Source organism: Panthera onca, chromosome E1 (genome assembly GCF_046562875.1).
Source record: "Panthera onca isolate mPanOnc1 chromosome E1, mPanOnc1 haplotype 2, whole genome shotgun sequence".
NCBI classification, from domain to species: domain Eukaryota; kingdom Metazoa; phylum Chordata; class Mammalia; order Carnivora; family Felidae; genus Panthera; species Panthera onca.
Window position 1 is genome coordinate 47,969,370 of NC_138352.1, and position 144,179 is coordinate 48,113,548.

Below are 144,179 nucleotides of genomic sequence, written 5' to 3' on the forward strand. Positions count from 1 at the left end.
AGGGCTTGAACCCACGAATTGTGAGATCAGGACCTGAGCCAATGTTGGACGCTGAACTGACTGAGCCACCCTGACGCCCTCACTGTAATACCTTTAAGCGTCCAGTGAATGGCTCCACGTGTTTCTTAGCACCAGGAAGATGAGCTGGGTCCTTGTACCAACACATTGCTGAGGCAATCAAAAGCTGGGTCACTGCAGGTGGCTCATTGTCATTATTTAGAGCAGCAGATGGCCACTCCCAGTCTGACTTGTCTGATGGGCAGGCCAGACCTGTATAGACAAGTGCAGCCTTTCTTTCGGTCATTTAAACCATATTCTCCATCACCCTCTTCTGTCCTCATTTTCTTTGGGAGCCGCAGCACCTCCTTTGATTTGCCTGCTGCTTTCCCTCACACAAAACCCTTGGTCTGAGAGAGAGAGAGAGAGATCCTCACATTACCTTTAATCTGAATATCAATTTCAGCATCTTAACCAGAGAGCCTTGTCTAGTCCAGCTGCTTTGATGGAGATGTGGTCTGTCAAGAAGTAAAATAGAGCTTGTGGGGCTTGGCTGACATCTCTCCGAGCCCTCCTGTACTTTTCTTTCCAGAGAATTCTCACCTCTCCCAGGTCCCGGTGTGCTAATGAAATAGATATTCTGTTTTGTTTCTGCTGGGCACCGACTGAGGTCCAAATGCATTCCCTAATGTTTTGTTTTCCAGCGGGGCTGAACAGAATCAAAGCCACAAACCACCGAGGGCCCAAGACATCTAAATGGACAGGGGAAACCATTTAAAATGCTAGAAAAATAAAATAAAATTGGAAGCTGGTGGGATTCTCTGTCGTTATTTTACTGAAAAGATTATTTTATACACATATAGATGTATGTCATTATATTATAGCAAGCTATTTACCAATCAGCAATGCTAGTCCTGTTTTTTATTAATTTAATTTAATTTAATTTAATTTAATTTAATTTTATTTTATTTTTGAGAGAGACAGAGTGCGAGGGGGGAGGTGTAGAAAGAGAGAGGGAGACACAGAATCCAAAGCAGGCTCCAAGCTCTGAGCTGTCGGCACAGAGCCTGACACGGGGCTCGAACTCACGGACTGGGAGATCATGGCCTGAGCCGAAGTCGGACGCTTAACCAAGTGAGCCACCCAGGTGCCCCCTGTTTTTTTTTTTTTTTTAATAAAAATGTATCTATACATCCCCTCATCTAACCAACTCTGTATTTCTTCCCTCCCTCCTAACCTCTGCTAGTCTGCCACCAAGAACTTCCACTAAGTGATCAGCAAACTCATCTATATCTTCAAACATGTCAACTATTTTCAACACCCACTTGCCTTAGTTGAAACCCAAGGTGACTGTGTGCCCTCTTACTCTCTCAAAGCTCAGGACCCAGTGGAAGGATGATGGTCCTCCTTGTTTGCCATAGCTACATCCAGACAATTATTTCCTTCCCTCTTATGAAAAAAAACAAACCTAGAGACACCTGGGTGCCTCAGTCAATTGCCCCTCCCTCACACACACACTCTCTCTCTCTCTCAAAAATAAATAAACATTAAAAAAATTAAAAAAAAAAAAACCCAAAAGACACAATCACATAACCAACGTAGCTCCTTTGAAGCTCATGCTACCCTACATTACTTCCCTCCCCTCTTCCTTAGTTGTCACTTGCTCTCCTTCACCGAAGACTGTAGGACCCAAATCACAGTCACTGTCTCTTGTGGTCAATGTCATTGAGCTTATAAACTTGTATATGCAGGTTGGCTGCTCACCCAGCACCTTGCACATCTACTCATTGACCTTCTCAACTGTCCCTCAACCCACATGCCCAAGATCCTGCCCCAGACATTGTCAAATATCTGCACCCCTTCCAAAAATCATGAGTTTGCAAATCCAATTTCTAGGCCTCCTGCCTATTAGGCTAACCACTTTTTTTTTCTTTTGTTCATTTGCTCTCTCTTGACATCACTTACATCTTTATGACTTCAATTTCATGATTTATCAGCATTATCACTCCCCTGCTGCTATCTTTCTTGGTTTCACCCTTTTTTCTTTTCATCAAACTCACCTTTCAAGCCAAAGTTTCTATACCAGTGCTTCCAGGAACGGCTAGAGGAAACCACAATATAGAGCATACTGTTGTTGCTCTAAATGAATAACTCACTTCAAGTGGGTACACTGGGGTGCCTCGGATTCCTTCCCTCTCTCTCTCTCTGTGTGTCTCTGGTAAGCTTGATCTCCTATCCTGTTCCCAAATTTCCTATTCTTATCTTTCACTTCATGGTTAAAGTAAAAGCCATCATATGGTAGTGCTGCTGCCTTTCCTTGACCGACTCTGTCCACGTTCTACGTCTGCATCAATCTTTTCTTCCACTCCTAGTTCAATGGAGCAAGTGTCCTGTCCTCTGAAAGGCCAGTCTCTTCATGTGCATCTGGTCATCTCTCTTCCCAAGGCAATACCGCTTCTGCACACCAGTAACCGCCCCTTCTTAATCAGGTCCATTCCATCCACACACAAACATGGTGCAAAAATTTTCATCTTAAAAACTTGACAAACTAGCATAACTTCTCCGATGATCCCACATCCCTGTGGAGCTCCACACTGTTCTCTTGATTCCTCATGACGCTTACTTCTGACAAACTATCTTCACTGCTCTACACGTTTGCACTTCACTCTTGCGCCCGTTCTGATCTGGTGTCTCCCCCTTACCACTCCAAAATGGCTCCTCTCAAAGTTCCTGGGGACTTCTGTCCTCATCCTGCTCTGATGGCTCCTGAGGGATACAGTGCAGCCCAGCCTTCCCAACTCCTAGAGTTGACTGTGATCCAAGGAGAGTTCTTGGCTTCTCCTTTCCTTGGTTTTCCCTATGAAACTGCTGGCCATTCTGCCATTTTGTTTGTATCATGTAGATGATGCCAGCCTCCTTCTGCTTTCCACAAAGATGTCATTACTGTCAACGATGCACTTAGTCATGGAGTTTTCCATTCTTTATTCCAAAAAAAAAGGTCAGTCCCCTAAGTCAGAGCTGTGGAGCTTTTCCTCCTTAGGACCTGCTTTTCCTGCTAGGCAGAACCTGTCTACTACTGCACCGGAGCTGGGTCAGAGACCCTCTTTTCTCAGGATGACATCCTGCTCTGTGATTCGGTATTAGGAGAAAGGGATGTGGAAACCCTTGGTCTTCTCGACTTGCCCTTCCCAGCATGGCATTTCTTCTCTGCAAGGGAGCTGGGGTGTAGGCAAGCAGGGCCCCAGTACCCGTGACTGACCATGACTGGAGAACTTCCACCCTACCAATGGATGCCAGATAAGGAAAAGGAGACCCAGTCCTCCTGGTGTGCCTATCTGGAATAGAACTTCCACAAAATGGAGCTGGGAGCTGAGAAACACCAGCATCCTGCCCCTTCAGAAGTCAAACTATAGCCTGAGACTAGGGTCCAAGGGATGATGGAGACCCTGGCTGCACATGCCCCAAGTAGAGCTTCCATAACATGGGGCTAGTAGGAGGATAATAGAGCAGAACACAGCTCAAATGCCTCAGACTCATGCTGTTCTTAACTGAGATTTTGTAGGTTTTCTTGAAAGAATGTTTCTCCTTTGCTGTATGTCATTAGGACACTTTCCAGAGACTTTAAGTAATGGCTATTTTAAATAACTTTCTCAGTTAAGTTGTTATTTTTCTGGGTAGAAATTCTTCCAAGTTGGAGCACCTGGGTGGCTCACTCGGTTAAGCCTCTGAGTTTGGCTCAGGTCATGATCTCACGATTCATGGGTTCAAGCCCTGCATTGGGCTCTGTGCTGACAACTCAGAGCCTGGAGCCTGCTTTGGATTCTGTGTCTCCCTCTCTCTCTGCCCCTCCCCCACTAGTGCTCTGTCTCTCTGTCTTTCAAAAAATGAATAAATGTTTAAAAAAAAATTCTTCCAAGTTTATTAGTCCATGATTCCAGAAAGTCCCACCTCTTAATTCATCTTTGTATACCTACCACGGTATCTCTGGACATGTTAGCATCAGGGCTAACAGCATTACCTCCTTTAAAAAAAAATTACTTACCGGATTAAAAAAAAATCTCACTTTTGCTAACCCAGTTAGAAATAACCCAGTTGAAAATACTGGTGCTGTTAAGTCCAAGTTCCTCATACGGGAATTTAATGTGGGCTATAATCAATCTTTTTGTGGGAAACCTCAATCGCATGATGGCCTATATGCTGAATATCTAAAGTAATGTTGGGGGGCTTACCAGCTAACCATCTAACCAGCCCAGATTCAAGTCTCCGTTCTGCTACTTGTTAGCTATGTTACTTAGAACAAGTTGTAAAAGTCCTAGTAGCTACCTAAGAGCATTGTGGTGAGGATAAATGGATTAAAGCCTGGGAGGTAGTTGGCTCAAAGTTAGGCGCCCACTAAAGGACCACTCTCCTGTTCATCTTATTAACCCCTGCATGGTGACAGATTGCCACAAGGGGGCATCAAGGACCAGGTGTAATGAAGCCTGCCAGGAATCCTTAGGTCGTCCCCATGGTTATATTTCTAGGCCAATCAGAAGTGGATCCCCACTACAGAAGATAGGAGTGGTGGCACTTCCTAAACATCACTGTATTATTTTCCACAGAAGACAGAAACTCAAGACCCTTCCTAAACATCACTGGGTCATCCCCCGCCGCCCCCCCCCCCCCCCCCCAACTGGAATCTTAGCTCTATAGGCGCAGGAAGTATGCTGTCAGGAGGAAAGTCTCATTTGAATTACAAGGTGCTATTCCTGTGTGCAAGGTAGGGCCTGGGAGATGGGAGGATGCAGAGCTTCCCTTCAGGAACAGTTGTATACACGAAGCTGGTGTTGACTTACTGTGTCCCACACATCACGGATCCTATCAGCATAAGACGTCATAACATTCCTTTGTTCTGATGGAAGAGGGCCCCAGGGGCTCAGCTGAGGATCTGACCTTTGCTCTGAGGATGATAAAAAGACAATCGGTATTCTGGAGCAAGGAGGAGGTAACTTAACGAAGAAGGTACGTAGCATGATTCATTCAGAGTGGAGTACAGGGAAGAAGAGTGGGGAGAAAAAAGGCAGAGATGTCCCTGGCAAGGTTGCAGTAGACCAGTGTGAAGTCAAACTTGATTAAAGCAAAAGCTCTCAATAAAACTAAATTGTAGGAGAAATCCCAACAGCTAAGGAAATAAAAATGAAGCTGAAACATGAGACAGTGAATTAAGCTGGCTGAGACTGGAGCCTGGCGCTTGAGTCTTCACCTACTGGACCTCTTTCTCACCTTCTTACAGCTCCCCAAATGGTGAATTGGATACAGTTTTTCAAAACTGAGTTAAATGTTGAAAGAGCCTTGGGTGTACCTCTGTGTAACACACCTCAAGAACTATTGCAACTGTCCAAACATTAGAGTGGATGGATGAAGGCGCAGGATACGATGACATCCAGGATGGAGGAAGGAGGTGGGGCAGAAAGATAGCCCCGGACCCAACACCAGGCTTTCCCCGGGCGTCTTTGCTAGGTCACAGCTACATCCTCTGTCCTTTACCTGCTTTCTCCTTGCTCCATTTCGCCTGCTTTTCTTTGCATTCTGTCCATTGGCTTACATTAACGTATAATGGAATACAATATAATACAATAGTGTATAATGGAATTCCCAACTCCTAGCGTATGTCCAGGATATGAGCCTGACTTTTGGCGCTAATCTCGGTTCTCGTCTTTGGTTACAATTCACCTTTGCGTCTCCCTTCCCAGAGACAACCCAGCCTGACACAGGCTTATAAATCAGAGCCTTGACATGGACCTAGGAGGCCACTATTCTTGCCAGGATTTTCTAGCTGCTGTGAAAATTGGGAAAGAAGAATGAACGGGATCTAGCAACAGATCGTATATGGAGGCAGAAATAATAAAGGAAGTGAAGAAAAGGAAAAACGGTCATTGATAAGCAAATATTTATGAAGTAGTATCTAAGTACCAAGCACATTGCTAAGATGTTATATATACATGTGATATACATCTTACTAATGTATACATATTTATATATAATATACATAGTTGTATCTTTATATATCAAAAAGATTTATTATATCATTTATATTTATATGGGCAGTGGGTGGGAATAGACAAGTTTAGATGCCCCAAAGCACACTGTTTTTGTTTTTGTTTTTGTTTTTTATTTAAATTCAAGTTACTTAAAGTATTGTGTAGTATTGGTTTCAGGAGTAGAATATAGTGATTCACCACTTACGTATAACACCCAGTGCTCAACCCAACAAGTGCCCTCCTTAATGCCCATCACCTATTTAGCCCATCCCCCCACCTCCCCTTCAGCAACTCTCACTTTGTTCTCTGTATTTAAGAGTCTCTTATGGTTTGCCTCCATCTCTGTTTTTATCTTATTTTATTTTTCCTTCCCTTCCCCTATGTTCATATGATTTATATCTTAAATTCCACATATGAGTGAAATCTTATGATATTTGTCTTTCCCTGGCTAACTTATTTTGCTTAGCATGATACACTCCGGCTCTATCCATGTTGTTGCAAATGGTAAGATTTCATTCTTTTTGATCACCAAGTCATATTCCACTGTGTGTGTGCACTACATCCTCCTTATCCATTTATCAGTTGATGGACATTTGGCTCTTTCCATAATTTGTCTATTGTTGATAGTGCCGCTGTAAACATTGGGGTGCATGTTCCCCCTTTGAATCAGCATTTTTGTCTCCTTTGGATAAATACCTAGCAGTATAATTGCTGAGTCATAGGATAGCTCTATTTTTAACTTTTTGAGGAACCTCCAGACTGATTTCCAGAGTGGCTGCACCAGTCTGCATTCTCACCAACAGCAAAGCATGCTGTGTCTCAGGAGATGCAGCCATTTCTCCCCAATAAATACTCCTTGGATTATTGCAAGGCTTGGGTTAATTTCCAGAGTTCTGAAAACGTTGATTCTGATCAGTTTTGTCAGTGTTCTCATTGCTTTTATGGAAGAGTAGGTTTTCAGAAGTCTTTACCCTGCTGTCATGGACATCAGAGCTCCCAGGAACAGTGCTTCTTAAACCCCTGCTCCGTAGGGCTCACTCATGCTTGACTTGTAGTCCTCAGGCCCCTGAGTCTTTGTCATGAACTGCCCACTACTCCTTCCTGTATTTGATTGTTTTCAAGTAGGTTTAAGACTTTCTATTTTCACTAATTAAATTTAGTTTTCTTAATTTTTGTTGTTGTTCCAAGATGTCAGATAATTTTGAATCCTGGCATCGGTAAGTGTGGGGGTTTTTTTTCATTTGTTTCATTTGAGTCATAGACAACATTACTGGCCCAAGTCAAAGCAGGGACCCACCTTTGGGGCTCCGTAAGGTATCCCCTCCAGCGGGATGTTTACTCCATTAACTAGTTTGGGCACCCTTTATTCCCAAATGGTGTCTTCTAGCATTCCAAAATCTACCAGTAAGACACCTTTTCCTAAAAAGGAAAGTTGGTTCATTTTACATGATTTATTCATAGCGAATGTTCCCAACTCCTATTATTCACTATTTCTTTACTGTTCACACAGCATTTGCTTCTAAAGAATGTTATACTTTTTGAAGTACCAAGGACCCATCATTGCCCCTCTTTGAAAAGCAAAGCAACATTTGGTTTATCCTCAAATTTCTAGCTCCTTTCCATCTTTCCAGAGGACAATAGCAATTGTGTGGGAATTAATCTGCAGACTTTTCTGTCTTGTCCCTGGTGACGGAGGGGCCAGGCAGAGTAAGGGGGGAACCAGCTTAGCGCAGGGGCTGTTCCTGCTAATCCAGCAGCCTGGATAGCTAATAGCTAACTCCTGGAGTGGTGTGGAAATCATCAATACCAGAGTTCCAAGCTGCACTCAGTGGGTTGTGCTGTCTCAGGACTGGCTTTTTTGGTTATACATGACAGCACCTCGTCAATAATTAGTGGACAGAGGGAGGAGAATCCAGTGTTCCCCACTTCCTAGGAGAGGGAGCTGGTGGGAGTCATACAGGGTAATAAGGCCCGCTGAGCTGACTGCAATTCAGGACTGGAGCCTCAGACATCGTCTCCAGGGCAGAAATGCCATACTATGTGGACACAGGGGACAACAGTGCTGTTAGTACCCACTGCTGACATGTTTTCTGCCTGACTCCCTGAATGCCTCAATATGGAGTGTGGCGCATTCACCATGCCAGCTGGCTGTGAGGGGTTGCAGAAGTCAAGATCTACCAAGGAATGCTACTTTTGAGAGTTTGCACGGTACAATGGAAATAAAGGCTGAGATCGGCTAAATAAACTGTGGTCCAGCAACTCAGAAAATTACTTATTGTGAGTTTCAAGTTTCTCATTTATGCAATTAAGCAGTCAACACACAAGAGCCCCAATAAATTGTACTTGGGAATTTCATTTTGCCGGCAGTTTTCTTTCTCGGAGCAATTCCACACGTCTACTGCCAGGTGGCGCTGGTGAGCAGCGCCGCCCTTTCCCAAAGGCTTTTCTTTCCGCTCTTTGGGCGCTAGGTAGGTAGTTATCTTCCTCTCTGTCAGTGCTCAGGCTGGCATTTAAAATCCCGTAATGCACACAGACTTTGTGTTTTTGATCCATCTGGTCCATGAAGAACTGTGAAACTCAGAAATACCTACTGCTACCCAGACACCCATTGCTCCAGTAGGATTTGTCAGTTGATAAGCCTTTGTGACATAACCAGGCAATAGGGACGCTCAAAAGACTCAAACACGTAATTAGAATCTGATTTTTTTTTTTCTTTGCATGCTTATCTCTATTATGAGTTAGAGAATCTGGAAAGAGTGCAGAGACTCAAAGTTCAGGCCTCATAGATCTGAATCTCAGTATGCTGAACCACTTCTGACAAATGATTTCATCTTTCTGAACCCCACTTTACCTGTAAAATAGTTGTACCACTAGTAGCTGCTTTATAGGGTTGTTGTTAGAATAAATGAGATAGTACACATAGGACATGGCATAAAACCAGGCACATAGTGCTAAGTATAAGCAACTCTGTCAAGAACATGAGCTTTGAAGTCAGACCAATATAGATTTAACTCCTAGCTCTTTGACTTAAAAGTTGCATGATCTTAGGAGGTGCCTGGATGGCTCAGTTGGTTGAGCGTCTGACTCTTGATTTTGGTTCAGGTCATGATCCCAGGGTCATGGGGTCAAGCCCGGAGTTGGGCTCCCCGCTGAGTGTGGAGCCTGCTTAGGATTCTCTCCCTCTCTCCCTTCCTCTCTCTTGCTCTCTTTCTCTCAAAATAAATAAATAAAAATATTTAAAAGTCGTATGATCTTGAATAAGTTATGCAAACTCTCGAGCTCCTTGATACTTGCCTTGAAAGTTGCAAGATTAGGGATGTCTGAGCGGCTCAGTCCATTAAGCGTCTGACTCTTGATCTCGGCTCAGCCCATGATCTCACAGTTTGTGAGATCCAGCCCTGTGTCGGGCTCTGCACTGACACCCAGGGCCTGCTTGGGATTCTCTGCCTCCCTCTCTTTCTGCCCCTTCCCTGCTGACACTTGCTCTTTCTCTCAAAATAAATAAGTAAACTTAAAAAAAAATCTTAAGAAAGTTGCAAGATTATTATGAAAATTACAGAGATACATACATATACAGCACCTCTTATTTTTATTTGCATCATGACCCACTTCAGATAGGAATTGAGTTTACCCACACAAAACAAAAAGTAGCCCAGTGACTTTTTCTTTAAGCAGGTAATAAAATCAGGGTGAAGAAAAAGCAAGGATAGGAAACATGAGGGAAAACAAGAAATAGGTTAGGATCTCAGGTCGCATCCTCAGAGTCTCAGTGTGTCCTTTGCTAGTGATGGGGTCACAAATTTGGCTTTGGGCATCTTAGCATCCAAGGCAGTAAAAGAAAGGAAATATGGTTACTTAAGTGATTCAGAGAGCCAAGATAAATGCAGAGGAGTTCTGAAGAAGAGTCTCAGCTATTCCTAGTTCTGAGACTGAAGACGCTGTAAGTAGCACATGACGAATACACAATAGATACATAAATGTTAGCTGGGCTCATCTTCAGGCACAGAGGAAAAAGTGAGTCTAGGAATAAAAGCAGCATGGAAGGGGTAACGTCAGAGCTGAATAGAACAGAATACAAATGCCAGGTGCCTGGAGGGCTGGAGAAGGGAAGGAGTCCGTCTGTGAGGGGAGAGCCGGTCGCTGTCAGGATCACCCCCGCCCATCAACAGCTCTGCAACTTGAAAGCCAGGGACTCACATGGTGGAGAGGAAGCTCCCATCAGACTGACAGGCACAGGGACTTGTGGTTTGCGGAGCCTGGAAGGAGAGAGGTGGCTGGGGAACTCAGGCACAGCTGTTTTGGTTTAACATCTCTCCCTGCTGGACATCTGGTGTTTAATGACGGGCCTCAGAGGGAAGTGAGTTCTCTCTCTCTCTTTTTTTTTTTTCTTTGAGTGTGTTTTGTTTTCTTCTGTTTTCCTGTGGACCCAGCCTTGTGGTTCTTGAAGGAAGAAAACAGTCAGAATGGTCACAGGGAATGTTACTTTTTTTTTTTTTTTTTTTTTTTTTTTTTTTACCAGGTCCTCTCAGCCATTACAAGCAGGGCTGGAGGATTCTGGGATGTCACTGAGTCAGAAAGTGTTTCTAGGCTGTAGAGACCCACAGACTTGTAAGGGAATTGTGTTCCCATTCCTTCTCTTCTCACACCACACTCTGTGCTCCTTTTTTTCTTCTTCCTGTCTTTCAACACATTCTCTCTCTGTCTCTGTGTCTCTGTGTCTCTCTGTCTCTCTGTCTCCCTGTCTCTGTCTCTCTTGTGCTAAGTGGGAGGGGGTCAGATAAGCCTACAGAAATCTGTGTTTTCTTCTGTGTTAGCCATCCGGAGGGGGCAGCCCCTGAGGAACATCCCCTCAAGACTTTGTCCTTAATAAACCTATCTGCAAGGACAGAGCTTTGCTGCTTCGAGGTGTTCATACCTCGTACCAGGGAGGTTGACAATGAACTAATTAGTGCTTATAAGTAGGTTTGGATCCTTGAACACACACATGATATTGCTGCCTTTCTCTTGGTGACTACTGAGTAGTCACTAACTTTCAGGACTGAAGTACCTCCTAGACTCTTCCTGGCCTGCCCATGGTGGGCAAAGCGTGATCACTGCAGTCCAGGGTAGGAGCTTATCACCTCTGCAATTGTCTGTTTTCTAAGAATTCTCCCCAGGGCCAGTTCTTGGTATGGTTCTGATTGTTATCTTTGCACCCTCTGTGGGACTATTGTGACAGAGTCCCCGTGTTAGCCACGTCTGCCCAGGCACGGTGGAATGGACACAGAATAGGAGTCAAGACACCTGGGTTCTAGCTATGATGTCATAGACAAGTTTGGTAGCTTCGGATAAGTCACTTCTGTTGTGTGGTCCTCAATTTTCCCATCTGTAAACAAAACAAAACAAAACAAAACGAAACGAAACGAAAAACAACAACAAAAAAAAGTCCTTAAAATTTTTATTTTATGTATGGATTTTTCTGGGGAAAGGGTCCATGGCTGCCATTATTTTCTCAAAAGGGTCTGTGACTAACAAAGGTTAGGAATCCCTGGGCTTGTTGATTTACAAATTCTTAGAATCCACCTTAGAGCAATTCTTCGGTTCCGTGCTTCTAGGAATGTCATGCATTGCACAGTTCAGCAAGTTTTTGCTGACGGCCTACTGCATGCCAGCTCCTTTGACATGGTGTGAGATGAAGAAGTAAGCAAGACAACTTCCAAGGAGACTACTGTCCTGCGGGGAGACCGACCTGCAAACAAAGAATTATGATAAGATGTCTAAAAGATAATGATGGAGATACACACGGGCACTTGAGGAACACAGAGCGTCTGGAAGTGACAGCACCTTTTCCTCCTGGGGGTGGGGAGAAGAGGGGGGTGAGGGAGGTGAGGAGGGGTAGAGGGGAGTGGGGAGTGAGAAGGGGTGGAGAGGGGTGGGGGGGTAAAGGGGTGAAGGGGGTGAGGAGATGGAGGAGGGGAGCAGTGGGGTGGGAGGCCAGGAGGGTGGAGGGGGTGGGGAGGAGAGAGGGGTGAGGGGTAAGGAGGGATGGAGGAGGATGGGGGGTGAGAAGGGGTAGAAGGGGGAGGGGCAGAGGGGAATGGGGGGTGAAGAGGGGGGTGGGGGTGGGGCGGCAAGGAGGAGGGGGGTGAGGAGAGGTGGAGGGGGGTGGGGGTAAGGAGGGAGTGGTGAGGTAAGGAGATAGGGGGGTGGGAAGTAAGGAGGGGTGAAGGGGGTGGGGCGGATGAGGAGGTGGGGTGAGGACAAATCTTCTAAGGGCTTCCCTTCAGGTTTCCAAAGTGGAGGGCCAGCTCCCACCCAGTAATTCTGAAGGCCTCAGGCTCCCACTGACCCTATCCCTCCCGAAAACCCCACACAGGTTCTCTGTCCTCGTGCTGCAAGATCACTGAGCTTCAGAAACTGGCCTCCCCCTTCCCGAGTGTAAGCCCTACTGTGCTTTCCTCAGATGCCCCATTCCCTGCAGGAACCCAGGACTTTGCCGGCCCCTCTTTTCCTGCCCCTACTGGGCTCTCCTGGCCCCTTTCATGTCCAGTGCTCCGTCCAGGATACTGAACTGTGGAGATGCTGACCGGGGTGCTGTCCCACCCCCGTGTTATTCTTGTTCTGGTGTAGACCTTAGCAACTCCCGGTGACCTTACGGCTCTGCAAGAAGCACTGTTAGGCGGTAAGTCCATTTAAAAGAGAAAAGCAGGAATATTTATGTTGGCCAGAGGGATGGACGCTGCTGTAAGCCCGGTTCTACTCCCAGCTCCCTTACTCACCAGCTGGATCCAGGCCTTTCCATAGAGTCACTACCCCTAGTCCAGACTACCATCACCTCTGCCCTCGACTGTTCCACTTAACTCACATTATAGGTCTCATAATTCCCTCCTCATATGGCAGCCAGAGGGTTCTTTTTAAAATGTAAATCAGAACATGTCACTCCCCTGCTGCAACTCTCCAAATATTTTCATAGCATTTGGAATAAAATCCAAACCCCTCACCAGGTCCTGTAACACCTTCCATGATCTAACACCTGCCTACCTCTCTATCCCTGTCCTGGACCACTTTCCTCCTCACTCACTAAGCTCACTAATCTTCTGTCTGTGTCACATCACAGTCAGTTCTGCCTCAGTACCTTTGCATTTGCCATTTTTGTTAACTGAACTTCTCTTCCCCCAGGAAAAGTCTAGGCATGGCTTTTTCTCCCCTTATGATCCTCAGCTGAAGAGGCACTTTTTGTGAGAGGTCTTCCCTGAGGACCTCCTCTAGAGTTTCCCCACTCTGCCCCCAGCACAGCCTTTTTATTTTGCTCTCTTTTACTCTCTTCATGCCTAAAATCGCAGTTGTGTCCTAAAAGTATATCCCCTTTGGGATGCCAGTAAAAATTTGGGGGAGAAAAATTCTCCCCATTCTTCCAAATTTTAAGTTCCACCAAAAAGTTATCCATCCATTGTAGAATGGAACAATAAATATGTTTGGTCCACCCAAAAGCAAGGTCTGTGGCCAAGATAACCCGGTGGGGTGACAGACCCTATCCTCACAGATAATTCTTCTGTATCTTACTCATTCTGAGCACATCTACATTAGGTCATTTATACATTGATTCATCTCACATGCACATTAAGAGCCAGCCCTGCATAGGTATATGGTCGCTCTAGGGAGGAACCCCTGATTCATGCTAAGTGTACATCCCTGATCTCCCCCAAGAAATAGATGGTCCCCAATAGGACTTGTTGGCTGAATTGTAATTCTTTTGACTAAATAATATAATGCTAATAAAACCGGAGTTCTGGTATAGAGTGGGCACTCAAGGAATGCTAGTGATGATGACGACGATGTTGTTATTAGAACCTGGATCTCAGGGGCGCCTGGGTGGCGCAGTGGGTTAAGCGTCCGACTTCAGCCAGGTCACGATCTCGCGGTCCGTGAGTTCGAGCCCCGCGTCAGGCTCTGGGCTGATGGCTCGGAGCCTGGAGCCTGTTTCCGATTCTGTGTCTCCCTGTCTCTCTGCCCCTCCCCCGTTCATGCTCTGTCTCTCTCTGTCCCAAAAATAAAAAAAAAAAACGTTGAAAAAAAAAAAGAACCTGGATCTCCTTTCTCAGCCAGGCTGCCTAGAAGGAGAGAAAGATATTAAATATTCCCTTGGCAGTTTTCCCCTTCCAGAGTGTCATCCCATTCAAAAACCCCAGCGCACATGACTTCCATTTCTTTTTCCTAAATCCGCAGCCTGTACAAGCAACTGAAAGTAATAAGCATAGTTTAAATGCTGTGTCTCTCCTAATTAAACTCCATCCAGAAGGGGATGCCAGAGTTATTTTAGTCCATGTGGCGGAGGAAGTTCCATTCTATTAACCCAGGCTTCTAAACAGAGTCCAAGGGGAGATGTGTCCTTGTGTGTGTACATGTAGCATACGTTTGGGTGCTACCAAGAATGCACAGTTGGCTCTGAAATGTAGGATACAAATTTCCAGAGGAAGCTGTTGATGGAGCCATTGGGAATTGCTCCCAAGGCTCTCTTCAGCTGGGGAATAAGCCTGGAGTCTGTCTTGGCCCTTGTCGGTGGTTCTGAAGAAACACACTGGAATGGCTTTTCCATGAGGAGATGCTGTCCCAGCTCTCCCCGCGGAGGCTCCACATGCTTGGCGGCTCTCCTTGGAAACACCGGTTGCCAGAACAGCTGTGTCAGCCCGGCTTCCCCAGAAAAGATGGGAAAGCGAGCAGGGAGCCCTCGGCTAACCCAAGGGCCTCTTTCCAGGGGACCACTCCCAAGAGCAAAGCACACCGGAAACCAAATCCAGAGAGAAAGGAGATGACAATGGAAAAACAAGGAGGAAAAGAAGAGAAAGCAGGGAAACTTAGAAGGGCAAGGAGGTTTAAGAGACATTCTCTCTGAGGATAGGTTTTGCTTTTCGAGGGCAGGAGTCCGTCTCCGTGTGGGAGGACAGTTGGCCGACATAGGAAGGCAGTTTGGGGCATGCTTTCCATTTTCAGAGGATTCTTCTTTCCCATCACCTGGCCCGGAGCCTTCACTGGAGCTGCTAATGGTTTTGAAATACATCTTAATGTATGTTCTCTTATTGATAAACCTGTTTCCTTCCTAGCAGCCCTGTGGCCATATTACCACTGGGAAGGAGGAGAGTCATTTACAGGTCTGGGCAGGGGCCGCGGAAGGGAGAAGATGGTAAGAGGTGTGAGATGGGGGTGTTTCTGCTCCCCAAATCAAGTTCAAACCCTGGGTTGTTGAAGGTAGGAGAGGTGAAAGATGTTTAGTATGAATTTAGAAGCACTTCGATGGGGAAATAGGATAACTTGCCCCTGGAACATGTACATGTCTTAGCCTAGGGTCGGTGGCCCAGAATGCACCCAGCATGGCACTGGGGCTGAGGAAGGTGTCCAGGTAAGGGGCTTGAGGTCTGACTTGCAGAGACTTTCAGACTCCGGCCTGGTGCGGGGAACACACCTGGGAGTTCCTGTCCCTCCAGGGGATGCAGAGGCTGAAAGAAATAAAGAACCCAGTAGATCTGGGTGGTAGATAAGGTGGCTTCAGGGAGTGGGGACCAAACACAACGCTTCAAAGGATAAGGTGGGACTCCCTTTCCCAGGCAGATACCCGGGAACAGTCCAGAACTTAACAGATCAGCGGTGACAGGTGGCCAGCATGTGGAAATGAGACTAGCCCCCATTACTGTAGGACTTGTAAGTCCCCCCGCCAACACCCACCTCCCCCAACACAATCTGGAGAAAGAGAAGAAGGTGGAGACATATCTTGAGGGAAACTGCCCTGGCCATTTGTATTTTGAATTGATTGAATTCGTAACCTAAAGAAATTAAGTTGAATGGAAAAGGCTGTTTTAAATGGGAAAAAAAGAAATTACATTTAATTGGCCAATTAAGTTTTCTGGGGACTCAAATAAAGATTAAATCAATTATAGATCCTTTTAAGAGCTACAACATTTTTCCCCCCACAACTGAATTGCAGCGTAAAAATTTTGACCTCTCCATAATAATGCCCTTCCACAACCACAAATAGATTTAGAGCATTCAAGTCATTTTCACATACGTTATCTTTTTTGAACCTCACATCAAAACAAAATAGATGTTCTTCTTCCAACTTTACAGATGCAGAAAACAGAGGCTCCGCGATGCTGGGAGGGTTGTCCAAGTTCAACAACGGAGAAGAGGGCCCCTTTTCCATGCCCATTTCAACTACAGCCCGCAGAACCTCAATCTAAATGGTGGTTTGCAACCAGGGCCATTTCTGGAGACCATTTTGGTGGTCACGCCTGGGGGGAGGGAGTGTTACTGGCATCTGGAGGAGAGAGGCCAGGGATGCTGTGACACATCTCATATGATGCACAGGATGGACCTCACAGCAAAGAATTTCCTGGCCTAAAATGTCAGTAGTGCGGAGGCGGAGAGCCTCTCTAACACAGGCGATTCCAAGGGAGGAAATTGTATTTCTCCTTTTACATTGTAAAGATGGACAAGGACCCAGAGCCAAGGCGATTGCAGTTTACTAAGGAAGACACAACTAATAAACCTTAACTGGCCAGAAACACAGCCTCATAAGAGCTTCCTTTCCAAAACGCTGAGGGATGGGGACTCCAGTCTTGCTGGAGGATTAAAAGGAAATGGAGTTCACCATGGCTGGAGGTGGGGGCGGGGGAGGGGAGCACCCAGGGATGGACCCAGAATGGATCGTTTTTAGCCTTCTTTCCTCTGGACAACACAATTATTTTACATTGTTTTCTTTTGTTTTGTTTTAATGTTTATTTTTGACAGAGAGAGACAGAGCATGAGCGGGGGAGGGGCAGAGAGAGAAATGGAGACACAGAATCCGAAGCAGACTCCAGGCTCTGAGCTGTCAGCACAGAGCCGGACAGAGGGCTTGAACTCACAGACCTGGAGATCATGACCTGAGCCGAAGTCGGTGGCTCAACCGACTGAGCCACCCAGGCACCCCACAATTATTTGAAAACAATAACGGCAGATGACTGCAAAATGGCCTCTCATTGAACACCATATACATAATCATGTCAGTAACAAAAATGTGTATAGTGAAAAAGGAAAAGCATATAGTAGGTTAATACTTTTAAAAATTATATTGGTGTATTTTCTTTTAAAGGAAGACAACGTATACCTGCAGGTTGGTCTATAGCAATTAATAAGGAATAATATTATAAATTCTGCATTTGCCCCTTAATGTCCATATATTCGTCAGTGATTTTGTCAAAATTAGTCTTTGTAAATTCACGTTCAGTAGCCAGATTTGTCAGGCTGTTTTCTTCATTCCTGGTTCATCAAACAATTCTTTTTACCAATTAAATTAAATTAAATTAAATTAATTTATTTAATGTTTATTTTTCAGAGAGAGAGACAGAGCGTGAGTGGGGGAGGGGCAGAGAGAGAGAGACAGACACAGAATCCCAAGCAGGCTCCAGGCTCTGAGCTGTCAGCACAGATCCCCATGCGGGGCTGGAACTCACAAACCGTGAGATCATGATCTGAGCCAAAGTCGAACACTTATCTGACTGAACCACCCAGGCGCCCCTACCAATTTTAATCTTGAAATTTTCTTTCACACAAAGTAACAGATTTACAAATAGGGATTTTTACTATCTTCATCAGGGCAAGTTTGGCAGGGATACATAAACTATCTCATTTCTCAATAAATTCCAGAAATTTCAGTACTGTCCATGTTTTTGTTTCCCTTCAGGATTTATTCTAGCAGTGTTCCAAAGTCTCCACAGTTGAAAATTTCCACTAAAATACCTTCAGCGGAAAATCCATCACAATTCCTATTGTTTTTGGTAAAAACTGAGAAGTTTTCTACCGTGAAAACAGAGAAAATGGCTGAAAAACAGAGAACATTGACATTATCATTTAAAAAAATCACTTCAGACAATGTACCCCTTATTGTCTACACCCAGGGCTAATCTGTCCTGCCCCCAGTCATCTGCCCAGCCCTTGGTATGCGCCTGTCCACAGATGCATCTTTACGCAAAGGATCAATGTGGTCAGTCAGGCTTCATGGAATCAGAATGCTCTAAAATCAGATCCTTCTTTTCTTTTAAACTTTGTGTTTTTTTTAACTCTGTAAAAAGAATATAATAATACAGAAATGCATTAACGAATAAGGATCGTGCATTGCATTCATTAGAGTTAGGTTTGGCTGTAATCCATTACCTACAGTATCTGCACCCAAAGATGCTGACATCTTGGGGCGCCTGGGTGGCTCAGTCGGTTAAGCATCTGACTTAGCTCAGTTCACCATCTCACGGTTGGTGAGTTCCAGCCCCACATCGGGCTCTGGGCTGACAGCTGGGAGCCTGGAGCCCGCTTCGGATTCTGTGTCTCCCTCTCTCTCTGCCCCTCCCTCATTCATGCTCTGTCTCTTTCTCTCTCTTAAACTTAAGTAAATATTTAAAAATTTTTAAAAATAAAGATGCTGACATCTTGGTAGAGGGGCTAAGTTGTGGACAAAGGTATCACTGTAGGGAGTTAACCGTCACAAGACAGGGGTGGATAGACAGCCTGGGTTGCAACTGGGTGAGGTTCACAGGAGGCAGTGGCTGCTTCCAACCAAGGGACTAGAGATTTCATGGAAACAGTGACGTTTCAAGTTGTCTTGAAGAATGCGTAGCAAGCATCTGGACCCTTAGGGACCATGCTTGGACCTCGAAGACAGTGCACTGAGGGAATCAGGCTCTTCTTCATGCCTCCACTTCTGCATTAGCAAAGCAAGGATCAGATCATCTTTGCCCCTTGGGTCCACATGGAAGACAGCAAAAGAGAGGGTGCTTGCTCTGTTGAACAGAGCGCAGTCTGGGAAGGAGGGGTCGCTGTACTTGTATTTCGTGCTGTGTGACATTCAGCAAGGCAGCTTTCCTTCCCTGGACAATATTCTTGTCTGAAAAATAAAAGGATTTACCAGACGAAATATCTCAAAGGTATGCTCTGACTCAGACATTACTGTGTGATCCTAAAAGTGCCTTGGGATGGATTTCTGCCAGAGGAAACTGGGCTTCCTGTTCACACAGACACTTTGGTAAATGCAGATTTTGCTTAAGAGAGTCAACTGTGGTGTTAGCAAGTCACAGTCAGGGGGCCAGGAAGTCTGGGCTTCTCCAGTCCCATCCATCTGCCTGAGGCCTTGAATCTCCACCCAGGATATTCTTATAGCCCTTCCCACCTCTCGTCCACATCCACCCACTCACATCCCCCCCTCCCCCCTCACCACACACAGGAGGGAGGGGGTAAGAAGGGAGAGAGTGGGGAGAAGCCAGGAAGGAAGAGAGTGGCCACCTTGGTGCACAAATAGCTTCAACCCGAGCTTCCCACTGAGAACCATTCACCCGCCCCCTCTCCTCTTTTAAAATGCTTTTCCTCTATTTCTGAGATTTCATCTTCTTTCAGAGGAAAGAAAGGCACTTTGGTCTTTTAAGGGTACCTTTTCATGAAGCTTTGGTGTGTGTCTGCTTCCCTCTGTAGTTCTGGGGAGGCAGCAGGGGGTCAGGGGACCTGAGAGAAGGGCGAAGGGGTTTCTTCAATGCCTCCTGCCTGGATAGGAAGGAGGGGGGGCCGTGAGGACAGGGAGGGGCATCTTCAGGCTGTCGCAAGAGCCTGTCAAAGGACACTCATTTGCTGGCCTTCAAAGCCATGAACAGAAAGGATAGGAAGAGGAGGATAAGGTTATAGGTGGGAAAGATTTACTTTAGGAAAGACAGTCCTATCTCAGATGAAACCAATGGAGTCCTGGCTTCTCCCTCACCAATCATAACCTTTGATCTCAGAGGTAGTGGCTGAGGAAGCACTAGGGGGCAGGCTGGGGAGTCAGTACCCTGTCCACGGCATTAATTTTTTTTAATTTATTCAAAATTCATTAATTATAGCTGAAGAAGTTGGGTGTATTTGTAGGGCATTGAAGAGACACATGTGATGGGCTGGGGTCAGCGCACACCCCCCAAGGGAATGCATAGACGTCAAAATACACTCTCCCCTCCTCTCTGAACTTGGACAAGGCTTGCTATCCCTAATGCTCAGTTTCCTTATTTATTTTACCCTGAGCACCTCTCAGGGGTGCTGAAAGGGCCGAGATGGGGAGCAGGTGAGGGAATGTTCAGCTGTGCAGGGGTCTTCAGACATGTTGGGATCCTCACCACATGGGAGGGAATCATTTCTCATCCCCAAGTGCATCCTCCTCCTGTGAGACACTCGTGGAGAGACCACCCTTCGCCTTCCTTCCTCATGAGCACCTCTCAAGCCCCCGGAGGCAGCCAAAGGAAAGGACAGAAAGGGAACATGAATCGTAGCTACACCTTGGGGACTCCTGCTTGGAAGCCCATCTAATCCCCCGGGGGGAAAACCTTCTACAGAAGGCCATAGATTCCCATTCTTCACATCCTGGGACTCTTTTTCAGTCATGGCTTCAGAATTTCTAGCTAGGAGTGGTTTGGGGGCTGTGATCTATTTGGGTGGCGGGGGCATCTCTAGAAGAACTTGAAGCCATGTTAGCTAAAGCAAGTGTCCCGGAGTGACGCGAGCCCATGTTGATTTGGAGAGACTTTCAAAAATGAGTGGTGATCATGGGGTTCAAAGGTTCATGATGCTCCACTATATCAGTTTATCTCTGAGTGAAGATTAAAGATGTGATATGGTTCTTAGAGGCAAGGCTGATGTTACTGCATGAGCAGTAGACAGAGGTTTGCAAACCTGGGTGGAATCCGGTCTCCACTAGAAAATGTTCAATTCCTTATTTTAGAATAAGGGTAGATGCGAGCTTTCCCAAGACCCTTTCTCGATCCACTCCCTCTCCTGTGGTATGTTAGGGTGGAAAGCTTACAAGTAAATCTAGCCTAAGGAATAAAAAAGCCAAGTGTCTCAGCATGTTTTGTCATGTCTCTTGTGTTATTCGCTAGACTTTCAAAGGCCAGAGAGAGGACACAAATCCTGGGCCACTCCTGAGAACTTTTTATTTCCTGCAAGGCCAAGGAAGAAGCAGGGACTAGCAGTGTGCAGGAAGGAACTAAGAATACTTAAAGAGGAAAATAGTGACTGAACTGCTGCATATGCTGCACATCTCTGGTAAGCTTTGTGTAAAAAGATATCACCGGGGGGCTCAGTCAGTTGAGCATCCAACTTCGGCTCAGGTCATGATCTCACGGTTCGTGGGTTCAAGCCCCGCGTTGGGCTCTGTGCTGACAGCTCAGAGCCTGGAGCCTGCTTCGGATTCTGTGTCTCCCTCCTTCTCTGCCCCTTCCCCTCTTGTGCTCTGTCTCTGTCTCAAAAATAAATAAACATTAAAAAAAATTAGAAAGACGTCATTTGGGAGAAATTTTTGAGATGGTGCACCCACCAAAAAAATAAGCAGTGACCCAGTGCTACCATGCTAACGAAGCACTCTGCAAGGCGCTTTTTGGTTGATTCCCACCAAAGGAAATTTTTTAAATGTTTTTTTATTGTTTTTAAGTTTATTTATTTACTTTGAGAGAGACAGAGCACGAGCAGGGGAGGGACAGAGAGAGAGGGAGAATCCCAAACAGGCTCTGCTCTGTCAACGCAGAGCCCAACGCGGGGCTCGAACTCCTAAAACTGTGAGATCATGACCTGAGCTGAAATCAAGAGCTGGACACTTAACTGAGTCACCCAGGCACCCCCCAACCAAAGGAAATTTTAAAAAGCGAGTGTCTTGTGGCATCCATGGTAGCAAGAAACAGAAATGTACTCAAATTAGCCCAATGAAAGGTGTGGTGGTGGTGGGAGTAATTATAATGCTAGAGATCAGATTGAATCCAAGGGATTGAATCCAGATTAATCCGTGATTAAACATGAAGAAAGGCAAGAATTGGAGAGGTCCGAGGACTTTGCAGGATTACACAGACACTAATTTGCATTCCCTCCTCCAATGATCTATTCAGTCCCTCTAAGGTTGTTTAGAGGAACGCTTTGCAAACTTCAGCCCACACAGGCATCACCTGGAGATCTCGTTAAAATGCAGATTCTGATTCAGTAAGTCTGGGGAGGGGGACCCAAGAGTCTACAGCTCTAACAAGCTCCCAGGTGATGCTGACGCTGCTGAGTTGTGGATTTCACAGCAGCCAGAACGCAGACCACTAATTCACAAGCTGCAGTTGGAATCACCTGAGAAAATTCTTAAACTTGAATTTTTAATCTTTAAATTTTGAAATATGACCTGAGAATTAGGATTTCTTTTTTTAAAAGCTCCCCAGGTAATTCAAATGAGCAGCAGAGTTTGAAAGTCACGCTTGGATCAAGTTCTCAGGGGATTTGGAGTGGCTTCTCTGAGGTTAGGTATCCCTCTTGGTCCAGGCAGCTATGGTTGGATGTGGGGCTTACCAAGTACAAACATATCAGCCACACTCTGGACTACGTAGCATACTTGGAACAACAAATGGCTTGGCGTGCAAAAAGCATGAACACAAACTCCAACATTCCCATTTTCCAGCTGGATGGTCTGCTCCAGAAAGTCTGGTTTCAGAACTCTTTCCATCTTAGTTTTTTTTTAAGTAAAAGATAGAAGCTAAGATTTCTGATCCACATCCCGCTGAGGGTCTTGTGAAGCTCAGTGCCGTGTTGTTCAAGCAGGGGGCTCAGGGGAGAATAAAGTGGGAGAGCTTTCGAAGGAAGACAGGCTGGCTTTCCACACAGAGGCTGTGAGTCTCAGGGCGGTGCAGACATGAGTATTTTTACAAGCCTCCCGCAGATGACCCTTCTGTGCATCCCTGGCTGTGAACCATTTATCAACTGAGATCATATAATGAAACCTTAGAGCTGTCCTTGACTCTTCTACCAAACCCCATGGATTCAAGCTCCCTAAATAGCTCTTGAATCTCTCCATCTATCTCATCCCTAGAGCCCTATTCAGAGACTGATGTAGAAAGTTCCCTCAGCCTCCAACTCTTCTTAATTCCCTGCAATCCATCTTCCAAGTAGCTGCCAGTGTCGTCTTTTTAATACAGGAACTGCTTACGTCATTCTTCTGATCAGGATAAAGTCCGAAGGCCTTAGAGTGGTGTGCAGGGACATTCATGGTGTGGCCACACCTCACTTCCCGTGACTCTCCCCCTCATATCCTGTGCTCCAACAGTGCTGTCACCCCCAGGAGGGTTCTTTTCTCTCTCACCTCTGTGCTGCTACTTGGAATGACCCCCCCCCCCCCACTTTCCTTGACAAACTCCTGCTTTTCATCTCCTTGCTCGACCATCCTCTTCCCTGCAGAGCCCTCCCAGACTCATCCTACTCCCCATTGGAGATTGAGGGAGGCTTGGGGCAGATTCTGTTTTATGGATCTTAGGGTATATTTCAAAAAGATGAAGAAGTGCCCAAAGAGAGTTACTCAAAAAGTTATCATTGTATCTCTGTGAATATATATTCATTTGTGACAAATCAGTCATCTTACTTGGAAGCCCTTCAAAAATGTAAGACATGGCCAAAAGACCTTTCTGCTCTGTCCTCCATCCACTCCACAATGAGCCAGCATAATCTTCAGACTGGGGGAGCCATGCATTAGTGCTATACAAAGTACCTGCGAGAGATATGTGTGCACAGGCAAATTATAAGGGAATTTCTAGGTCCTTAACTTGTATATGTACTTTGCTTAAACCTATCTGTGCAAGTGCTTGTGGCTGAGGCCTTGTGCTGGTTCTCCCATTGTTTCCTCACACAATCAGACTCCGCCCACTTTACCAAAGATAGACATACTCCCACCCATCCTAAATCTTACTATGGTTCAGGGCTCCAGTTCCAAATGTCAAAATGTCTGGGGCACCAAAGAAACAACGAGGAGATGGGCTGTTGGTGAATTCTTTTGTTATTGATGCACCAAAATCACCCACATTTATCTCCCCAGATTGGCATTCCAATAACGTTTTGCTTTTTATTTTTATTTTTAATTTTTTTTAACGTTTATTTATTTTTCAGACAGAGAGAGACAGAGCATGAACAGAGGAGGGGCAGAGAGAGAGGGAGACACAGAATCTGAAACAGGCTCCAGGCTCTGAGCTGTCAGCACAGAGCCCGACGGGGGCTCGAACTCACAGTCTGAGATCACGACCTGAGCTGAAGTCGGACGCTTAACCGACTGAGCCACCCAGGCACCCCTTAATTTTTTTAAGTAGGCTTCACACTCAGGTGGAGCCCAACTCAGGGCTTGAACTCACGACCCTGAGACCAAGACCTGAGCTGAGATTAAGAGTCGGATGCTTCACTGACTGAGCCACCCAGGCATCCCTAATGTTTTGCTTTTTAATATTAATAATTATTTATCAAAAAAATGTTAATATATGATATGGTCTTATCAATTGTATAATAGTAATGAAGGTAACCATCCATCATACCTAAAGAAAAAATATTAAAACATTTTGAGCTTTCTGTTCAGGGAAAATAGAAATAATAATTTCAGTCTGTAGGTACGTTTTTCTGGCTGAAAAACATGATGGAGGCCCAATAGGAGACTTTCAAGCACAAAAACATATTTCTCTTAGAAACAAATTTAATGGGGGGAAATATAATGGAACCAATAATTTCAAGGGGAAAAGGGGTGCACGAATTCCAGCCACATTCTTCAAGTGGATGTTGGTAGATGCCACATCAGTGGGGGTCATTGGCTCCACTACAAAGAGCCATGTAGTGACTTACCTTAAAATGCCAACACTTAGAGCAGCTATTGTGCCCTTTGCAACTAATGAAATCTGCACTGAAATATTTTAGATGCTAGCTTTATAATACGCAATGCAGGTTCATGGTTTAAAAAGAATTTTAGGAAGTATGTGAGGGGGAAAACATGGGAAGATTGAGCTCAAAGAGATGTTAGGCCTCATTTTGAGGTGAGTGTCTGTAATCTTGGGTGAGGGATGGAAGAAGGCCCAAGTGGCCAGGGGGAGAGTCTGGGTGCGGGGAGGAGAAGAAGATGAGGAAAGTAGGGGTGGATGTAGAGACTGGCCCTCCTGAGGGAAGCTGGATAGTTCTGGACAGTGTTCAATGAAGGACACAGTGAGGCAACATGTAGGCAGTGATATTTTGAAGGTCCAACCCAGCAGGCTGGGCCACACCAGGGAGGGGGATCTGTCCAGAAGGTAGGTCAACTTCAAAGTCACGTATGTGAGAGGTGATGAGCCTGGATTCCAACCAGGAACCGTCCTCCACTCCCTTGGAGGAGACTGGCAAAGATGTCAAGGCATCATATCAGGCCACTGGACTTCAGAAGAAGGTTCTCAAATCAGGGAAGTTGGGCCACTGCAACAGCTAACTCCAGTCTCTCAAAGGTTTAATTCAGAGAAGCTTTTTTTCCTTCATATCATAGTTCAGTGACTTAGGGACCTAGGTCCTTTCCTTGTCTCTATCTTCTCAGGACATCTGCTGGAGCCAGAAGAAAGAGAAGAGAGGGGGACCATGTAGCTATGTTTATGGGCCAGTTGTAAAATGACAGCCATGCTCACGTCTACTCATATTCCAGTAGCTGGAATTTAGTGTATGGCCACACTCAATGCAAGGAAGGCTGGAAAAGGTGGTCTAGGTGAATGTCCAGAAGGAAAAGGAATGGATTTGGTAAGCCATTAACATATTACTTACCCTTGTCAGGGACGGCATATGCCTGGGCCTGTGTCTACAGGTGATTAGCAGGAGTTAACATGCATAGAATGTGTGTGTGTATATACACTATATTATGTATATGTATATAAATACTGTTTTATATATATGTGTATATATATAGTATATTACATATATATGTATATATAGTATATTATATATTATATGCATATATGTACACACACACATAGAGTATATATCTATATATATACAAATGACCCTTGAACAACATAGGGGTTAGGGGAAATGACCCTCTGCACAGTTGAAAATCTGCATATGGCTTTTGACTCTCTCAAATCTTAACTGTTAATAGCCTCCTGTTGACTAGAAGCCTTAGTGATAATATAGTCATTTAACATTAGATGCATTATCTACTGTGTTCTTACAATAAAGTAAGCTAGAGAAAAGTATTAAGAAAACCATAGGGAAGAGAAAATATATTTACAGTATTGTCCTGTATTTATTGAAAACAAAATCTGCATGGACCCACACAGCTCAAACTGTGTTGTTCAAGGGTCAACTATAGGTATATGTCTATGTATGTACATAGATACATATGGGTATATGTATAGGTATAGTATAGATATAGATATAGGATAGATATAGATATAGTATAGGTATATGTATAGTATAGGTATAGGTATAAGCATAGGCATAGATATAGGTATAGGATAGATACAGGTATAGGTTTAGGTTTAGGTGTAGGTATAGTATAGGTATACTTACTGGGGAGACTGAGGTGGGCCTGAAGGCAGAATCTAACAGGAGGGCCTCTGGGAATCACCACGACTTCTCATCTCCATGTGAACAGGGGGTGACCTCAAGCTACAAGTGTCAGCATTTTAGTACCATTCGGTACACTGGTTAAAATAAAGGTCTCCTAACTCCCAAGGCAGCAAAGCTGGCTTAACATTAGTGATGCTTCATGAATTTTATGTTTATAAAATCCATCTCAGAACCACAGTTTGGCTCATGAAGTGGCCACACTCCCTCCCCTGTTTACTCATCCATGTGGGACTGGGATGTCTCAAAAACATAGCAGTGACTCTGGAATCAAGTATTTGCAGAATGAAAATGCATCCACTAAAATACACAATGTATGGTCTGACTCTGTTGTAGCACATCACGAGTGAAATCAAATCAAGCAATTTTATTAATAATTACTATCATTATTACAAAAAGCAAGTGTTTGTTAAATTCCTGTTACACTCTGGGCAGTGATCTAAGTGTTTTGTTTATTTATTTTTTAAGTTTATTTATTTTGAGAGAGAGAGAGAGAGAGAGAGAGAGAATCCCAAGAAGGCTCTGCACTCAGCACGGAGCCTGACACAGGGCTCGAACCCATGAACCATGAGATCATGACCTGAGCCAAAACCAAGAGTCAGATGCTTAGCCAATTCAGCCACCCAAGTGACCCAAAGCTAAATGATTTATTTTTTTATTAAAAATTTTTTTTTATGTTTATTTATTTTTGAGAGAGAGAGAGAGCGAGGGAGGGACAGAGAGAGAGACACAGAATCTGAAGCAGGCTCCAGGCTCTGAGCTCTGAGCTGTCAGCACAGAGTCTGATGTGGGGCTCGAACTCATGAAGTGTGAGATCATGACTTGAGCTGAAGTCGGATGATACTTAACCAATTGAGCCACCCAGGCTATATATATATAGCCACCCAGGTGCCCCCCAAATCTAAGTGTTTTAGATGCATGTTCTCACTTAATCCTGGTAACAACCCTACAAAGAGAGTAATGTGGTGCCCATTTAACAGATAAAAGGGTGATTTGGTGAACTGTCTATGTCACATGAATATTGAGTAATGGATCTGGGATTCACATCCAGGCTTCCTGCTCCCTGCTCACCCTCCCGACTACAGCAATTACCGTTGGCCTTTGCTGAGCACCTAGTTTAAATCACAGAGAGGAGTGGTGTAGAGCACACTCTCAAATCAGCCTTTCTGCCTGGGTGTAAATTCTGCTTACTTCCTTTTTTGAGTCTGTTTCTTCATCTGCAAAACAGGGACAATGCTAGCACCCTCTTCACAGTGTAAGAATTAAATGAGATGTGGCAGGTAGAGGTCTAGGACTCTTACTGTTAGCTTTTCCTATTGTTTCCTGGCACCGGGCCAGGCTTTGCAGGATGAAAAGAAGTCAGAGAGAGGGGCCTTTAGACCCAAGTCCACACTGACTCAAAGCCCAGAGAGGCAGAGGATTCTCACCATCATCTTCACTCGGGCCTTTCTTCTCTAAAAGGTCCTTTTGATTTATTAGCAAGAAGCCATCTGCCGACTACAAAGGCAAGATTTCAATAATTCTCACCCAGTTCCTGGCTAAAGATGCCCGAAGAGACTTCTAAGCCAGTGATTTTCAAAGAGGGAATTTAATTCATATGCTTTGAAGAGGGGGGCCTGAGGGTTGGGCAGTTTGTTATATTTTAAGTGGAAATGGAAGAGCCATCCCACATGGGCAGCATGTGATGGACCCTGGGGACTGAGGACCTGTGAATGACCGGGCTTCTACACAGCTTGGCTTCCTATCTGTTCCTGCCATCTTAGAGGTCAAAGTCTCCCCAGACATGGAGACACGGTCACCTCCTATAAGAGATTTGAAGATGCCAAATATAAAATCAGCCACCCAAAGAGAACCTTACGGTCACTGTGCCTATTCCCCTGAGAGAGGAGAAAGTTGTTTGATGATGACAGTACAGCTGAACCTCCACTTGTAACTGTTCGATCTAAACGGGAAGGTGCCGCCAAGCAGATGGATGCCCACCAACCTGCGTACAAAGCTAGGATCTATTAGGGATGTCAGAATATGAATCCACATCTATGTAGCACCCCTCATTCCCACACCTCCAGCCACCTGCTCCTTCTTCTGAGCAGGATAATTTTTTTCTGTCCTCTTGGAAGGAACAAATGGTCTGAGACACTGAATTGCAGAAATTGGTCCCCATCCCACTCCCCGAGGCTCCCCACGGCAGTTATTAGTTGAGGGCCTATCGTGTGCCAGAGACTATGCATTTGTTATGGCATTCATTCTCCCCACAACACTCAGAGGTGGAGATTATACTTTTAGTTCACACATGAGGAGATTTAGGTTAAAAAACGCTTCGCACCGCGCAAGGTCATACACCCGCTAAGTGACAGATTTGAATCATCGAGCTCCTCACCAGAGTCCCCTTCTCTTACGCCCGAGATGCTGAGTTCCTTGGCCTGGGCTGCAGCCCACGCAGTGCCCGCGTTTGGAGCCCTCCAGGTGAGTCTCATGGGCTGCCAGGGCTGGGAACCACTGCACTGCATCAGCCTTCCTACAAATCCGCAAATGGGGACTTGATTCCATCTTGCATCACAGATTCCTTTGGGGAGTCGGGGTAGCTGTGCATCTCCCCTACAGAAAAATAAATGTTTATACGCAAAAAGTTGCATACAATTTCAGGTAATTATGGAAATTTTAAGCTTCTTCATGGATCCCCCAAGAGTCATGAACTCAAATTAAGGTCAAGTCTGTAAATCCTTGCTTCCAATTACTTGGCCACACACGGGGAGTGAGTTGGGAGACTTTAAGCAATTCATTTTCTCTCTACTGATTCAGAGTTGCTGGATCTGTAGTCCTGGAATATGTTCCCAGTTGATTCTTATACGTCCAACCAGAAGCAGTCTTTGGACTCATTTTTGGGAACCAGTTCTCTAAATGATGCCCATTCAGTGGATCAGAATTCATTTCTGTCACCTCTAATGTTGGGGAAGCTGCTTAATCACATGAACCCTCTATTTTCTCTTCTGTAAAACAGGAAAAACAATAGTCCCCACCTTGTAGAGTTGACATGGGATTACAATATTCCAGGTAAGTGTTTAGCACAATGTCTGGCACATAAGTGCTCAATAAATATTAATTTACCATTAATAAATTACTTATTATTATTTGTCATTGATGTAATTGATCTCTGTAAGTGGGCTCTTGGTGATAGGATTGGGAACAGAATCTAACTTCTAGCAGACTATCAACAAAAATACATGAAAGAAAGGAACAAATTCAAAGTTTATTAAGCATTGAGAATAACAGACAGATAAGGGTTCGGACTTAACAGCATAAACACCACCCATATCACGATGTACAATTAAACTGACCTCATGTGAACTTGTACCTGTTTAACAGATGCAACCTTTGTGGTGTTGCCAAAAGGATAATGGTTATGGTGGTTATGTTCGGGAAGGTTCTCCAAAATTAAAGATGTTATGATTTGACTTAAATATCCACACACATGTGCGCGCGCGCACACACACACACACACACACACACACTCACACTCCTCTACATACACTTGGCCCTCTGCACAATGTACTGACTTAATTGTCAAGTCTAATCCAATTGAGATCTAGGATAAGGCTTTGCTCATTTTTAAAATGCCATTATTAATTGTAGAGAAAATGAGGAGGAGACCTTGGCCTCCCCAGTGGGGCCCAGGAGCCCTCAGCAGGGAGCTGCACCCTGAGAGCAGAAGCTGTCTAGCACACTGTCCCCCATCGCCTGCAGCTTGCCGACCCCGGGGTTAAATCCCAGCGTCCGCGCTCCACACAGGCAAACAGGCCAAGCCAGCCTGGCTTGGGACAGCTCTGATGAACTCTGACAAAGTCTGAATTTTCTTAAAAGGAACACCAGGGGGAAATTAGATAAACTACCGGAAAAAAAGCAAGTATACCTCTGCATGTTGTTTTCCTCAGGGGTGGCTGGAGAAGAGGGGCTGCACTTAAAATTCTTTTAGGCTCAAGACCTTCTAAATGCACATTTAGAATTATTGTGTGTTCCCTCACAAAACCGGCGAGTTGGAAGGAACCCCTGGGTTCTCTAGCACAGCATCCTACCCACCCGAAGCCACATCCCATCTGCACGCTCCTGGAACAAACGGTCCTTCTGCTTCGAGGGATGACTTCCCCCAGGCCTGTCGTACTGGAAGATGAAAGGCCTGGCACAGTCTTGCCCACTGAGTGTTTTGAATGGTCAGAAAGTGGCCCCTTTCTCAAAAGGAGGACGTGATCTCTTCCAGCCCTCCTATTCCCTACCTACAGCCTCAAATTGCATGAGGCAGGACACGCTCATCAGGTTTTGCCCTTCTCTGCAAGTCTAAGTCCACAGAAATGACACCGCGACCCTGTCAGGAAAGCAGGCCGCTCATTCCAAATTGTGTCTAAATGATGTTGGCACGATAGGATTTGCATTCATTTTTAATGGCCAAGTAATTAATCTCCGAAAGATGCTTCTGATGAAAAGGTGGAAAAATGACAACAGGACTCTTTTAATAGCTGCGGTCCGCAGAACTCATCTGACCCTGCTTGATCTGAGTCCTTCCAAATCAGGCCACGGCTTCCTACGCCATCGAGCAGAACTGCCTTGTTTACTAGTTAACCGCCCTCGACAGAAAGCAAGTCCAGGAATGAGTGTTCATGTGTGTGTGGGGACAATGACCTACATATAAGGCACGGGTACAGACTCTAAAAGTTTTTCAATTTTAAGACGAGGTAGGTTTCTGAAACCTCTCCTGGCACACCCAAGAGTAAATTTTATTATGATCTTTTTATTTCTTCCACAGAGAAAATGTGTGACCCTCATTTGATACAGACAACCTCAGTCCAAGACCAGAGCTCAAATAAATACGGTTTTTTCAGCTACCATGTCATCCTGTGGTGAACCTGGATGGCCAATGGTGCAACACTTCTCCACTTACAGACATTGCTTGTTTCCGTTTCAGTCACTCCTGCCACTGAATACTTCTGCTGCCACTGGTCTCTCTACCTATAAAAAAGCTAACACTGCGTCCACCTGCATCTCTTCCTGAATATTGCTTATTCAGTTCTGCTTACTTTGGCCAAAGGTCTTCTTTTCTTAGTTGCATACCTGAACAATGCATTTCGATTCTAATGCTCTCGCATTTCCCACCATAATCTGTAGCTCGGGACAAAAGGAATATCTAGTAGAAATAGCCTTCTAGTCAGATTTACGGAAACTATGACACTCGACAGAAGCACTGCTGGTGGATGGACAAGGGGACCACCAGGTCATTCAAGGATTAGATACTCTGGAGGCAGGAGACTAGAAAATCCCATTGATGAAAGGGTGTTTTAATCTAGCACAAAACGTATCTTTGCAATAACAGCAGAATCTCTTGACATTACACAACTTGGTGAAACAAAAGAACAATCACCTTTAAGGTCAAAACATCTACCAAATTATAAACAGTACATATAACACCGGTATCAACCTTATACTGCATAAGACACACGTGCCCACAGAGGGGAACAGAATTGTTTGGGGTGCTTGCAGTGATACTTCATTCCAGAAACTCGTAACTTTGAAGTGAACGTTTTCATGGCAGATGCTTTTCCTAAAAAACACCGTATCAGCCAATAAATATTTGACTAACATCCACTTTGTGCTTCTGGGTGACGTTAACTGACTTCTTTCTGAGACCTAATAGGGAACAGGAAAGCTCTTTATATATTTTAGAGCGGGATTCGTCACACCAAGCTTCGATACTGTCATAAAATTTTAATTTAAAGCAAAAAACATGCTGATGTATCAGTGATAGGCTTAAAATATTAAAGACTTCAAAAACCCCCAAGCGCTTCTTCTCTGTACAACACTGATGAATATATATCTTTGCTATATAATTTTAAAACATGGAATAGTTTTCCTCTTCTTTGCTATATATAATATATGTCTTCCAAAATACATTGTCAGTATTTATATCTGAAAAATACTGTACAAAAAAGAACTTCCTATAATTACTCTGTATAAACATTAAACAATTTAATAATCTCTCCTTTTGGTCTATAGTAAACATTTAAATTGATTGGATTAACCACAGTTTACGACAACACCATCCTCTTCTGAGATACACCAGTGTCTTTTACATTCATTTTTCAAAAGTCCTCTTTATAAGAGCACATACTTTCAAAAAAGCAAACGAAATAAGAAACGTAAGCTCCAGAATCATTAATTTATGAAGCATTCGAAAATGACACCACTAGGAAAAAGGGTCTTACAAAACATCAACTTATTAACTTAATTAACTGATTTTTAAAAACAGCAAGGTATAATTCACAAAAATATATATATTACCCAAAAACGGGGAAAACTGAATCTTAAGTAATTGTTTTGAATATCAAGAGGGATATGGAAAAAGGGAACTAGAAAAGTGGGGGTGGGGAGCAGAGAAAACAAAAGCAAACATATCAATGTCAAAAGCTGTTCCAAGATGCAATTTTTTTTTTTTTTTTTTTTTTTTTTTTTTTTTGGCTCCTATGCTGATAAATTAATCCCTCGTTCTTAGACCTGGCATTTCCCTCTGCTTCCCTGTCCTGGGGATATTCTGGGCATGCTCAAATGCATTACTGTAATTTTTGTTTTTTAAAAGACAGTGAAATTCTTAGGTAGGGAACATATCCTATGTCCACTAGTAATACTCAGGCAGCATGCTCTAGCGTACAATAGGATTATTGCTTTAGGTACAGACGGTGCAAAAACACACTCTGTGTTCTAGAATAGTACTCTTACTTACCTGGGGTTGGTAGAATTAAAAGGAAACTTAGTAGATAGCAGTAAGTAAATATGGGATCTAATAAATCTAAACAGCACTTGAAATTTGAAGACAATTATCACCAAAACTGAAAATATGAGGAAAGCAACCTATAACTGAAGAGAGAGAGAGAGAGAGCTGCAGTGTAGTGCTAAGTGATTTTTGCGCACCTTATTAGCATGGTAACTTACAGATTAAAGAGAAACAAGAGCTCGTAGTCTTGACAACTGAGATCTACTATTTCACCAGGGCCCTGCTTGGTGGAGCCCAGCAGAGGGTCCCGGAAGAGCAGGCAGGAGCCACCAGAGAGCGACGCGGGAAGGGGCAGGAGGGAGGTTGGAGGGAGGGGCAGGAGACCCCAGGAGGCGTCTCCGCAGTCCAGTAAAAACACGGCACCTTTCTTTTTCGGAACTGAAAGATGAGGAGAGGGCTACCTTAACATGGCAAGTGCAAAGGCACGCGCGCGCACCGCGGACCACACAGGAGCAGAAGCGCGCGCGCGCACACGCACACCAGAATGTGAGTCAGTTGTGTTTACGCCTCTGGTAAAGTGCTGATGTCAGAAAGGTTGGTTCGGGTGTGGTGCTATCAGGCGGGAAACACACTGTCCATCTATTGGAAAGCCAGCCCGCAAGACTGCCATCCTACAGGGGCCCGTGCCTGGCCTCGTACTTGGCAAGTATGTTCTTGCATTTGCCCAGCTCCTTCCGCAAGTCAGCCACTTCCTGGCGCAGGGCCGAGTTCTCCTTCTCCAGGAAGGACGCCCGGATTGCGATCTGGTTCTCCTTCAGCCGCCTGGCGTCGCGGGAACGCTTGGCTGCCATGTTGTTCTTCCTGCGCCGGGCCCAGTACTTGTCATCCTGCTCATTAGTCACAGGGGGAAAGAAACAAGATATTAGATTTCAGCCGCGCGGAGGGGCCCGGGGTGGCGCCCAGGAACCAGGAACCAGGAACCCACGCGTCTCACCTCACATCTCCTTCCCTGACAGTCCGTTTGAGTCTGAGACCACTGCTCGGGCGCCATGGCTTCCCTCCCGCAGCGTGGACGCTCCTGTCACAGAGTGTCCCTCCTTACTCTCTGCCCTGCAGAGGCCACGCCAGGGGCCACACGAAAGCAAGTGGCTCACCTCACACCCTAAACTACATTCAGATCGCTCTGCTTTCTTTGCCGAATGTTTTAAGAACCCTTTTCTTCCATGGGCGCTCATAGGCTTGTTGGTAGAAGTCCATACGATATGGTTGCAAGGCGACTTGGCAGTATCTATCAACTATTTAAATGCACTACCAATGATGAAGCAACTCGTCTTCTAGGATCTGCCTCCACCCATCTGCATGCATGTGCACACAGACAGACACCCCAGGCACAGAATTCTCACTGCCGCATTGTCTCTAATAGAAAGAGATGGGGGAAAACTAATCAGTAGGAGATTTAATAACTACATGACGGTGGAGTCCTACAAAAGGATACTCTGCAGCTGTTACAAATAATGACCCAGCTGAACCAAAAAAGATGTTTATGATCTACCACTATGTGGGTGGAAATGGCAATTTGCTGATAAATATGTATGGCCTCATCCCACTTTGGTTAAAAAATCACAATATTGTATATTCATAGAAAGAGGCCTGGAAGGATTTATACCAAGCTATGAAAAGTGGTGCCTCTAGAAGGGGAATCGGAGGAGGGATGCCAAGGAGAGAAGTAGGATCTTTCACCTTTTCTTTCTGATGTATCCCTTGGTCATCAAAAACAGGAAGAAGAAAAAAAAAAAAAAACCCTCCACCTGCCACCGATCAGTATGCTCATATTTGGTGGCTACCATTTAAATGATTTACTCTAATTTCCTTTTTAACTGTTCTCTAGGCCTTAATTCACCTGGGTACTATTTAAATGTGGTCAGTGTGAAAGCAAGGTGTCCTCTCCCCCTCATCCTTGCCCCTCCCCCAAAGAAAGGAAAACCTTCCTAGGAAGACTAAGAAATGTGAATCTTCTTTTAGGTCTTACCAATTCATTTATGGAGCCACCTGGTGTGTTTTGCAAACCCCTCTTTCCAGCCACTTGCAACAGCAAATTCCTCCATCCTAGCAAGGCTAATACCTGCAGGTACCTGTCACCCAGAATAAGTGAGTTGAGGCCAGTTCTTTCCCTCCCCCAGGATTACAAGGGGCAGCTGGCATTGGAGGAAGTCACATGGCTTGGGACCATGGTTGCAAGGAAGGCCCAAGGTCAGCGGTGTATGCCCATACCTGTCCATTACCTTTGGCAAACATCTGCCCTGCACAAAGACAGAACGTGTGAGACAGAATGCCCGTGCAGGCTCCTTGTGTCAGCCACTCACAACCTGGTAATGTTATTTGTAAAGCACGCCTAGCTTTCTACATGTTTCATAATAGTATCTACCAAAGTGAAAACAGATCTTCATAAGAGCTGGTACCAGCATCCTTCTTTCAGAGAAGAAGGCTGTCCTTTGAAGAATTCCTGGATAAGTCAGCTTGGGCAGGTGTGCTGTGGCCGTTGGTGGGATTTGTCGTTTGTGCTTGGGAAAGGGGACAAGGGGCTGAAGGAATGGGGGAGAGGCCTGACCAGCTGGTTGGGGGGAGCAGGGAGGAGCTCGCCCCAGGACTTCACAGGAGGTAGGAAGACCTGAAGGCATATTAACAACAGTGAAGGCTCCAGTTCTGATGGCAGCTGTTCGGTTACTTGGATAGAAGCCCCAATTCCACCACCCTTGGTAGTCTCGGTGAATCCACCACATTCAATGTTCCTTGGGCATATGGTTTCCAAGATCATGCAAAAGAGGGGCTAACTCAGGATGTATCAGTACCCAACATAGAGGAACGGGAGCACAGAGGTGAAGGAGTGCATAAGAATAAGCCCCTGGGAAATGGCAGAAGCTGGGGGAGTGGAGGGAAGGGAAGGGAAGGGAAGGGGTGTACTGCCATAGGCCACGGACTTGGTGGCATATGACAGGGTATTATGGGCCAGGGGGTCACCAGCTGACCTCAGGGGAACAACCAACATTTCTGTCTCTTAGAGCTCTTCTCACTTATAAGGTGCTTTCATTTCCCAGCCTCACCTGTCCACACATGCAGGCGAGCCAGGAAAGGTATTGAGTGGGAACCATCTCAGGTGAGAGGGGAGCTAACAAGAGGAGAGGAGTGGAGCAGAGGATGCAGAAGGCAGGAATGAATGATGGAAGGAGGGGGACCAGAAAAACCAGCTTGCCTCCCTTTGTTACCAGGGCATGGTTGGGGGAGGGGGAAGCAGGATATTGAGTGCCGCTGACAACTCTGGCACCACATTCCTGTCCTCTTCTCTATTCCCAGGTGCAGGTGCCATCTGGCTAGCCGGTTGCCCCCACCCAGCAAGGGCCCACCCAGTCCTGCCCCATCGTCTTTCGGAAGGAAGGTCTCGTGTTTGACAGCGCCTCCCCCAGTCAGCCCCCTCCTGAAAACCAGCGATTCCTTTCTCTTGCCAGACCCGAAGTTCCTTGAGAGTAGGAACACTATCAGTTCTGATTCACCTTGGTGTATCCCCAGGGCTTGGAACATACAAGCCTTTGAGATATCTCAGTCACGTGAATGAATGGATAGTCAAAAGTATTAAGACATCAAGGTGATTAAACCGATTCTCAGCTGGGAATGCTGGTACTGCTTAATTCTCCTGGGGCACGCTAACCCAAAGGAACGGCTCAATAGAGGGGTTCGGGCAGCTGTGGGGAAGACCATTTATTGGCGGGGCTCTTTCACTCGTTTGGTTTGCTCATCCAATGTTGGGGGCCACAAATATGTCACCCACCCCTAGCTCAGCCCTCTCTACTGGAAGGAAAAATATGTTACAGCTCTGCTTCTTGTTTCACATAAGATCATGGCCTGTGGCCTGAGGCTTCACTCACAACTGAAGAAATCCAAAGACACTTGGCAGGAGAATGTTCCTGCCAGCTACCCACCTGCCATGGGAAAAGGTCAGGCATGGCCATGACAGCAGTACTATGCATAATTCCAACACATACTGTTTTCACAGGGCCTCTTTGTTGCCAAGGTTACCTGGGTTATTGAGCTTGCTCTTTGCTTTGAACTTGTAAATCTGGAGACCTGTGAAGGTTTGGCTGGAAGTTTTATCTACTGCTTAGCATCATCCTTCTGAACTACCCTCTGTTCAAAAGGAAATCCATGCTGCATGGCTCCCCAGTTTAGCTGAAGAGGTGAGCTCGAAAATACACACAGGATTGGGTGGCTAAGATGAGGAAAAGCATCCAGTTGAAAGAAGATTCTCAATTTCCCAGGACACCATGGCCCCTTCTTATCCTATCTTAGTCTTGACCATCAGTTCCCTGACTTGTTTAGATTTTTTTTTTAAGTTTTATTTATTTAAGTAATCTCTACACCCAACGTGGGGCTCCAACTGATGACCCTGAGATCAAGAGTGGCACGGTCTTCCAACTGAGCCAGCCAGGCGCCCCTTGTTTAATTTTGTGGAGTGTTTACTATGAACTTTACTCTTTTGATTCTTAGGGTGACAGCTACTGGTTTGTCACCCAAGAGACCCTGCTGTAGCCCTTGTCAAGGCCAACATGCTGCAGTGACCTTTCTGGAAACTAGAAGACTTCCACTAACTAGCAGTGTTCACCTCACTTAACCCTTCTATTTCTCCATTTCTTCAACTGCAAAACAGCAACTTTGGTCTAACGAACCTCCGAGGTCCCTTTCAGCCCTGACATCTGATGAGTCTGCTACACTCAAGGTAATCTCAAGTATGTAGTCAACAGAAGTGATTTCAATCTGCAGGGTACCTTTTCCTCCAGTGGTCTTTCTAGATGGCAAAAATAGGTAAGAGGTCGAAATTGGTTCCAGGACAACATTCCAAACTCCCATGTTCCCAGCTGACAAGTGACTTTCCATCTGTACCACAGTTAGTTTTGAGAAATGGGGGTCAGAAGTTAGAAAAAGGCTAATTATGCCTGGTGTCAACGCCTCCAACATATACAATCAAATCTCTATTGTCCCTATGATTGGAAGGAAGCATAAACACAAGAAATTCTAAGCCATGGCTAATTAAAATTGTTCTATTTTGGGATTAGTGGACATGGCAAAGTTTTGGAAAGAATTCTCATTAATTATCATTAAATGTGTCAGATTAATTTTGATTCTAGTTGTATCAGACCTCATAAGGTAAATCTATTTTCCTTTATAAATCATGTGTCCCCTCAACACAGCTGAAAAGAAACAACTTGGAATGAACCTTTTGCTGAGATACTCAAGTGACCGTTATTTAAGATACAGAGTAAACACTGCATATCAACAACATCAGGGAACCCACCAGCTTCCTTGAGAATATCCCACCCAGGTCCTCTGAGGGTGGCAACATGGAGAGAGGTCTTAGCTCTAGCTGTTGTTCCCTGTGGACTATCGGGAAAAGGCAGCATTGGTTATCAACAAGTTCCCCGAGGGAAGGTAAGCCTTGGAGAACTATTGGCCCAGATGTCCTCTGCAGATAATGTCCTTTCTCTTTCCAACCCTGAAAGATTTTGGGTTTGGGTTGATTTTATGGGGCTTTCAGAGCATTCCCTGCAGATAGCAGCAGGTTTGTTTCCTTCATGGGTTGTAAATCACGCCAACATTTTTACTGCTTCTTCTTTCTGTGCTATATCAAGACATGAAAGGCATATTTCAGAAGATACCCAGGGAGAAAGCAACTTCCCCACAGTCACATGCCAAGAAACGGGATCAGAAATCACAAGTCTGTGGTTCACCAGCTTGTGTGATCTTCCTAGAGGTCACCCTTTTAATCTGCTTCTTGATCCCACCCTCTGTTTGCCCAAAGCCTGATGACCAGTTCCAATTTACCTTCAGATCATCAGGGATGAAGACTTTACGCGCTTTCTTAATCATGGGCTGTGGCTTCAGTTCTTCCTCAGAGAACTTGCGTTTGCGAGGGTCAAACATTTCCTGGCCAGGGATGCTGGAGAGGGCAAGATCTGCCGGGTCTGGCTCGTAACCCACAGGGACCTGGATGGTGTCAGGATCAATGGGACTCGGTGTATTGCGGTTTGCTGGCAACAGCTGACCTGGAACAAGGCAGGAGCTTCAATTCAGGAACACTACCAGCGCCCCAGACAACTCCCTGGTGATACTTCGGGATAAGTGGCAAAAGTCTTCAACTTGCTTACATATGACTAACACTGTTCATTTTATTCATCCTCACTATGTTACTGAGAACACAGCAGGTTGAGTATGCCTTTACTCATGTCAGATCAGGCAAAAACAAAGACCCACACACGTCTGCAAACTAAATTTTAAAGATATGGGGCGCCTGGGTGGTTCAGTGAGTTAAGTGTCCGACTTGAGCTCAGGTCATGATCTCACAGTTCCTGAGTTCTAGATGCGCACCGGGCTCTCTGCTGTCAGCTCAGAGCCTGCTTCGGATCCTCTGTCCCCCTCTCTCTCCTGCTTTGGATCCTCTGTCCCCCTCTCTCTCCTGCTTCAGATCCTCTGTCCCCCTCTCTCTCCTGCTTCGGATCCTCTGTCCCCCTCTCTCTCCTGCTTCGGATCCTCTGTCCCCCTCTCTCTCCTGCTTCAGATCCTCTGTCCCCCTCTCTCTGCCTCTACCCCACTCTCTCAAAAATAAACATTTAAAAAATTTTTCATGCATTCATTCTTTCCAAAAACACGTTCGTGGAGCACCAGCTATGTGCCAGGTACTCTGATTTTTACCTTTCTCATGTTTTCCAGGCAAGTCAAGGAATCAGACCCATCACTAGTCAGTTAGGATATAGTGAAGGTGCTGAGACAGAAGTAAACATCACGTGCTTCCAGAGTGTGGGGGACAGTATACAACACAAAGGAGGTTAGGGACAATTCCTAGAGGTGACACTTGGTGTAACTGCATCTTGAGACAAACAGTAATTAGCAAAGAAAGGTAATCTAGGGACAAATACAAGCCAGAGGGCTGCCTTTTTGAGGGGCACAGGTGGTCTTGGGTAGCTGTAGCCCTGACTCAGAGCACAAGATGAAGTGGAGAGAGACATAAATGCAAGAGATATGGTCAGGAGGGTGGGCAGTGGGGATATTATAAAAGGCCCTGAATGTCACTGAAGGATTCTGAGCTCCAAAGTGACAAGCAGAGCTGAAATCTGCAAAGAAGATTCAGGCAGTGTGAGGAATGGACCAAAGGATAGATGGCTGGAGAGGGGAGCTCGGCTTCCAGGATGCTGTGATGACCCACATGTGCATCTGTGTTGACAGTGGAGACAATGGGAAGAGGGTAGGTTCAAGAAGCATTTCACAAATCAGTAAAGATGCAACAGAGGGGACCTGACTTCCACTTGAGGGTTCTGCAACCACTGAAACGCACAAACGTCCCCAGAACAACAGGCTTACTGTGCTTTGGAATGTGTCTTACTGGTGAAAGTGAACTTAATGACAGACTGCGATGTTTACGTGGGCAGCTCTGAATCTTCATTTCTAATTTCATCTGAATTTTACAATTGCCCCTTTCACACCCAGAGAATAAAGGAGAGGATACTGCCCGGCTGTATTTGGCACACCGCCCCCCCCCGCCCCTCCTTCCTCACTGCCAATGGTTGGACAACGTGTGAAATCTCCTTTAGGCTTCATTAAAACCCACCCCAGGTTGAAGCACGAAGCCATGGGCTCCCATTCTAGCTGAACTATTAAGCCATGCTCATCTGTTTTCTGGAAAGGCCTGGTGGGGAGCCTGCAAAATGAATGTTCTGGGTGACCTTTTAGGTCCTCACTCTGCCTGGAGCTCTCTTTGTATCCTGCTTGCCAAAGAGGAAGAGATGGGCCCCCGAGGCATTGGAGGAGGACAGAGATGTCTCATTAGCCAGCCTGCCGCTCAGCTACAGCTTCTAGAGACTGCTGAGTTCGGTATTGGATGGTGTCAAGCTAGATTTGATCTTGTGCCTCTTGACATCGCCTCAGAAAATGAGCCATATCTGAGTCAAATGGGGATTTTATTTTCCCTTTAGAAATTCTCTTTGAACCAGATAACAAAGCTACCCCAATGCCCTATCACTACCAGCACCACTGCACCAGCACCTCCCCCACAACACACACACGCACACACATGCGCACACACACACACACGCACACTCATAGGTGTGTACACCCTCTCCTACCCTCTGGAAGCATCTCGTGATTAGTATTTCCCAAACCTAATTGCTGCAAGTTTTCACGTTCTTCTTGAGGACTTTGGAATTCTGTTAATTATTCTATATTGCAATGTTCTCCTTTATTGCTTCATAAATGTTAAGCTTTACATGCACGCGTGCGAGCGCGCACGTGCACACGCACAGACACACACACACACACACACACACACACACACACACACACATACACACACACCTCTCCTCTACCGGACAACACGGTCTTTCATGTTTTATCTACTTTATCCCCACCCCTCCTGACCATGGTACCTACTTCAGAGCTTGGCTTCTACCAAGTGTATTCCTCATGTAACGGTGGCCCACTGGGACGCTGGGCTCTGAAATTCATTCGTGGACATTCTAGCAACAACATAGGCCGAAGCTTAGTTGGGCATTCTTTCTCCCCAGCCCTTTCTGCAATGGAAGTAGGTCATGCCTCCCTGCAGAATGCAGAAAACCTACTGGACAGTAGATGAGCTCAACGGCTTCCCCAGCGTCAAACAGCACATGGCAATGGACCCGAGTGAACCTGAGAAATACATCCAAATCCTCTTTCTCCCCAGAGACACCCTTGTGTTTACCTACACTTTCTACTGAGTCAACTCTGCTGGACTCATTTTTCCCCCTTTCGTTCCAAAATGTCAACAGTTGGGTAATGGAAAGGAGGACCTTTATTATTTTGTCCTACCTTTGCAGATTTTCAAATGTTTTACATAAGAATTTTCAACCTAAGAATGTATCATTCCATACATTTTTTAAATTACCAAGGATGTTCATTGTAAAACTATAACAAATGCACAAGTGTGTCAAGAAGTGCTCCTCTCCCCTGCCTCCAATCCATCTTGCTATTTTTCCCAGAGGTGACTGCCCTTAACTGCTTGGTGAAAACCTTAGTTTTTACACATATGATTTAACTCAGTAGGATGATACTACCCACATATCTTAAATTACTTTTTCAACATACCATAAACAATTTCCCATGTTCTTTTTAATTATTTACTTACTTAAGTTTATTTACTTTGAGAGAGAAAGAGAGGGAATGCATGAGTAGGAGAGGGGCAGAAAGAGAGGAAGAGGGGGAGAGAGAATCCCAAGCAGGCTCTGCACTGATAGTGTGGAGCCTGGCACAGGGCTTGAACCTGCAAACCGAGATCATAACCTGAGCTGAAGTTGGACGTGAACCGACTAAGCCACCCAGGCGCCCCTACTTTGTTCTTTTTAAAGGGTTTATAGGGGCGCCTGGGTGGCTCAGTCAGTTAAGCGTCCAACTTCAGCTCAGGTCACGATCTCGCGGTCCGTGAGTTCAAGCTCCGCGTCGGGCTCTGGGCTGATGGCTCAGAGCCTGGAGCCTGCTTCCGATTCTGTGTCTCCCTCTCTCTCTGCCCCTCCCCCGTTCATGCTGTGTCTCTCTCTGTCTCAAAAATAAATAAACGTTTAAAAAAAATTTAAAAAAATAAATAAATAAAGGGTTTATAGTCTACCTACTCATTCCCAACTGATGGATTTTTAGGTGTGTATTTTTGTAGAAAAGATTTCTAGAAGTGGGACTGCTCATCCAAAGGGATGTACATTTTATATTTATAAATGTGCTGCTAAACTGTCATTATCTATTTACACTTGTACCAACATTTATGAGTGCATTTCCACACAATTAAATACTAATTGTTAAAATGCTGTCAATTTGAGGGATGCAAATATCACTGTTGTTCTAATTTCCATTGCCATCACTACTAGTGAGACTGAACATCTCACATATTTATTATTTATTTCTTCTGCTAAACACCACCTCTTCCTTCCTGTCATTTGCCCCCTATGAAATGGATTTTGTTGCTTACTCATTTATAAGGACTCTTTATAGACTGGATGTCATCCTTTCATCTGATTTATCTATAGAAAATAGTTTCTCCATGAGTACTGTTTTCTAACTTTGCATATGGAGTTTTTCACTACTGACAAGATCTTACATGGTAATGTAGTAGTATTTTTTTTAGTTTGTTTATTTTTGAGAGAGACAGAGACATAGAGAGAGAGAATCCCAAGCAGGCTCCACCACTAGCACAGAGCCTGATGCGGGGCTCAAACTCATGAAACCATGAGATCATGACCTGAGCCAAAACCGAGAATCAGATGCCTAACGATCTGAGCCACCCAGGCATCCCTATAATGTAGTAATATCTTGAAATCTTCTCATTTATGGCTTCTTACTTCCATACCCACCCCCAAGTTATATTATATATGCATACATATCTATCTACCTATATATCTCTGTGTATTTATTTTTTTAAGTTTATTTATTCTGAAAAAGAGAGCGCACATGAGTGGGGGAGGGGCAGGAAGAGAGGGAGAAAGAGAGAACCCCAAGCAGGCTCTGCACTGTCAGTGTATAGCCCATCATGGGGCTCAAATTCATGAAACATGAGGTCATGACCTAAGCCCAAACCAAGAGCTTAACCGATTGAGCCACTCAGGCACCCCAACATGCATATGTATTTGTAGATGTATATTACTCTGTATTTTTCTTTAATACAACTATAATGGATTTATGTTTTCAGAATTGTGAGTCACCTGGAATTTAATTTTGTATACAGTATAAGCAGGGGTTTTACTTAATGTTTTCCAAATGTCTTAATATAATGATATCAGTAAAGCTGGATATTCGATATATCAAGTTTTACACCCCTTATTGTTCTCTTTAGAAAATTTTCTTTGGATGGGCATTGAGGAGGGCCCTTGTTGGGATGAGCACTGGATGTTGTATGTAAGCAATGAATCATGGGAATCTACCCCCAAAACCAAAAGCACACTGTATACACTGTATGTTAGCTAACTTACATATATATACAAATATTTTTTTCTTTTATATATTTATATATATATATATTTTATATATAATATATATATATATATATAAAAGAAAATTTTCTTTGGTAGTCTTACAGTCTTCAGGATGAATTCTAGAATCCACCTATTAAGTTATATTTAGAGATTTTGAATGAAAACTACATGAAAGCTATGAGTTCAGCTGAGGACAAGTGAGGTCTTTAAAATATTTACTATACCCCTAGCATAACTTTCCTTTTTTTTTTTTTTTTTTTTTGGTCTTTTTCTTATATCCAGCAGTTAAGGCTTATAGCATTCTTCATTTTAACTATTCACGTTTATTGCTAGGTACATCCCTTAAATGTTTTATAGTAGTTGTTCCTAGTGTAAATTTTCACTTACCTCCTAATTGGTTATTGCTGGCATCTAGGAAGCTACTGGTTTTAAAATGCTGGGTTTTATATCCAGCCACTTTACTCTCTTATTAGTCCTAATTGCTCTAGCATTGCCAGCTTACTTTTCTAAGAGAAAACTAATATAATCTTCTGCCTCTAGGGAAGTTGTTGCTTCCTCTCAATGTTTATAATTCCTACTTTTTACAAAACCTCACTGCATCAGTTAGGCTCTGCAAGACAAGGAGGAGTAAGACAAGTAAATACCGGAGATTCCTGCCTGTCCCAGACTTTAATGGAAAAAGTTTTTAGGACGTCCTCTGAAGTATTCAAGCATGAAGGCCTGTTCCTGCATCCGGATAGCTGCAGCATGACAAACTAAGGCAGTCCCAACATATTATATTGAGAGTTTCTTTTTTTTCTTTTTTAAATCAGGAATGGTGCATGAAATTTCCTCAAAGGCCTTTTTAGAATCTGTTGCGATGATTGTGTGGTTTTCTCCTGTATTTATTAAGTCTGAGCTTGATATTTCTCCAAGGCTTTCTTTGAAAGGTCTATGGGGGACGAGATCAACCCCACGATATAGACTCTGCAGTTTTCTGGTACACTGTTTTCTTCTTTCTAAAAACATCTTGATGAAAGTCACTTCCAAAAGGGCCAGGGAGGATTTCTGGAGGAAAGGACGGAACAAAAGGGCTCAAATCTGGAATAAGATTAGAAGTCACCTTCAAACCCAGAACTGGCCTCCACTTCTGTCACAGATTAGGCATGACTAAACCTCCAACTAGTGTAACTGAAGATCAGCCATTTCTTATTCTTCTATACTTTCACAAGAATTTAGCATCTCGTGTTCAATTGGCCGATTGGCTAGAATTCAGCAATGAATGGGAACAGCAGTGATCTGTGTCCTTATCTCTTCTCAAGTCAACAGTTTGTTTAATTGATGGCTGCCTCAAAGTAGTCGGTTATAGCTGTATTTGCTATTTCGTCCTCAAGGCTAATTGCAACACCTCCCATCTTTCTCTTGTGCTTCTTGTTAAGTAAATAAAACCTTACATCTGCAGCAGTAATGGCAGGACAAATAGTACTCCAGTGTTTATCACTGACAAGCATTATTCTCTATAAAGGAAGGCTGAGAAAAGAGAAAGTAATCTGGTTTTGGCCAAAGTGTTCTCTATTAGCACTGATGGGTGAACTTCCTTGTGATTTAAAGTTTGGTCCCACATCTTGATCCAAAATCTTTCTCTCCTCCCCATAACCAGTTTGTGGTCTGTTTGCTTGTCATCACCTCCTGGACCCTGGGTGGTCCTAATTTGAATCAGCACCATTTACCCTCTCTGCACCCACGGTTTTCAGAAGAAAACTGCCATGGGGGGCACAGCCTATTTCATTACAAAACACACCTGCTTCTGAGAATCTCTTAGAGTACAGGGAGCCAATTAACTTAGAAGACTGTAGTAACACTAGAGGGTCCCTAAAGAGTGCTCACAATATGTATAGAGATTAAATAAAACTCTTACAAGTATATCCTAAGGATATGGGCTTCCTGGACATGGAGGCCAATTAGCTGGGCTCTGTTCCGATGGCAGGAACCTATTCTCTTGTTCATCAAGCAGTCTGCAAAAGCAGCTACGTGCTAATAGATAAAGGTCTCACCCTTCCCTCTACCCATGTCCCATTCCATGTGACTTTGCAGTTCCAGGCAGAGTCTATCTCCTCACCCCTTGAATCTGGGCTGGCCTTGGGACTTGTACTGCCCAACACAGTGTGGCAGATGTGGCAGTGTCAGTTCCAAGGCTGGACCTAAAGAGGCTTTGCACGCTCCTACCTCTTCTCTTCAGCACTTGGCACAAACATGCTCAGTCCAGCCTCCTAGGGAGTGAAGGGCACATGGCCAGGCTAGGTCAGCTCCCTCGAGGTGTGAGTCCAGCCCTGATCAGCAGAGCCATCTGACCAACCCATAGCATTTCCAAGTAGGTAAACAATAAACCTTCATGTGTGCATGCTACTGGGTATCTGCAACTACCTGCTAAATACAATCAGGAGAACAGAAGACTGATCTGCAGAGCTGGGCTACTGCATACAGGGAGATGCTTATACAATAGCGTAAATAGCACAGCAGGGTTTTTCAATGTATGGGGTAGTGGCTAAACTGTGAAGTGAGTCAGACTTGGGTTTCAATTCTGATTCTGCCATCAGTATGGTATCAACTTGGGTGTTTGTGAATAAAGGACCAGAAAGAAATACCCTCTCCCCCATTTCCTAATAAGGTCTGCTTTAAGGAACAGAACTATTGGGGGGTGCCTGGGTGGCTCAGTCAGTTAAGCGTCTGACCTCGGCTCAGGTCATGATCTCACGGTTTGTGGGTTCGAGCCCCGCATCGGGCTCTGTGCTGACAGCTCAACCTAGAGCCTGCTTTGGATTCTGTGTCTCCCTCTCTCTCTGCCCCTCCCCTGCTCACATGCTTTCTCTCTCTCAAAAGTAAATAAACATCAGAAAAAAAAAAAGGGAACAGAACTATTGGTGTCTCCCCTTCCCCCCCTCTGGCTTTTTTAAAATTTCCCTCCCTGAGTTTCTTCATCTGCAAATGAAGATTACTATGCCAGCCTCATGGGGTGGTGTGAACAATGAATGAGATAATATGTGTATAAATAAAGTGCTTAACACAATGCATAGTACCTGGAAAGTACTCAATAAATGATCTATATATAAATACAATTACAAAGTAGATGCTGTAATCACAGATGGTTAAAAAACATGAAACAGGCTGTGCCCCCTTGTCCAAGCCAGCCCAGTCTCCCCGGAACCACTGCCACATCCCCCTAGCTGCTCCTTTTCCTTCCATTCGTGTCTCCACAATGCACTCTCCACGCAGCTACCAGAAGGTATTCTAAAAATGCAGACCTATGCAGGGCACTCCCCCATACCAAAACCCTCCCAAGGCTTTCCATTGCCACATATGATAACATTCAAGACTCCCCCTCACTCAATATGCTTAGCCATGCTGGCCTTCTTTCTACTCACAGAGCCCAAGTAGGACCCACCCGGGCCTTTGTACTTAGCGTTCTCTCCCCCTAAACCGTTCCTCCCCTGCTCTCTGCCTGCCTGTCCTTTTGCGTCATTTAGACACCAGCTCTCTGCATCTCCTCTGTCCTCTGACTTTCCCCCCCAGCACTCGGCCTTTCCAACCACCCATCTCTTCACCTTTACAATATCTATCTCGCCCAAAACTGTCTTTTCTACTTCCTTGACATTTGGTGACCACCCCCCTCCACCTGTACAGAAGCTCCACAGGATGGAGACCTTGTCTTATTTGCTGCCCTGTCCCCAGCTTCTACAGGCGGCCTGCATCCGGGTGGCACATAGAGCACACTCTGGAGTAACCAGAAACAAAGACTCCTAGATCTTAACAAGGACTGTTTGGGGACACAGGGGCTATTTTTTTCTTTTTATTATATTTTTGCAGGTTGTCTATAGTGAGCACCTTTCACTTTCAAGGTCAGAAACTAAAACCTTATTTTTTAAACAATGGACTTTGCTACACTTCATACCTAATATTTTCAGGAGCCCATGTTAGATGTGGTTGAGAGAAGACCATTCGAGTCCCTAGAAAGGAAGAAGAGAAGGAAGAGGAGAAAGAACAGACCAAAGAGGGAGAAGAGAATGGGACAGAGGGAGAACAGGAAGGGGGAGAACGAGGAATTAACAAACTAAAGCAGGAATACAAGGATGAATGAAAGAAAAAAATGGAAGAAGCGGGGAAGGAAGGAAAGGAAGAAGAGAAGGAACATGAAAGGACAGAAGGGCATAAAAAAAGAAGAGAAGGAAGAAAGAAAGAGGGTGAGAAAGAAAAGATTTAGCTGAGGACTGAAATGGGAAATGTCCTTCTAGACCCCAGCTCCTGGGAATCCATCATGACCCTAACACTCTTCAAGCGTCCTGAGCCTTATACAGCAGATACACTGACGTTAAGGCAAAAACGAATCTCACACACACACCCACCCACCCTTGTGTCAGATTCAGACAAGGTTCCAGTAAGTGCCGTCCATGACTGCTGAACAGATGCACCAAAAGGCACGCTACAAAGATGGCTTTGATATAAGTAGCTCTTTTCCTGCAACGCCCTGAGCACAGTAACAGACTGTCAACAGAAATATGGGACCATCAGTGAGCATCTCCTGGAGTCCGTGGGCTGGTCGCCAGGCCTGCCCCACCCACGGGTAAGCAATGTCAGCGATACTGCTGGTGACTGGGTGGGGCCCTTACTCTCCACCAGGCCCCTCTGATGGGTGGCCTCATTTAATCCTTACAATGGCTGCATGAATGTGGAATTATTAGTATCCCCATTTTTCTGACGTGGAAATAAAGGGATGGAAACAGTTTAAGACAAGCTCGGCGATGCTAAATAATTTGCCAAAGGTTGCCCAACTAGCAGATGAAACATGGACTCGTCTTCTGATTTTTCTGACTCTGAAACCCAAGTTTTTAACTGTGTAAATGCCCCAGAAGTGGGGGCCAGAGAGCCTAACCCTGGGCCAGTGGAAAGCAAGGGACTTTGTGCTTCCGGAGTGAGAGTCCTGCGTCAGGACCCGGGCTCGGAGCCTAATGTGCAACACTGAACTGACCCGTTAGCCTGCCCCACGGGGGCGGATTGTGTCCCACATTTTATGGATGAGGAAATGTTTGGTCAGAGAGGTGAAACCACTTGCATAAAGTCATGCAGCTAAAAAGCTGGGGGGAGGGGCAAAGGTTGGGTAGAGTTCAGACTCCAAGTCTGCTTGATCCACAGTGGACCCATGCCCTTTCTACTCTGCTTTCCTCTCAATGGGACAGAAGAGGATGAGAAGGACTCTGAGGGTTCCCTTCTCTCTAACCCGACATGTGCAAGCAAGATGGACCCCCCAAAGGGGTGGGAATAGCCTCCTGTCATGGACAAGAGCCCCCAGGAAGTTATGGCCGGCCAACCACTATTTTCCTCTCCCTCCTTCTCTCCCCCTCCCTCCCCTCCTCCACTACCTCAGTCCCCCCGAATGGCCAGCCTGTGCTAAGGGCACGTCTGCCTTTGACAACACCACTGCTGGCCACGGGGTCAGGGCTACTATGTCCACACTATGTCTCGCTCACTGGCATCTTAACGAGCTTCTGGATATCCAGAGACCATGCCTCACAAGAAGAAGGGCCAGGATTCCTGGAAGGGAGGGTGTGTAACATACTGTTGTGTGGATATGAAGGTTGCCTCGTGGGGGAAGCGTGTTTTACATCTATACCCTTAAATTATCACTATGCCAATTAGTGCTTGGTCTGGGTTTAGGCAAAGAAAGTCAGCTGGAACTCTGTTTCTGAGGCTCAGCTCTGGCCTTCATCCCTCTGCTGTGACCTGTCCTGCGAGTCAGCACGGTTCATCAGAAAGCTCAGACACACTTGGACTCATCATGGCTTTGCCCCTAAATGGCTCTGTGGCCTGCGGCTGTCACTGCACATGCAATTTCGTTCTCTCCTCTGCTGTGTAGGGCTGGATGGGGTGGGCAGCAGGCCGGAAAGCAAGTCCCCGTGTCCCTCCCTCATGCTCCCCAGTGCCTGCTCTCCTGTAGCTGCAGCCCAGGCGACTGTGTCCCCCCATGTGACCCTAGGACCAGGACAAGCACTCTGCCCTGAGATTGTGCAGCAGTACCCGAAATGGCCCTGACTTGACTCGGCAGCTCCTAACTTGGCAGGAGCCGGGACCAGATTAACGAGGCCTCTCATTCCAAGGGTGTTTATCATCATGCCTCTTGCCAACGGTGTCAGCAAGAAAGCTGCCTCCTTGAACTGACAGGAAGGTGAGGCCAGAGGAGCTAATAAATGCAGCCTGTTTCAAGTCAGTCAAGTGGGGGGCAGAAGTTTCAGCTAGTGGTCAGAGCACACATGGGCCTATTGGCCTGCTCGCCATAGCTCCTGAGACAGAGCACCCTCCACCTCCTCTCCTTGGGGCCCGTGGCCTCTCCCCATCCCTGCCACAGCACCTCAGGGTGCAGAGGAATAAAGCCTGGCTGGAAATGAACTCGGTGTCAAAGACTGAGGCCCAAGCGAGGCATATTTCCGATCGGGCCACACTGGCCCAGGGCAGGTAGGTAGGGTCATGAATGGGTAACAGGAGGCACTGTCTTCTTCCCACACACTCATGCCCCTGCCCCCACTCCACCCCAAAGCTCTGGTGCTACAGCAGGGGAAGATGGGGCCCCCTGGTTTCCTCTGTGGGTGCAGGGAATGCACGGTGGGGTAAAGACCCAGGAACTGGAAGGTTAAATCCCAGCCACCTGCTGGCTAGCTCAAAGTCTTTGGATCGTTTTGTGCTCCAACTATCCCTTCTGGAAGAGGGCAGGCCCTATCCCTCCTGAGGCTGCCATTGTGACCATGGGAGTGGCAGACAATGGCCATCTCAAGTCTCCCTGCAGCTCCACGCACTAGACACTAAGCAACAAGAAACACGTGGAGAGGACCAAGTGGACACTGAAGTCCAGTGTGTGCTCACCGTGGGCCCCTCGTCAGACCCCTGCCACGGGCTGCATGGCGGTGGGGGGGTGGGGATGCAGTCAAGACCGACCGTGTTCCACAGAGGAGCGGTGACGGGCAGGGGCTCCCGCTCGCACTGACTGTTGCATCTGGACCTAGTTCGACGGCATGTTGCGTCTCTCGGGCCTCAGTGCACCCTCCTGAGGGCCCTGGGAGGCAGGCAGAGCCAATGGGCATGTTTTCCAATGGAGAAAGTCGCTAAGGGATTTACCTGGGTCCCTGTAGGATGGGGCTACTTTCTGATCAAGCAGCGAAACAAGCTCTCGCAACCTGGAGTCTATTTTCAGAGGCTCTTTCCATTTTTAATGACAATGTGCACCACTTGAATCAGCACCACCTAGGTCCCCGGAGCCTCTTTAATTGTCTGAGTTGGTGAAAATGTGCAGGCCTAGTCATTTGAAACCGGCAGTTTCCAAAATGCTGCCATGGCGTGTTATCAAACTGTCCATTCTCCTTTGGGCTATGTTAAATTTTTTTGTTTGGATTGAGAGGAGGGAGTGAAACAGGAGGCCAGATAAGTGGTGAGGTTGCTGACGCTCCCAGAGAACCCAGGAGCCCACAGCAAACAAAGGGCCCACACTGTCCCTGAACAACACCCTTCCTCCTCTCCCCAACCCCCAAACCACAGTAAACAAACATAGGAAGAAAAACAGGATTGTTTTAAAGCCTGAGTTTCCGGATGAACACGAATAGGATTCAGGTGTGTCTGTAGTTCTGCAGCTTCTCAAGGAGATTCACAAAAATTCTTTCCTGTGCAAGACTCCAAGCTGAGCACCCAAAAGTAAACATGCTTTTCCAGAGCCTCCTTGCCTTGGCCCTGGGCCAGGGCTCTGTGTGGCTGGCTCCTACCAAAGTTCACAGAGTCCTAGCCTGATCCGGTCGTCACTGCACATTGCCCCCGGTTCTCACTGTCACCTCCACCTCAGGGTGTTTAGGCCAAACCCATTCTCCACACTCCCAGGGATCATCAGCCTCTCGTGCCGGCCAACTAACTGTCCATTTCTCCGTTCTATCAGGCTTTGAATATTAACCACAGGCCTCTCACGTGGGAAGGAGAAGTGAGCCACACATCCGAATCCAAAGACTCCATCAGTTATGGAAACCTTGGGGAGACTCCCTGGGCTTCCCTTTGACCACCCATTAAATAACGGGATGCAAGGTTGGAATGACGGTAAAGGCTCATTCCAGCTCTGGCAATAAATGATCCCTGAAGCTCTAGGGAGGTTTTCCTTTGTGGTTTAAGTCCTTGTTTTAGGCCAGGTGCGGGCCCTTCTACTAAGGACTCCGACAATCTCAATACCTTCTGGACTGGTCTCTCTGACACCTGCTATCCTGTCTGCCAATACAGCCACCAGGATACTCTTTCTAGAACATCTCCAGAATCAACAGTAGCCAATGGCTCCCCACTGCCTCCCATTTCTAAACTCTGAGAGTGAAGGCCCTCCTTATTCAGGCACACTGCCCTCATCTTGTAGTCTCTGCTCAAGACAAGCTGCCTTGCTTCCTGGATATTCTTGCTCACATCCTACCTCTACCTGTCTTGCCACCCATCGGGGTCTAATTCAAACCCTCCTCCTGCTGAATGCCCCAGTGTTGGTAGCAAATTCTAACTGCCCTCGCAGTTAGCATCCATTTCATGTTGCACTAAGCACATGCCAGCCTAGAATTTTTACCAAATTAAGTCAGTCTACAACTTCTAAGCAATTACCTATTCTCAAATTAGATTGGAAATCTTTTGAGAGAAAAGCCTTGCCAACGCCTTGCATAAAAGATGATTAACAAAGGCTTGCTGATTAAAACATTCATTTGTGTAACAAACATTCATTGAACACCTAGTATGAACTAGGCTCTGAGAATTTATAAATGAAACAATCCCTGGGAGCATACGGAGTGCCTGTGGAAGCAAGTGAGCAAATAGATGAATACAGGTGCTAAGTGCTCCAAGAGAGAGCTTTACCCTGGGAACCAAAGGTTGGAGTTCAAAGGTTGATCATTAATCCAGATCCCTGCAGAGACTGTAGGGACATCAGGAATAACTTCTCTGAGGGAGGAGGCATCTTGGTGGACTCTTGAAATTGGCCAGGCAAATCAAGAAACAGGGTGGTCAAGGCAGAGGGAGCAGAATATGTGAAGGCATGACGATATGAGAAAATTCATGGCCAGTCAAGGAACTGAATGGTTGGTATAGTTGGAGCTCAGACGGCAAAGAGAGGTCTCAAAAAATTGAGACCACAGAATGGCTTCAGATGGTCAGATTTATCCTCAAGGGACTGGAACAATTGATGGCATACTGCTATAGCAACCAAACAGAGGAGAGATCAGAGGGAAGACTGGAAAGGAAGGCCCCCCACAAAATGGCAGAGGACTAGGTAGGTTCAAGACCTACTGATGAGTTGGGTTCACCATGAGCCAACTAGATATGGGGAAAAGAGGAGAGAGCAAGATAAATTTTTAGGTTTCTGGCCGGGACAGCTGGAAAAAGGAGGTGGTTAAAATTCACTGGAAATAGGGACTACGGTGGAGTGAGCACATCCAAAGGAAAGGAGAGTGTCTGGCCATGGGCCCATTGAGTGTGGGGTGCCTATGCATTCCAGATGAAGAAGCTTGAGGACATGATCTCAGCTTTGTACATGAGTCTAGGCTTCAGAAGAGCAATCCTAACAACACCTACAGATTTAGTAACCTTGAAATTCCCCACCCCAGGTGAGAACACAGAGCCTGAAGGAAACCAGAGAAAAGGTACTGGGGGAAACCCTGACATTTTAGGGACAGGGAGAAGAACACTCCATGGAAGATACTTTGGAGAGGCCAGAGAGAGAGGAGGTAAGCTAGTTCTTGGACAAGCTGGTGAAATGGGACTGACCAAAAAGATGGTTTTCCTAATTATGTTGTTACTCCCTTATGGGCAGTCACTGTGCCTCCTAATCAAGGAGCTATATTATTACCTCCATTACACAAATGAGACACAATACAAGGAGACAAATCAAGTAATTTACTCAAGGTCAAGTACTCGGAAGAGACTACATTCAAATTAGGGCTAGTTCCAAGGCCCTAATGTTCTTTCTACATTTCCACCTGCACCCACACACGCCCACCAGTAAAATTAGTGCCAAAAAGGCTGGTGTCCAACAACTTCCTCCAAGCAATGCTCATCTGGCCCCTACGTGCAGCAGAGATCCGAGGGTTCTTCCATGAGTCTTGGGATGTTAGGTGTCTACTTCCCATTCTCTGTGTGGGTATTTTGTGAGGGGGGCTTGCAAAGGCATCTTAGTATAGCGAGCCTAACAGAGGTATTTCTCTTTGCTGCCCACTGTACCTACTGCGTGAAGTTCCCACAAAATCTTTATTATTATTATTATTATTATTATTATTATTATTCCTGGTCTATCAAGTGTATGTTTTGCGGGCATGGGCAGTAGAGATAGGGAGGATGATGGATGAAAATGCCTGGAGAGATCCCCTCTCTAGCCTACAATTAGAGATGTCTGTATGTACCACAGGCTGCGTATATAACATGGAACAGGGACATTTTTCTCTCCTTATTAATGATAATTCTGGAAGGTTACTAAATAAGCGTTGCTAGGCAATACGAACTGCCAAAGGGGAGGGGGGTTATGCTAAGTCAGGGATGTGGATTCTTGGGGGAAAAAGAATCAACTTCATTCCATGGAGTCAGCTGTTATCTAAAAAAAAAAAAAAATGGATGTTGTGCCCCCAGCATCTCACGGCGGGTGAGGTGAGCAATCCCCTAATACTGCCGGCCCTGGTAGCTGCTGCTGGGCATTTCAGCTTCAGTCTTATCACTGCCAGACTGGCATATACCTTTGTGATGAGGTGTCACAGAAAGAATTACATTATAAATAAGAAACAGCTCGGTCTCAGTCATTTGGGGGGAAGTAAAGAGAAAGCTATGGCGTGAGATATATAGTTTACAGCAATCTGCTGATTTTTACATTCAAATGCAAGCCAAGGCTTGGGGAAAAGGCATACACTCAGGTTTTCTTAAATAAATTCAAGTCCCACAGAGGGAAGAACATGCCAAACAGCCACTGATTCACACAAGTAATAAAAATGGAGGGATTATTAAATCTAGTTCTTACCACCATGTTGGTTGGGGGAGGGAAGAGGGAGACACAGGTAAATTTTCACCCATATTTATCAACCTGCAGTAAGTCAGCCTATAGTCCTAAAGTTCCTTAACACACACTACAATAATACCCCAGACCAGGCAGTTTCTTAGAAAAATGTTGTTTCAGAGAAATTGAAAATTTCCACCTTGCACCAAGAGTTTGTAGCCAAGCTAAACCCATCTGGCTCCTGCCTGATGTAGTCTAGGGAGAAATCGGCATGGGACAAAAATCTGCCTTTACATTTCACAGGCAGGAGATGTGGATGCCTCTCAGAAAACAGAAACTAGACACTAAGCCATTGTCAAGCACTTTCTTCTTTAGTTTGTCAAGCCAGTGCCCACTAGGATGGTGCACGAGAATGGAAGTCCCGCCATAGTCTGCAAGTGGACCAAGACTACCCCAGTTACTCTGAAATCCTTCACTGTTCTAACGTCTTGAGAACCCCGCATGCCAATCCGCTCAGATTTCCTAACAGAAAATTCTCTTCACAGAAGGCAGTTCTTGCCTAATCATGGTGATTGAGTTGGTTGACAAGGATACCAACCGTAAAGATAAGCCAGGCAAATGACAGGTGGGAGGGGCAGGAGTCAGTTTCCTCGAAAAGGAAAAGACATACATGCTGTTAGATGGAGAAAAATGGTCTTCAGGTTGGTAGGGGCATGAGGGGTGAATGTGTCATGTGGCTTCCCAATGCCACACAGCAAGGGACACGATGTCCCTTTGACAGCAGCTCAGTGGACAGACATACAGAAGAGGATGCTGAGCATGGCCTCAAGGGAAAGGACAGAAAAACTGAAGATGGTGATTTTTTTTTTTTTTCATCAGAAACAGGCTATGAAAGAAGGCCAATAACTGGAATAATTCCTCAAGATGGATAATTCTTAAAACAGCTCTCCTGGAGAAGAAATGTCTATTCCTTCTCCCTCTCTCTCTCTCTCTCTCTCTCTCTCTCTCACTCTCTTGCAATCTATTGAGGCTAACTAAGCAAGAGAAAGGAGACAATTTAATTCCCAGAGCTGGCAAGCTGTGCACCACCAGCCTGGGGGTTTTTCATACTGAAATCAGAGAAGGAAGTATTGACTTTTAATACCCACAAACTCTACTTACTTCTGATGGAATCTGAGGTCATGCCAAAAGGAGCAAAATGATTCTTTCTTAAAGGTCCATACAAAGAAAAAATGGATTATGGCTAAGTAATTACAGAATAGTGAGAAAAGTATCAAACTGCACCTACGTCCTCCTTCTCAGGCTCTTGTAGCTTGACTCCTATGCTATTTCAAATACAGATTCATTTAATGTTTATATTTGTCTAAATAAAGACCTCCAGTTCAACAGGAACCCTAGAGAAAATGGATGGTTCTATTTCTCCAATCGACCACATTACAGGAAGTTTTGCTGTATGGATATGAAAGGGCACAACCAAGGCATCATTGTTGAGGACCACTGCCTCTTAATTGCACCCCCTCTATATAAGGCCATAGTTCCCAACCCTAGCTAGGGATTGGATTCACCTGTGGAACTTTCAAATAATGTAGATGCTCAGTGCCCCTTCCACTCCAATCAGAAGCTCTGTATTTTTTTTATCTGTTTTTTGTTTTTAGGAAGTAACCATGTTATTTTATTTATTTTTTTTGAAAATATTATTATTTTTATATTTTGAGGTTTTTTCTAATATGAAATTTATTGTCAAATCGGTTTCCATACAAAGAAGCTCTGTATTTTTGTTGAGTTTCATTAGTTTTGTTTTAATGAAAGAGGAAATAGTCTTCTCACATACTTTTGGTGGGAGTATGAACCAGAACAATTCTTCTAGCTCCTATACACTTTAATCAAGCAATTCCACATCTAGGAATTTAAACTTTAGATATGCCACACAAATGTCCAAAAAAAATTGGCAACCAAGGATGAAAACAAGCTAAAGGTACTTGTTAAATAAATTATAGCATAGTCCTGACAACGGGATTCCATGTAGTCAGTAGGTCCATATACACTATTGTGGAAAAAGGCAAGTTGTATAACATTATGTATAGTCTATATATACTATGTGTAGTATGCATACTGTTCTATGTATAGTGTACGTACATACATATATTTCCATACTCCATACGCACACTCTTATAAACACAAAGAAGACGGAAGAGTGTCCAAGAAACTGCTGACACTTAAATCTGGGAATGAGATGTAAGAACTCAAGCTGTACACTTGTAGAGTTCCGACTTAATTTTACAACGATCATATATTACTTTTGAACTAAATATTTTAAAATAAATTGTTTGAAAGAGATCCGCCGGCAACTTTCACATGAGGCCAAGGTTGAGAACCAGTGATGTAAGAGAAATAGCCCTTGTGGATGTAAGTAGATCAGACGCTCAAGCTTGTTAAGGAAACCCACCGCCCACACAAACTGGAGTATTCACACCATGTGCTACCTCAGACTCGCCAGAAGATGGCGCCCCAGAGGCAATCATCCAGTTCTCAGTCAAAACTTGTCAAAACCAATTTTTCATTAACCCAAGTCTTTTTACTACTCTAAGGATGGTTTTATTTATGTCCAAAGCATTCTTTGATGCTGCTTCCATAAACAGAGGTTTATACGTATTTATGTCATGTGCATTTTTTTCATAGAAATCCATGGTCGTTCAATATATTCAAACACAACACTGGGGAGATGTTTTCCTAAAAGAAATTGGCAATGCTTGCTCAGGCCACCCCCTCTTCCTCTGCACTGTTTCCCTGTTGTCTTTGCTCTGCTTTACTCATCTCCTTATCTTATTCCAGAGTCAGTGCCACAGAGGCAGGTGATAATCAGACATGTGGGGCATTTGTCCTTCTCAATCTATCCACACCTTTGGCCCAGAAAGCATGGGGCATAGGGCAGCCCGGGGCGAGTGCCACGAGTTTTTCTGCCCTCCCACTAACACTGATTTTCTGGAAGTGGGCGTGTTGCCACAGCAACTGTCAAATCACATCAATTATGCCGCCTCTAACCTCCCAACATCTTCTTTAAACATACCACGCTTGAGACACGTGGCTCAGCTGCCCTGGAAATGCAGAGCACTGGGTCCCTCACCATACAGCAAACATGTCCTTTCTCTGGGTGGAAGGGAGTTAGCCCCTTTGGGGATTAACCACCACGTACATTCTTTTTATTCTTTTTCTCCCCCCATTTTTTTTTTATTCCAGTTCAGTGTGATCACATAACACTATGATCTGAAGGATTTCCTGTGCTTTTTTCCCCTGTGCATATTTCATGGAGATTAATTCTTAATATCAGTCAAGAAAAACTCAATGAGTCACTTAAATGTATCCTTCCTATTGACATCATTTTTGCTCATTCTTCAAGACACAAGGGTAAGGGACGGTGTCTTCCTTACCTCTGAATCCCCAACACCTCGTTCAGTGCCCTCAGTAAATATCTGGTTAGAAAGTAAGTGCTCTCCCAAATGTCCATTTGATGGATCTCCATTAATTTTTATTATGTTATTAAATAACAGGGATAATGACCAGGTATCAGACTTGCCGTTAAGATCCAAATAAGACATTACAAGTCCTTTTGAAGAGGGAGAATACAGGAAGTTCATTCCTAAGACTTTTATACCATCTTCCTTTTCATTCTTGTTTTTTTGGATCCAAGAAGTGCATTGAAAGGGAGGCTTCTCCATATGGGGAGAAGCAGCGAAGCCCCAAAGAAGGAAGCCATCGCATTCCCCGAGTCCTTACCAGGCAGCCTGACATCTGGTCCGCACTCGGGGAAAAGAGGCCACATCCTCACATGGAGCTCTATTTTTGCATTCCGAACTGCTGATGCTTCACTCCTACAACTCGCCTCACACACAGGAAGGGGAAGGGAACCAATATTTACCAAGTGCTGGCTGCATGCTCTCTGCTGCTTCAGATCCAACGCTCTGGGAGAAGATTTCGGCCCCATGCTCTGAGTCTGTGGGGACCTCTCACCAAGCACAGCTCTCAGGGGGCAAACAGGGAGTAAGCACCTACAACTGCTTCCATTCACCCAGCTGAGGGCAGATGCAGAGCTGGTGCCCAGCACAGTCACGTGACGATGTTGCTTCCCCTCCCACCCCCTGCCCCCCAGGACTTCTCAGGATGGCTGAAGGGGGAAATCCGTGTCTCCCTGTTGCACTGGGGCAGACCACCAGAGGGTGGGCACAGGAAGAATGAACCCTGTCTTGACTTATGCAGACTGTACTGCGGGCTTAGCTGAGAGGCATTAAGTGTTCCTAATACCCCACTGGAGCATCCCTATATCTTCCTGGATCAGCGTGCTTATCATTTCATGGTGTTTCACATTTAAAACGATATTGGAAGGCACTGTGGACTTGAAGCGTCCTTCAAAAGCACAGAATTCATTTGTAAATGAAATCCTTCCTGATTTATAAGTAATGCCTGTGTTTTGAAAACCAGCTTCTCTGTGTCGTTTAAAATCAGACTCCCCAGGAACTGGCTGAGAAACTAGGACCTCCAAAGACAGGCACTCTGGTCGGATTGCAGTGGCTCCTTTTGTCTTCTTTCCTTCTGCGTCTAGCTTCCCGGTACCTATGTGTCACTGTGTTGTGCCACTGACAAAGGTGTTCAGAGGTTCCAGGAGTTCTGCCACGTTCCACAGGCCAAGAGCCTTCTACTGAGAAGCAGTGGAGGGTAGTGGCTCAGCGCGCGGTTCGGGGTCTGACTCCATGGTCTGGTCTCGTATTCCAGCCATGCAGACTACTAACTCTGTGTGCTGCTGCATTTCTTTGGTTCTCTGGGCCTGTTTTCTCACCTGCGAAAGGGCGGTAATAGTGCCTGCCTGTACTAATAATAGGAGTACCCACAGGCTGTTTGGAGTTTTAATGAGATGATACATGTAAACCACTTAGCCTAGTGCCCAGACCGTAGTAAGCACTAAAGAAGGGTTCGTTATTACTGTGCCGTTTCTTTTCTACCCATCCTGTGTGATGGAGGCTCTACGTTCAGAGAAAAACTGGTACACACTGCAGACCACCTGATCCTGAGGATTTCATCAGTCAGGAGAGAAAAAGCACAGTGACCAGCAGCTGCACATGGCATAGGTGTGCCACCGGCATCCCCTGGGACCCTGCGTCCTCAGGGTGAGCCAGCATCACAACACACGACTGAAGTCCTCAGGCTGCACAATCTCCTTCTTTTAATGTTGGTTTCGTGTATCGGTCTGTTTCTTCCTTCAGCACAGAGGCAGGAAGGGATGTGCCTCTGGGGCTAAGGGACGCTCCTTCTACATCCCAAAGGGAAACATCCAGCGCTGCACCCAAGAGCTGCCCTCCAGCCCTCCCACCCTCTGACAAAACGCAACCCAAGGGAATGCAGCCTTCTAATGAATTAGCCTGCCCTTTTTTTTTTCTGTACTAAAAACAGGCTTATTTATTAATACAATAGATGCAAAGTGCTAGGAGGGGGTTAAGACCTGAGAAAACAGACTTTGAATTATTTCAGTGCTCCCTTAGGAGTTAACACATTCCTCTTTTTAAAAAGTTCCCCAAGACCCCAACGCAATCTGCAATGTTTAAATTCATAGATGAATGTGTTCATGATGTTTGTATATCAATATAAGGTAAATATGTTAAATTGTTAATTCTGGGAGATGGGAAGGATGCCTGCTATGTACTATTTTTTGTATTTTAGAACTTTTTCAAAATAACGCTTCACATGCCTCAGTTGTTTGAATGATTTTCTGCACTGTTCTAGCCACAGACCTTTGCCGCTTCACCCTGGTGAGAAGGCTGTGATTTTTTTTCCCAACATACTACTAAACTGAGGCAGAGTAAGCTGAATAGCAGCGGCCCATGTGGGAACAGTCCAGCCTCTCAGGGCATTTGTCAGAAGGTTCATGCTAAATTCCCTGGTGTGGGCGCAAGCACGTAGGGCACTTAGAATGAATTCTGCAGGGAATGTTCAAGACACCACAAAGCCAGGGATCAACCCATTCCAACTCTTGACCTGTGGCTGCCGGTGGAGCAGACCAGCAACATACATGTCAGTGGTGGGTTGTGACTCTTCAGGGCAGTGACCTGGGAAGCCCCTCTCCTCTTCAGCAGCACCATGTCTGTTTTAGTGAACCCCAACTGCTGGCTGGTATGGGCAGAAGAGCCATTCCATGGAGCCGTTCCATAAACCAACCAAATCCTACACTCAAAGAAGTTCCTACCTAACATGCCACACCCAGAGGCATCCTCCCATGTCTACTGACCCAAGAAATAGAAGCTGGTGTTTTAAATAAAAGTCTCTCTGCATTTCTCCCTTCCCCCAACCCAACATAGAACTTCTCTACTTACCCAGGTAAAATCCCAATCAAGAACCTGTTGGATGAGTTTTAAGAACTCTTACAGGTGATCTGGGAACATGCAGGCTGGAGCTGGTGCCTTCCAATTCTGCCTGCCATCGAGGGATGTAAAACTGGGGGGTCAAAACCCACTTTTATTTGTAAGCATCTAAATGCTCTGGTCAGAAAACACTCTTCATCCATGACTATCGAATAATTAGTTGGAAAATAGCAAAGCGTTCACATAGAACAGCAGCTCACACAAGCCTCAGGATGAGCTCTGGAGCTATCACCATGTCAGCAGCAGGATATATCTGCACCTCACCTCCTCCAAGACCACCTTGAGTCAGCTCTGTCAAAGGGCCATCCTGACCCTTTGCAAAGACTCACCGCGTTGAGCACAATTCTGTCGGCATCAATGAAGATATTAAAGTCAGCACAAGTTCTCTTTTAAAACCATTTATAATGAAAGTAATGCCTTTGTTATTTCAACAAATGTTTACTGAACGTCAACTATGGTATAAAGCACGTGCTGAGGCGATGGAGATAAAAGCCTAGTCCCCACGTCCGAGAACCTCAAGGTCAAGTGCAGAGTCATGCATCTACAGAAGTGCTTTGGGAGACAAGATGGGTTTTAACACACCTTCACCTACTTCATTTCACACAAAATGAAAAAAAAAATCCTGCAGGATTGAAATACTCACACTGGAGTGAGGACAGGCCAACTCAGGACCAACAAATTCACCTACGGATTTTCAAAGCAGTCCAGGGATGGCCAATTCTGAGTGATAACTGCCCTGCCACAATAATGCGTGAAGAAATGCACCGTGCATCACTCCAGTTAATTATGAAATGAAATCACATTCCCTGAACACTTCCCCAAGCGAGGGCACAAGGTGGAAGCCTTGAGGTGGTCTCTGGCTGGGTGGCAAATGGCAACCAGCCAGGGCTTACACATTGACCGTGGCCAATATGCCGCACGGATAATCCACACAAGCAATGGAGAACTGACACTTGATGCCGACTACAGATCATCTCAATCATGTGCTAGAGCTTTGGTCTGTCAAAAAAGAAAATGTGGCTAAAAATTACCTGTCTGGCTTATCAGGGGAAGGGGAACAAAGCTTCAAATAAACTTCTGAACTTCAACTATTTCTCAATACTTTCAGGAGACCTCTTTGAAACTGCAGGGCGACTTCCATCTCTCCAATAACCTTCTCTGACCTCGCCTGGAATGACTAATGTGATCGCAACGGTCTAACTCTGTGAAGTAGCACTCTTTCCACCCCCCCAAGGAGCGTGTGCATCTACTAGCCATGTGAGGACTTGGCATTATTTTGAAAGCTAATTACCAGCAGGTTTTTGAGACAGGTGGAATGGGTTTCTGTCACCTCCCTTCTGCAGAGTAAGCAAAGGCTTCCCCAGGTGACCAGCAAGAGGCTGCAGCTTGGTCCCTGAGGTTCTGGGCCTCTTTTACAAATGAGGGGCTTCCCATGGGTGGCCTGTCCTATGAAGCAGCAGCCTGATATATGCACCTTGCTGGAAAACGTTTCTTTAAATCTAGATTCATTGTTGCTTGGCTCCATGGTACTGACAGCAACAGTCCAAAGCAGAAAACACTAGAATCAGAATAAGGCTCAGCACTTGGGAAATCCCTATGAAATTTATGGGTTGGCATGACCGGAAAGGAAGAGTTTATTTTCAGTCATTTGTTACAAGAGGGGTCTGTTTCATAGAGAGAGGAGAAGTTAGCATTATTCCCATAAATCTTTGCTTTCAAATCATTTTGATCTTTCTTAAGGAGAGCTGAAAATTCCAGAACCAACTTTATTTTCAAGCCCAAGTCAGGCGCTAGGCAGCCATCTATAATAACTGAGTATGAGGGGATAGACCAAAAGAAGCATATCACCTCTCTTCTCGGAGTCCTCCTTTTGAAATTAAGATATTTGTTTTCCCGAAGGCAAAATGATCAACTTGGTCTCTGAGAGGAGTAAGATGGAGAGGAAACAGAGGTAGAGAAAGGGGGGTGGGGTATTACAAAGCAGTAAAGTACACTGGGTGGGGGAAGGGGATAAATAAAAATAGACCAGTGAGGGAAAACTGAATGGAAGAGGCCCATTTGTTTATTTTAGCAGTGTTTGCCATTCCAGGAGGCTAGCTGAAGTTCCTTCCTTCAGTGGTTGGCCCTGGACCAACATTTGAAAGTCTTAGATCTTTGGAAAGAAAGATTTGGACAACAAAGTTGTTTTATCTGGGAGGGTAACTAGTTTACTCAAGAGTTCCAGGACTTTGGTTTTGATGTTATTACCTTGGCCTAAGTTTCTCTGTCCCAGGCGGTCCTGGCTATGTTTACCGATTTAGCAAGGGAAACAAGAGATGGTGGGAGGGATGGGATGCCACTGAGACACAGCTTCCATGTTTGGTTGGATCGCCTTAATACCTGGGCACCCTGAAGATGGCAAAGATGGGGAAAAGTCAAATATTTTTTAAAGGTCCTATCTCTCTACACTCATAAGAGGGAAACAACACTTCTCTAACTTACTCCCCAAATAGACACTGCCGTGGATGTTCTGCCAAGGAGTGATGTGAAAGTGTGTTCCAAAGTGAAATGTAAGCTTGGCCCAGTGCCCAGCTCTTGACTGTATTTTGCACAGAGAGCTGCAGGCTGGTGTACCAAAGGAGCACATTTCTCTCCACGTGACTGCAAGAGCCAGGCAGCCCAAGCAGATTTCTTTGTGTTAATAAAATGTGATCTCTAGACGGTACACACCAACAGCCCTAGGGAAACGTGAGCCAGGGAGAAGGACCCAGGGAAACCCATGGGCCTGGCCAAAAAGGGACTGCAGTTGCCGGCAAACTCAGTTGTATCCAGGCAAGGCATTCCAGGCCTGGCGAATGCAAAATGAGAACAGAGTCAGAGAGGAAAAGCCAAGTCAGGTGCTCAGGTGAATGCTGCTTAAAAAATAAATGTAATCCATGGAATCCCATCAAACATAATCCTATACAAATATTTATGCTTTCTTGGTAGGCCTTCACGGACACTTTCTCAAGATTTGGAGTATACTTGGGACTCTTGGCACCTCCCCCCAAAACTGAGATTACCCCAAATACGGCAGTTTGACTCCTAGGTTAAATTGTGTATATTCGGATCTGGTGTAAGGTGTGGCAAACACACATACTTCTACTCCCTCACCCCCCAGGGGCCCAGCAAATGCAGTCAACTATCCATGAACCCAGGCAACCATGGGGAGGGACTCATAAGTAACTACAACAATCACCATGGGAAGGCCTGAACCATGAATAGCTTGCTTTTGTGGACAACTCCTGCCTCATGGCCCCTGTGGCCTTGGCCTCCTCTGACCTCAAGAGGGATGCATTGCTCAGTGCCTCAGGCCTGTCAATCTACATCTTTGGGCAGGAGGTACACAGGCTGAGGAAGAAAAGGGGGTATTAGCCACCCCTGCTCATTGGGCCTCCTTTCAACACAGTAGATCACTTAATCTCCAGAATTTTCCAATTCACTATGCCCTTTGGCCAATTTCATCTTCCCAATTTGGAGAGTGTGTTGAGGCTGGAGGTACCAGGGGCAGAGTACCCTGAACCTCTCAGCGATTATTCTGGGGATTGCAGGACTTTACAGGCCAATGGGTTCCTCTGGCTGAAGTGAGTAAAAGGTCCTAGAAGACATTGCTCCTTCGATCCCCTCCCCTGCAGCAGCCCAGCCCCCAGGCTCCTTGACCATGGGCAGGCAATCAGCCATAACCAGCTAATTTTGGAGCAGCTGAGTTGATGAGCACCTCCCAAGCCCAGGTGAGCCTTCACCTTGGTTAATCTGCAAGCCAGTTAATCGGCCTCAGGATAATTGAAAGTTAATCGTATGCAGAACTCAAGTGCAGTCATTGGAAACAAGAGGAAACCACAGTAGCAGAGGAAGTCAGGTCCACTCTCAGCGAACTCTCTCACACCACTCTTTTCTATATTCTCCACAATGTTTAACCTCACTTCACCTCACTGCCTCACACACTCTTGGACCCACCCCTTGTCACACAGTGACCTTGATCCCAGGGAACACATAGTAAGTTCTCAATAAAATGCGACTGTTATTAGTCCACTGGTGCAGGGCATGGATCTAAAACTGGGAGAGGCTGGCTGGTTGTGGGAAGCATAATGGGGCAGGGGGCTGCAAGAAGCATTATGGGTTCAAACATCAGCAGGAAAGCAGATCAACAGCACCAAAACATAAAGCTCATTCTAAAACTGGTGAGAAATAAACGTGGAATATTGGTTCCATTAGCACAGGTAACGGAAGGTCATCCCAAGCCTAAGCAGACTGGTAAATTCTCCAATGCCTTCTTAAAGAAGATGGGGCCACTTCTGTTTTAAACGTCAGGAATCGCAGTGTGGAGCACTGGGGGGCCCAGCCTCCTGGCCATTCCAAGGTCCAGGTTTCCAGGGAATCCGCAGCCGTGACCGCTGGCCACAGCCTGCCAGGCTCGGTGGTTTGTGGCAGCCTTCACTGAAGCAGTGAGCACCCACCCAAGTCCGCCTTCCACTGGAGTATCTACTGGAACCTGATGGGGACTGTTGGAATTACAACTTCAGTCCATGTTGCAATTCCTGTCCTGTGACCATGGTGCAGAATCAATAGTCTTCCCTTCTTCTATTCTATCAAACTAACCAGAATAAGCCTCCTGCAGAGAACGAAATAGTAGTGCCAGGGGCTTGGAATAACACTCTTCCAGGACACCAGAAAGAGCACTGGCCCGAGTCCCTGATCCTCTGCCCAGTGGAGGGACCAGTACTAAAGGATCTTCCCAACTTGCTCTGTCAGGACAGCAAATACCTGGCACAAATACTGTCCCACCTAAGCCTATGGCAGACATCCCTAATTCATCACAGAACTCTTTCCCCTGAGCTCAGACCAAGCTTCAGTCTTTCATGATGACATTCAAGGCACCTACCAACCCACAGCAGCCAGCTGGGAGGTGAAACCTACTGACATGGATTTGGGAGGGGGGTCCCTACAAATCTGAGTCCAGACATGAAGAGGAGCAAGCCAAAAGCAGAGATGGCTACTGCCCTTCTAGAGACATTGCCATCAAAAGAGCTAGCTGTGGCCTTTGGAGTTTTTTTTTTTGTTTTTGGTTTTTTTGCTCTTTTTAAAAAATTATTTTGTCTGGCTAATAAAACACTGCTAGAAAAAAAAAAATCCAAATCTTGGAGCGATAATTCCAGCCAGATAATTTGCCTCCAGGGTTACTCAGATATGTTGAATACCAAAGAGAAGCCAGTGGTTCCCATTCAGAATGAAGACCATTTTTTTTTTTTTTTAATTTTTTTTCAACGTTTTTTATTTATTTTTGGGACAGAGAGAGACAGAGCATGAACGGGGGAGGGGCAGAGAGAGAGGGAGACACAGAATCGGAAACAGGCTCCAGGCTCCGAGCCATCAGCCCAGAGCCTGACGCGGGGCTCGAACTCACGGACCACGAGATCGTGACCTGGCTGAAGTCGGACGCTTAACCAACTGCGCCACCCAGGCGCCCCAAATGAAGACCATTTTTAAGGAAGAAACTAGCTTGAGTGCTGTTGAGTTTTTTCCCCAAAGGTGTCAAATGTCTTTTGCTTTTCAGCTTTAGTTTTTAAACTCCATCACTCTTTACGAGTGGCAGAATGTCAGATTCTTAATCCATCTACTTGCTTGGGAGCAGCACCATCAACCCAAGAGGCTTTGCATTCTTTTCCACCAAAGTGTGAATGTTAGTCTTCCAGCTTATGGAGTCTTAGAGCAGAGTCATCAAGCTAAAAATAGCACCCATGTTTTACAGGTAAGAAAACTGAGGCCTTGAGAACTTCAGTGACCAGGGACATACAACCCAATCCTGATAAACTAGCCCTAGAGCCTCAACTTGGTAGACTCCAAATTCAGTGCTCTGTGTAAATGACCTACCTTCAAATTGTTGCCACATGTTTTCTCCTCTTGCCACCTAAAACCCAATGGAAATAAGAATGCTAACCCAATTTACACTTTAATTTGAATTTAGTTTGGTCAATTTTCTAATTGGTTAACTTATGTTATATTTATGACATACTTGTAAATAAGAAGGGCACAGATTATTCTCATCTTACAGATGAAGAAGTAAAACCCAGAGAGGTTGACCACTTGCTTAAGACACTTAATAGCAGAGCTGGGACTATAAATAAGTAAATCTTCTCGTGTACCTAGAGAAGCACCTGAGGCTTTGCAAAGACTCAGTCCAACAACACAGAAATCTGGGACTGAGAGTCCAGAGACTGAACTACAATCTTTATATTTATTTAAAGATTACTTTTAGGAAGTAATCTTTAAATACCAGATTCTCACTCTGAATTAAAATTTACTGAGTGCTAACAATCCCAGGTCCGTTCACTGACTAGACCATTTAATGTAATTTAACCCTCATGATAATCCTGTAATTGGCTGCCATGTTCCAGGTGAGGAAATGGGGGGGGGCTCATAATTTAAGTGACTTACCCAAGGTATCATGGCTTCTCAGGAGACCTCCGACTCTAAATCCAATTTAATTTAGTGCCTAAAGGGTCTAACCACGACGTGCTTATGCTATTAGACTGTGTTTCTTTGAATATCTTTATCAAAGCTTGTTATTTCTGCCTTGAAAATGATTTCATCCTGATCTCCATGGTTTTTGGCCACCGAGACATGCCCAAATTTATTTTTAAGCTGCCTGTAATCAGAGTGGAAGGGCTGATGAAGAAAAGAGAAGACACACTTTGGCGACGTCGCCACAATATTCAATCCTCTTGGGAGACACTAAATTCCAGGAACCGACATCATTTCTAATATGAGTTGATTTCCTACAACCTCTTGCATTAAGTGCTTAGCGCCATCCCGGCTGTAACACATAATGGGTACTGCTATGATTTCATATGCATTTAGCTGATTTAAACTTAGGAGCATTGTGCCCACTCTTTTATGAAAGCTCAGAGATACTTCATTAGATGTAAAAATATGCTCAGGGAGTCTTAGCTGGAATCAAGAGGGGGAAATCTGGCTTAGTTTGATGTACTTTGTTAATCTTAAGACAGGACTGTTGTACCTTGAGAAGCTTTATCCTGCCACACCCGTATGTACAGTACACAATGCACTATATCAAGACCCATGCCAAGAGCTCCACATCTCTAATCGGGCTGAAAAACAAAGTAATATCAGGTTAATCCCAATTCTTAAATTAATCAACATCACATTGTCTCCTTTGTGTAAAAACTACTTTCATACTTTTCTCCATTTTCTCAATTTCCTCATGTTCCCTTTCTCTTTCAACAGAAGGGTCCATTTTTCCTATCTGGGGACCTCCCTGGTAAAGGTAAAGTGAAACACACTTTACCATCTTGTAGGGGGAGTTAAGAAGAAAGTATCTAAGAGATTTACACTGGGGGGAATGGCAGGCCAGGAAGAGGGCTACCTTTGGAGACCCATAATCCTGCCTCTCCCTACCCCGAAGCCCATCACCCACAACTAGGGGGACTGGTAATTCTTCACTACATGGCCCAAAGGTGTCACCAAAGAAAAAAAAAGAAGAAACCCAACTCACAATACTTACAGCATGTTGGAAAGGCTTGAGAGCCCCAAAAGACATGTATGTAAGTTCCACTTGTCCCTTTCTCCCCTCAAGCTCTTTTTTTTGGCACAGGGTCAGAGGATGGTGGGAGACAGAGATGAAACACACAGCCCTGGCTGGTGAAGCATACATCTCTTAGCAGAGCCACCCAAGAAAGCAGGTGGTTACACGGTTACAGGACCACAACAGGGGTTTCCAGGTGGATAGATCTTTCCACAGAAGTCAATACACAGGATGCTCAGCCACTCTGCTTCATCATTACCCTTTCTTCCCTACAATGACATGGGAGGTGGGGAGCCATTTCCAGGCCATCGCTGCTGTAGCACAAGAGTCACTCCTACTTGAGTGTCCGTAAGATGAAGATGGAGGCAGAGGAAAAGAAAGAGCAGAATACAGATCCAAGTGATGAAAGCTCCCACTCATATATTGAGCACCACTCAAGTGCTTTGCATGTTATCACCTCATTTACTCCTCCAGGGATCCTCTGGCACAGGTGTGATCTCCCCAACTTACAAAGGAAAATTCAAAGGCAGAAGAGTTACAGAGGCAAGATCTAAGCTCAGGCCAGAGGTTTAACCCCCACGTTATGCTGCCCTTTGATGTAGAAAGGGGAACATGAGAGGAAGTTGCTCCAATAGATGATTATTTCATTAGTCAGATGCAAGAAAAAAAACCATCCTTGGGGATTGGTCTAGGACATCCCCTCTGTTGGTAGGTAAATGAACAAAAATCCTCTTTTGGTCCCACATACTTCCTGTATATGGAAATTTAAGTTTATGAATATAAAAGAAAAGCATGGCAGAGCAAATGGGGGAGGGAGGCAGAGAGAGATAAACAGCAACAATTTGGTGGAACACGGATCCACACAGCCACAAATGTCCAAAGGACAGACACTCTCTTGCAGTTCACTAATATACACTGTGGTTACGAACATCAATTTATACACACACGGAGAAGATGTTTAAAGATTACTTTGAACTCAAATAAGTTAAACGTGCCTAAGATTATATTGGCATAATTAACCTACTGGGGGCTATCTTTTTTTTGAGAGGTGGGGGTGAGGGCAGAGGGAGAGAGAGAATCTTAAGCAGGCTCCCCACCCAGCACAGAGCCTGATGCGGGGCTTGATCCCATGACCCTGTGATCATGACCTGAGCTGAAATCAACAGTCAGACACTCAACTGGGCCACTCAGGTGCCCCAATATCTTTCTTTATACAGAAGACAAAAAAGTAAATTTCTGTTTAATCAATTAAAGATCAAGTAATTATAAAATCTGAATCAATGCGATGTGACTATCAGGAAGGCTTAAGGGTAGAAAGAGAAACAGAATATAAGTAAATTCAAATTGTTTCTTCACACCTAGGTTTGGTAGTAGTGAAATTTCTTTCATCTTCAAACTTGTAAGGAATCCAGTAACTAAATGCCGCTAAATGGTCTGTTCTGTTTGAGTAAATTTCACTTACAATGCTAAAAAATACTTATTTTTTGACACGGATGTATATACTATTTTAAAAATCATCCAGGTGGTTACTGGCCATTTGAAATAAACATACATTGGATTCTACAGGAAAAAAGACCCCCACCTCCCTTGGGAAAGTGTATTAATATAAAGAAATCAATTGGAAAAAAAAAAAAAAAGAAAAGAAATCAATTGTAATGAAATAAGTTCTGTGAAATTCTTATTGTCAGTTCTAGAAATTTATCCTCAGAAAGTCTATCAAGGCTGCATTTCTCTATTTGTACACAGTATATCATCACTCTCTTCTCTTTAAATCTCTCAGTGGCCTTTGGTCTCTTAAAAACAGTATTATTTTGGCTGAATCTGAGATCCCCATCCTATTTTTAAACTTTTCTCTAGTAAAAGCCTCCATAATCTTCTTAGTGATACTAACTAATGAAGCCCAGCCCACAGAATAATGAATCCATTCTAAGGTGAACTAAGTCTCAAGGCAGATGGAGTTTAACTGTTTGCCACTCTCCATATCTTGGAGCATTGAGATCTCTGATCTGGGTAATCTGATTACTCCATATCTAGATGATCTTGTTCATCTGGTTTACAGCATGGATTCCCATTGGTCCCAGGGGGATCCTTCCCCAAACAAACCTTCCCTTTCCCCATTCAATTCAATTCAACAGGCATTTACTGTGCATGAATGGACAGCCTCGCTTCTTAACTCTTTCCATTAAGTGCAGAAGCACTTCTAGAGCACCAACGAGACTTTCCTTCTCTGTTCGGCTGTCCGGGCCTGGATTCCACAGCAAACACATCAAATCAGACGGTTAAACCCAGAGCTAATTAGAAAAGAAAGCATTGCTCTTCCCCACTCAAGGATTTTTCTGCCAAAGCACTTATTTTTGCTGATCCATTTATGCAATCCCACATTCTAAGAGAACATTTTGTCACAGATGATTTAGTGTTGTAGCTCCCTGGAGCATCTTTCTGTAGCATGCACTCATTGTTTTTAGGAATCTACGGTCTCCCAGGCAAGATTTGAGAGGGAAAGAGGTTTAATTAGCCACAAAGCCATCTCTCATTATAAGACCCCAAATTCCAAAGCATTCTTCCAAAAATCATTAATGAAAAAAAAAAAATCCCAGATTAAACTACTAAAACCAAAACTTTTAGGAACCTTGAGGAACAGGGGAACTGTCTGATTTTTCAGGAAAGAAAGTGAGACTGGATTCTCATTATGAGCTGGATGGGTAGGGAGTTGAGACAGCAATGATATTTGTAAAAGTCAGAAGAGAAGGAAAACAAACATTTTAGGAATTTCCACCTTCAGTCACAGAGTATGTATCCACCAGAAGCCAATTTAACAGAAACAAGTACTGTATGGTTTTCCCCCAACAGACACTCAATTCTGCCAACAGTCCTGTAATTGTCTACTGTACATAGCTGGAGGTGGAATTGCACACATTGACTCTTCTTCTTTTTTTTTTTTTTTTTTTTTTTTTCAAGTGAACTGGTTTGGGTTAGGGCAACTCCTCCAGTTTTCTGCAATCTTGGCCTGATACCAGAATACCCTTCGGGGGTATTTGGGCGAGTCACTTCACACATGTGCCATTTGGTGTCCCCATCCCATCCCCCAAACCCTGTTCCTATAACACAAAGTCCCTTTACTCTAGCAGCATTCTCAGTAACACACACACACACACACACACACACACACACACACACACACCTCATATCCACCATACCTAAGCATGATGTGCAATTAATTCCGGTTTCAGGAAAGAAGGAAGCCACAAATACAAGGTCAGGACTCAAGAATGCAAAACTGTAATAATGATTCCTTTGTCTCTCAGGAGTAAAATTAATAAGTTGGCCAGAAACTTAGCTAAGTATTTTTAGCTTGATATTACTGCTGCAGGTAAACTTATAATCAAGTACTATTTGTATCACTGAGGCATCAATGTTTTCTTTCTTTTTCTCACATGCATATATACACACATAACAGCAACAACAATAAACAAAACACACTCAGAAATCAGTTCAATACACTTGTTTGCAAACCTAGTAAGCTTATAACAGAGGCATTTAAAAGTGATGAATGTTAATGGGTTGGGTTTATTAAAATCTATTTTTCTACTCCTGTGAGACCAGGCCTGCTTTTGGACTTTTAAATTCTGAACCATTCAAGTCCCTCAAACTATGTCCTTGCCAAAGACTGTTTCCCCCAGTCACTAAAACCATAAAGCCCAAAATGATGGGCTTTATAAGTGAAACCTAAACCCTTTGTTTTTGAATTACTTTCCCTAGATCATTAGAACATTGTGTTTGGAAAAGCTGTTTGATGTTCAAGGGAGAGTATTTATTTTCAAAATAATAATAATAAGGAAGTCCCGGTTTGCCAGAGGAAACTATTGTGAAGTATCTAAAAATGTTTCAAATCCAACCTTGAACCCAACTGGAAATGTCCACATGCCACTTCCCTCCTCGCAAACCTTCAATGGCTCCCCACTGCCTCCTGGATAAAGTTCAAGCTCCGCAGCCCAGCACTCCTGAAGCTGCCAGCCTGCCTGGCACCTGCCCCTCCAGACTCTTCTCCCCGACTCCTTCATATGAATTTCCCGTACCAGCCAAACTGGATCTACACCTTGTTCCCTAAACACCCCGCAGACGTTCCTGCCTCTACAACTCCGCGCACCGGCTGCCCACTCACCACTCCGGCTCTCCACACCTCTCATTCCCAGGCCCAACACAGGCTCCACGTCTTCCAAGAAGAGGTACCTCAGACACTCCTGCCCCGGGCGCTGGCTGCTTCCTGTGAGGTCTGGCCCTTCACAGTGTCTGCCCTGCTCCCTTATTCATTTTTAAACACTTTACTCATTTTCCTGATTACTCTTCCATCTCCTCTTTTCAGCAGATATTGGGGGCCTCTCGGTCCCCATCATTTGGCACCAAGGACATGCTACGCTGTCCTGTCACTCACCCTTTTACCTAAAACCTCTATCTTCCCTACTAAATTGCCATCTCTTTGAGGCCAGAAGCCAAGTGGTACCCTTGTCTGTCTTCCCCAGGGCACACCACAGACTGAAAGCTGATGCTATTTCTGGGAACCATCCACACTGCTCCTAAAAATGCCTCTGTTGCTCCCTAACCTTCAAATCAGAGAAAAGGGGAAAGTAACAGAGCTGACCTATGGTGCCACAGTGGACCCTTCGTGCACATTAGCTTTAGAAAGCTCACATAAGCCCAAGAAAGATGCTACCCTACAGATGAGAAAATGAAGGCGCAGAAAGAGTAAGGATTTATCCAGTATGGGAGCATTTGGGGGAAAGAGGAAATATTACTCTGGAATGCTTATGCAAAGTATTGCCTGTGAGCAAGGGGATGAACTAGACCTCTCTCCTCCTCCCGCAACATAACGTGCCTTACAGCTTCTTTACCCCTGAGGTCATTATATTGTCTTCAAGTGTAATTACTTAATGCCTGTTATTAAAAATTCAATAGTAACATCAACTGATAGATTTTACTTGCAAATATGTCACTGAGAAGCCTTCTAATCAGGAACTTATTTGAACTGCATTTTGTTTGTTTCAGTTTTCACCTCGTGAGCAAGGAGGAATGCATACAGGTTACAGTTTAGCTACCCCCGGTTACCTAAAACTCAGAGGCTAAGTGGGGTAAGCAAGACTAGGCAGAAAAGCAGAGGAGAGATTCAAATGCCTTGACCAGAGGCCTTAATGGGCTAGGAAAGGAAGCGTATACAGACCTGCCTGGAGACAAACGCTAGGTCGTCCTCTGAGAAAGGAGATCAGATGGTGATGAGAATGCCACACACAGCAGCTGTCATTGAGCACTTACTGTGTGCAAAGCACTGTGCCGAGTACTCTACACGCACCAGCTCACAGGACCTTCCACGGTCCCATGAGGCCAATCCAGAGATTATTTCAAAGTTCCAGATGGGAAATCATTTCAGTGATCTGCCTGAGACCACAAGCAAGCAGGGCAGTCAAGATTTACACCCAGGTTTGTTTGTTTATTGGATCTTAAGCTCTAAAACTTTGCTATATTGCCGGTAGAGAGTGGTCCCAAACATTGGGCATTCTCACGGATGCCGTGAACAGTAAGCTGGTGAGCACCTAGGCCTTAAGGAAAATTAAGTTTATTCCAAAACAATGGTTTCATGGCTTCAGGTCAAGACATTTGCTGGGATAATATCAAATATAATACATGAACAATATTCTCAACCATTTCCATTACAGAATCCAATGTAGACCTTGTATCTCCCTGTCCCTCTCATGTTTTTTTCCCAATGTTTTTTTTTTTTTTTTAATCTTACTACTTCCCCTGCTACTTTCCCTCTTCCCTCCATTTTCACTGCTGAGACATTAAAAAAAAAAAAAAAGGCTCTTGGGTAAGAGTAATTAAATTAGTCCGGTTGCAGAAGAGGGTTCCAGAGAAACCTAATAAATCACCGCTGTCTTTTCATCCTCTGGCTTTCTACATCAGGATGTTATCAATGCTTTTCTCTTCCCACCTTCCCCACCCCTCTCTTTCTCCCCTACCTAGTTCTGTCTTCATATTGCTATTTTTCTAGTCTGGTAGGCACAGTGCTCAACTCAGAAGACTGTGCCAAGACCCTTGGCAGGAGCTGGCCTACAGGAATCCGCCCGCCAGGGCGGTGCAGAGAAGACAGGGCTGCTGGGCAGGCAGGCAGGAGAGAGGGCCGAGTCTGGGGTCTGTCTACAATGCTGGACCGAGCTGGCTTCCTGCATATGAACTGCCCTACAGAGCTCAGCTTTCTCCTGCCAGGGTCGGGATTACAATTTCTTGCTGGCACTTGCCATAGTTTGCCTGGGAGGAGAAGCAAGGATTGGGGTGGGGGATGGAAGCAAGCCAGCACACCACCCAGGGTTGGGCAAGCTCGACGGGGCACAGCCACGTGCCTGAAGCACACGGTCACGCAGGCAGGTGGCCAGGGTTGTCAGGGTTCACACGAGAGCTGGGGCGGGGGGCGGGGGGGGCCTTGGGCACGGAGTGAGTGGCTGTTTCCATACTGGCAGACCAGGAGCTGCTAACCCAGAAGCGATGCTGCTGGGTTAACACCAGGAAGTCACTTGTCCTAACCCAGAATGAAGGAGAAAAGTCAAGCAGGCTACACAGAATAAGGATTAGGCATGCTGGAGAAAAAAAAAAAAAAAAAATGCATGTCCTATTTTTGCAGAGAGAAGGGGACTGGATGAAAACAAATCCCTAAACGGAGAACAGGGGTTGGGAATCCAGTTGAGTTCTCTCCCCGCTCCCATGCCACTGACATCAGAACAACAGCTCCAGGCACTGAGTATTCATGTGCCATACACGGTGTCAAACTCTGTCAGGCGTTACCTCATTTAACCGCAAAAACCCCAAGGGAGGGGTCTATCATCTCCATTCCAAAGACACATAAACTGAGGCTTAAGGAGGTAGGGAAATTAACACTATGTTGCATAGCAGGGCCAGTGTGGGTCCAGGACGTGAACCCAAGCCCCCCGAGGTCCAGGGCTTATGCTCTGAACCGCCACCCAGCTTTCCATACCTATCTGAAAATACCTCTTGCCAGGAGACTAGAACACTATCCTGGGAATGTCACAACAGGTCAAACCCAGCAAAATAGGGCAAGTCTGTCCTCTATAGGGTGTGGGGGGGAAGATAAACTCTAACAAGAAACAGAAAAAAAAATCTGCCTGCCTCCAAAGAAAGCTGGACTCTCTCTCCTTGATGATGTCCTTGATCCCAATGAATGTAAAACACTTCCAAGATACTTGAGGCACAGTGCACAGCAACGATCAATCACGATGCTCCCAACCTACAGACCTACCAGTGTGCTGGGTGGGAAAACACAGAACCACATGCCCTCACGGGGAGGGAGAAACTGAAGCTTCTTCTCATGATGTTGAGAAAAGCAAGAGAATCCTGTTGCCTGGGCAGGACCTCCCATAATCCCAGAACCACCAGCACAGAACTCCCCTCTGTCATTACCCAGATCCCAGGGCCAGCAGGTTCCTTCTGTGCCAAATCCTTAGCACAAAGGAAGGTCAGCAGAAACAGAACACAAATTCCATCTTGCAAAGGTATGATGGGTTCTCCCCCATCTCCCCACTCTGCTTATACCACCCGCTTACGCCTTCCTCTTCCTACACACCACCACATAGAAAGATTTTCACTTCACTCTGTCAGCCTTCATCATGACCCGGTCTCTGTGCCCAGAACTAGAAAGACAGCCTTCTTAATTCTCAGCCGAATATGGGTCTAACAGTGGTAGGACACCCCCAAGCTATTCAAAGAAAAACCACCAGAGGAAACGATTTCAAATCTGGCTTTACAAGCATGTGATTTAAAAATAACTCTGCCTTTGTCTGCTACAGATGACTTTCCCTAAAGGGACTGCTGTCCTTAAAGCAATCGCTCAATTCTCCGGGCAAACAGATTCTTATTTTTCCAGTACCCAGGACATACCTCCAGGAGAACACTCCAGGGTACTATCTCTGATAGCATCTGAAAGGCAAACAGCAAAGCCGTCAGGATGACTCCTGCCATCTCGGCTGACCTGGGACCAGACCATCTGGGATGCTGCCCTTCAGATGACAGAGGAGACCGTGCAGGTGGCTACAGCATCCAGCAACCAGCACTCTGCCTTCATCAAGATGTCAACCAGAAGGCTTGGCCATCACCCCATAGCCACAGGAGGCTTCGACAGATTCCTGAGTTACTTCAGGGAAACTGGATTTCTTTGGATATTTGATTTATCCTTTGATCAGACAGTAGACAGAGGAACAAGGACGAGTGCACAAAGCAGGAAAGGGGGTCGGGGGGCAGTCATGGTGAACAGTAAGAGAATTCACAAGAACGCTCACCCTGCCGTTCCAAGACACTTGGGGTAGACCTAGAAATGCAGTAGTTGTCAGCTCATGGCTTAATTTCCTTTCAACCAGACAGGTGGCCCTAATGACACAATGCTACTGAGCATAACTCAAAGATGCATGCTGAGCAAATACAGAAAGCAAATGTTCAATAAAATTGTTTTGTAATTACCTCCTGATTCGCTGGATGTCATAGCTTTATCAACTAACAGCGTAGAACTATGCTTTATTAACATGATATTTCTTCTTGGCAACCTAATGCCTCCTGACCTTCTCAAAAGTTTTGCCAGTAAGTGTTACAGGAGGCAAAAAGCATCCGGGTGTATGTGACAGGATGTTGAGTTGTGCCCAGGATAACTACACCAATTTGCTGCCCCAATTGAAAGTTCTCAACAGGGGTGTCCCAGGGGACATGTAGCAGTGACTGGGGGTGGGGGGTGGTGTGTGACTGGCATCTAAGGGACGGGAACCAAGGATGCTGTGGAACATGCAACAACGCACAGGACACTGGCCCATGGCAAAGACTTACCTGAAGCCTCACCAGTGCCAAGGTTGGGAAATCTTGGTCTAGACTGAAATAATATAATTCCCAGAATGCTCAAGGCTACACCTGTGCTCTTGCCTTCTGAGGACTCCCTTTCCTCAAGATCCACTTGGCATGTCTACTCTGGTCTCTACTGTGATTACATGGAAAAACCAAGAACCGTCTTCCTTTTCAGTTTTGTTGGTGACATACCATCCATCAAGTCCACATCCCTTAGATTTTTATTTTGCACATAATCTTTATAATGACCAACCCTGTACAAGTTGTTACAGCAGAGTGTCATTGTCTCTATACTTGGTATTTGAAGAAGACCTTTAGCTTTTTTCCCTTCTTGTTAGGAGTATCACTGAGTTTCCAATTCAAAAAAGAAGATTATTTTGAAGTATGTTTCTGTTACCAAAAAAAAAAAAAAACCCAAAAAACAAAAACAAAACAAAACAATAACAACAAAAACACATTTAAATGAAGAACTTATTTCTAGATTCCAGTTCCCCCTTGGATCCTGGTACCTTTCCCCTGTCACCTGACAAAATGATTTCTGTGGAAACTCAGAAGCCCTTTGTTGTGGATTACAAATCTGATTGGGGCATCCCAAGTTTTTGAGTCACTGATTAATTACCGATTCTAACAAGCTCTGACAAATGACTTCTAAGAAAGCCTCCAAACTTCAAACCTTAATTCTTGATTGTCAGTAGGAACCAAGATTTGGGGACCCACTGTTCACGTGCCTTTTCGGAAAAAATACAATACTTCTAACATGGCACACATCTTGTATTTGGCAGGGGATGGAGAAATACTTGTCAATTGAGTATAAGTGTTAAGGCTGCAACACACCAATCCAATAACTATCGGCCAAAATCTCTTGTTATTTCTCTCCAGAAGGGAGGAGGGTTATCAACTGTTCCTAAGTATCTTAAGGAAGTATTTCAGAAGACAGGGTTGAAATCAATGATAAAAATTGACACAGATAATAACAGTGACAACTATTAGTAATTATTTGACTATTTATGTATATTATATATAATTTTCACACTAACCCAATCAAATAAAAATTATATCCTTCAAAGAGAAGGGAAACTGAAGCCCTGAGAGGTAATATCACTTTCTAAAGCTACAAAGTAGTTATATCTCATTCTACAGAGTAGAGTGACTGAGATACAGGGCGCCTTCTCACTGGGGCTCCAGCCCATTCTCCCTGGTTTAAATGTTATTTCACTCACTATCTGTTCCTGGAAAGAAACAAAACCATGGCACTGTCCATTCCAGGAAACTAGGGCTTGGGGTCACATCAAGGAATGTGTTCCCAAGCTTCTGCAAGCTCCTGGAGTGGTCAGAAGTTAAGACTTAATTCCATTCTAGCCAGTGGCTTTGAGTTATCATTCAAAGTAGGTTTCAGAGCAGGGGGCCAGCACAGAAAGATGTTAAATCCAATACTAATATTTCAAGGCAGGGGTGTTTTCTTCCTCCTTTGCATCATTTCCTTCCATTTTAATCTTGCTCTGCATGTGACATAAATTCTATGCGAGGTGAAGACACAGAGTTCAGGAATGATCTCAAGCACAAATCCCCCATTGTCCTGCTTTCTGTCTTCCCCTGCAGCAAAGGCCTTCAGCTCAGTGACCTTCCTGACAATTTATCTGGCTGAATCTTTGTTCCTGGTTACCTGTGCACGTGAAATGGTCTTTCTTCCTGTTCATTTTGCACTACAGAGTACTAACAGCATAGAGCCAGGGCTGAGCCACCTCAAACCGTGTCTCTGTCTGAGCACCGAGCCATGGGTTTTGAAGTACTGGACATTTTGGGTGATGTTTCTGTGTAATATTTCAACACCATTTACAGCTGACCTTGTGGGCTTTGATAGACATGGGTTCAGTACGACAAACAGGTGAAAATGAAAAAAAAAAAAAATCCATAAGAACAATCTGGTTTACAGAAATAATAGAGTCCTGGCCCTGAGAAAGGCTAAGCCACACTTACAGTGAGAGGTGCTTGTAGACTCAATTTCTCAATGAGAACACAAGAGGAAAAGGATGAAAAAGTGATCGGCCCCCCACCCCTAACTCACATTTTTTTTCCCTTCAGACGAGACAGAAATGAACACAGGTGAACCACAGCCTTAGAGAGAGCCTACCCGCATCATTCATCAAGGTCCTATATCATGTATTGGGAAAGAGGGGAATGGGAAGGAGAGGAGATAGAGAGGTGCCTACATATCCAAACCATTAACTGTAGGCTGGTGTTTCTTAAACTGAAGCCCGTGGATCAACTGCAACAGAACTGCCCAGGTTCAAAGCACATATTCCTATGCCCTCATCCCAGATCTGAAAAATCAGGATTTCCAGGGGGGAGGTCCATAGAATCTGCATTTAGCCGACTCTCCCGGAGATACAGATGCTCACTGATGTGGGACAGTCATGGCTGTGGGTGAAATACAAGATTCCTCTTTCAGAGCCAGCCAAAGTCTCCCTGATCGTGAAGATATTTCTGCCATCCCCATCCCGCCCCTCCCCTGCACCCTCTTCCCCATCTGAAGGGAGAATCTTTTTAGAATTTACCTGGTCTGATGGGGCTCTGCATACAGTTTGGGGACGGGATGCCAGGGTGAAGGGGTGCAGAAGCCCGACTGCTGAGGTCCATGACGGAGGGGGCGGCAGAGGAAGCCGGCTGCAGCCCAGGAGGGTGAGGGCTGTGGTCATGCTGAGACGGGCTGGGGGGAATGCCATTTTCTGACAAAAACTCCTCCAGGTCCATGTATTCCAACTGGAAAGTATCTCCGTCATAGGGAAGGGTTTTGTCCCATAAGGTGGGTCCCAAGAACGCCGACTGGGGGACCGTCGGGCTATTACTCTCATCATCCAGCTTCTTTTCCTTGTCTTTATCTTTACTAAATGCTGCAGAAATGAGGGAAAGTTGGACTTAACAAAGGGGAAAAAAAAAAAACGTGGCTTTTTTTTTTTTAATCACTCCTCCTGGCCTCTGCTACAAAACACCACCTTCAAACCGTTCTCACAAACCCAGGGGATCTTCTTGGGCTGCTGGCTTTTGTGGATCTAGAGTTAAAAGTTCAGACAGGACATGGATCTCTGCCTGTTTTTCAACATCTTCCTATTTACTTTGGAAAGAAAGCACTAGTCCTTGGGACAGGGTTACAGACTGATCTAGAATATAAACAAAGGAACACAGTTTTCAGTACATTATTGGAGGGGACAAATAATTCAGATCTACAGTGGCAAAGTAACACCTGCAGTTACATACAATGGCTGTGATTTTTAACAAAACAGCCAATAACCAGGCATGGTTTCTCTTCCAGGAAATTCATTACAGTAACAATATGAGGTCATTCAGACTTAGCCAGTGAGCTAGGGATTCTAATTTTGGTAAAGCAGGGACTCTCCACCCTCCTCTGAAACCATGCATTGAGCACATACTATATACCTGCTTCCTTCCATAAATTATGTCCAAAAATCTCACAATATATCTGCAAATCGCTATTGTCCCCATTTATAATGAAGAAATAGAGGCTCTGAGACTTGAAGGAACTTGACCAATGCCTCACATTGGCAGAGGAGAAAACAGAACTTCCGGAACCCACATAGGTTTGCTTTTAAAGCTGCTGGGGCACCTTGCATTTTACAAAAGGAGGTTTTTGTTTTTGTTTTTTAAGTGTTTTCTTCCTCCTCTTCCCTAAAGGCTTAAATACGATCCAATTCACAAAAATTATACATGTATGCAATCTGTCAAAAGAACAGCTATTGGAAAGCTCGTTACATACCTATAAGGGAGGTATGCAGCTATGTCCTACCTGTAAGAACCGCTCACCCCAGGACGTCTTTAAACAGTGCTCTGGATTTTGCCCATTCTAGTACTCAGGCGCGGGTGGAATCTGGGATCAGGGAATCTGGCTTCTGAGTTTCTTCCTCAGAGAAACACAGCCTCCGCTGCCATCCATTCTAATCCTCTAGTCTCATCTCCTGAGAATCTGACTTAAAACACCCACAGATGCAAAAGACTGCAGGCAGCACCTTCCTCCCAAGTGCTACTCCTTAAAGGAGAGTTAAGAGGGAAGCTGCTTTGCAGACGGCGAACCAAACCCCTCAACTCTTGCAATGCAACAGGTTGCCCCCTGCTAGGAGAGAAGATGCGAGTACTCCCAAGCTCTTTGTAACCAAATGATCTTTCAAGACTTTTACACTAGAAGCCGCACCATTTGCATTTGCAACTGTGATATCGAAGGCATGAAACCGCATCAGCCCAACTGACAAATCCCTTGGCGGCACCAGCTCAGTTCCGCGCCGCCTCTCCCGACCCCTCCTCTCCCGCTCCAGCCAAGGTTGCCTGGGGAGGTTTGGGACTTACCAAGAAAGGGCTCAAGCCAGAGGAGGCTCCTGCGCGATTACACGTGAGCCTGCTCCGTTCTCCCCTCCCACCAGGAAAAGTGCACAGGGAAAGTGTCAGAGCTGGAGGCGTGCACAGCTTCCCGCCCGGAGACCACTCCCCCTCCCCCGCCAGCCCCAGCCCCCACCCCCCTTTTTGAATTACCCTTCGCTAGGAAAACACGCGTCTCAGCTCACGCCTCGCAAGTTCCTGATGCTAACTAACACACAAACAGTAGCAAGATCCCAATACCCGAGGTACGATGCGAGACCACCTACCCCCCCCCCCCCCCGGAATAAAACGAGTCCCCCTGTTTTCTCCTCCCCAGACTGGGCAGCTCTGCCCTTACGCGGGCGGTTTCACTCTGCGTGCGGGTGACCCTCAATCTAGGGAACACTGACCTGTCAAGTTATGACTCCCACCTGCGCCGCGGGACCGGGACCCGGCGAGCCTGGGTCTGTCCCAGCGCTATATTAAACGTTCCTCAGTGAGGGGATCCCCCTTTTGGGGGAACAGGGAGGGTGATGGGTGGGCTCCTCAAATTTCATCAAAGCAGGGATAGGGTGCCAGGGGACAGGGAGGGAGGGTATGGATGCTCCAGCAGGGTTGCCCAGCCAAGGAAGGGGACCCCAGGGAGCGTCGTTTCTTCCCAGAGCGGGGCAGCCAGGAAGGCAGCGCTCACCGTCTTCGTGGTGAAGGGGGAGCTTCAGCGGGTTCTCCAACAAGGACCTGAGCACGCCGTAGGGAGGCGGAATAAAGGTGGGATTCAGGGGGAGCGGTCGGGACATTTTCTCCATCGCGATGCACTCAAATGTTTTTCTTTAAAAAGAAAAAAACCCAACCGCCCCCCAAAATGTTGCTGAGCTTTTTCCTCCGTCCTTTGCCAAAAGTACTCGCTTTCAAGGCGGTGGAGACAAGAAAAAAATTACTTATATCTTTATAAATACATCTGCATAAGAAAATAAAAACAAAAAACTTTCGGGTTCCCAGTGCAGACGGTCCCCGGAGAGCGCGCCAAGTGCCCGCAGGCTCCTGGGCGACGTGCAGGATGCTCTCACCTGCCTTGAACCCCTCGTCCTGCAAAATATTCAAAATTGCGAAAAAGAAAGAAAAAATATGCAGATAGCTGCAGAAGGGCGGAAGGCACCGCGCCGGCCCGGCCCCCACGCGCCAGCACCCGAGGCTGGACGCCGTCCCACCCCACCCCCCACCCCGCGCCGGCGGCCGCTGCTCCCCCGCGCTCCGCGGCCCCGCAGCGCCGGGCTCAGCGCATCCGGCGGCCCATGTGCCGCGGCCCTGACAAGAGTGACGTCAGGGTCCGCACCGCGCGCCGATAGGCGTGCAGGGGCGGGGCCACGCGCGGCCCCGCCCGCCTGCCCCGCCCGCCCCGCCCGCCCCGGCGCCACGTGTTTAGCGTCGTCGCGCGCGCGGATTTTCCAAGGCCATGCGGCGCTGAGCTGCAGTAAAGAGACAGGTGCCAGATCCCTGGATCACCCACCTGGGCTAAGAACCCAACTTTTTCAGGTTAGGAAGAGAAATGAGGAATTTCTTTCAGTAGTTTTCAACCTGAGAACAACGTGGAAAGTTAAACACACACACATACACACACACACACACACACACACACACACACACACACTCACACACACACAGAGCCAGATGTCCAGGCTGCATCCCAGATCAATTAAATCAGACCTCTGGGCTGACATCCAGGCATCATTAGTTTTTAAAGTTCCCCAGGGTGGTTCCAATGAGCAGCAGGTTTGGGAATGACTGGTTTAGACCAAATGGAAGGTAAATACTCTTTTAAATATTTCTCCTGGCCACAGCCAAGCTTAGCACCCTCTTTCTTGCCCTGTTGCCAAAACTACTGAAAAATAATTACGTGCTAGAAGTTCTAATGAGGTACAAAAAGTAGAGTGAAAAGGACAGGGACCAATGTCAAGGGTTTCCCGTGCTCTCAGGAGGACATTCATAAGGATACCCATTTGCTTGGGATTGAATAAGGGCAGAGGAGAGACACGCATACACTGGTGGGATTTCAAGAATATTTGCTGCAGGAGAGTACAGATGACTGTGCCTTGATCGAGTTACAAGGTCCACACAGTAATTAAAATAATTTTGTAAAGTTTTTTTTAAGAAGCGTCTCCGTCTTCATTGCCCTAGCAGCGGCTTCAGCAACTGTGGGTTGGGGCCTGCAAAACTCGTGGTGCTGGAGCGCTGTGCTTGTGTAGAGCCTGGAGCCTTCTTTCTGCGAGGCGTGGAAGTTGGCATCTGGCTTGGAGAGCTCCATGCAGGTAGGCAGGGTCCTCCCCTCCCTTCCTATAACTCCTCACTAAAATCAAGATACCATCATCTGGGGAAGGGTCTGCAGGAAGGAATAGGCACAAAGTAAAGAAAATTTTCTTTTGGAGCGCCTGGGTGGCTCAGTTAAGCATTCAACTTCCGCTCAGGTCATGATCTCACTTTGGTGGGTTAGAGGACCCCCGCCCCATCCGGCTTGGTGCTAACAGCTCAGAGCCTGGAGCCTGCTTGGGATTCTGTGTCTCTACCCCCCCCCCCACACACCCCCCCCGACCCTCCCCTGCTCATTCTCTCTCTCTCCCTCTCTCTCAAAACTAAAAAACATTTTAAAATTTTTTTTAAATTCTTTCAATGAGACACAAAGGCTTTCTTTTGTAAAGGCTGTCTTTGGGTTGAGGTATGGCAGAGTCTTGGAGGTTCTACTTCCCTGAGGCCCCCAGGAGGGAAGTGCAAGAGAAAAGGCACCGGAAACCAGGAGATCAGGAGGGCCATAAATGGGCACAGGATGCCAGAAGTCAAATACCTTCCCCTCTGAGTTGGGCTGTGATCAAGTGACCCCATAGTTCTCTTCACACTAAAATTATAATGAGGGGTGTCTGGGTGGCTCAGTGAAGCAAGTGTCGGACTCTTGATTTCAGCTTAGGTCATGATCTCACGGTTCATGAGATTGACCCCCAGATGGGGGGCTCTGCGCTGACAGTAAAGAGCCTGCTTGGGATTCTCTCTCTCTCTGCCCCTCCCCAACTCATGCTCGCTCTCCCTCTCTCTCTCTCAAAATAAATGAACAAACTTTAGAAAATAACATTATAACGAAGAGGTAACATTCTGAGAAAGCATGGTGATGTTTCAAATTTTAGCCAAATTCCAAAAACAACCAATTTTTAGCTAATACCACATACATTTATTGAATACCAACTGTGTGCCAGAACTGTGCCAGGATTGGGGAGAAAAAGACGTGTAAGACATAATTCTAATGTAACAGGTTATGGACATATGCAGACATTATAATATAGTCTTAAAAGAGCAAAAAAGGATAGATGAAGGTGGCATGGGCACTTATATTAGGAGAGGGATTCTAGAGAAGGTATCTGAACCGAGAATGGAGCTAAAGGTCTTTCCTGAACTTCCCAAATCCCTCAACTCCATTATACAGTGTTTCACAAAAGAAAGGACTCTTCCACTATCATTCAGAGAGGAAGAGGCTATTTCCCTGCCCTCATTCCCCTACCTACCTGTAAACCCATTCATTAACTAGGATAGCCGAGAGCATCCTCTTAGACTGGTTAGAAACAGATTATAGACTGCAGGTGCACAAAAGGATAACAGTCCACTAGCAGTCCTCAGCACATCCAGGATGCTCTACTTGCTCATGGTTCCCTGTACTTCCTCACTTTCCCATGAAACCCCTATCCGTTCAAGTAATCTGGTTTCTCAGAGCGATCTTTTCCTTACCATTGGAGAGAGTCTAATATTGTGGCTTGAAAATTACACTTCTAATTGCAAATGGATATACTGGCATCCTGGTTAATCAACCAGTCTTTTGGGAATTTGGTTCTTTTAATTTTTTAATTTTATTTATTTTTTGTTTATTTATTTTGAGAGAGAGAGAGAGAGAGAGAGCAAGTGGGAGAGGGGCAGAGAGAGAGGGAGAGAGAGAATCCCAAGCAGGCTCGGTGCTGCCAGCACAGATCCTTACACAGGGCCCAAACTCATGAAACTGTGAGATCATGACCTGAGCTGAAACCAAGAGTCGGATGCTCAGCCAACTGAGCAGGTGCCCCATTGGCAAGTTGGTTCTTATAATTCAGTTCCTCTGATCAACTCTGAATATGGCCCACATTGAGGACCAGCCCCTTAGACCAGGATGTGGATGATGCACAGTATTTGTACATTCAGAAATCAGGGATGGGAATAGGAAAAAAGGAACTCCAGAAGAGAATGGCATGGAGAAAGATATGGAGAAGGGAAATTGGCAGCCACAAATTGTGAAAATTTTTTCATTCCTCTTGGGTAAACAAAGTGGAATTGCTGTAACATGGGGTAGAGATATGATTTATTTTTTTTAATGTTTATTTATTTTTGAGAGAGAGAGAAAGAGAGAGAACAGGGGAGAAGGGCAGAGGGGAGAGAGAGAGTGAGTGAATCTTAAGCAGGCTCCATGCTCAGTATGGGATCACGACCTGAGCTGAAATCAAGAATCAACACTCAATCACTCAACACCCACCCCAAGATATGTTTTAATTTATAAGAAACTGCCAAACAGTTTTGTTTGCTGCATTAGGTGAATTCTCCTGCATTGCCAGCAGCAGTTGAGAGTTCAGGTTGCTCTGGAATCTCACCAACATTTGGTGGTGTCAGTTTCTTAAAATTTTAGTCATGTTATGTCTCATTGTGCTTTTAAGTTGAATTCTCCTGATGAAAAATGATGTTAACCACTTTTTCATGTGCTTATTAGTCATTGTATATCTCCCTTTGCAAAGTATCTATTCAAGCTCCTGGCCCATGTTAAAATTGGGGTGTTTGTCTTGTTATTGCTGAATTTCAGGAGTTCTTTATATATTTTGGAATCAAGTTCCCTTGCCAGATATATGTGTTGTGAATATTTTATTCCAATCTGTGGCTTGCCAATTAATGTTTTCACATTGTCTTTCCATGAGCAGAGTTTTGATGAAGTTCAATTTACTGATTTTTTTTTTATGATTATTACTTTCTGTGAACTAAGACACCTTTGACCACCTGGAGTCTTGGAGAGATTTTCCTCTAAAAATTTTATAGTTTAAATCTTTTTCATTTAGGTCTATGCCCCATCTCAAATTCATTTTGTGTATGGTGTTGAAGTAGGGGTTGAGGTTCTTTTTTTATTTGTCTCATGGGGACTTCCAATTGTTCTAACAGCAATTGTTGCAAAGACATTCATTCTCTCCTTTTAATTGATGTGGTGCATTTATATGGCTGTACATTTGTGGGTAGTCAAACCTTGGACTTCAAGGGACAAAATATTCAAAGACAGAATAAATATTATTTGTAAGTTTCCTAGGCTCTGATTGTTATCAAGTAACAGAACAAAGTTCATCAAAGTTCATGGCTAACATGAATGGCTTGCTTTCAGTGGCTCATTTGGTTTGTTACAAGACCTTCTACAAAGTTGTCCACATTAACTTAAATAAAAGCCTGGAGGCAGAAGCAATGGCCAACTTGCTGTTTATGTACATGAACAAATATTGATCTCTTAGATGCTTTTGGTTGCCACTATCAATATTCCAATGCTTTTTTTTAAAAAAAGAAAAAGCCAAAATTAAATCCTTTGTTGGAAAAAGCCAAAAAATTTTATAAAAAGAACACTTGACAAGTCAGTGGAAAACTCTTCAACTGTCTCTTCAAGGAGGGAAGGATAGTAGAGGCTCCTGAGGTGTGAAACTGTTCTAAACATAGGAATGACCGTAGGAGAAAGGTTTCTCAGAATCAACTTCTTAAAAGATGCCAGCACAGCCTGACTCTGCTCTGAAGCTCTGGAAATCAGCCTTCTGCCCAGCCAGTGGTTTCCACCTGTCCAGTCATTTCAGGACTGTGAGTAGTGAGGTTGGGTAAGGAAGCCTTTCTTGTAGCTCAGTGGGTGCAGATGTGAGGCAGCCATCTTGGCACCCGCTCTGCAGGCCTGCAGAAAGAGCTTTGCGGTGTAAGCAGTGTCTGTTTCAGATTCCCAATGGGTGTGAAACCTTGCTGAGCATACAATGCCTGCCACTGTACCCTACCAGGGACTGGGAGCATGGGGTGGATAGAGCCCAACTTTGTGGTTATGAAGGGCTTTATACACCAGCGAGCCAAACCTCTAGATGAACCTGTTTATCTTGTTGCCAGAAAGGGCACTTTGTCCAGGGAATTAATTCAGAAGTAAAAGGCATCACATGGGAGTTCAGCTGAATACACCTAACCCAGCGCGTCCTTCTCCATCCTGAAACCTCTAACCCAGCTAACACACTGAAAAGGAAAATTATATTTCGTTAGCTTAATTTCTGAAGACCCTCAAATTTATTTGCTTGAGACAGGAACATGCAAACCTGAAACAAAAAGACATGTTGGGAATGCTAAGCTCTCCTCCAAAGGATGACTCATGTAAAGGACCATGGCTAGGCTTTCCTACCTCTTCTCTGAGTCCTGTGGTGCTCTAGTAAATCTGAGTGGGAAAGACTAAGACAGGTATAAGAGGCAGGCCAAGGGTGTGTGTTTAAGAATCAGAGGCTTTATGTAAGTGTGATAGGAAGGTAGGAGAAGGAAAACAGTATAGAAGAATATATGTGGCAAAAGGAGAGAAACGAATAACGCAGTTGCCGTGGAATGGTCTGGGGCCATGCATACCTTGGTATTTACCACTATTCCTACTAAAATAATAAAACCAACATCATGATGAGAGAAAGGCACATTTATTGTGTGCTTAACTATGTTCCGGCATAGCATTAAACACTTTGAATAGATTTTATCACTTATTACTCACAAGAGTGGTATAGGGTATGTTAGCATTACTATCCCCATTTTATAGATGAGCAACAGTGAGGCCAGAGAAATTAGCAGCCATGCCGTGGTCCTATGACTAACTAATACATGGAGAGGCTATGAGTCAAAACAGCTCTGCTTAGTTCCAGAGCTTGTGCTCTTAACCTTGATATAGTAAATGCATGGCGGACATCCACCCAATAAACCCACTGGGTTTCCAAATGGTTCAAATTCTGCCTCTGTCCTGTAACCTTGGATAGCCTCTCTGATCTCAACTCTCTTTGTGTGAAATATAAACTAATGCCCATGTTTCCCAGCTCACAGAGTTGCGAGGAAGACTAAATGAGATCACGCATCTGGAGGTGCTTGGTAAATTGCGAAGGCTAAACAAATGTGAGGACTTGTTAATTGGGGCATATTTGCATTTTCTGGAGATGCTCCTACCTGTGAGTCTGCATAGCTGTTGGGCCTGTGATCTTTCTACTTTCCATCCAAACACATGTGTCCTTTTTTCTTCTCCCCTTTTTGTCCCTCTCACCAGGGCAGCCACCTTCTACTGCACCCAGGATCCAAAGAAAATTGAAATTCAGTGGGAAAACAAATTTAGCAATGACCAATTCTAAATAGCCCCTCAACCAGAGTAGGGAAGGCATGCCCATTTCCTTCATCTTCCCAAGGGGTGGGAGGAATAGAAATGTGTGGGTTAATTAACAAATGGAAATTGTTTCAAATGTAGTAAATATAGCTGGAGTTGGAAACAGTTGAGCTATAGAGGCATGGAATCACCATGACTCAGAATTTAGTCTTTAGTTTCTGGATCCAAGGTTGATCAACTTTAGCAAAACTGACATGCCAACCACACTCTAAAATATAATTTTCAAGCTACATATTAGGCTCTTTGAGGTCTACAGAAAAATAAGACTAGCTGCCCTGTGGTGATGAATTTCTTGTGAGGCTAATCTGGTGGAAAGGAAGACTATAAAAGTTCTAGGAGCATGCATGTGCTCATGGACCACATGGAAGCATCCTGCAGACCTGGGGAGAACATGAACAATGGCCTCTCATCATGTAGGGATACAGGACCAGCTTGCCTCCATTCCTTGTGCCTTTATCCCAAGATGAAGATTCTAATTCGTAGACATTGTCAGCATCCCATATGGAGCTCTTGCGTTGGGCAGAGTTTCACATGAGCCATCTCGTAAGTGATTGGCCAACCAAATGCCTATAAATGGGTGTCTTTGTTGGGATATTGGTAATTGGTCCAACTAAAGAGGCCAAGGCAACTGGTTTCTCAGACATATGACACAAATCATATGCGACCAGATTAATCTGGCATGGCTTTCCTTTAGAAAGAAGCTCTGGGCATGTAAGATATGTTTGAACTTTAAGCAATACTTAAAAATTTGTGTCAGCTGGACAGTGTGTTCCCTGCCCTGTAAGGATACTCTCCATGGGAGCTTTTTTGCTGAGCATAGAATCAGAGTGAGGCAAGTGAGTCAGATGGCCTTAATGACATCAGGCAGCGCCAGCCAGGTGCACAGAGCTTTGCTGTGACTTCTTTCCAATTGAGTAACTGAGGGAATGTGGACATTTCCATCATGGAGACTCACAGCCAGGGTGAGAGGAGCAAGAGGAAGCATCCTGAAGGATCTACTCATTATATCTGAGGTATCACATCTGGTGGGTTTTGCAAGTTGCTAGAGGCAGCATTCCTAACTCTTTGAACTCTGCATTTACTGGGCCCCAAGCAAACTATTCCTCATCTGTTAATGATTGGGGGGGGGGGGGAGGGGTGGTCAGGCACAGAACGTTAAGATTGGTGAGCTTTTAGTGGGTCTGCCTTCCTGAGACAATACCCTAGTCTCTTCCTCTCAATGCACCAAACACTAGTGGAGGGCTCTTCTGAGCCCAGTGCTGTGCTGGATGCTGAGGATTAAAGCAAAGAAGTATGGAGTTCCTTGCCATCAGGTGGGGAGACAGGCGCTTAACCAGATATCTATCTCAGTGTCATAGGTATAATTGATGGATAAAAAGGGAGTATGAACAGGGAAGTGATTAACTGTGTTGGAAGGGCTCACAGAAGTCTGCACAGAGGGGCCTCAAGGAAAGTTTTGTAGATAGAAGTAGATCAGGGAGGAGAGGACACAGGCATGGAAGAACACAGTCAGAACTACAGACTGTTCACTTGCTGGAATGCAGAATTGACAGGAGAAAGAATGATCTTTCTTCCAGCACCATTTGCAGAGCTCTGACTAGGCCAGGCATTATGCTACTTGCTTTGCATGTACCATCACCTTCTACTTTCAAAACAACCCTATGACATGGGTATTAATATTTTTTATTGATGAAAATACTTGGTTGTGTCATAAACCAAAATCACACTACCTTGGGCAAATTGGGGGAGTTTGGGAGGCCTTTTCATTGTCTTTTCGTGGTCTCATGCTTCTCTCTTTGTGTTGACTTCATGGTCTCCCCACAAATTGGCCTCTTCTATACGCTGGGGCACAGGATTTCCAGCAGCTCAGGGGTTTCATGTCTTTGTTTCCTCCATTAGAGAGGGACTGACCAGCTCTCTGAGTTTTAGCTCAAGAAATGCAAAAGAAGGGCTCCGATGGACCTAGCTTAGGTCAGCTTCCCATTCTTGGATTAAGTAGCAATGACCTGTAGAGGATGTGAATGTGGGCACTCTAGCTGGGATCAAATGGTTGGAGTGGAGAGGAAGAGCAATTCTCAAGAGGAGGGAATCTTTCATGGGCAAAAATTGCAGACTCCCACTGCATTCTTCATTTTCTAGATGAGGAGATTGAAGCTTGGAGAGGTTGAGCAACATGTTGAGGTCACAGAGCTAATAAGTAGCAGAAAATGGAAACCAATCTAAGTCTTTCTCTGGTTCTCAAACAGAGAGGATTTTGCCCCCTCCCATAGAGTACACCTGGCAATGTCTGGAGATATTTCTATTTGTCAGAACTTTGGGGCTGCTTCAGGGTAGGGCTGCTGCTACAGGCATCTAGGGGGCAGAGTCCAGGGATGCTGCTAAAATTCTACAATGCACAGGACAGCCCCAAACAAGGAGTTAATCTGTATAGTGCTGAGGTTCAGAAGCCTTGGTTTATCTGAATACTGAGCCACCACTAGCCTACAAGTGCTCCCCTCTCCTAAAGGGCCCTGATTGGCCTTTAGCGGATCCCAGGTCTCCTCCTCACACATTTACAGATAACCTGTTGGGGTATCACAACCTCATTCTTAGTGTTTTGATTCCAATGTTTCCCAGTCACAGAGCGGCAACCTTGCTTTCAACGCTGGGTTTAACTTCCACCAACCACCAAAAATGCTAGCTAAATGCAAAACAATGCACAAATTGAACACAGGCCATTTTAAGTATTTTATCAAGACAAAAACTGACAGTCTAATAAAATGCCTTCAAAATATGAGGATTGTATCCTATCACTACAAAGTATAGTTTTTCCAGGGGATGCCTGGGGAGCTCGGTTGCTTGAACTCCGACTTCAGCTCAGGTCATGATCTCTCAGTTTGTGAGTTTGAACCCCACATCAGTTTCTCTGCTGTTAGCATGGAGCCCACTTCAAATCCTCTGTCCCCCTCTCTCTCTGCCCCTCTCTTGCTCCCTCTCTCTCTCTCAAAAATACATAACATTTAAACTTATGTTTAAAAAAAAGAATAGTTTTTCCATGAGGAGAAATGGATTTAACCATATTCCTTCATCCCTCCTGTTATTTTGGCCAAGGATAATAGTGCAATCTGAGGCCACAGGAAGGTTGTTTCAGAGTTGGGGAATTTACCTGTGTTCTGTGCTCTTTTAGGTGATGGTCACAGGAGGAGACAAAGGAGAGGCTTGGGGAAACAAGTTTATTGTACTCACAGGTCCTGGAAACCAGGTGCACCGCACATCATGCAGGGCCACAGGGGGAAGCACCAGTGTCGGTCGGCAGGTAGAAGGGCAGCAGCAACAGGAGAGCCAAGGCCCTGGCCTTTATTGGAGTTGACACAGGAAATGCAAGGTAGGGCAGAGGAAACAGTTTAGGATTAGCTAGTTTGAATAATTCTGGCGGGCTCTAAACTATAGGGGTGGTCCCCAGTTTTCTAGCACCTGACTCTGGGATGATAAAGGAATTTCAGGTTTCCAGGCTGGATAGAGGAGGTATGGCTCTGGATTGGCTAGTCTGCATACCAAAGGCATGTTCCCAGCTGAGTCCTTTGCTACAGTGAAGAAGTGGTTAGCCCTAAGGAGACAGTTTCTCACCCCACCCCAGCCAGAAAAATTTTAAGATGTCAAGCCATAATAATATAGAGAAAATAAAAATATAAGCAATATGAGCTGGCTAGTACAATTTTCTAACTCAACCAAGGAAGCTTAGATGCCACAGTTCTGTAATAGGTCCCAAATATCTGAGAATCTAATTCTCTTTGCAACATAACCCGAATTTTAATCCCTCTTTCCTCCTACCCTCAAATAAACCAAACCCTTCTTTTTGTATTCCCTCCCTCCCCTAATGGTACCAATTTGCTCAATCACCAAGTTAAAAGCTGCAGAATTGACCCTCCTGTCTTCCTCATCCTCCCATCCTCATACTTGCATTTGAGAACAAAATGTAATCCTTAAAATCAAAGCCAGATCCTAACTATTTCTCAGAAATACTCTCTCCCTTCTGTCCTCAATGCCATGGCCTTTGTGAAGACTTTTTTCAGCTCTCCTTTAGAAAATCCCAATGGCCTACTTAACTGCTCTCCTCACACTTTCCCTCTTCATTCCCACCCCAAAATAATCTTCTACTAAAACCATCTCTTGAAAGTACTGATTTGATTTGATTTTTTTCTTGCTTATGAGCCATTGATGTCTCTGAGCTACATGTAGAATGAATCCCAACCTTCTTATCATGCAGTAGACCCATCCCAGTTGAGCACCAATCTCCAGACTCCTGTCAGGCTCCTGCCCAACCCCCTGCCATACACCTATATCGTAGCCCCACCAGCAGGAAGCAGCATGCAGTATACAGGTGGGCAGCTCTTGAACAAGACCACTACTAGAGTTCAAATTCTGGCTCCACCATCTGTTAGTAGAGTGCCTCTGGACAAGTCACCAGGCTTCTTTGTGCTTCAGTTTTCCCAACAGGACGATGAGGACTGCAGCTATCCCAACCTCACAGGCAGGGATTAAGTGCATGAATACACACAAAGAACTTGGACAGGTGCCTGGCACAAAGTAGTAACTCAGTGAACCAGAGTTGTCATGCTTTCACACTTCATGTTTGCATCTGATGTCTCTACCTTCCAGGCTCAGCCTCACTGTCACTCCTTGCTGAAACCTTCCTGATGCCCCCAGAAAAAGTTAGTCCTTTCTTGGGCTCCTGAAACCTGTTTATATGCCCATCTCCTCCACTGTCCCTGGAGGGTGTGGTTCTTTCCTCCTGACATTCATCTCTAAAATACTGTACCCACTATGTAGAAGACACTCAATAACTGATGCATAAATATATAGACTTCATGGAGACAAGACCAAAACATAGAGTCAGCTCCTGGGTCATCTAAAGGTGCTCACTCATCCGTTTTCCCAAGCATTGTTTCCTCTAACTCTCACGTTTCAATTATTCTTATGTGTCTACCTCTGAAGGAGTGAAAAATATCATTTACAGAGTTCAGTAGCTTGGTCCTTCCTCCTTTGCCTGTCAGCTTTTATCCAAAACTGAATGTTAGTTGTGTTTGTTATCAATGCTCCCAGATTCTCCATTACCTCTCCAGCTTGGGTTTCTGTTTACCTGCTGAGACTAAAACCCAGACCATTCAGCTCTTCTTCCTTATTAGTTTCTGCACACACTGATTCAGAAGGTTTCCCGTCCAATGAAACCTGCCACCATGTTCTTACACTTGTGTCTCCAGTTGCTACACAGTCCGTGCTTAAGTAATTATAAGTCTCCAATAACTAGTAATCTGAGTATCTCATACAATTGTCTAATAATCCTATGTTCTTTACTAAGGGAAAGGCAGGCAGCCTATGGGATTTCCTTTTATTCTTTTATTTTTAATTTTTTTAACTTTTATTTATTTTTAGAGACAGATTGTGAGTGGGGGAGGGGCAGAGAGAGAGGGAGACATGAATCTGAAGCAGGATCCAGGCTCTGAGCTGTCAGCACACAGCCCAACACAGGGCTTGAACTCATGAACCTGAGCCAAAGTCGGATACTTAACCAACTGAGCCACCCAGGTGCCCCTCCTTTTTTTCTATCACTAAAAAAAAAAAAAAAAAAAAAAAAAAAAATCTTGAAATATTGGGCTATTTTAGTCCTGGATGACAGAAGCCACACTCAGTTTTTCTTATCAGTAGCTGTCAAATTTACACACCAAAATTTAGAGGAGTTCATTAGGATGCAGAGTCCCAGGCCTGCTGTTAAGGGTTCTCATTCAGTAGTGTGCATTAATGTCTGAGTATCAGCGTTTTTGACAAAGTATATAGTTCCCTAACAAATTACAATAAACTTGGTATCTGAAAACTACAGAAACTTTTATCTCACAGTTTTGGGGGCCAAAAGGCAAAGGTATTGGCAGAGCCCTGGTCCCTCCAAAGGCACTTGTAGAGACGCCTTCCTTGCCTCCTTCAGCTTGTGCAGGCTCCAGGCATTACTTGGCTTGTGGCTACATCTTTCCGATTTCTGCCTTCAGTTTCACATGCTTCTGCCTCTCTTCTTTCTAAATATCCCTCTTCTGGGGCGCCTGGGTGGCTCAGTTGGTTAAGCGGCCGACTTCGGCTCAGGTCATGATCTCGCGGTCCGTGGGTTCGAGCCCCGCGTCGGGCTCTGTGCTGACAGCTCAGAGCCTGGAGCCTGTTTCAGATTCTGTGTCTCCCTCTCTCTGACCCTCCCCCGTTCATGCTCTGTCTCTCTCTGTCTCAAAAATAAACGTTAAAAAAAAAAATTTAAATATCCCTCTTCTTTCTCTTGTAACGACAACAGTCATTGGACTTAAAACCATCCTAAATAGAGGGGGATTTCACCTAGAAAGCCTTAATTTAATCTGCAAAGATCCTATTTCCAAATAAGGTCACATTCACTGGTTAGGACTGGACATCTCTTTCGGGGGATACAAAATTCAACCCACAACACAAAATTATTCTGGATGTATGGAGTTTACAGCATGCTGTACACAACACTGCCCTAGATCCTAGATCAGTTTTAGAGTTTATCTTGACAATAATTCTCATGATACCTAAACAGTTCTACAATAGGAAACTAGTAACCCGAAAGAAATAAGCAATAAAAGAACGAATACTCTCCCCACTGGCTGAGCACATCTTCCTTTGTGCATTGCTATGGTGGTGGAAAGGGAGGGGGAGGAAAAGCAGAGGGGCTACTTCATACTGTGCATGATTTCTCTCTCTCTAAAAGCAAAGTTCTAGGCTCACACATTGCCTCTTCATCCAATGTGCTGAACCTCCTGTTCAAACACGAATATTAAATATGTGAATGAATGACAAACACACAAAAGAATGGAAGTACTTCCTCTTCTTTCAACTTTGTATATTGAACCTTGGGAAAAAAAAAAAATCAAACCTTCCTCCCTGTAATCCTTATCCTGGTTTTCTCCTCCCTGTAGGTTATCAGGATAATTTTACCACTGAGATAAGAATCCTCCTCTTTCTCTTCCTGTGTGTTAGTCACCTTCCCCATCCTGTTTCAAACCAAAGAAGTCTTGAAAACAAAGGATCTACAATAATACCTGCTTTTTCTGCTAAGGTATGGGTATCTTCATTTCATGGCTGCAATCTGCCTTGCTTAACAAGAGTCTCGTCTCCTTTATCACATGTTCACTTCTTGTACACTTAATCCTCCAACTATCAGTTACAAATCCTTTAGCTGGTGCCCCCTCTTTAGATAAGATGCATTTCACCTTTTATACATCCTCAATCCCTTCTCCTCTGTGCAATTTCCAGCTCCTAGAACCTTTCTGGAAGCTGTGACCTTCTTTGACCTTGGGATCAGGGCCAATCACTGGGTTCCATCCCAAAGCTCTGCCTCCCCCTCCTAACTCCATTCTCAGATATTAACCCAGTAGCAAAGTCTGGCCAGAAGTACCTCTTTACTGGTGTTTGCCTCTCCCATCCTTGTACCCCTGCTATTCATTCTCCCCTTAATGAATTCAGTCCATGCAATGGTATGAATGAATCTCATGAATACAATGTGGGTGAAGCCAAAGAGACCAGCCCCCCAAGAGTATTAGAAGCCAGTTCAGTAGTGGTTACCCTTGGGGATGTGTGGGAGGGGGGGACCGACAAATGTTTAACAATTGGATGTCCAAAACAAAGAAAGCCATGTTTTGTAGTATTGGCTGATTTCTTTGGTGTAAATACCTTTATCCTGGCTAATTTCAAGCTACTAATGGGATGTCACTTAATACAGAGTTGGGATGGGATGAGCTTTAGTACATTATGGCCTTTGGGATTTCCACTAGAGAGATACAATAGATGTATGTAACCTTGAGAGCATAAATAATAATAAAATGTAGTAGCATATTTAGGAAGTGGTGACTTTTGAATATTTATTACCTTTTTGTGTGCCAAATGATCTTTCCAGCATCTCACTCACCTACAAATTTGAAAGCCCCAACAGCTGTAGTCACCTGAGAGCACAGGATTAAAATAACTTCAAATGTTCTTGATTTCCACCATCCTCAAACTCTCCTAGTCTAGTCCATATTTATTTAACTTTTCAACAAATATTTAGTGAGCTATATTCCAGACCCTTTTTTTTTTCCTTTTTGGCAGATCTATTGAGGTATAATTAACATACAATAAACTACACATGATTAAGTATGCAATCTGATAAGTTTTGACATCTGTATACACCCATGAAACCATCACCACAATCAAGATAATGAGCACACCCACCCTCCCCAAAATTTCCCTGTGCCCCTTGGTGACCCCTCCCTGCCTTCCTCTATCTCCAGGCCACATTGATCTGCTTTCTGTCAAGATACATTTGTTTGCATTTCCTAGAAGTTCTTGCCTTTGCTTTTAAAGTAACTTACTTAAATGCAAATTTATATAAATTAAAAAAAATAGTGTCCATGTTTAACAACCAGCTCTTAAATTCCTGAAAATTTGATCATCACCATTTGCAAGAGGATGCTAAGAGCACAAGAATGCACAAGACAGTGGGTGCATAAGTGAATGGAACAAGACAGAACAAGACAGGAGGAAAGATCCTGGGCTTGGGGTGATGTTTCATTTCTGAATGCTGGTTAACTAGAGATCTCCATATTGTTAAAAATTTATTGAACCAAACACTTACAATATGTGGACTTTTCTGAATAAATGTTACATTACAATAAGATTTACCCCCAAAAAACACTAAGATTAAAAAAGGATGGGGATATTGGGTCACTTTTCTTCCCTATTTAAAATCCTCCTCTGGCTTTCTGCTCCATTTCAGTTAAAATCTAAGCTCCTTATCACAGTTTTCAAGGCCTGTCCCTCAGATTCTGGTCCCTCGTTGTATCTCCAGCTTCCCTTACTCAGGCCTCGGTTCCTCAGGGGAACCGTTGAGCTGTTCTTTTTTCTCAAAGCTTTTTTTCTGAATACGTTTAAAACTGTGTAATTGTTTGTTTGTTTATGGCCAGGGGCCCCCCACTAAAGTGTACGCTCAGTAAGGCCAGGCATCCTTCACATCTTGCTCGCCCGTGTGACCCAGGCACAATGTCAGGTACCTAGAAGGTGCTCAATAAATATTTAGCGAATGAAGCAGTTAACCCTCAGCTTTCTTGGGGAATGCAGGGAGGCTGTGGCCCCTGGGATGTGTGTGGACATGAGTAATGGGAGCAGAGAAATTGGCCTAATATGCTGATTGTTAAGCACTTTGGGTCATTCCTCACCAGCTGCAGGTTCCACATCCTTCCATTTTCAAATGAGGAGATGGAGCTCAAAGCCAAGGTCATGAGAATTCCCTTCTCCTGACTCCCAGTCAAGAGCTCACACCTCTTTCTCACACCTCAGAAGCTCAGGGCAGGGTGTAGGGTTGTGGGGGCGGGGGCAGGGAGGAGGAGCCTGGGTTTTTAACACACAGAGAGGTGGAAGAGAATCTGGCTTTCTAACTGCCTCTTTCAGCATTCTTGGACAAACAGCCAAATCCCCCAAGCCTCAGTATTCTCATCAATAAAATGGAGATCATTATGACTGTTTATAGGGCTTTTGCAAGAAATGGAGGAAACAACATATATAAAGCACCCACCTCGTTATTAGTATGAGGTAGAAACCCCAGTGGTGGCCTTTTTCATCCTGTAGTGGCAGCGGGAAGAAGAGGTCTCTCCTCACTATTCCATGCCTTTCTTAATCATGGCTCTGACTGTTGCCCAATGTAATTAATGCCCCCGCAGTGGGTTGATATTCACGGGCCTCAACTAAGACAAGAGCTGCTACCATAGCACAGTGTTATCACACCAAGCTTCTGCCGCTGAATGTCTAATGCATCCACTCCTCAGGTGCCCAGAGAAGAGCGAGAACACCCAGGCTTAGATCTGATGACGAGCTGTCCATGACAGTTATAAGGCAAGAAATTAATAATGCTTCCCTTTCCCGAAGAAATGAAACCTTTTAAATGTCAAAAATATAATGAGATATCTCCTGCCATACATGTGTAGTGATGCTACTATCCTCTTAAAAACAACCGTTTCTAATCACAGATATTTGGTTTCCCATTACCATTCAGTCACATGGACCTTACGGCTTTCAGGCATTGAAAGGACGTGCTGAGTCAAGTGGGGGGAAGGGCAATGATCTATTTTTAGTATATACCTGATCCAAACTCTGCACGAGGTGTTAGCCTTCCTATGAGATAGGCAGACTCATCTTCAAATTGAGTTCAGTTTTAAGTGTGAAAGGAAAAGTATCAGTTAGGCAGGATCTACCATGCTGTAATAAAGAGTTTCCAATAGGTTAGAGGTATATTCCTCTCTCACATAACTGTCTGCAAGTAGCCAGCCTAGGATTAGTAAGTGGCTCTCCATCCTCGAAAGGATGCAGCGGAAGGGAGCAAGCATCATGGATTCAGAAATAGAAGCTGGAAGCATCTTTTCTTTTTCTCAAAATTTTAAATGTTTATTTTTGAGAGAGAGAGACACAGAGAGAGAGAAAGAGAGAGAGAGCAAGTGGGGGAGGAGCAGAGACAGAGGGAGACACAGAATCCAAAGCAGGCTGTAGGCTCTGAGCTGTCAGCACAGAGCCCGATGCGGGGCTCGAACTCATGGACCATGAGATCATGACCTGCGCCGAAGTCAGAAGTTTAACCAACTGAGCCACCCAGACAGCCCAAGAAGCATCTTGGAATGATCCATCAGTACCACACATCATTTCTGTTCACATCCCTAAATAGCAATGATTTAAATAATAGAGTATTTCTTTCTCATGTAACAGTCTGAGGGTAAGCAGTCCAAAGCCCTCCAGTGTGTCAGGGACCACATTTCTTGTTATTCCACCACTGCCTGGAATTTTCCATCTTAGACATGGTGGAAGGTAGCTCACCACCATGTGGTTCCATGTGCCAGCCAACAGAACTAGGGGAAATTAGAAGGAAAGGACAATTCAATCAAGAAATTGTTCACGTCATTTCTGCTTGTATCCGACTGGCCAGGATTTGATCCCATGGCCAAAACCGGGAAATGTGCCTAGCTAAAACTGTATAATTTAATTAGTATATGAAGATAGAAGTAACCCTCTTTGTCATACATAGGATGCCATAGCAGAGATTCGTGCAAACCAATGATGGAGTGTGATTCAAGTTTCAGAAGTTATTCTGGATGCCAGAGGAGAGCAGACTAGGAAGACTTGCCCATGAGTGGGAGGAGGGAAACCAGCTGAGAGATAAAGGTAGCCTGGTCTATGGTGGTGGCAGCCGAGGTGATGAGAAGTGATCTGACTCAAGATACATTGAAAATCTATTCTCAAAAACCCTCAGCACGATTTTCTAAGGGGTTAAATGTGCAACATGACAAAGAAGAGTTGAGGATCTCTGGATGAATGGCTTCTTTCAGTCATTCAGGGTTCAGCTCAAACACTTAAGTTGTCCTTGGTCCACTGCCTCGTGGCAGTCATGCTGTCATGTAGGTCTGGTTTTTCTCCTTAAACATAGCTCTATCTGAAATTATGTTGTTTAATTATTTTCTCTCCTCCCACTAAAAGCATGCTCCATGGAGTGAAAACTTTGTTGATCCTGTCCATTTCTCTATTGTTGGCATCTAGAACAATGCCTGGCACATAGTAATACTGAGAATGTCGCTTGGGACACCTGGGTGGTTCAGTCAGTTAAGCGTGTGACTCTTGATTTTGGCTCAGGTCATGATCTCATGATCTTTGTGAGATTGAGCCCTGCATCAGGCTCTGCACTGACAGTGCAGTGAGGAGTCCTGTTTGGGATTCTCTCTCTCTCCCTCTCTCTCTCTCTCTGCCCCTCCCCTGCTCACACTTTCTCTCTCTCAAAATAAATAAACTTTTTTTTTTTTAAAGAAGAGTGGTGGCAGGGCACCTGAGTGGCCCAGTCGGTTGAGTGTCTGACCTCGGCGTGGGTCATGATCTCACAGCTCGTGGGTTCAAGCCCCACATCAGGCTCTGTGCTGACAGCTGGGAGCCTGGAGCCTGCTTTGGATTTTGTGTCTCCCTCTCTCTCTGTCCCTCCCCACCCCCCTCAAAAATAAATAAACATTAAAAAAATTTAAAAGAAGAGTGATGGCTAAAATTTAACTAATATTTGTTGAATGGATAAGTTATGATAGTTGGTGTTTTTGAAAATAACAGAAATAAAAAGAAAAATTAAATGATATAATAAGAAAATGAAATGATGGAAGCCAGAAATCTATACATTAAAGAGTCTACAATGTTCTTTTCAATTTTTAAAGTTTATTTGTTTTGAGAGAGATAGAGAGAGAGAGAGAGAGAGAGAGAGAACATGAGCAGGGGTGGGTGCAGAGAGAGAGGGAAGGAGAGAATCCCAAGAAGGCTCCACACTGTCAGCACAGAGCCCAACATGGGGCCCGAACCCAAGAACTGTGAGATCATGACCTGAGCTGAAACCAAGAGTCGGACACTCAACTGACTGAGCCACCCAGGCACCCCCCTTTTTTTAAAGTTTTTTTTAAGTTTATTTATTTATTTTGAGAGAGAGAGAAAATGTGAGCAGGGGAGGGGCAGAGAGAGAGGGAGAGAGTCTGCAATGTTCTTTTAAAATGATTAAATAGTGACCAGTGCTGTAACATAATCTTTAAGGAGTTGCTATTCCAAAGTTGACAGTCTCCAAGTACCCTAGCAGGAGAGTCAGCTTACTTTAAAAGAAGAAATAATCAGGCTGATCTCAAAACTTCCCTTCAGTCCAATAGATTAAACAAAACAAAGCAAAAACAAAAACAGCAATCTCCAGAGACTTAGGTGGAAAAAATGATGACTCAAGAATTCTAAAAACAATCGAGATGTCATTCAAATATGAAGAACTCTGAGAATATATCATCCATATATCCCTTCTGGAATGAAAAGATACATCATCAGGCCCACTAAGCATGATTAAAATAAAGTGTTTATTAAAGAGAGGATGTTGACATATATAAGGATTATTGGTGAGTACTCAAATATATTAAACATAAATTATTAAATAATTATGGTTATAAAACATGTTACACTTGTGTATAAAAACTTCACAATGTAAAATAATAAAAGAATATTGATGTGGCAGCTTTAACAGATACCAAATTAATAGTGGTTTAAATAAGATAGATGTTTATTCACCACTCCCCCCGCCCCCCATCCAAACAGTCTGACTGCAAACAATCCAAGGCTGATCTGGGATCCATGGAATCAGGAACCAGGTCGTCTCTCTTGTCACTCCCCATTCTCTAGCTGGTGACCCTCTCTGGTTTGGTTGAATATGGCTCACCACCGTGTCCACCGGGTCTATATTCTAGCAGCAAGAGAGGTTAAAAGAGGGAAGATGACCAGAGGGTACACCCACCTCTTCTACTAGTATCCAATTAGTTGGCCACCTAGCAGCAAGGGAGGCTGGGGAATTAGTGCCTAGTGGGGAGGGGGATTACACGTCCACCTAAAACTCCTATTATTATAGAAGAAAGAGAGAAAGATGTGTGTGGGGAAGAGAGAAACCTGAGGATGAAATGAATTAAAATGTCAGGACACCTGCAACACAGTCAGTATCTAGTAACTATCAGGTATTCTTTTTCAATGAAAATAATGATATTTTTTCTTATAAAATGATACATGTTGGTTGGAAAGATTTCAAACAATCTCAAAGACCACACAAAAGAGTATAAAGTTCATTCTGACCCCTACCTTCAGAGATAACCACTGCGAAGATTTCATCCGTATGTGAGCATTTATCAAATCAAATGTTTCTTTGAATCCATCCAAATACATAGTTACCTTTTTTTCTACTGGTCTTTTGTTTGTTTGTTTTGTTCTATTTTGTTTATTTCTGCTCTAATCTTTATTATTTCCGTCTTTCTACTAGTTTTGGGTTTTTGTTTGTTCTTTTCCCAGCTCCTTTAGGTGTAAGGTTAGGAACATGCAGTTATTTTTATAAATGTTTCAACACTTTGAAAAGGACATGTATTCTCTACTCACGGGGTAAATTGTTGGTGTTTATATATGTTATTTAAACAATATTATCTGTTACATCTTTCCGTTATGTTATTTGGTGCAAAAAGATGTATGATAGTTATACTTCATGGTGGTTATACTTCTCCTTGATTTTTATTTATTTATTTATTTATTTTTTTTTTTTTTTTTATTTTTTTTTTTTTTAATTTTTTTTTTTTCAATGTTTTTTATTTATTTTTGGGACAGAGAGAGACAGAGCATGGAAGGGGGAGGGGCAGAGAGAGAGGGAGACACAGAATCGGAAACAGGCTCCAGGCTCTGAGCCATCAGCCCAGAGCCCGACGCGGGGCTCGAACTCACGGACCGCGAGATCGTGACCTGGCTGAAGTCGGAGGCTTAACCGACTGCGCCACCCAGGCGCCCCACTTCTCCTTGATTTTGAATCCCTGATATTAACATCACAACCCTTCCTTCCTTTTTGCTTCCACTTTCCTAGATATCCAGGTTGATACCAGAATTTGCCCCAAGCAAGTTCAGGACTTTAAGAGGTCAATTTATTTTAAAGGCTCAGTTTCCTTCTCCCCTTCCCTCACAACCACCAAGGGACAATTTACAGCCACCTGCTTTTGTACTTTACTAATCTTAGGTTCTGTAAGAATTGAGATCTTGTAAATAGCACTATCTATTTGAATCCAGTTTCACCATATTGAAAAAAATGGTGTTGGGGCGCCTGGGTGGCTCAGTCGGTTGAGCGTCCGACTTCAGCTCAGGTCACGATCTCGCGGTCCGTGAGTTCGAGCCCCGCGTCGGGCTCTGGGTTGATGGCTCAGAGCCTGGAGCCTGCTTCCGATTCTGTGTCTCCCTCTCTCTCTGCCCCTCCCCCGTTCATGCTCTGTCTCAAAAATAAATAAAACGTTAAAAAAAAATTTTTTTTTAAAAAGAAAAAAATGGTGCCGAATTGTAGCAGCAGCTCAACTCCAGGGAGTTTGAGTTTCATGAGAGTTCAAGTAAAGTTTTTCATTCACACCTAAAGTGCAGTTCAAAGGAGGTTTAAGGGTTTCTTTGTATTCCCTGGAGAAGATCACACATACCTTAGTATTTGTACATACTGTGTTTCATCTACAGACAAGCGGCTACTTCTGAGTGGGCATATTCTTATTTACCAGCAGACAAATTAGAGCTGTCTAAATTGAGTCTAATTCCTTTTGAATTCTCTCATTAAGAGAAAACTATGAACAAAAACCAAATCCTCGCTTATCGCACCTATTTTTTTCCCCTAAGAAGATAATAATGATGATGCCAAGAACCACTTGAGGGTGTCTGTTACATGCCAAACACTTCATATACACTATCATTACTCTGATCCTCTCAGGGCAACCCTACCCCATGAGTGTGAGTTCCACCCTGTGCAGGTAAGAGTATTAAAGTTCAGAAGGGGATACAACAAGTTGAGTCACACATGGAGACTAGGTAAGGGTATTAAAGCTCAGAACGGGGGATGTAACAAGTCGAGTTACACATGGAGACTAGGTATGAATACTAAAGCTCAGAAGGGGATACAAGTCAAGCTATACAAGTAGACTAGGTACAAGTACTAAAGCTCAGAAGGGAGTGTAAGAAGTCGAGTTACACACGGAGACTAGGTAAGAGTATTAAAGCTCAGAAGGGGATACAACAAGCCCAGTTACACATGGAGACTAGCCGTGGCACGAGTTGCTAGGGGTTGAACTAGTGCTGTTTGCCCCATGATACCTGCTTATCCCATTGCTCCAAGAGCTGGACTTCTGGAGGAAGCAGGAAGTTGTTTTTCTGTGTTTGAGTTCTCCTTGGATGTTCTTTACTGGCATCCAGTGAGAACAAATTCCATACGCAGCTACAGAGATGCAGATGTGAAGGAGTGGAAGCCTGGAACCTGTTTAATTTACAGTTCAGCAAACAAATACAATTTCCCTGAATCAACCCTCCAGGAGTGTTAATGGAATTGAACCTCTTATTTGAGCGCTGTAATTCCACAATGTACCTCGGTGATATAACAAAGAACACGGATACCAGATATTGTTCTCAATGTATTGCAAGTGCCATACGAAGTTCTGTTGTTGTTTTGAGGACATTCGCTCTGTGGCAAAACATTATATGTAGTTTCAGAAATGATAACTGCATTCAGAATGGCAAAATAGGTAAAATTTTATTAATTACTTAGATTTTTTTCTTATAACCAACTAAAAGTCTATGTAACTTGGGAAAAAAAGAATTGTCCCTCTTGATTGCAGATGCATTTCCATTAACGTGAGCTGTACTTTTAATACAAGGTGTTTTAGTATCATGACTAAAAGGACCTGGGATGACTTACAGGAAGGAGGTAAGGGTTTTGGACCAAACCCACAGTTCAGAGCTGGTGTTGCACGACATTATACCTGCAGAACTTTTCACACATTCAGGCCCTTCTCCAGACTCACTGACTGAAAATTTTGAGTAGAGTCTTAGGCATGTGTATTTTTAAAAAGGTGATTAAGCTGTGCAACCCTGGTTAAGAACCTCTGGGCTGGAGCATGACTTCCCTGGGGTGGTACACTGAGTAGCAATGATGCAATATTTCCCTTCAAATGGTGGTTTCTGCTACAAAAAAATTCTTCCCCTCCCCTTTCCTCACTGTTAAGAATAAATAATTAGAAGAACTGTGCAATGAAATAAACACGGGCATATACGTTCAAAGATGGGAAATATGAATCCCCTTGTTTTCAGAGATGTGCACCTTCATTGTCTTCCGTGATACCTGATGCAGGTAGGGTTTCCTAGCCACTTGTATGCTGGGAAAGAGTTTTTGAGGACAATACACTTTTTACTAACAAAGCCCAACGAAGAAGCCAAAATACTTTCTTTTCATCCAATCATATGATGACTAGATGGAAATGACATTAGAAATCATGGAATCCAACTGCTTCATTTTACATTTAAGAAACTGAGCCCAAAGTGGGGAAGGGACTTTCCCCTTTCATGTCACACAGATTTTGCCTACAGCATAAAGTATGTGCTTCAGTGACCAACCTAGGAATGCAAACCAAGCTCTCCATTCTTTTTCGGAAACTGGCCTTACTGACATTAGAAGGAACACAAACAGTGGCTCAGCCATGTCTAGAAATGAGATTCTAGTCTTCAATAATAAAGTGCCAACAGTTTAACCAAGTGTTAAGGGAGAAAAAAACAAAAAAGAAAACACCTAGGCCTGAAACATTTTCCTTAGAAAAGTTACCCATCTCCCCAAAGAGTAAAATTACCAGGGGCTCCTGTGTGGCTCAGTCTGTTAAGCATCCGACTTCAGGTCAGGCCATGATCTCAAGGTTTGTGGGTTCGAGCCCTGTGTCAGCTGTGCTGACAGCTCAGAGCCTGGAGCCTACTTCTGATTCTATGTCTCCCTCTCCCTTTCTGCTCTTCCCTGGCTCACATTCTCTTTCTCTCTTAAAAAAAAAATAAACATTTAAAAAATTTTTTAAAAATAAACCTAATAGTAAAATATCCAAAGCTACCTGTACATTTGCTTTCCTGTCATCAATGTGAACTGTCCTTTGAGGACATATTTAAGGGTAGACTTAGCCAGAACTTCATTGTGTGCTGTTTTTCTGGATCTGTACTTGCTCTTCCAAATTCAGTCTCTTTCCTTTCCCTAGCCCCTACACATAAACAAACACATACACACACACACCTAAAGAAATCCCTTGGAGAAGGAAACTTAAGGAAGGAGATCTGATTTTAAATAATCCATATGATATCAGTAATGTCTATGGGCTAATTGTGTCCCTCACCCCATTCATATCACGAAGTCCCAGCCCTAGAATCTCAGAATGTGACTGTATTTGAAAATAGGGTCTTTAAAAAAAAAATTCTTTTATTTATTTTTGAGAGAGAGTATATGTGTGTGAGGGTGGGAGGGGCAGAGAGAAAGAGAGAGAGGGCGACACAGAATCTGAAGCAGGCTCCAGGCTCTGAGCTGTCAGCACAGAGCCTGACGTGGGTCTCAAACCCACAAACCGAGAGGTCATGACCTCAGCTGAAGTCCTATGCTTAACTAACTAAGTCGCCTGGGTGCCCCACAAATAGGGTCTTTAAAGAGGTAACTTAGTTAAAACAAGGTTTTAGGATGTGTCCTAACCCCATATGAATGGTGTCCTTATAAGGAGAGGAAATCAGGACACAGATACACACAAAGAGAAGCCCATATGAACACAGCAGGAGAAGATGGCCATCTACAAGTCAAGGAGAAAGGTCTCAGAGGAAACCAACCTTGCCAACACCACGATCTCAGACTTCTAGCCTCCAGAACTGTGAACAAACAAATTTCTTTTAAGACACCTTGTCTTACCATCCAGTGGTATTTTGTTATGGCAGCCCTAGAAAATGAGTACGCTGAGTCACTGTATTCATCCACCATGATAAGCTTTACTCCTTATCTTTAACAAGTTCATGATGCTCAGAATGGAATGCCAGTGTCATCACTTTACCGTGGAGTTAAAATGACAGAAAACCCAACTCCAGTAACTGAAGTCACAAATGGGATGTATTTATCTCCAACAACTAGAATGTCAAGAGGTAGCACAGACTGCAAGAACAGTTTGATCAGGGTGTGGCCTCCTCTGCCCCTCCTTGTTTATTAGGCACGTGGTTGGGTTGGCTCCTCTCAAGGTGGAAAGATGGCATCAGGTACACATGCTTCTTCACCCCCATCCAAGAAGAAAGAATGTCAGCACATAACCACTGAAACAAGTCCAGGCTTCCTCTGATGGAACCAGTCATTGTTACACCAGTATCAACAACAAGTGTTCATTGAGCACTAAGCATGTGCCAGACCCTCTTCGAACTCAGTTTGCTTTTGTTGAATTGACTCTGGTAATCCTTATAAGAAGGGCAATGGTACTACCTTGATTTGTTTGTTCAACTGAAGCCAACACCGGAAGCTCAGGAAAGGTAAGCCCCCTGCTCCTAAAGCATAAGGTCGTTTCACAATGCACAGAATGGATATCAAAGAAACAGCGCAGTATGAACAAATCCATGCCTCTGAAATTATAACTACACCATGCTCCAGTTTTCCTTAATGCTCTAGCTTAATACAGGCAACAAGCAAGACACATCCTGTTTTCATTGTCCATATTACCTAAATTACCCTTTTTCCTAAATGTGCTTTTGAATGTCACAGTCTTGTTTACTCTTTGCAGGTACAGATGCCAACAGAGACCAAGTTGAGAAGCATGCAGGTTTCTGGAAATTTGTTCCCGAACGTGTGCCCAGCCTTCCTCCTGCACGGTATACTGGCCTCTTAGGTCAAATCTGGCCTCTTTAATTCTGCTGCTTTTCTGACATTTGTGTGGAAGCCTCTTAGCTTGTTCTGACTTGTGTGGAGCTACCTTCCCTGTTACTCCTGATTCACAGGAAGAAAAGAGCCATCAGAGACAGGTATGTGGCACTGCTTTAGTTTGTCTCACTGTTACCTCCCTCCAACCCCAGCCTTGTACCTGCTAGGTGGTTCCGTGTAAAGGATTAGATGCACTGGTCTGACAGTTTCCATTTTTCTGAATTCAACTTGAATTTTATCATGGGTCACAAAACCCAGAAAGCATGTATTATGATTTATGGCATTCTAGTAAACCAAGTGTTAATCTCATCAGGCTTCACTGATTTGAAATAAATAACGGGTGGAGCACCCAGCTGGCTCGGTCAGTTAAGCATCCGACTTTGGCTCAGGTCATGATCTTGCGCTTCGGGAGTTCAAGCCCCACTTCGGGCTCTGTGGAGCCTGGCGCCTGCTTCAGATTCTGTGTCTCCCCCTCTCTCTGCCCCTCTGCAGCTCGCGCTCTGTCTCTATCTCTCTCAAAAATAAAGAAACATTAAAAAAATTTTTTTTTAAAGAAAAAAATAATGGGCGACTTACTGCCTGAATGCTAAATATTTAAATGCCACCTTGGCACAACTTAGTGCAACTTTTGGGGAACATAATCTGACAATGCTTTACCAAAAATTATCTCACGTTTGTATCTTTTATATAGTCATCCCACTCCTGGGTCTTATTTAAAAGTGGAGGGGTAAAAGCATTATGCACAACTATGTTCATTAAAGACCGGCTTAGAATAACATAAATGGAAACAATATACATTCCAACCATATGCATGGCTAAGACAATTATAGTAAAGGGCTCCTTGAAGGAAATATTATGTAACTATTAGTAGTTTCCTTTGTTTGGAGCCCTCTTCCACCCCCTCTGCCTTACTTTTCTGCCAGCTAACTCCCACTTAGACTTGAACACTCAGGGTACCCACCCCTGTACTCGGTGTCCCCCCTTCCTCTGTGCTTATATAACACCTGGGCACATCTCTGTGAAAGGATTTATAGCCCATCCCAATAATTTTGCTTGTCAGTCTCCCCCAGTGAATTGCAACTCATTGAGGCAGAGCCTATCCTCTGTGCAGCAAGTTAAAAATCAGAAGGGGCAGGGGTAAGAAATAATAGTATTCCTAACACACAAAAGTCAGGCTTCAGCTGACTTCAGGCTGCTTTCTCCCAAACACCCAGCCCCATCAGCAAGCACCCCCACCTCTCAAATCTCTACTGGAAGGTGGTCTCGCTTTCTGCTTAAAGTCCCCCTGGAGGAGAGTCTTTGGCGGGCAATGGGTAGGAGTTCGGCAGTAGGGCCTATGGAATATTCCAGGAACCATTAACATCCTTTTACATCTCCTTTCACAAAGTTTCTTTCTACGAAAGTCTGAGTTACCTCACACAAATGGGACTGCAAACGGTCGGGGAGATTCGGTTTACACTGAAACGCGGCTCGCGTCCCCTCCTTTCTGGCAGCACTGCTTCAAAGAGCAGGAAGGGGACTCAGCCCTGGTCGGGTGTCGGGGATTTGAGGTCTCTTTCATCTCCCTTTCTTTTCCAGCCCGGCTCCCGGAGGCTCCGCGCCGCGCTCCCTTTTGCCCGCCCGACTTCTGAGCGGAGCGCTCCGGAGGGAGGAGAACCGGCGAATCCTCGCGGGCTCCGGGCGCTCGCGGACCGGGCCCGCCCCCACCCGCGCCCGGCCCCGTCACGTTGGCTGCAGAGCGCATCCCGGCTGCGCCCCGGCGGGGAGGCGCCGAGGGTAGCTGAGGGGAGCGGGTCACGTGAGAGGAGGAGTCTGACCTACTTTCGCCGGCAGCCGGCGCATGCGTAGTTCCGGGCTGCACGCCGGCCGGGAGGCTCACGTGGAGTCGCACGTGCAGGGTGCTCCCGCCCGGGGCACGCGCAGGGCGGGGCGCGCGCAGGGAGGTGTTGCTGGGGTTGCGGGACCCGTCGGCGGGTCTGGTCGACCGGCTGGAGCCAGCGGCGAGCGTGGAGTTCCCGCCACCCTGGGCCCGGTACCCGCAATTTTGGAGAGCTGCTTCGGCGCCCTTGGGGGGCTTCCCACGAATTCATCGAATTCAGTATTTCTGAACGCAAAAATCAAAACAGAGTTCCTGCACATATGCCCTTTGTTGGTATCAGCAAATCCACGCCTCGGAAATTTACCCTACAGATGGGCTCCCCCTTTTGTGAATTGTCGCTCCAGAAGGATAATCGTTGTATCACTGTTTGATATCACAAACGATGGGAAACAGTCTGTCCGACCATAAAACCGGTCAATTCGTGGGCTCATAAAGTATGATTGGGCCGTATCTGGAATTCTTTGCAGCCGTTAAAAAGAAATGGACGGCTCTACGGATACTGATCTGAAGAGACTTCCAAGACCCATTTGGTGATGCAAAAAAAATTTAAATGGAGCACAACAGCGTGTATGGGATGCTGACATTCGTGTGGCAAAAATACACATACGTGTTTGTAAATGTATAGGATATGTATAGAATGTATAGATATGTATAGGATATGTGTAGATGTATGTAGAATGTACAGAACAGCTCTGGAAATACGCATAAGAAACTGGTAAAGGAAGGTATATTCAATGACTGAGGTGTCAGGGAGAGGAAAGAAACTGACTTCCACACTTTTGTAAGCTTTACATTTTGTACCCTGTATGATTATTTTATTTTTATTTTTTTATGATTATTTTTAAATACAAATTTGAAAAACGAAAAGTTATTTGGCACTCTGTGCTAGACATCAGGAATTATGTAAATTAGTTCCTTCTAGAAAGTTTGTCTCGTATAGTATCTGCACCATTTCCTATTCTATTTAGTTTGTATCTTAATGTTTCAAGCTTTCTGATAAACTCTGGTAAGAGATTTTTTTGAACTCCCAAGGTGAACAACTCAATAGGTCCTCTATGTGATTAAGATACTCTCCAAGTTCTATCTCTTAAGAGAAGACATCTTAACTAAGGGATTCTCAGTAACAAACATTTGCACAATAAAGCTCAGGCAACAAAATTGCTTCTGAGATTAACCTTTCCTCTTTCAATTAATCTGTGAGTTTGTATTGCAGCTATTATTGTCATTGTAGTTATTTTATATGTATCAGTTATAGTATATTTGATTGCAATAACAGAAAATCTGAGTGGCTTGAGCAGAAATCTCATTTAGTTGAAGTCTAGGATAGGGTGGACTTCAGGAGTAGTTTGATTCAGCAGCTAAACAATGTCATGAGGACTTGGTTTCTCTCCATTTCTCTGCCATGCATTTCATGGTGTCAGCTTCATCTAAAGTTTTGGGAAGGTGTCACTTAGTAAAAATGCTTCTTTACTAGAGGCAGTAGCAAACATCTCATATAACTCATTGGCCTGAGTTGGGTCAAGTACCCACTCAGGAACCAATAAGTTGGGGAGAACTAGAAAAAATACAAACAAACAAACCGGGTTTGGATGTTGAGGAAGCAATGATGATGCCCCTCACCTCACATCTATTATTACTGCTCTCACCATTACAGTTGACAGTTGTGTTAACTCCTGAACAGGGGTTAAGGACACTGGCTCCCGGCTCAGTGCAAGATCCACGTATAACTTTTGACTCTCCCACCCCCCACTTAACTACTAAGAGCCTACTGTTGACCAGAAGCCTTACCAATAATATAAACAGCTGATTAACACACATTCATGTTAAATAGATTATATGCTGTATTACAATAAAGTAGGCAGAGAAAGGAAAATGTTAAGAAAATCATAAGGAAGAATATGTTTATGGTATTGTTCTGAACTTATCAGAAAAAAAATTCAAGTATAAGTGAACCTACGCAGGGGCCCCTGGGTGGCTCAGTTAAGCATCAGACTTTGGCTCAGGTCATGATCTCATGGTTCATGAGTTCGAGCCCCACGACAGGCTCTGTGCTGATGGCTCAGAGCCTGGAGCCTACTTCAGATTCTGTCACCATCTCTCTGCCCCTCCCCTGCTCTCACACTGTCTCTGTCTCTGTCTCTCTCATAAATAAACATTAAATTTTTCTTTTTTTAAATAAGTGAACCTATGCAGCTCAAACCTGTGTTGTTCAAGGGTCAACTGTATTTGCCCCTTTTCCAGGTATGGATTAGGTGACAGGTCTTGGCCTGCCCCACATTGTGCAGCCACTGCATGTGCATCTTCCCTGCACTGTACCTCTTCCCAGTGGGAGAGGGGGAATTTGTCTCCGATACTAGGAAAACAATTTGAGTTACAGTGAAAGATCAAATGATGTCATCTTAGCAGGATCATATAAAGGAAGTATACAGGCACCATACTTATGTGCTATTTCTTTATCCACCCATCCAATTAGTCTTAGACTCCTACTGTATGTGGACACACATGAAATCTTGGAGAAAAACAGAACACATTCACAACCAAGACCCTAACCTCAAAGTGAATATGGTCAAGTCAGGCATATAAGAGAGACACTTGGAAAACATTAAAATAATAATATGAGACAGCATGCAATTAAGTGCCTAAGTGGATGATAATGCAGTGTGGCAGGTACTCACAGCAAAGGGAGACCACAGAGGCAGAGATTGGTTGGAACGAGACAGCAAATAGAAGAGGGCCTTGACAGAATGCTCAGATTAAGTAAGATAAACAGGGGAGAAGGGAAGGGCTGTATATAGTCAGACACTATAGAGTAAAGGAGGGAAGTAGAAATGAATCTAATATTCTCAAGATTAGAGACCAGACTTAGTGGCATGGGGTGGGGGGTTGGTGGTGGTTGTGTTGAACACGAGTGAGAGATGATGTTGGAAATGTCAGGAGCCAGGTTCCCCAGGTTTATATCCCTTGTGCATATAGAGACATAGTGATTATTTAAACTGCACTGACTCTTGCTCCCACCTGCTCATCCTTTCCAAATCTCACCCAGTTATATGAGAGAGTACCTGAGTGTCTTCCACATGTGCTCACACATCACTCAGCCAATTACAGTCACCCTACAGCACCTGCCAGTCCCCTCCGTCCTGCTCTGGTCCCCCTCCTATCATCCTTTCCTAGGAGAGCAGGATGAATGATGACGACTCAGCACCACTTGACTGGTTACATGGGGAAGAGAGGGAGGGGTCGAGAGTGATTCCAAACATACTCACCATGTCTGCTGCATGCTATGACATCAGGGTACATGTTACATATGGATCATGCCCGTAATCAGTATGTTTGCACCATAAGGGGGAGGATCTCCTCCAGCACACTGGGTGTTCAAGTACTCAACAACTGTTGGGTCAAGATGAAGGGGAACTCCCAAGGGCAGAACCCGGACTACACAAGGCGAATGAAGCCTCAGCTGCAAAATTTGACGATGCATCTACTTCTTGGGTCTCACAGGGGCAACCCTACGGGAATGGTGTGCCACTGTCTTTGTTTTGTGGTCTGGAGAGGCCAAAACTAGAAACCTAAAAGTGTCCATCTGAGACTTTGAGACACATAGCATTAAAAGGAACTTTTAACAGTTGTTAGTCATAGATGTTGATTTTGATTCACACCCGTATATTTGTTTGCATTTTTTTCCCTCTATTTCATTCTTTTGAAAGTCTTTTTTACTCACTCTTTTTTCCTAAAGCCCAATTCATGCTACAGACTTTGAATTGTGAACTAGATTTGTGAATTTATACGGAAATATAAGTTGTATATTCATCTGATAACTGAACAGACATGCAGCAAGGGCCTGCAGGGAGAGACCAGGGATGCATTAGTTATTGGGAGTATGAAGGAAATAAACAAAGGAAGTGGAAGGCTTTCTTTCCAGGAAATCCCAGACTATTAGGGGAGATGGCCTATAAGGAGAAGACACACTTGTAAATAAATCAGTGTAGTAAGCAAGTATAAAAGTTTATCAGGGTTGGGAGAACATAAGAGACTGAATGGCTGTCTCTACCAGGGTTGGCTGTATGTGAGGACAGGGAGAAGTCAAGAAAGGGCTTTGTGTAGAATGTGATACCTGTCACAGGTCTTCAGAGGTCAGGCCCTCATAAACCAGGCATTGTGTTAAGCAGAGGGGTATTAAATCCCAGATGTTAGAAAAAACTCACAGCCCTCTTGGGCACAGGTCTCAAAACAGAAGATCGCAAAGGTCCTGAGAACTGATCAATAGGGCTTTCTGCTGAGTGCTTTGAAGAGACAGAAGAAAGAGTCAGATGCCTGATGTGTGGAAACCGGGTGACAAGTTTGGGAAGTGAAAAAGCTACCCATTCCTTTGGTAGAAAAAGCTTAAAGATTAGTGAGCAGGCTTGAACATAATTGCGTAAGGAACCAAGTTTTTAACAGGCTGGAAACTCCCGTTTTCTGTTTGTAAATTTCTGATGACTGAGATAGTGCTGACTGAGATTAGTAGATACAGAAGGATAGCAAAATGTCACAGTGATGGAGAGGTGGCGTGATGGTGACAGGGCCTTGGTTGTCAAATTGAGGAAGGAGCATGTGTTCAAGTGTGAGCCATCTCATCACCAAGGGAATACTGGCTTCAAAGAATACAGAAGTATTCCTTGCTCATACTATATATCCATTACAGGTTGGCATGGACTCTGCTCCATCTTGTCATCGTTCTCAGTTGAGGCCTGAGATAAAAGGAGCAGCCATTATATGAAACACTGCTGGTCTCGGCATAGCGAAGACACTTCTGGTGGGTCCTGCATCGGCCACCTTCCAACAAATGCTCCGGCCTGGAGGAGCTAGGCGTTGCTTCCACTCGCAAACCATTGGCCAGAGCTAGTCACGTGGCCCCACCCATCCACAAATGGTTGCGCGAGCACAATGGGACTATGTGCAGGTAAGGGAGCTGGACTATTTGCGAACAACTGTGCAGGTGGCATCCCTCTCCTCAAGCTGGCCTACCAAATTCAGGCTCCAGTGGGCAAACTGAAATACCAGGAATAACATTAATGGCAAGAATGATGATAAATAATATTTCCTGAGTGCTTGCTCTTCTATTAGAATCGAGGTAGACACTAGTCTAATCACTTTCTCTGGAATAATTTATTTAATTCTCCCAACAAGCTAGAATCACAGGAAAGGGAATCCTAGGGCAGAGAAGAATAAACTCCCAGCAGCAAGTGGAACCTTAGAGTCATATAGATTTTATTATTAACAGAAAAATGAACCTATTTTATAAACCAGGTCTATGAAGTGGGACGTATTGATTTTACATATATATCCACTTTTGCTTTGTAAAGGATGGATTCGGTGTGTAACAAAATCAGGGAAGTGTAACTTCAAAAGCATGAATAAATGAGCTAGGGCACTATTTCTTGTACTCCATTGTAGGTAGTAATAATAGTTACTTTATCAACTCATGCACAACATTTTGTTACAGGTTTTTCCTTGCCCTGAGCAACCACGGGCTCCTCCAGGGACACAGTGATTAGACCGCTTTCTGCCATATTGGCTCAGGGATCATCCCTAGAGGGACACAGTCAAGAGTGATACCAGGCATCCCTGTGTCCCTAAGTGTGTTTTCTTTTTATGTCTGTATACGTTGCCTGCTATAGTCTGAATATTGGTGTTCCCCTAAATTGATATGTTGAAATTCTATCCCCTCAAAAATTATATTGGGAAGTGGACCTTTAGGAGGTGCTTAGGCCATGAGAATGGAGTTCTCAGGCATGGGATTAGTGCCTTGTAAGAGAGGCTCCAGAAAGACCCATAGCCCCTTCCACTGTGTTGAGGACACAGAGAGAAGGCATCTGCTCTGAACAGAAAGGGGACCCTCACCAGAAGGCAACCATGCTGTCCTCTTGATCTTGGACTTTCCGGCCTCCAGCCCTTATGAACAATACATTTCTGTTGTTTAGAAGCCACCCAGTCTGTGGTATTTTGCCATAGCAGCCAAAAAAGATTGAGACCATGCCTAACTATTTATAGGCAGCTTGTTGAGAGTCTCCTTTATATTTGCTCTATTTTCACAGCCCCCAAAGGGAATTACTTACCAAATATTTCTGAGAAATTGCTGGTGATTTGGGGAAAACGTTTTATGAATTGCACACAAAAGTGGTAAAATAATAATAGCTAACATCTGAGAGCTTATTATACACCAGGCACTGGCTACTCCACATTCATTCTTATTCAGCCTCAGAAGAACCCTATGAGGTAAGTATGGGTATCTGCTCAAGGTGACAAAGGAGGAGCTGAGGCACACAGAAGTCACACTACTGTTGCCAGAACCAAAGTCTCACTGACTGCAGTGCCCACACTTAAGACCTCTGTACTGTCCTGCCTTCTCAAGCCTTCCTTCACGTACCTGAGTCTGGCACAGTGAGTGCTCTAACCCTGACCCATCTTTAAAACTTATTGTCTTGGGGCGCCTGGGTGGCTCGGTCGGTTAAGTGTCCGACTTCGGCTCAGGTCACGATCTCACAGTCTGTGAGTTCGAGCCCCACGTTGGGCTCTGTGCTGACAGCTCAGAGCCTGGAGCCTGTTTCAGATTCTGTGTCTCCCTCTCTCTCTGCCCCTCCCCTGTTCATGCTCTGTCTCTCTCTGTCTCAAAAATAAATAAACGTTAAAAAAAAATTAAAAAAACAAACTTATTGTCTTCTACCCACTTAGTCCACCTGCTGCTGGCTCTTCTGAGGTTTTCTGCACACCTCTAGGTTGATTCTCCTGACTCTTCATTCATGGCTCATTCTGTCTTCTTTGCCAGGTTGGGGTGCGGAGGGAGATGAAGGAGATATGATCCATGCTCCTGAGTATCTCACAGCATAGTGACAAGATAGGTACCTATACAGTTTAGATGCAGAACAGGGCAGAACCTGAGGCTTTATCAGAGGAGGAATGGAAAGTAACTCATACTTACTGAGTCATTGGATGCGATAGAGAAATGACAGCTTTGATCTAGCCGCAGTGCTAGGTGGTGAGAATTCAGGGATTCATAAAGCACAGTCCTGCCCTTAAGCAGCCCCATAACCGGTAAGGCCTGGGATGCTGGTATGTGGTCCATCTGTGCACACAGGGCATCACGTCCCTGCTGGACCTCAGGTTCTTCTCCTCCATCACCCTTGGCTGTCCTCAGCTACCCTTCATGTTGGGCTATCACTGTGTCCACACTGTGGGATCAGAAACTCAGATTAGGAGGACTCCTCAGTGACCGTCTCTCTTCAGTGGTTTTCAAGCTATCCTGTAGGGCCATTGGAGGATCCCAGGGGCTCTCGCAGGGCCAGGTGGAGGTGAGTCAATGGGGCAAAGAGAAATCCAGCAAGAAAGATTGAGCCACATTCCTTTTAATTTTAACTAGGGCAGCTCCGTCTTTATTTATTTGTTTTCATTCTCACTTGAGATCTTACTTAAATAAAGGGTTATGAAGCTGGAAACTGTTTGGGGGGCACTGATTTGATCTCTACACAGAAGAAATCTGGAAAAAAGGGGCTCTTCAAGAGCCTGGGCTTTGAACTCACGGGCCACTGCACTTCCCATGGTGCCAGACTGCCTCACTGTGTGAGGGCGCATGTGGAAGGGTGCCTCCAGCTTCTTCCTAGAGTGATTGGAGAGAGGTCGTGGGAGGGGTTCACTCTGGGGGTGAAAGGGAGGAGCGTGGATGAACTAAGTTTACGGCCACTACGTAGCACCTCTCCCTGTCTGCAAATCAAAAGGGTGTTAGGTGAGTGTGTAGAACATGAGAGCATGCTAGAAAACAATCCAGAAATGGGAAGGTGGCAGGAATTAGTGTGTTTTGAAAGAGAGACTGTTTAAGAAGTGTCCCAGGAAGAATAGAAGTAAGCAGCTTCTCCCTGGGCACCAAGAACTCAGGCAGCTTTTAGGATAATGACGCATCCTTCATTTTGTTTGCTGAGTGCCCATGGGGGGAATAAAAGTAAATCAGCCATTCAGCATGCCATGAGGAAGCCTACAGGCCAGTGGGAGTAGTGAGGGCATTTACACATATCAGTGTAACATGAGGGTGAAAGAGAGAATGCCATAAGAGATGAGAGAACAGGTGCCATGTGAGCTAGACGTTTGTGAAGAGGAAGTCATTGAAGTTTCCCGGTGCAGGGTTGCTTTGAGCTGGCACTTGAAGCCAAGGAAGCCATCAAGAGATGGGAAAGTGCACTCCATACAGAGGACATAGCAGGAGACAAGGCACAGAGGCAGGTCCTCACTAGGTCTGTAGTGTAGTGTAGGTCTGGCGAGTGGGAGTACTTTGGTCTGCCTTGGGCGTACACTCTGAAAGGTGATTTTGAGCTCTATCACATTCTTTCCAGAACTTGAGGAGGTGTCCTCAGGTGGCCCTATTGACTGGAATGCTATGTGGGCCATAGCTGACGTGGTAGCTTTAGGGGGTGTTGTTTGGGTGCCTCGTGAGAGGAAGCCAGGAGCAGAGAGAGACAGGAGAATTCCAAGTGGTTTAGCAGCTCATCTTCTCCTCCATTTCTTTCTTCCCAGAGGGAGAACGTGAGAGCTGGTGATCCATGGGGCTCCACAATGAGTCTGGAAAGGTGGTGTGCAAATGGCATTCCCTAAGAACTCTGTCCCCACTCCTAACTTCAGCAAACAGTTTGGAAACCAGCCTGAAACTACCAGGAATTACCAGCCTTCTTCAGCCAGTTGGAAAACAGTGTTTATTATTCCTTTGGCATTTCCCCAAACCAGCCACCTGACATAACTCACAGAGGGGAGAAGGAATGGAGCGTGGCAAACAGAGGGCACCTTCCTCTCTCCTAGAGAGAGGGTGGAAAAGTGTCAAAGATGGGGAGTGGGAGGGAGACAATAGAGCAGGCCTTGAATGATGTGGCTGGATTCTGATGCATTCTAGTTCTTAGAAAAGTAAGCCGCTCCCAGAGAAGTCGTGAACATAGTGAAATGTTTTCCAAGATATATGGTTTCCCTTGACAGAACAAACACATAAACAAAATTAATCGCATGTCCCACTATGGATGTGTGACCAGATGGACAAGGGTCCTCATTCAGAGAGGCTCAAGCTAGAAACCCAGCTAAGTGGACATGCTTTGGAGGCAACTTTAATCATTTATGTTTTCCTTTTAAATAACATCCAAATTGGCAAGGAGTTTCACATGATATTTTCTTAAAGTTTAAGAACAAAAATACTCTCTCTGTACTTTTAAAAAGTTCTCACATACGTTCCTCAATGAACCTGCTATAGAGTAATATTCATTCTTATGGTCAAAACATCTTGATATATTATAAAGTACAAAAAGGTTGAAATAAAGTGTGAATCAATGTTATAAAGATATATATGCATGACATGAAAGGATGAAAAAAAAAGGATGAAGATACATATACCTTTGTGCCTATCTGTCTTCTTCAAATTTCCCGCATCAAGCATTCCTTTGTATTCAGCTAAGTTTTTTTGAAACCAAGGGGATTCCTTCCCTTCTTCTTCCCTGGGAATAAAGGAGGACCACTCATTCACAGGATATAATTTCAAGTCCCCTCACCTTTTTCTCGAGATACACCAGCATGTTTAATACACAGAAGCAGGTCTGATCTCAAGAGGTGGACTGACTCTCACAGAGTGGACAGAGAGCAGCAACAACCACTCTGACTTCTGGCACCATGAATATGGCAATATGACTCAAGCTTACATTGGCGTTTATTGACCTGTCTCGTGGCTTGACCATTTGTGTTGTACTTCTAGCAGTCCGAGGGCCTGCATTTTCCTTCCATGTACCAAGATTGGTGAATGCTCCGTGAATTCTGTCCTTAAACTATCTGTGGTCAGAGGAAGTGCCAGCATGGGTCCTGAAGACTGGGCTCAAAGATGCTAGAGTATAAACCAGAAAGGGTCAAAGCAGGGGAAATGGGATCATAGTAGCAGAGGGGAGCCCATGGTCAGAGCCAAAGGGCAAGTGTTCAGCCAATGTCAAGAAATGGAGAAAGGCATCAGGAGTTTGGTAACAGACTGGGTTAAAAAATGAATTCGCTGTAACCTTGGGAAATAGGACTACACTTGTGCTCTTGTAAGATATCAGGGACTGAGTTTTCCAAGATATTGGCTGTGCAGCTTGGGAATGGTTTGGTCGATCTAGAAGAATTCAGTAGGGGTGATTAATTTGCTTGTCTTGATACTTATCTCTATTAAATTCAGTCTTGCTATATTTGGTTCATTGTTACAGCTCAATAAGAAATTTGTGGGACCTGGTTCTGCCACCCATATGTTAGTTCTTATTTCTAGCTCTGCGATCCACACATATGATCATTACGTATTCCCGGTATTCATGCCAAATCCATTGAAATCCATCACCAAAGACCCCTGCTGCATCTTCCAGGGATGGTCATTCAACCCTAGGCCCCACTGCTTCCCTTCTTGTCTCTGAGGATAACCTGAGAGACCCCATGAAACCCGCTATTGCAGAACATTTCTCCAGATCCAACAGCTTAATGACCCTAACCAAAAAAGACATGGGATGAATTTGACAAGGCTTGTTCTAGTGAGCAGGATATATCTCATCTCGGCATTTCCCCCTCCAGGCTAAGTAAGCCCAAGGGCTCTAATATTTTCCTCATAACAGAAAGGAGAATAATGAAGTGCAATAAATAGAGTGACATTAAGCTACATTCATATCCAGTCAGGTGATGTACAAATTTCCATTTCCAAATACATTTATTCCCAAATATTTTTATTGTTGTGTGGGGTCACTTTGCCTAAAGATTCCTGCTGTCTGGATACCCAAACACATATCCACAAAGTAACCTGATCTTGGTACTGGATCTGATCTGGGGACCAGCAATTAGCTTTGCTGGTCTAGAAACTCTTTGATAAGTCCTCTAGAATTGAACAGATTCATGAAACCCGACCCATGACAAACATACACTCATTCAACAAATTCATTTATTCATTTGAAAAAAAATGCTTCTTTGTATCTACTTGGTGATTGGCACACTGGTTCTGGATGCTGGGATACAGCAGCAAAGAAGATAAAGAGTCCTCACAGGGTTACATCAGAGGGAAGAGGCAGATAATAAATAAGTAGGCAAATAAATTTTTTAAAATGTAATTTCAAATAGCTGTAAGTGTCATGAAAAAAATAATGCAGGTTGGGGGTTAAAGAATGACTGCTGTGTTACGAATGGATAATTGATCATGTTAATATATTAATGTGTGATATGGATTTCCTTTCCTGTGACCAGTGCTTTAGTTTTCACTTACAGAGTTCAGGAAAGCTAATTGGCATACATGTTAATTTGGAAAGCAAGGAAAGCAGGAAGGATGGTAGGAAAGGCAGAGGATGGTGGGAAAGCCAGGAGGAGGGTAGGAAATCCAAGAGGATGGAAGGAAAGACAAAAGGATAGTAGCCTGTCCTCTTGTGTTGAAACCTCCAGGAGAACCCAATGGAATGGTAAGAAATGAGATACAGAAGGAAGAACAGTAACTAACTATGTATGGTTCAGCAAAAAAAAAAAAAAAAAAAAAAAAAAAAATGTATATATATATATATATATATATATATATATATATATATATATGAACCTAAGCTCAAATGACATGTTACAACATGATCTGATTTCACCTCCTAACCCCAAGCCAAAAAATATGAAGACAATGAATGTGCAGTTCTGGGTTCTTCTGACTTGACAATGCCCCACTCTGTGGGCTCTGTGTGAGCCCACCCTATCTTGGGTATGGCACTTGAAAAGAAAGGAAGGCAGCAGAGACCTGTTCATTCATGCCAGCATATATTTATCATCTCATTTAGAGCCTGTGTAGTGCTTTTTGGCTAATACAGCAATTTAAAGACAAAGAAACTTCAGCTGAATCTGACTTATCAATTTCCATCTTTTAAAAAAAATTTGTTTAATGTTTATTTATTTTTGAGAGAGAGAGCAGGGGAGGGGCAGCGAAAGAAGGAGATACAGAACCAAAGCAGGCTCCAGGCTCTGAGCTGTCAGCACAGAGCCCGACGTGGGGCTCACAAACCGTGAGATCATGCCCTGAGCCGAACTCGGACGCTTAACTGACTGAGCCACCCAGGCGCCTCTCAATTTCCATCTTGAAGCCTTCACCAGCCTCACAGAAGTCTGGTCTAGATGAGAATAAAAAATAATAGTTACAAATTTTAAGCACTTTCTATGTGCCAGCACTTTCCTAAGTATTATACCTGGACTCATTTCTTTTAATTCAACAAGAAAATCCGCAGTGTATTAGTTAAGATGGCTAACTGCTGTATCAAATATGTCTCCAAAGGAATAATGGTTTGTTCAATAGAATTTCTTTTTTATCATACATATAATCTAAGGTGGTTCCAGGTTGCTAAAGGGCGTCTGGTCCACACAGTCATTCAGGTATCCAGAATGTTAGAGTCTCTGCCACATGGAACCAGTGGGGAAAGTAAAGATGATGAATATAGAAGTTTTTAACAGGTCAGGCTTGGAGGAGTTGCAGACTACTGCTCATATACTACTGGCTAGAAGTTGGTCACATGGCCACTCCTAAAACTTTAGGAGAGGTTGGGAAATGCGGTCTCACCGTATGCCTGGGGGAGGAAAGGGCAACAAGGAACTGTTAATATTATCTTGAGTTTACATATGAAGAAACCAAGGTTCAGAAAATTTAAGTTTTTTTTGTTCCAGATAGTAACTAAGTACATATATAAGCAAGTAGGTAGGTAAGCTAGGGTCCGGTTCCAATGACGTTAATCCAACTCTAGGGACATTGTTTTTAATGCTTATTTATTTTTGAGAGAGAGAGACAGAGAGTGTGTGCATGAGTGGGGGAGGGGTAGAGAGGGAGGGAGACAGAGGTTCCGAAGCAAGCACCATGCTGACAGCACAGAGCCCAATGTGGGGCTTAACTCACAAACTGTGAGATCATGACCTGAGTGAAATCAGAGGTTTAACTGACTGAGCCACCCAGGCACCCCAACTCTAGAGATATTCTTTTTTTTTTTAATATAATTTATTGTCAAGTTGGCTAACATACAGTGTATACAGTGTGGTCTTGGTTTGGGAGATTAGATTCCTGTGGTTCATCGCTTACATACAACACCCAGTGCTCATCCTAACAAGTGCAGACATTCTTAACAAATGTGCTGTATGGTGTCTTGAAGGATATGCAGACTGTGGTAAACCTTCCAGATTTACAGCCTCTCTCTCTCCTCTGGGTAGTACCAAGCACACAATGCCAAGTTTTTGCTTATCTGATCCCCATTTTTCTACACTTTTTTTTGGCTAACCAACCCATTTCCATTGCCATAGTCTTCCTTCTCACGGGTTAATATCTATTAGGCTGGGATCAACGTGCCTTTTCCCTTTGTCCAGGAAAAATGTCCATATCCTATTTCTGCATTGATTTTGCCGACGAACTCAGAACTCTCAGGTGTATTTCGCTGTTTCTTCCACTCAGATGAGTGTTCCTTTAGTCAATAAGTCACTGTGGAGACTCAGGCTATTTCTATGCATCATTTCTACACCTGTGCTTTAAGACAGTCATGCCCGCTTTCTCTTTTGTTGTCACTATCAGGATGTCCTATTCCAAGCTGTTACTCCTCTGGTCCCTGGTTCTGCTTGTCTATCTCTAGTCAGTTTTCCTGACCTCGTGAGCACCCTCTCTTCGCAGGAGTAAGCAAGTCCATGAGAGCGCAGAGGTTTAAAATTTCACAAAATCGTGCAATGACTGTTTAGGCCCTGCCCTGCCCACATTGCAACACCTTTCTCAATTCCTTCCCAGTTCTGAACACACACTCTCCTCCCACCGTAAAATCTACCTCTCATTCTAGGTACAAGGAGTGTTTTCAAGATAGGAGGAATGAGCCTGCCATTTGATGCCAATTCAGAGGGGTTTGTCATCAGGAGACCAGGTGATCCAGCCTCCCCATCTCAGGGAATGAGAACCACAAATGTCTGAGTAGAGTATGTAACTATGTCCAAGGAAAAATTATAGCTCTGACTATCTAACTATATTTTGATCTGATAATCCTTTAAGAAGAAACGGGATGCTACTTTTTTCCTGCAATGCAGCATTTCAGAGAAGGTAAAAACACTAACCTGAAGAGAAAGTGGTAAGAAATTAACTGTATACCTTTCCCCTTTAAGCTAGAGATCCATTATAGTTTATCCCAATTATTTTTAAGTATGTATTCCTATATTCAAAGCTCTGTATATAGGAAATATATTGTGTAGGGTGGGAAGTATAAAAGTGACCTTGTCATTCTTTTCTAAAATTGTGAATAGGTTCCTTGCTATTCAGCTAGGAGGAAAAGTGTGCAAAATCTACAAAATGCATCCTCTGTTATTTCAACCATGAACTTTACTGTTCATTATCTATAAAGTTTTATAATATGAATATTCAACTCTATAGGTAATATAATATAATATAATATATAAAATAATCAATATAACTCTGACCAATTTGGGCTGATGACATTCCATTTTCATAATGACCCTCTACCCCACTTGGGAAAAAAGTGGTGAGAAATGGAATGGACAGTAGGTTTGCATGACATGGGGATTAAAATATTTGAGAAAGATAAGCAGGGAGAAATGCCTATGTGAAGAAGTTTATCCCAAGGTGGAGAGACAAGAAGGTTCTGAGATGCTGGTAGCCTTTGGTGGGATTGAATGCTTTGAGTGCTAACTTCAAGGTACCACCCAGATGTTCCTCTGAACCTGAGGAGATTTCAGAAATTTATTGGAAAAGGAAGATGATTGCAACACTGAATTATGTGCTCCACAAAGTCAGTGACCTGTCTTGTTCTCCACTGTGCCCCCAGTTTCAACCACAATGCCAGGCACGTGGTAGCTGCTAATCAAATATTTGTTGAATAAGTTTTGGATGAATGAATGACAATGACAAGAATCAGGCTACTCTTTGGGGTTGCTTGTAAAGAAGTTATAATATTGCTTCCTCTATGTCATTGGCAGTGTGGAGGTCAAGCTAGGGTAATGACGTCCATGATTAAGAATGCAACAGGTTAAGAATGGCCAAGAAGAGGTCCAATGGTTGAGGCTACCACATGGCAAACTGAGGTCACAGCATAACAGAATGACAAGCCAGCAGCAAGAAGCAAATGAACAAACCCCATCCTTTCCAGGACCTTCCAGGGGAAGGCAGGAGACCAGAGAATTTAGGGACCAATGATTCTACAGGGGAATCAAACTACTGAATCAAACTACTGTGCATTATTGCTTGTATCCTTAGCAGTGACTGTATTTCTCTCCTCTTATCACCTCCCCGGTTCCTGCTTTGCTCCCTTGATGCTAATGTGACTTGGGCAAAATGAAGGTAAGTTTCTATTTTTTAAAAAAATCTTTCTCTCTGAAACATAAGTCTAATTCTGCTTTGTGGAATAAGAACGCTAAATAAATCTATTTTCTTTCCTACATGTTAGTCCTTCAAACGGAGAATGTATGATAGGAAAAAATCCCACCTTCCTTTTATGTCAGAAAGATCCAGAAATTATTTCTCCCTACTTATATTGTGGTTGTGGGAGAATTTTGTTCAAGTTATACCTTACAGTCTCTCTCCTCACCTTCTTGAGGCTCAAAGGAGAATTTAATTAAGACACCTCAAATTGATTAATGAACAGAGGTTGTACTCCCCAGTTCACTTTTCTGACAGTTCCAAAGTCATTTCAGGTTGGAGGCATATTAATCTGGCTTTTTCTTTTTTTTTTTGTACAAGGTTAAAATGTGTTCACTGTCCAGTATGTAGGGCCCAGGGAGATAGAATTTCTTTCTTTGTCATTTATTACACACTGTCAAATTTATAAGATCAAAACTACATGGAAACAAATAATTTACTGAATGCTTAAATCTGGTTCTGATCCCAACAATAGTTCCTTGGTATAAGATTGCCTTTATTTCCACCCTTTGTTCCCAGGGGTTCTTCTGATGTAGGAGAGAAAGGATCTGGAAGAAATCTCCCCCAGCTGGCCTCCATCAATTCAGCTCATTTTGCACAGAATGGATGTATATGTCTGCTGTAGTGAGTCTCTTTCCCCACCCTTCAGCTCAGGAAACTATAGAATGGCTGGCTTCCTTCTTGTTGGCTCCGAGCAGAGAGGAAGTGGGTGTACATGTGGTGACTTTTGTTAGATAACTGGAGATCTGAAACACACACATTACAGATTAAAACTTAAATAAGGTTTGCATCCCTCCTTCTCACCATGACCCTGTCTTCATTGACTTAGCAGCATCAACTGCCTTGGAGAATATTGACGGAAGGAAGACTTAGAAAGAACAGAGGCAAATTCTTTCTTTCCTTCCTTAAAAAAAATCCAAATAGACTCTTGAAACTCAGGGCAGAGGCACTATTCTTGAAATCTAAAGCCTTTTGTTTTTGCAGGTGAGACAAGAGATAAGGTTGTTTTTTGTTTTGTTTTTAAAGGCTCAAACTCCAAAGGAAGCCAGGTATAGAATTAGTTCCCTCTATAGCTTTCTACAGAAAAAGGTGACAGCCTGGATGAAAAGGAGCTTCAGGGAAAGACAAGGGAGCTTAGCTGCCAGTTGGTCCTAGAGATGGGTCTGGTCCTTTCCCTTTGCCCCTGAATAAGCCTGGAAGAGACTGATGACAGCAGAATGGAGCCCAGAGAGAGGGGGACATCTGAGAAAAGGAGACCTGTATTTGCTTCCTAGATAAAGCCTGAGGGGATAGCGATGCTTTAGAGAAGTGTTTTACATCCATTTTGGAAAATAGTTCAGAGCATAAATGGGGATGGGGCAGATCTAAGCAGAGAGAGCTGGAGATAGCATCCCCCCCCCACACACCCAACAGGCCCTTATGACACCTGAGAGGCACAGAAGGGTGGGGAAAGAGCCAAAAGTTCCACACACCCCTTTGGGGGACACAGAGTAGCAGACAGAGGATGGCTTACAGGAGACTGGCCATTAGAATGAGGAGGATGACCTCTGTGGATTTGTCCACTGACGATAAGGCACAATGGAACATATGCTGGCAGACACAGAAGGGACCCAAGGTAGACCAGAGTTTATATATGGTGCATTAAATCCCAACAAATTCCATCAGATATGGGAGGATAGTTGTAGACCAGACACCACATCCCACCAAAGTCCCTCTTAAAGTCAGATGCCATTTTGCAGGTAGGATGAGCAGAATACTGGTGAATCTCAGTCTAAAGTGCCTGGAAGGAAGATTGGTTAACTAATTGACTGAGTTTAACTGATTTAATAGCTTATGTTTTCTACATCAGACAGAATGAAGGCTCTGGCTAGGTATTGAATGAGAGAATAATGTTTACAAAGTTATAGTCTTTGTGTCCATTGCGTTTTTTAAAAAGTTTATTTATTTTGAGAGAGACAGAGACAGTGAAAGTGGGGGAGGTGCAGAAAGAGGGGGAGACAGAGAATCCCAAGCAGGCTCTGTGCTGTCAGCGCAGAGTCTGACCGGGGCTTGAACTCATGAACCATGAGATCACGACCTGAGAAGAAATCAAGAGCCAGACGTTTAATCTACTGAGCCACCCAGGCACCCCAATACTCACTATTTAAATTAGGGTTCTTGGTGGCAAAGGGCCTGCTTAGAAACTGATTTCTTTTAATCTCCTTACAGGTTTTGTTTTTTTTTTTTGTAATGTTTTTATTTATTTTTGAGAGACAGAGACAGAGCATGAGTCAGGGAGGGGCAGAGAGAGAGGGAGACATAGAATCTGAAGCAAGCTCCAGGCTCTGAGCTGTAAGCACAGAGCCCGACATGGGGCTCGAACCCACAAACCGCAAGATCATGACCTGAGCTGAAGTCAGAAGCTTAACCGACTAAACCACCCAGGAGCCCCTACAAGTTTTTTAATACGGGGATGATTTGACTTTCCTAATTTGCTTGACCCCTTCATGATTTTCTTCTTGCTTATCATTACAGTAATATTAAAATTTGAACAAATATAATTGTCATGTTGAACATCAGGATTTGAATGATGCAACAGAAAACAACCTGATTCTGTTCTAACCACTGCTCCTGCATATCCATTTTTGAGGGTGAACTCTTTCTTAGTCTCTTGGATACAATCCAGCGTAGGACCTATGATGTTTCAGGCTTCTCTGAGATCATTAAAATGTCTTTGGTCACTTTAGTCTTTAGAGCAAGCAAATATTCAAAATGTAATTTGATGTAATTAAATCTATTTGAAAAAATTCAAGTTAGATCCTTATAGTTCCCAGCAGATGAATTTTATGTAGATTAAGTATCTTTCAAAAATGTAAAAACCAGAAGAAAGCATTGTCAGGTAGGAAACAAATTAGGGACAGACGAGGGCTACAAACGTAAAAGCCAGGTGAGAGGTCATTGAAAAAGACTGTTATATTGAGCTACCTAAAAATGTAAGTCATTTGTCACCAACACCAAACACACAATGTAAAGATGTATGGCAAACTGGAAAACCCATTTACAACAAACAAAATGAAGGGTGAGGAGCCCTAAAGTAAAAAAGAAAACAATTCTAATCACACAAACATTAACATTGGTATAAAAATGTGCAAAGGACACACATAAATTGGCATGATTGAAATGACTGGTGCTTAAGTATGATGAGAGTAGGGTGAAACCCTGGCCTGTGTCCCCTCTCCAAAGAGTCACATGGTGACAAATTTCATGGGGGGACATATCATGAGAAGTATCCCATGAGCTTTAAAATGAGCACTTCTTGGGGCTCCTGGGTGGCTCAGTCGTTAAGCGTCTGACTTGGGCTCAGGTCATGATCTCATGGTTAGTGGGTTCAAGCCCCACATTGGGCTCTGTCCTGACAGCTCAGAGCCTGGAGCTTCCTTCAGATTCTGTGTGTTCCTCTCTCTCTTCCCCTCCCCCACTCGTGTTCTGTCTGTCTCTCTCTCTCAAAAATTAAATAAACATTTAAAAAAATTTTAAAAAGCACTCCTTTGACTACAAAAATTCCATTTCTAAGAATCTAAAGAGATATATAATTCCAAATACATATTTAAACATAGTTCCTGCTCATACATGACTTAAAATGGTGACCCATTGGAAACAGTACCTACAGGCAGGGATAGGGTCTCTTCCATGATGGTTTACGCCTAATCTGTGATGGGTGGTATGTAGCCATTTTTAAACATCCTGTTTTAAAATGGCATTCAATGGCAGGAGCAATAATAATGCTATAAGATTAAGTGAAAAAGAGCAGGATACAAATTTCTGCATGATGCGTGGTGCCGATTTTACTACATACATGTGTGTTTATGGGTTTGTGTGTATCTTCATAGAAAGACTCCAGAAGAGGGGCGCCTGGGTGGCTCAGTTGGTTGAGCATCTGACTCTTGATTTTGGCTCAGGTCATGATCTCCTGGTTGTGGGGTCGAGCCCCACATTGGGCTCCATGCTGAGTGTGGAGTCTGCTTAAGAGTCTCTCTCTCTCTCTTCCCCTTCCCTGCTTGTGCTCTCTCTGAATAAATAAATAAGTAAACAAATAAGAAAGATTCTAAAAAATATGTTTTTAATGTTTATTTTTGAGAGAGACAGAGACAGAGCATGAGTGGGGGAGGGGCAAAGAGTGAGGGAAACACAGAATCCGAAGCAGACTCCAGGCTCTCAGCTGTCAGCACAGAGCCCGATGTGGGTCTTGAACCCACTAACCATGAGATCATGACCTGAGCCGAAGTTGGACACTCAGCGACTGAGCCACCCAGACACCCCAATGAGAAAGATTCTAGAAGAAAACACACACAATGTACACAATGTCTATGTATATTTTAAGTGAGGGAAATAATTCTACCTATCAAGGATTAATCTTTTTCCTCCTTATCTTTCTAATTTTATGATTTTGTAATCTGATGAGAACATTATAAATTGGCACATCAAGGAAAATCATCAAGCAAAAAAAATCTTATTTTTGGCATTTATTATTTTTCCTTTGAATCCAATCAAAGGAAGGAATACAGGACTTTCAGATGGCAACTTGCCAACATCACAGATCGGGATTTTAATGAATTCCCTCCTTCTGAGGCCTAATTTAGACCCAATTTAAAGTAAACAAAACAAACATATTACTCCATAAAGAAGAATGAGCACTTCTTTGTTGTGCAGGCTTTGAATTTGAATCTCTTTATAAAATGAAAAATAGAGCAAAAAATTAGCTTAATAAGCTAGACTGTTCCTCTGCTCAGGCTTTTCTCATTAAAGGTTTAATAACATAGAATGCCATTAGAAAATGTAGGTTTATACAGTGTGTCAGTGACTCCGTTTTCTTCTCCCTGAATGTTGACAAGGGAATATTCTAGATGCGGGGATCAGCATGTTTGGGAAATAATCTGTGGTTCTTCAGTGACCTCAGTCCTTCCATCTCACATCTTTCTTCCCTACCAAACACACCTGCACATCTCCCCCACACACGCACACTCTAACTTGTTTTGTCAACATAACCCACCACTAGTGAGCAGTCTAGACTTCACATCAGCACACCTCTTAATCATGCTCCCAATCCCACAGAATGAAAAGCTGATGACTGACCCCAAGATGAGAATCCCCTCAGAAGAGGGGAATGAATGGCGGGATGGACAGCTATGTTCTCAGTAAGCCGAATCTGTCTTTCAGCCCATGACATGACCAGCAGCAGGACAACACGAATGTAATGTGCTTTGTCTGTCTTAGTCCATTGGAGCTGCTATAACAAAAATACCATAAGCCAAGTGGCTTATAAATAGCAAATATTTAGGGGCACCTGGGTGGCTCAGTCGGTTAACTTTGGCTCAGGTCATGATCTCACGGCTCATTTGTTTGAACCCTCCATCAGGCTCTGTGCTGACAGCTCAGAGTCTGGAGCCTGCTTCAGATTCTTTGTCTCCCTCTCTTTAACCCTTCTCTACTTACACTCTCTCTCTCTCTCTCTCTCAAAAATAAATAATAAACTTTAAAAACAATTTTAATAAATAAATAACAATTATTTATTTCTCACAGTTTTCACAAGTCCAAGGTCATGGCAATGACAGATCCAGTGTCTTGTGAGGACCCTCTTCCTCATAGACAGCTGTCTTCACAGTGGTGGGAGAGCTCCCTGGGGTCTGTTTTACAAAAGCACTAATCCCATTCATGGGGGCTCCACTCTCATGACCTAAGCACCTCCCAAAGGCCCACCTCCTATACCATCACATGGTGGGGGTGGGGGGGGGGTGGGGGGTAGGATTTTGGTATACGAATTGGGGATGGGGATGCACATATTTGCTCTATAGCACTGTCCAAAGCATTAACAGCAGATGTGAAAGAGCACAGATTTGTTGATCACAGGTCCCAGGCTGCTCACTCTTTACTGAGAACAGCAGATTGCTGTTTAGAAACAGCTGGTCCTGGTGAGAAAGATGTGTGCTCGCTGTATTTGTTCTACTGAGTTTTCACCTCACCCCGTGAGGTAAGTGCTTTCGTCTCAAATGGGCAGATGAGGAAAGTGAGGCTCAGAGCAGCTTAAACCGCCTGCACCTAGTTTGTTCAGGCCCTTCCTCCACCACTGCTCCTCTCTCAGCTAAGCAGACAGCCCTAGATGTATCTCAGCTCTTCTGGACATGAAATGTTGGCTGAGCCACGCCCCAGGCAGCTTCCAGCACAGGTTGACAGAGAAGTCCTGAACTTCTCCCCACTTCTTCCCTACCCAGACCAACTTTTACTTTACTATTATTATTTTAATGTTTATTTTACTTATTTTGACTGACTGAGAGAGATACAGTGTGAGCAGGGGAGGGGCAGAGAGAGGGGGAGACACAGAACCTGAAGCAGGCCTCAGGCTCTGAGCTGTCAGCACAGAGCCCAACACGGGGCTCGAACTCATAAAATGTGAGATCATGACCTGAGCCAAAGTCAGAGCTTAACTGACTGAGCCACCCAGGCACCCCACCCAGGCCGACTTCTAGAAAGGACTTTGTTTCTAAGGTATTTGTTCTTTGGTGTATCATTGGGTCTCCTCACACAGCTACTGTCTGTTGAAAGTAAATGGGATTATTTTCCTTCAAAACCTTCAGCCGTCTCTTCCTTCCTGATATCTCTTCATCCTTCCCCTTTTATAATATGACTTGAAATCATTAACTTCTAAAAACTAAAACTCATTTACACAGATATATTACCTCTCTCAGGCCTATTTTGTTTTCAAGGCTCATGTAATTAATTGTGGAGGAACAAGCTTTATCCACTATACAAAAATTTGCAGGATCATAAAACACCATGGATATATGCTTCCTTCCGCCTTCTCTCCTGTTCTATTCCTTTCCATTCCTTCCTTCCTTCCTTCCTTCCTTCCTTCCTTCCTTCCTTCCTTCCCTCCTTCCTTCTTTCCTCCCCTGCTTCCTCCAACCAAGAAGGTGACTATACAGCCTTGTTTTCCCAGAACAGTCTTGATTTTCAAATGTTGTACTGGTATAATTATGGCTATCACCCACTTTCACTATCAGAGGTGTCCTGGTTTGAGTGGAAAATTATATGATCTCTCAATGCAGGCAACACGCATTTATTGAGCCTCTAATATACAATCTACTATAGCTAGGACACCATGCTGGGTACTCAAGATGCACAGACAGTTCTCAGCCTGCAGTTAAGTCAACGAACACAGTGTTTCCTGTGGGCCTGCTGAGTGCTACAAAAGACAAGGCTGCACCAGGAGAATTGCCGTGGGTTTACTGAAGCAGACTACTCTGGTTTCCAAGCCCAGCATAGTTTAGAACTTGGGCCAAGTTGGCCCCAAAGAATCACTGTTTCTTTATCTATCAAAAGGGCATACCCATGGGGCTGTGGAGAGAATTAAAATGGATAATGTTAATAAAGCATCTAGCACACAGCCTGGTACTTTGAGACTTAAAAATGGTAGATATTATCAATATTTTATTATTATTACCATCATTACTATTTTATTGTCTTTGTAACTATAAGAGAATTGCATGCTTATTGTAAGCAAATTCAACAACACAGAAATATAGGGTGAAAAGTTACCTTCACATTGCACCCCAATCCCACTGCAAAGTTGGTTAGTGTTCGGTTTGTGGGTATCCTTCTACATCTTGTTCCATTCATAAACAAACTCTACATAGAGAAAGAGAGAGGCATGCGTGGTATAAATGTGACAGGATGCTAAATGGGATATCTCCTATTGTTTAAAAATTTTTTTTAATGTTTATTTATTTTTGAGACAGAGAGAGACAGAGCATGAATGGGGGAGGGTCAGAGAGAGGGAGACACAGAATCCGAAACAGGCTCCAGACTCCAAGCTGTCAGCACAGAGCCCGATGCGGGGCTCAAACTCACGGACTGCGAGATCATAACCTGAGCCGAAAGTCGGTCGCCTAACCAACTGAGCCACCCAGGCGCCCCTCTCCTATTGGTTTAGATTTGCAGTTAATGAACCAAGGGTGAAGACAATAGATATATGTGACCCATATTCTTTTTTTCAATATACAAAAACCATTTTATTTATAAGTCCAGTAATTTTTTTATATTTATTCTTTTTATTCTCTAGTTAACATATAGTGTAGTCTTGGCTTCAGGAGTAGAACCCAGTGGCTCATCACTTACATATAACACCCAGTGCTCATCCCAACAAGTGCACTCCTTAATGCCCATCACCCATTGTCCCCACACCCATCAACCCTCAATTTGTTGTCTGTATTTAAGAGTCTCTTATGGTTTGCCTCCCTCTCTGCTTATATCTTCTTTTTCCTTCCCTTCCCCTATGATCATCTGTTAAGTTTCTCAAATTCCACATATGAATGAAATCGTGCAATATCTGTCTTTCTCTGACTGACTTATTTTGCTTAGCATAATACCCTCCAGTTCCATCCACATTGTTGCAAATGACAAGATTTCATTATTTTTCATCAGCGAGTAGTATTCCATTGTGTGTGTGTGTATATATACATATATACACATATATAAAGATGTGGTACACACATACATACATACCACATCTTAATCCATTCGTTGGTTGATGGACATTTGGGCCCTTTCCATAATTTGGCTATTGTTGATAGTGCTGCCATAAACATTGGGGTGCATGTGCCCCTTCAAATCAACATTTTTTTATCCTTTGGAGACATTCCTAGTAGTTCGATTGCTGTGTGACCCATATTCTAAAGAGAGGCATGATACCCACTCACACAGGATTTACTGAAACAAAAATGAGAACAGTGACGTCACCGTTAAACTTATGTAAAGGCAGCTAGAAATTAATTTGAAATATTATTTGAAAGTAATTTATAGGAGTAAAGAGATATAGGTCTTTGGCTTTTCTCCTCTATTTCAGATCCAGTAAGGGGGCCCCCTACATGAATGGCTCATGCAGGTGAGAAAGGAAACAGAGTTCTGACTCCCAGGCTGAATGCCTGCAGAGCTGGATACTTGGTAAGCAAATATGTGAAGCAAGGCTGCAGGGTTCTGGGGAGAACCTGAGGTGTGTTTTCAGGGGTTTGGGATGTGCACACACACAGGGGCTGGTGACAACTTTCCTCTAGGAGGAGTCTGAGGACAGGAGGCTGTCGGGGGCCACCTGGGATGGCACAGCCTGGAGAGGGTCAGCAGTCTGGCATGTTGTACAGGGTGGGGAAAGAATGTGTGAGCTTTGCACATGGAGAATCACTAGACTTGAGCCTTCCCCAAAGGGTGCCCTGTTAGGGTTCAGGGACCCCAAAAGTAAGAGATTGTGGGGTAAATAGTTATAGGACAGGTGGAGAGTGACTCCCTTGGGTTATGTTGAAGATTCCCATCAGTATTTCTGAAGAACTCACAGATACACCTCCATATAAGTGAGCCCACCATGACAGAGGTCATTGACAGGATTATCACAGCAGTGGCCACATAGGACATTTGGCTCTTTCCTTCAAAACCTCCTTTTCCACGACTTGACCCTCTTGGGGTAGGAGTAAAGGAAGAAAAGTACAAGAACAGATATTCCCACCCCCTGCCCCATTACTGGTCTCCAAATTATGGTTAGCACTGTGCTGGTAGAGGGGAGAAGTTTTGAACTGGATGTGAAATTGAAGTTTTGATTCATTTTCTAATATCTTCAAGTGATCAGAAAAGGGGCTATGGGGCTGCCTATTGTAGTTATCATATGACTGGGAAGGTGGATCATGGAAATAAATGCACAGTTATTTTCTGCTTCTGAGTTCAACTTACATAATAAGCCACTTACACACATGCACACCAATACACACATATAACATATATGTGATAATCACAAAAGTAGAGGGTTTTTTTAAATGTTTATTTATTTTTGAGAGAGAGAGAACGAGTGGGAGAGAAGCAGAGACAGACGGAGAGAGAGAGAATCCCAAGCAGTTTCCATGCTGTCAGCGTAGAGCCTGATGTCAGGCTTGATTCCACAAATTGCAAGATCATGACCTGAGCCGAGATCAAGAGTTAGACACTTAACCGACTGAGCCACTCAGGCACCCCTACTGTAGAGTTTTTTTTAAAAAGACCTAAAACTATAACATTTTTATAACTTTCTTTCCTTACTAATCAATATATAGTCTATGATAGTAAGTCTAGAACTGCCTTGTGCATTTAAATAGATTTATAGTATGCTATTTAGTGTATGTACAAAAATTTAACCATTCCTTTACATGGGGGACATTCAGATAGTTTCCAATTTTACACTGCTAGAAATAATGCTTCAGTATATTTCTTTTTATCCAAGTGCCAATATTTCTGTAGAAGAGATTCCTAGAAGTGAAATGATATGCGTATTTTAAAGTTTGGTAAATACTGCCAAATTGTCTTCCATAAAATTTGCATCAATTTATCTTCCCACCAAGAATGCATAAGAGCTCCTATCTCCTCACACCATTGCCAAGAACATACATAAATATTTTCTAATTTGAAAGACTAAAAAAACTATCTTATAATCATTATGTTTTTAGATTTTTTACTGTAGTGAGGTTGGGCATCTTCAAATAAGTTTTTAAAACTTTGTTTTTATGTAAATTGTCTATTTACCTTGCCCACTTTTCTATTGGATAATTTATCTTTTTACTGACAATGTTAGAGTGTCTTTCTCTGTCTACCTCTGTTTCTCTGTCTCTCTCTTTATGTACATGTATACACACAGACTGAAGAGAAATGTATATAACAAATGTATCTGTCTCTCTCTGTCTCTATGTCTATACACATAAATGTCTGTCATTTATATCTTTCTCAGTTTATGGTTTACCTGTTTACCTCTTAAGGCTGCTTATGGTATCTTTTGCCTTACAAAAGTTTTACTTAGTATAGACTATCTTTAATTTGTTTTCACTTTGTGTGTTAACCTAGGAAGGATTTCTTTAATCTACTTCAATATTATGATGGTTTGAGTCTTCAGATCTTTGTTTGATTCATCTGTCATTAATTTTGTATTAGGTCAAGTGCCTCCTTTATATATAATACAAAATAGGGGTACCTGGGTGGCTCAGTCGGTTAAGCATCTGACTTCGGCTCGGGTCGTGATCTCACAGCTCATGGGTTCCAGACTCAAGTCGGGCTCTATGCTGACAGCTCAGAGCCTGGAGCCCTGCTTCAGATTCTGTGTCTCCTTCTCTCTCTGCCCCTCTCCTGCTCACATTCTCTCTCTCTCTCTCTCTCTCTCTCAAAAATAAATAAACATTAAAAAATTAAAAAATAATACAAGGGGCGCCTGGGTGGCTTGGTCGGTTAAGCATCCAACTTCGGCTCAGGTCATGATTTCATGGTCCGTGGGTTCGAGCCCCGCGTCGGGCTCTGTGCTGACAGCTCAGAGCCTGGAGCCTGTTTCAGATTCTGCGTCTCCCGCTCTCTCTGCCCCTCCCCTGTTCATGCTCTGTCTCTCTCTGTCTCAAGAATAAATAAACGTTAAAAAAAAATTAAAAAAAATACAAAATAAACATATAATATAACCAACAATCCTTTTTTTTCCCCTGTTATATGAATCCATTTGTCTATCCTTATCTCAGCATCAATTTTATTACTGAAGCTTTTGGTATAAAGACAAATTCCCCCTAATTAAAGACAAGTTTATTGACTATTTTCTTGCATTTACTCTTTTAGATAAAGTTTAAGATTTATCCATTGAAACTCTACCCTCCCTTACAGACTTGTTTCAAACAAATTCTTTCATTAGGAAATAGCAAGTTACATGAATAGAGGTGTAGATATAAATAGTCATATTTTAGAAAATTGTGTGTGTGTGTGTGTGTGTGTAACCTTCTTAAAGGTATTGGAAAGATAACAAAGCAATAAGTATTTAAGAGGATAAAAATCCAAGAAAGGGGAATCCATAGAGTTGAGTCCAATTGGTATCAAATGGTGGCTGAGAGATTGATTTCTTTCTTTTGATTCATATGAAGGAGGTGCTGTCAAAAATTGAGTAAAGGGCCATCAAGAAAGGTTGGCCTTGGTAAACATATAGCCAAGGTTTCCAGTTGGAATACTTGAAGAGCTATATTTTAGGAGTAGATGTAGCCTGAGATAGACTAACTAGCTCTCACAGAGTAAAACCCAGCTATAAGGGATTCCGGTGATAAAGGTGATCTCCATCTATTATAACTGTTTTCAAAAGTAAAAACAAATATTTCTGAGAAAAATAACATCTTTTAAAGTCCTGAATTATCTCCATCATTTTTCGTACACAATATTTAAAATTCAGTAAAAAAAATCATGAGTCAGACAAAGAGAGAAGAGTTAACAAAAAAGAATCAAATACAAAATAGAAATAGACCCACAGGGGGTACCTGGGTGGCTCAGTCGGTTAAGCGTCCAACACTTGATCTCGGCTCAGGTCATGATCTCACAGTTCATGGATTCAAGCCCCGTGTCAGGCTCTGCGCTGAGAATGCAGAGCCTGCTTGGGATTCTCTCTCTCTCCCTCTCTCTCTGCCCCTCACTGACTCATGCTGTCTCTGTCTCTTTCAAAAATAACAAATATTAAATAAAAAAAGAAATAGACCCACAGATGCTCTAGATGCTGGAGTTATCCCAAGATATCCCAAGATATCATCCCAAGAAATGGGATGATAAAATGGAGAATTTCAGCAGGAAACTGGAGACTATGTAAAAGAAGCAAATATAAGCCATGGAAATACAATACTGTTGGGATGTACATGTGGTACTGTGCGGTACCCTAACTGAAATGAGGAACTAAATAGTTTAACATTAGATTGGCCACAGCTAAAGAGAGAGTTAGTGAACTGGAAAATACATCAGAAGAAAATATCTAGAATAATACAGAGACAGAATAGCATTAAAAATGGGGGCATATAGGGACACACCGGAATGATCTAACATATGTATAGCTGGAATCCTAGAAAAAAAAGGAAAGAGAATATGGGCAGAAGCGTATTTGAAGAGATATTGACTGAGGTTTTCCTAAAAATGACCAAAAAATCAAGTCACATTTTCAAGAAGTACTAGAAACTCCAATCATACTAAATAACAAACAAACAAAAAACTCTTCACATCTATAAACAACATAGTAACACTGATAAAAACCAAAGACAAAGAGAGATTATTAAAGCTAATCAAAGAAAGAAAAGAAAACGATTGCCTTGAAAAAAGGCACGACAAAGATTTAGGGCTGACTTCCTAGTAGAAACAATGGAAGACAAAAGATAATGGAATCATGTCACCTACATTCTGAAACATATTTATAGCAGCCTTTTCTTGGATACCACTAGTGAGTTCATCAAATAGCTAGCTCCATCCGGGGATACACCTGACTGATAGGAATTTCTTTCTTAGCTTTTGCTAAAATATATCTACCTATAATTTTTGCTGGTTCTAGTTTTATTCAGAGAATTTCAGAGAATTTGGAAATTCAGAAATTTGGGAGCTGACTTTTTCCTCTATTTGTTTGGGAAGGATGATTCTCAACAGCTTCTGGAGTTTAAGAAACATTTTCAAACTTACCTAAGATCTCCTACCATCCATCCTTTCTGTCAATACTGGGCATCTATTATGTACCTATCAACTCTCCTAACTGAGGTGAATACGATGATAAGCATGACACATTCACTATTAACAGTTCATAACTTGGAGGGTGGGAAAGACAGTAGACAGTAACTCTAATATTGTGTGATGATTTCAAGTTTAGGAATGGGTACAAGATGTCACAAGACCATACAGCAGAAGCATCTAACTCAACATAAAGAGAGAGGACATAGCTCCTAAAGGAACTGATACCTGAGATGGGACAGGAGTTTGGTATATATTTTTCTTTTTGAATGGAAATGCAAACTAGGTATTCTAGATGTAGACAACCATACATGGAAAAGTATAAAAAAGTAAAAGAACATGCCATCTGGTCTTTCTGTCTTATTCCCAACTACAGCAGATGAGCTCCTTCCTGAAGCCAGGAAATACAATTTCCAGCAGCTCCAGAATTGCATTGTTCCAGTTTAGCAAACTCAGTGGAAAGAAGCTTCTTTCTATAGTCTACTTATCACTTTTCAGAGATGAATGCCTTTTGACCTAGCTTGGCTCTTATGCCACTCCCTGGACCATTTAGATTTGGTGAAGATATATAGTACCAGGATTGGACAACTGTGAAGCATGATTAGAAAAGGATCAAGGGGCTCCTGGGTGGCTCAGTCAGTTGAGCGACTGACTTTGGCTTAGGTCATGATCTCGCAGTTCGTGGGTTTGAGCCCCATGTTGGGCTCTTGTGCTGACAGCTCAGAGCCTGGAGCCTGCTTTGGATTCTGTGTCTCCCTCTCCTGCCCCTCTTCAACTCGTGCTCTGTCTCTCTGTCTCTCTCTGTCTCTCTCTGTCTCTCTCTCTGTCTTTCTCTTGAAAATGAATAAACATTAAAAATAAAAAGAAAATCAATAATTTCCAGCTCCAGTGGAATTACATGGAGTAGGAGGTGGGGTATGAACCCAAAGGGTAAGATGTTGGTAAGAAATAAGCAATGCCTGGGGCGCCTGGGTGGCTCAGTTGATTGAGTGTCCGACTTTGGCTCAAGTCATGATCTCACAGCTTGTGGGTTCGAGCCCCATGTCGGGCTCTGTCCTGACAGCTCAGAGCCTGAAGCCTGCTTCAGATTCTGTGTCTCCCTCTCTCTCTGCACCTAACCCACTCACATCTCTGTCTCTCTCAAAAATAAATAAACATTAAAAATTTTTTGAAAAAAATAAAAGAAAGAAGCATGCCTATTACATTCTCTCAGCTTAAACGGCAGGGTTGTCTGTAACCCCATTCTCAAGAGTTCTTTTGCGTGTTGCTCTGGAAAGAGCATGGAATTTGGAGTCTGAACTCTTGACCAGTTTTACCACTTACTACATTTGTCACACTGAACAAGACACTCTTTAGAAACTCCAACTTCTGTGTTTATGAAAAATATGTGCAATGTCAGACTGGCTATGTTCCTGAAAAATTTAAATGAGATCATCCATATATAGACACCTATCACAAGTCTCGGTACTCAATACCTATTTAGATTTCCTTTGCTTTTTCCTGGGACTCTCAGGCATTAAGAGATCAGGGCGGGGGGTGAGAACTGTATATATAAAGCACAGGCATTTCTAAGAATTGAAGGACTGCAAGAGCAGACTGTGGAAAGGGCTGGGTTGGTGGGGAAAGGAGGAGAGATTTGGGTCATGGTGGAGAAGAGGGTTTGTATTTGGAGCGTAGGGTGTCTTAGCTTTTGAGTTGACTCTGTCATCATTCGTGTGTCTGTCCATCCATATCTATGTGTCCCACTTATATTAAACAAGTTAAAGATAAATGATTGCCACTGGGTCAAAATGATACTGAAGAAAGAAGGACAAGAGAAGCATCTTGCTTTGCCAAGGTACCTATAATTCCCCCTTCACGTGAAGTGTTTACCATTTATGCTAATTGTCCTGTGGCATAACAAGAATGCTGAACATTATGACATTTGCTTCGGATTAGGTTTGTTGCAAGTTTCATGTGGTGACAGCAGTCACCAGTGTCTATGCCTACTCAGCCTTGCTGGGCTGCTGCTCTTGCAACATGGCTCTCTGCTCAAAAGTTTAAAAGAGAAAGAAAAACTGCCGAGGGAGCAAATACGGATAGTGCAGTTCTCCTAGTGGGGCTTATCTTGGTCTTTCCTGTCTTTGCTGCGAACGTTTCCTTCACTATGACCTTAGCAGTTACATCCTGATTGGCCTTCTTCTTGCCTGGAATATGTTCAGATTTCCTAGGCATGCTGAGAACAGAATTGGAAATTGATGGTAATGAGAAATGCTGTAATTACAAAGCATGTTAATATTGAAAAAGAAAGTGGATCTTTAAATTTATTTTCATTAATAACACAAGACAGTGGCATCCTGGAATGTAGCTCTCCTCCCTTCTCTCCTCCTCTTCCTCTCCCTGCTGCCCTTCTTTCCTCTCCCCTCCCCCATCTTCCCTCTCTTCCTTCCTTTTCTTTCTTAATTTTGATCTTTATTGTTTGCATAAAACATAATAATAATACAAAATAATAATTTTTAAATTAACATGAATTATTCAAATAAAACAGTACCATTGTGTAAAAAAAAATAATAAAATGTAGTTTTCTTTAAAAATTGCTCTTGTAATCACTGCTTTAAACACCAGTGTGACTGGGGAGGGGAAGCCTATTTCTGCATCCACAGCTTACATGCTGCCATGGAAACATCTGGGCTGCAAGCGAACAGTGAAGCTTGTCATAAAAATCAACGTTGGCATGGGGAAATGACAGTGAATGGAACAGTTTTAACTATGGGGGTACTTGCATTAGACAAAGCATGTGTACAACTGTCTCCAGAGAGAAAAAAAGTTATCACAGAGTCTCCTCCCTGGGACCATCCTTAATAAGATGGACAACAATAGACTCTCCATTGGGTTAGAGAGACAGAGGGTGGCCTCTGTTTACTTAGCATTTTCCACTGCCTTTTTAAAAACTATTTTGTTTTTGTTTTTAACGTGCATATTATATTTGTTAATTGTTAAATGTGTATGCTGAGGTTGCTCCTAGAAAATTGATTTTCTCCAGTAAGTTAATTTAGCTGTACATTCAATCAAATTTGAAATCAAACTATATTTCTCCTTCAGGGTAGATTCCTCTGAAAATCATCTCCAGACTTTGGCAGGAATAACTTGACTGCAAGACAGAGAGAATAATGAGGTTGGGAGGAGGGTGGGGGAGGAAAGCCCAGTAAATTAAGTACCTGTCGACCTGAGATTGAGTCCTAGTTCTGTCCCTCATTAATTTGTGATCTTGGGCAACTAAGGTACAGAAACTCTGTGTTTAGTTTTTCTCCTATAATATAGGGAGAGCAATAATGATAAAAGTACAAGGAAGTGCTTTATGAGTTATAAAGTGCTATACTAATGGCAGTTATTAATATAGGAGTTAAGTCCCCTTGAAAGTTTTAACTTCCTCTTTACAGAGAGAGGCCCTTATTTAGAAAGACCTTCTAAGATAGTTTCATTAGCTATGACTGAAAAAAGCAAAATGTTTCTTCCCCTGTAAAGCATGGTTTGGTCACATTGTTAATATGTTAATTCACATTCATTCATTTATGCATTCAGACATTCACCCATTCATTATTAAAGACACCTGAAATTTATTGAGATGCCATTAAGTAAAAGGCACTGTGCTTTGAAAGGCCTTTGAGATACCATGATGAACAAGAATAACTTAAGCTCTAGCTTTTGAATCTTTCCCTTAACTGAGAGTTAAAGGCAAAAAATAAAATTACACGAATAAAAAAATAAATTACAGACTATCAGAAATAATACAAAGAGGCAAAGAAGGAAAGTAGAGAGGCTTTACATCAGGAGGAAGGTAGAGCTAAATAGATATGACTAAAGAAGGACTATCACAGGAAGTAAAGCTTTAAAAACAGGAGTAAGAGAAGTATTCAGGAGAATTAGCATGTGCAAAGGCCCTGAGGTAGAGAAGAAGTTGGCTTATTGAGAGACAGAGGGAGCTGAAAATTAAGCCAGTGTGTCTGGGTCATGAGAGTCAAGGGGAGACAGGTTCAAGATGAGTGTGGAAACACAGCTAAAAACTAAGTTATGCCAGGCCTCAGTAATTTTATTCTGTCTGAAATGGAAAACCATTGAAAAGGTTTTCAACAATGGAGGACACAACAGCTTCTTGGGCTATTCTACCATGAGTCTTTGTGAGTTAGAATTCTAGATATTTTGCCAAGTACCTTAGCATACT

General features: G+C 44.0%; 1 protein-coding gene and 1 long non-coding RNA gene across 4 annotated transcripts; both read right to left on the reverse strand.

Annotated features, from left to right (window-relative positions):
- Window positions 1-29,615: 29,615 nt before the first annotated feature.
- On the reverse strand, window positions 29,616-83,618 carry HLF (HLF transcription factor, PAR bZIP family member). 3 transcript variants are annotated; one of them, XM_060646457.3, is made up of 4 exons: window positions 83,090-83,614; window positions 80,589-80,924; window positions 39,013-39,233; window positions 29,616-34,031 (listed from the first exon to the last, which is right to left on the reverse strand). In XM_060646457.3, exons 1-4 carry the CDS (start codon window positions 83,202-83,204, stop codon window positions 33,813-33,815), a joined length of 891 nt encoding a protein of 296 aa, XP_060502440.1. In that variant the 5' UTR covers window positions 83,205-83,614; the 3' UTR covers window positions 29,616-33,812. The 3 variants fall into 3 exon arrangements, with proteins under 3 accessions (XP_060502440.1, XP_060502441.1, XP_078293462.1); XM_060646458.3 differs by having other exon boundaries at window positions 29,616-34,028; window positions 83,090-83,612; XM_078437336.2 differs by lacking the exon at window positions 29,616-34,031 and adding an exon at window positions 34,042-34,219 and having other exon boundaries at window positions 83,090-83,618.
- An 815-nt stretch (window positions 83,619-84,433) lies between these two features.
- Window positions 84,434-105,767, reverse strand: LOC132687868 (uncharacterized). Its single transcript, XR_009614307.3, has 3 exons — window positions 105,554-105,767; window positions 93,083-93,191; window positions 84,434-84,775 (listed from the first exon to the last, which is right to left on the reverse strand). It is a non-coding gene; the product is annotated as an uncharacterized LOC132687868 (long non-coding RNA).
- Between the last annotated feature and the right edge of the window lie 38,412 nt (window positions 105,768-144,179).

What these genes read in the sequence shown, in the direction of transcription:
- HLF (XM_060646457.3), bottom strand. Translation starts at nt 83,204, where the DNA reads ATGGAGAAAATGTCCCGACCGCTCCCCCTGAATCCCACCTTTATTCCG. An exon ending in CCCCCTTCACCACGAAGACG is followed by an intron (nt 80,925 to 83,089) that starts GTGAGCGCTGCC and finishes TCATTTCTGCAG; the next exon opens with CATTTAGTAAAGATAAAGAC. An exon ending in GCAGAGCCCCATCAGACCAG is followed by an intron (nt 39,234 to 80,588) that starts GTAAATTCTAAA and finishes GCCTTGTTCCAG; the next exon opens with GTCAGCTGTTGCCAGCAAAC.